Consider the following 144,179-nt stretch of genomic DNA (forward strand, 5'->3'; position numbering starts at 1 on the left):
TATTAGAATCACTTATTATAAAACTTTCATCATTAGTTTTGTAGTCATTAAAAAAATTAAAAACCGATATGTCATTCTAAATTAAAATTTCAATTTATTTAAGGTCTCAAAATTTCTAGACACAACATAAAAGGAGGGATTCATATCTTATACTATCTTTGCAAAGGGAAGTATATGAAAGAAGAAATAAGATAAATAAATAAAAATCACATCAAACATTGTTTAAAAACTTTTAAATAACAAATGAAAAAGAAAAATTAAGAAAACCTGCATTGAATTTTGAATGTGTTATATTAATTGTTCATATAACATTTTTTTATAACAGATCATTTGTATGAGATCTTCGTAAGAGGGCTGAGCAATTTACATGATTGTACACCAAAAATATAATTTTTTTTCTTATTTCTCTCTCCAAGACTTCAACAATCTAATTACAAATTTCCTTACTGTTTTTTTCCTGCTTTCTTTTTTATTTCCTTTCAATCAAGTAACCGATGCAATGGTATCCCATGAGCACATGATTTTATTTTATAAGCCATATGAGCACATGAGCAATGGCATCAACGATAAAGCCAAGAATATTTAGTGAGGTATTACTAATATCGTAAATAATACTGAACTCACGAAAAAAATAAAATTTTATTCTAATCAAAAGCTAAAGAGTTTTTTATTTCAAAATTGATTAAATAAGTAGTCGCATAATACTTTTTTTCCCTAATTCATCCAACTTCTGTAGCTTAATTTGCGGTAATAGATATTTAGAGAAAGACATTGTTTACATAATTCCGGATTAGTATTTTAAAATTAGAAAGTGAGATAGAAGAAAGAAAATATCCTTGTCTTAAAAAAATAGAAACGAAAAGAAATCTTCAATTCCCTATATGTCATATGTGTGACAAAAAGTATGTGGTCTTAATCAGGCAACCATGGTATATGTATGATGGAACTTGGGACATTTCCTTATAAATTAAGCCAACACATCTTTCATTACACAACCCAAAAAAAAAGAAGAAAAAACCATCATTGACCTGCAAACTTTACACTCTCACACAACAATTCGAATGAGATAAAGTAAAGAATACTCCATAACATTTGACATTCAGTAAGTTGAGTTTTAAGAATTCATCACATCACAGAGAATTTAAAAAACCTATAATGCAAACTACCCAATTCTGAGTTATATGTATTATATTCTTAACGTTTTTCTAGAATATTTCCTTAAGTAGTTCTAGCTTGCATTTTTTAGATTTTAAAAGTTACTTTAAAAAGGAACATAAAATTAAGAGACTTAAGTTTAAAATTAAAATTATTTAACAATTCTATGAAAAAAAATTAAGCTTAAAGTTGCTTTTAAGCTAACATTTTGTAGACAATGTGTTCTTATCTCTGAGACATGGAATGACGAATAAGAAGAAAAAAGTAGAAGCTTAAAACCTCTAAAATTAGCCTTTTTAAAAATTTATTTTAACTTCTTTTTCTAAAGAAAAGAAAGATTCAAAATAAACAAGGACAGAGGCTATCTCATTACTATTTTTTTTTCTATATATTTCACTCTATTATTTCATCTCATACTTCTCGGTCTATTTTCATTTGTTTCATTATTTTAATGGTATGGTTTTTAGAAGGCAAATTGTGCATTAGCTTATTTTAAATTTAATTTAACACAAAGGAAAACATTTGGGAAACAATGCTGGCATTCCATTAGGAGTGTTCTTCTTAATTTCTTGTGTCGCAGATCTAATTCATTTTGTGGATTTTAGTGGCAAATTATGTGGAGAAGGAACAAAAATGCTCCTCAGGTTTGAATTTGTCATATTGTTCGGCCATGTTTTATCTTACTAACTTGTTTAATTATGCTGTTATTAGGCGATTAAGAGTCCAATACGTAAGAAACAGCAGATGTAGATATATTGGGCCTAAAAGAAGCCCATGATAAATTCCGTGATGATTTGCACATTGCACCCATTGAAAGCCCATCATACGTAGGGAATAGTTCCAAAATTCAAACACAGAAAATGGTCGACCAAAAAATATACAGTAAATGACACTGACAAATAAAAAAAAAAGGGAAACTAAAACAAACCAATAATAAAATACTAGTAAGAATGTAAGATCCCTTAATAAATTTTAAAAACCCAGACCATGACACAAAAAATCACTGGTGAAAAAAAAACAACGCATGCGTGCATTTATTTTAAAAAAAAAGTGACTTCAGAAAAACATTAAAAATTCGAAATAAAAAACGACATGGAGAGATAGAAAGAAGAATGGAATAACACAAGAAAAGCAGAAAAAAAAATTGTATGGAAATAGAAAAAGAAATTAAAAAATGATTGCTAGATTACTTGTTTTTTAATACTCCACAAAAGGGATGGGGAAATATTCTTCCTCAGCTGACACGTGTAAACATGGAAAATAGAGAGTCACAAGGTTTGTTAATATAATAACACGAGACTTAATTAATACGTAGTAATCATATCTTAGTGGTCTTGTAACTACATTGATAGTAATTAGTAATGAGAGAGAGAGAGAGAGAAGGCAAATAAAGAAAAGAGCGTTAGGAAAACGAAGGTAGCCAAACGCGGTGCAGTGTTTGTTGTAATAGTAATTAGTTGAAGAAAGTTCTGGAGGAGGAAGCAGGATCTGGCGGCATGTGTTGTTGTTGTTGCCTCGTTTGGGAGAGTTTTCTGAGGAGAGAAAGCTGTTCGAGGGAGAAAACGCAGAAGCCTTGGGAGTAAAGCATGGTCTGCGCCACGGGGGAGTTCACCAGCACCTGGAGAGCCTGGCTGCGGTTCAGCTTCTCGAGGTCGCCGAAAGCGGCACCGTTTTGGCAGAACTGAGAGTGAGAGTGAGAGTGAGAGGGCATGGAGTGAAGGACACGGGATTGTGCCTGGAGGAACTTGACGTATTTGTAAGCTTCTTCCAGAAGCGTTGCTTGGTCCATTTTCTTGTCCCACGGCATCAGCTTCTGGAGATACCGCGTTTTCTCGCTAAGCTTCTGACGCCGTTGCCTAGCCAGGCTGCTCTGCGGGATTACCGGAGGAGACTCCAGGCGCTGCCGCTTCGGCTCCGGCGAGCAGAGGGGAGGGAGCTGGTATTGGGGGAAGAAGTTTAAGGGTTCGGTTTTCGGAATCGGGAGTTTGGTGTTGGCGTTGGTGTGGTTCAGCTCTGTGGATTGGGGGATTATTAGGGTTGGGACGTCGTCGGTTAGGGAGGACAAAGTGGGGAACCCGTCCTCGAAGAGGGAAGGGTTCATAGACAGAAGAGATTGCAGACTCATGCCGGAAAACATCGGGTCCATGGAGGAGCCATCGCCGGAAAACATGGTAGTAACTTAGAGTGAGAAAGGATTGAAAATGAGTGTGTTATAGTGTGAGATGGAGAGGGGATATATATATATATATATATATATATATATATATATATATATATATATATATATATATATATATACAGCTAGCAGAGAGAGAGAGTTACAATAAATAAATATATTTAAATTTAAATATACAATTTTTTTTTTTGTTAGATTTCAGAAACCCATCATGTTAAAACAGATCTTGAGGTTTAAAGAAGACTTTCAAGAAATACTTAAAGATTATGCATCAACAAAATCTCTATATTGATAGTGGGAATTTAATCCGTGTTCTTTTGAATATAAGTTTACTTTTTATTCATTAAATCAATCTTTATTAGTAATTTAAATATATAATTATAAACCATTAGTACAGTTAGCATAGAAGATAGAACTGTTAAGAAGTTAAAAAAAGAAAGAGTTTTGTTATTTAAAATAAAAACTACTTTTCTTATGATGACTTCGTGTAAGAAAATATACAAATTTATATTTTAAATTATAATTTGTCTTTAAAAAATTATTAGAATTTAATTTAAAATTGAATATAATATAGGATAGATTAACCAAGTGTTTGGGTACCTTGTTACCAATAATAATGGATATCTACGTCTAGTGACGTTACAAAATGTTTCATAAAATATTGGGTGTGATTTGAGGTTGGAGATGGGCATCTAACACACATTAAAAGGTGTTACATTAAATGATTATAAGTAAAAATAGATGAAAAATGTAATTAGAAGGAGAAAGTAAAATTATTTTGCATATTGATAAATAAAGGCTATAGACCTATATGACCAACAATGGTTAGTTCAGAAAAAAAAAAGAGTTATTATATGTGAAATTTTGTTTATAGATAAAGTTTTATATAAAATGGTATACTATATAAAGAATCAATATATAAAGTTATTGGATGGTTTTAAAAAAATATCGAATTCAATTTGTCCTACTAACAATTAATATTTATTGATAAAAAAACAAAACAATATATAAAGAAAAGAGAATCTTTATCTAATAGAAAGAATATAATTTAGGGTAAATAATCATTTTCATCTTTGAATGTAAAACGTTAATAAATTCATTCTCGAAAGATAAAAATTCAAATTTTAGTCCCTAAAAATGAAAAAAGTACAACAAATCTATCCATCTATTAACTTTTATTCATTACCATTAGTGAAAGAACCCACATGACATAGAGGGACGAAAATGTCACAAAAATAATTGTCAACATGATTATTAAATAGATTGCACCAAAATGTCAGTAAGTTTCCATTGTGCCAAAATGTCATTAAGTTTTCATTTGACTAATTTATCAGATCCCAAATCTCGTTTCATTTAAGAACAAATTATAATTTAATCTTCATCTTTCCCCTTTTGTAATTGGAAAATTTGTAATGATTAGTATATTGTTACAATATTTGTTTTAGTATACAGGTAGAATATTTATTTTAGAAAATTTCTATTCTAATAACATTAGGGTAGTGACAAAATCAAGTTAAATCTTATTTTTTGTAAGGATTAATTTAATGATTGTGCATGTTTGTTTTAGTCTCATATTTTGGATAATGTACTTTCACATTAAAAATTTGAGAGCAACAAACATATTGTGCATTTTTGTTTTAGTCTCAAATTTGAATTTTTATTTTTTTGGAATAAATTTGTCAGTGATCTACACATTTAAGGACGAAAATAATTATTTGTCCTATAATTTACTAATATTAGTTTTTATATTGTTAAAGGTGTTGTTGATTTTGTCAGTGGTATAAGGTTGGAAACAAAATTGCTTTTTTTTATTTAGTTATTTATACAGCTCTTGCATAGATAATTATATCATTTTTTTTAATTATGAACAATAATTGTTGTACTCAGGGTAGTTTGATGTGGAATTAAATTTCCGGTGCATATATATAAAGACAAATAGGTATTGTATAATGCTCTTCCAGTACGTAATAACAAATTATCATGCTTATTTTGGAAATCTCTGTGTACGAACAACCATTTGATTTTCAACTTTCATCTTGAATACAAATCACGAGCTATATTTATGACGCTATTATATTCAAATGTCATAAAGTCACTCTTAAAAGAAGAAAATAGAATATCTAAATTACAATTTTGCTTGACTATGCTAGAAGATGGTCCAATTTATATTATATATGTATGCACAATAATATTCATTTGGATGCAACGTGGTCTTACTCTTACATGACAAAAAAATTCTGAAAATTATGATTTGCTACTAACTAAACAAAGATGATCCATGTTAACTAAACAAGTTACTACAAAAGGTCTGCTTTAAATTAGTAGTTCTAATTCCTCCATTATATGACTTATAATAAAATAGTTTCTTTTTTCTTTTTTTTTTAAAAAAATGTATAGGTGTTTTTTCATTTGTTAACCCAGAACCAGCTAAAACGACAAATGTTAACAGAATTGTGGGAACAAAAATAAAGACGACGTACGAAAGCAACAACTTCATAAAGGGATAAGATCATTTTTTGTTTTTTTTAGAAAAGCATTGTACAATTGTTATGAGTGAATGAGTGAGAGAGAGAGAGAGAGAGTCGTTAATGTTGAGTACGATCAGATGCAATACAACAAAAGCATCAAAAGTTAAGGTGAAAAAAGAGTCATTTTAAAACAAATATATATTTATTAAAAAAATGAAACGGCATTTGACGGAAATCACATGTTCGTGTGTTTTCTACAAAAAAATAATCCATAAAAAACATTTTTCTGGAGAAGTTGTGGAATGCAATTTCTATGTAATAGGGCAATACAAAAAAAAAACATCAATTTACGTTGCAACAAATAAATAATAATAATAAAGTTTTCTATGAATTTGCATTATGCAAAATGGGTGATTGTGTGCGTGGGTGGGCGTGATAATGATATAGCATGCGCTTAACACGTGCTTAAGGTACTATCAGATAATGATGAGGGCCTGAGTGCTATCAGTATCATATACCAGTATAAGTATTCATCATTTCTCTCTATGACAAATAAAACCAAACAGAAGTTGCATGCATGCAAATACAGTTACTAATTCATGCCATGCAAATGCAATAATTTAATTCTGCTTCGTTTGTTGTTATAAAGTAAAGCAATTCCTCCGTCCATGCACCGCAATCTCCAGACAAACTCCGACACGTGAATGTCAGATGTTCCTAATAGCCTGAGCTGAACATCAAAAAGTAATCACTCATATATTATCAACAGATAATGAACCCGATCATATTATAAAAAAGAAATCGGAATTAATTAGTTTGGACTAACATAATGAATATTGTTGGATCAGGTGTTTGTATAATGGATATTCAATCAAATAATGAAAACCAAATCATCACAGTGTTTGTTTGAAGACTCGTTTGGTGCCTATGATCACTCCAGAAACGAGTTACAATAATAATGTCTCCTCCTCCTCCTCTAGGCTCTGTGACTTTTCGCTTTAATCTATTCCAGGAAACCAGCCATCAACACAGGCTAGGCTACCTTTACCGGCCAAAGCTGCAATACCCCCAACTATGACAACTGACAACTAGCAGGAAGCTCTAACACTGAATTGCTTCATTTTTTATGCTGTCAAATTAATTTGGAAGCGCGTAGGCAAAATATATTTTAAATAAAATTGATTTTGAAGTAATATAATTTATGTTTGGATGTTTTATTATAAAATCAAATTAGAAGTATAATTTAGTACAAAATTTTTAGTCTAACACAAAAGTTACTCAAAGTTACTTTAAGGTAGAATGAATTATAAAGTTTATGAATTACCAAATCAAACATATAAAAATAAATTCAAAATCAATTATAAACCTAGAATCAAACGCTTACTGCAAAGCATTGATTGCTCTGTTCATTTGTATTTGGTATTGTTATTGTGATACTAGATGCTAACTACTATTTGCCATGCATTTTGGAGTTCGATTTTTGATTACCTGCTATTTTTGTCTTTGTTGGGGTGAATTTAATTTTAGACCTTGGAGTACAATTTCATTATTCAGATGATTTTCTTGATTTTATTAGTATTTGTGTCCCAACTATAATATAATATGAGTAATGATATTTGCACATTCTTTTTTAACTATTACCTATTTGATATCTTGTTTTCTCTCTAATTCTCTTATTGTCACATCATGTTTTTTATAAACATATTTTATATTTTTGTTATCTCCCAAGTGTTGATTGGCCTTTGGGTCTCTACAAAACATTATCCATATTGTATTATACTACAATCCACATTGTCAAATAATGAATGCGAGCAGTTTATTTCAAAATAAAAATATTAATTTAATAACCCAATTTCACTTTTAATTGAATTAGTTTAATCCAATCTAAACAAAAAAAAAAATTGTATATTTAAAATATAAAAATATACAATATAAAAATACTATACTGGTGAAAAATAAATTCTTCTATTCTACTTCCACTCCAATTTTCTCTCTCTCTTGCTTCTTTTTTTATCACTCTGTAGTCTCTACCTATCACATCTATCAAATTCTCTCTACTTTTTTCCATCTCAATCCACCCCATTTTGGGGTGGACAATATCAACACCCATACAGCGTCTGCCACACAACCAAAAAGCACACGAGAAAAAGGACAAACGAGTTAGTGTCAGTGATTATCATTTTTCCATCAGTAATGTTGGTTATCAGCTACTGGTTATCTCAGGTGCCAGCTCAGTACAAAGACGCCAGCATCAGTGTTTGCAAAAAGTGCCACCTCACAAGTGTGAAGTGCCAATAGGACACCACAATAGAAGCAACTTTACCTTCAGCATTCTTAATTAAACTTCCGTAGTATAGTATACACTCGCGCACTTGTAAGTTTCCAAAGCGAACTCAATCCGAATATTTGTAGGCACCACTATGGGGACCATTCATGGGGAAAATTACAGTGCACGTTTTTATAGCACATAAAAGACTGCCGTATGTAATAACAGAAGATGAGAACACAGCAATCACTGGAATTAACCTTTTTTTTTTTTTCTTCCTAACTTTCATTTAATATTACATAAGTGTTAAACAATGCCCTACAATCAAATGAATTACAAATCAATGGCAAAAAAAACTGTACACAAGAATGACTGAAAAGCGGTACAAGGAATGACGCTTTTGGATTTTAATAATTACATACCTCCCTCCCCCCACGCTAAAACAGGCAGGCAGCTCTGAATGATGAACCGTTCCTCCATATCTATAAATTATCGAGTGTTCTCTGACCAAAATTCCCCAAACCATGCAAAAATTTAACGATCCCACATGGCTTGGAATATGGCAGGTCTGTGCTTCAACCAATGAACCATCTCCCTGTCCAGTGGAGAGTTATTAACTACAGCATCTAACATTGGGCTACCAAAGAATTTCGGAGAACTTTTGAATGACCATATCCGGTCTTTGGGCCAAGATCTCTGCGGCTGCCTCTCCTGGATAAACAAAATTAGATAATCGGTTAATCACCAATGTCAAAGACAGGAAATCACAAAGAACATATCCGGGCTAGCCTTTAAGCATGACATTCCTAACAGTGTTCAAAAAGCTACTTAGATAAAGGAGCTGGATCTGGATCTGATCAAGGCTCATAGAGGCATATAAGAGCCATGTAACATGTCTTGCTTGTTATTGATCACTAGCATCATTTTGCCTACTGGAATAAAAGCTTGTTAGTTATTGCTAACAGAACCCCATCATTTTTGGGTAAACTTTATCCTATAGATAGACATATCCTATTTGTTATTTCCTAAATACAGAGCCTACCTGATATGAAAACACAATAACAGAATATTTTTTTTTTATAAAAAAACTAACTAACCATTCTAGCCAGCATAGATCTAACGGTCCTTGGACCATAAACACAATGCCGTGATGGCTTCTGAGCCTTGGCATAAAAGGAACTGGTGTCTGGTAAAGACAAGCAACCCCTGCTGGCTCTAGCCAGGTTACGATCTGGATCTGCATTACTCTGGTTATGCCAAAATATCAGCTGTCCTAAACAATAATTTTCACCATATATCTTTCGATACTCCTGAAATTCTGCTCCCAACTTGTTAGTGTACTTGGGACCTAAGTCAAGCGGACTGATATAGACAGGTGGTGATGTAATGGTTTGATAATTCTGCAAGATAAAAAATAAAACTGTTTTCAAATTGCAAATTTAAATTAAAAAATGACAAGAATTTTTTAACTTTACCATGTAGCTTAGTATTGACAGTAGAAAAACATACCCGTATTCTAAAGAAGTACTTGGTATAAGCATAAATATGGATTAGGTCAGCAGCAGCATCATGCCGACATTTATATGTACAGGGAAGATTTCGGACCTCATCCCTCAACCTTTGAAAATGGGAGAAAGGTAAATTGTAAAGATTGTGAGTGCCACCAGGTTAAGTTAAAATAAATATATACCACCTAGAAGTGCAAACCACTTACCATAACAGAGACTTTCGAAGCTCTTTTTGAATATCTCCAGAATTTGAAGGATCATGAGCATGAATTTTAAACTTGAGATCATTCAAGATGCCTTCTTCAACATGAGGAGTTATGCACTGAAGAAGCTCCTCAACAAATGAACCCTCTCCTTTCCAGAGAAAGGAAACAGTTGCTTCGGGACTGAGTTTCTCAAGAGGAGGTGGTGCTTTCCGTGGATCACCAAAAATACATCTCATAACATACCTTACCTGTAATACACCATTAAAAATAAGCATCATCTGTGAACTACAGAAGGCAAAAATGGGAAAACTAAGGATTTACAACGAGACAATACTGCACATTAAGAGTTGACAATTCTTGAGTTCAAAATACATATATTTGTGTATTAGTGAAAAGCTTGACGAGTTGACGTACATCAGGAGATATAAAATTATTGACCATCTAAAAACTGACATTCCATGCAGCTTCTTTATCTTAACAGTATCAGCTTAGTCATTAATGGTTAACAACAGGCCCATACCTAAAGCATTAGCCTTTACCATTTCTCCTCTATGATCATGTTTTAAATGCAAAGTGTTTTTCTTATCAACATTAAAAATTAGAATAATGAAAAAGGAAATATAGATAGCAGAGTGCAGAATCACCTTATCAAGAGTGACAGCAAGATTCTGAAGCCTTTGGTTGTATACACCCTCAGCCTGAGTCATACGAAAAATAGGAAAAAGGGAATAAATGTTTGGATGAAAAATGAGAATACAATACTACAAATGTCATCTCGTGATAATAAAGTACATTAAGTAAAGTAGACCAACAGACAGAGAGCGCACCTGAACCTCGGCATCACTCCTTTCAACTTCAAGAATTATATCTGAAAAATATTTTCTTTTTTCTTCCAAATTATGCTTTAGAATTTCTTCAGGAAGTTTTGTTCTTTCAAAATTGACGAATCTCACCTTCACCATAGCATATATGTTAGGGAAAATTGATACACAAAACAACCACAAAAACAGAAAAATATTGCTAACACAGATGAAGGCACACACAAGGCGAGCTGCATAAGCAACAAGCCAATCTGGCAGGCCTCCAAGCAAACAACTGCCTAAACCAGCTCTTCCCAGGTCATTATAGTCCTCTTCAGACACGGAATTTAATTCACAAGCTTCTAGCATCAAATATTGCCGATCGAGAATTCCATGAGAGTCCTTCAGAACCTGAGAGAACAGACAACATATTCCATTCAACAGATGGAGTAACCAAATTAGAAAAAACTTTTCGATAATAGAAACTAAATTATTCTAAAGCAACCCAAGCCAGGGTTTCAGGTTTCATGTGAAAAACACTACCAAGTACCAACATGAAAGCATGTCCAGTAATTCCATTGAAGAATTAAGAATATTTATGTCTCCTTTTATCTTTTCTTAGCACCTACAAGTCAAATTTCCTACAAGTCCAAACCTTTTGGAAAGCTCCTTCACCAGTCAGATTCAGATAGCTCCCCCGGCATACTTGGCTTCCACACAAACAAACTGACGCTTCATACTCCTCCTTGCTCTGCAATGATATGAAAGGTACTCATTAGACAAAGATATACTGAAAATACATTTATCTCATGGTATAGAATAGACAAAAGTCAGTTGCAACAGGACAAACCTCTGTTACAGAATTATAGTCGAAAGTGATCTCCTCACCATGTTGAATTTCACGAAGACTATAAATACCAATTTGATATTGACCATCAACTGCAGTAACCCTGAATAAACAGTGAAAATAACAACAGATAATTAGCAGAAATGATATACCAATTAAAAATTGTAACAAAAGGATTGAAACCTAGAAATATAATCTTCAGCTAAACAATAAATAATCCAGAGCCATTGTTAAGGACAAATTTGAGATAGAATACAAAAATGTGTCAATTGGTCAAATCTCAAACTCAGGTCAAAAGACATAGATTTAAATACAATATTTGTATCACGTAGGCTTGGTCCCTCAGCACCTTTCATGCCACAGCCAAGACAAGGGGCAAAAAAGAAATGGAAGATCTATCGACCAACTAGTTGAAATTTCTTGTCAAAAGAAACCTAGAAATTTTACTTCCACTGAAGAAACTAAATGAGTAATTTTGACTCAATTGTACTTAGTGACATCATTTACAACTGAATATCCACTAGGACCATCACCTTAAATGAACAAACACAAATATCTCTTTACTCCTTTCCTTTGATAAGTTCTTTTAGGCCCTCCATTCATTATTAAAGAACTTTAAAGTCATTTGTCTTTCGTTTCTATTCTTTTACCAAAGAATTTTCCCCACCAAATGACCAGAAAACCCAAGATAGCAATGAAAAAGGCACTTACAGCCCATCCAAAACAGACATATTGTAAAAAACAACAAAGAAAGAGATTAGGGGAGGAAAAGGAATCAAGAACACAATAGAATATGAACCAACAACTTTGCATGTTGACTTAAGTAATGCTTGCATATAAAAAGTCAGGCATTCAAATTCTTATTGGCAAAAACGCTCAAGTTCATTTTTGGTCCTTCTAGTAGAGCAATTTTGGTCCCCAACGATTTTTTTTTTAGTAAATTGAGCCTCTATTTAAAATTAAACACATTTGATTCTCTTGTCCATTTTTTATTTTTTGCATAAAATCATTAAAATCTTATTTTCTATTAAAATAATTGGGGATTAACAATTGATACGGGATATGAAATAAACTTTTAAGTTTGGAAGCCAAAACTTTAGTGGAAATTTGATATTAGAGTTTGAAGAGGAATTTTTGGGATTTTTTTATTTTTGATGAAATTTGAAGAGAACTAGCTAGTATCAGGAGCTGATTAAGTGGGCAAATATAACATCAATGACATACAACTTACTTGGCTTCACAATTAGGTCGGCAAGAATGACATATTCGACTGGCATAATTAGCCATGTGCATGGCATCAACAACAACTAGGTCATACCCATCAGCATCACCCTGTCATGAAAATTGTAAGATTGAATCAGTATAGAATGGAAGATGGATTAACCATATCAAGTTAAACAACAAAAACTCAATATTTTGAAGGGACAGGCACCTTTGGCCTCTCAAGGTAGATGTTATAGAATTCTGGTGCTGGATCTTTACTATCTTTCTGCAGAGATCGAATCCCGTCTTGTTTCTCAAACCACTTCCACACAGGATAAACCTATGAAAACAATATAACAGTAATTATAATGCCTCGCCAACACAAAATCATATAAGCATATGATGCAATAGCCTAAACTTCTAAAGTAAATAATTATGTGCATAAGATACACTGAACCAGAAGAGCACATCAATCCAAAAGAACAGACACCTATATCTACAAGTATTGTGAATGAAAAATTTTATACAGAACCTTAGCTAGCAATTTCAGAAATAGTTCAAAACTTCAAATCCCTGAGGCTAACTAGATAAGTCGAGGATCTAATAGGCCACAATTTGTTATAGGCACAAATTAGAGAGTAAATTACTGCACACTTAATATGCTGCACATGCAAAAGATAAAATACCTAGATTTTTAGAAAATAGATCATAACCGGTTTAATCACAATAGAGAAAACAAAAAAATTGTGTCTGCAGAGTTTTCTATTCTCTCTAGTGAATAGCATGGATTATTGCTTGGACATTTGACATTATGTTTCATATGTAAAATATGGAAATATATAGATTTGTACTTTTTGCAGAGAATAGATAAGAGTAGTTTAATCATGTAAAAAGAGACACAACAAATTCAGTTTTATACTCACTCGTTAGATGGATCATTGCTTAAATATTTAACATTACACTGGAAAACTGCATTTAGTCCAAAGTAGGAGCAAGCACAAAGAAACATAGACATTTCAAATTAAATAATCAAAGAACTGTGTTTCATGGGTGTATTTCCATTAAGCAATACCTCTCCCAAAAACTCCACAACAAAATCATCTTCAGCAAAGCCTTCTTCCTTGTTGCAAACAACACCAAGCCCCTGCATGATCCATCCCAAACAGATAGTATCAGAACCACGAAAAATAACAGTTCAAAGACAGAAAACAATCAGAGATGATACACTAGAAAACTATAGGAAGATAACTGTTAAATTGTAGTTAACTGACACAAAAAGCATATACCTTCCTATAAGCTACATATTTGTCATCTGGACGACTGTCTATGGCCTTTAGAATACCTTGACACATTTTAACCATTCTCACATCACAATCCTCCTCAGCGAACTTTTTAATATCTTCAATAACAGACCGCAACGGGTAGCTCATTGGAGTACTTCCAGCTCCAGTAAAATTCCTAACTTGCTTATTCAATGTTCGAAGGAGTGTGTCTTCTATAAACAAATGCTTCTCCTGCAAAGACCAATCTAACTCCTCTGGCATAGAATCAAGCAAAAGATTGTGCGTATAAGGATCAATTCCATAAACTTCTTGCTCGATAACCTCATTTCCTAGCTGCTTTCTAGGTTTGTAATCTTTTACTTCAGGAAGTTCCATATCTGACTCGTCAGTGCCATTCTTTTGTGCACTCAGCTTCTCAGCATAGTCATCAGGTAATGAAACCCTCATCTTCCTTCGCACATCCTCCTCATCAGCTACAATGCAATATTGGTCAATGACTTCATATTTTCTAGTAACTGGAGGAACCAGACTTGCTTTTGTCATGCGAGCACCCCACTCTCGATCATCAGTTATAAAACCCAACTCTTCCTCAGACGTAAAGTATCCATCCCCTCTTGACTCCCTACTTAGACTTTCTGAATGTACTTCTCGGTCACTTTCAGAGTCAGAGGTTGTAGTATCACTGTCACTCTTCCCATCTTCATAAGACTTATCAAGATCATCATCAGATGTTTCACTCTCTGAGTCCATAGATTTCTTGTTCAACTTTAATAAGCGCCTCCTAATTTCTCTATCAGAGGTATATTCCACATTATCCAAACCACCATGAGTTCCATTGCTCCTATACTTCCTTTCATTCACCAATCTATTCTTCTTATACTTTGAGAAAGTAGAGCAGGACCCTGCAGGCAAGTCATTGTCCCATAATTTCAGTAGTTCATTTCTATCGTGCACAGATCTAGAACTCTCTTCCAGCCGTGTTGCAAGCTGAATAAACAATGTGATGATATGGTTCATGTCACTAGCATCACCCCGATTCTTCACTCTGTAATAACCATATGAACAAATTAAAAATGTGCTTTTCAGATGAAACACCCACATTTTGAACGACCAAAGAAACATGAGCTGCTAAATGAACAAGTCCATAAACAGAGACAACTGCAACATATAATATGTAAATTTTGAAGATAATATCAGGTTGCAAAACAACTAAGACATATGCAAACCCACCAAATTTAGTATAGATGAAAGATAACTACAATTGCTCTTATGCATACACCTGAGAATAAAACAGCTCCATAGCAAGAACATACAGCACTCAATCAGGATTTTGACAAAAAAAAAATGACAGACTAAAGGGTCTTTCAATTCTTGTCATCATAAACTACTAAGCCGTATCATCATCTTCATTTCAATGTGTCCAACAACAACAATATAACCCTGGCATCAGAAAAAAGTGAGAATAACCACCATCTCCCATTGAAAAAAGCAAAACAGAAAGAGAACTTACTTTATTGCATCACGGCACATTCTACTTATGTCCTCTTTCACAGAATTCAACCCACGGCTACTGTAATAACCACTATTCATTTTAGCCTCAATTTCTGCAACCTATTAACGAAGAAAGAATAAGCCAAAACAGAATAATGAGTAACAAAGAAGAACTTCATGAAAGTGACATTAAAAGAATTCTGCACAGTACCTTGGACACAAAAAAGTCGCAGGAATTTGTCTTCATAATTTCCCTTAGTCTTAAAGCAAGGAATTCCTCCATCCTCTTATAGCCACTTTCAGATTTCTTGATTGCCCAACGTCTTGTACGAGCATCCCTAGATAGAATGGAGGAGGACTTTCTAGCATCGTATAGTTTTGACCGCTTGTACAAGTTTTGACGGAATAACTGCTTGGTATCTCTCTTATCCACACTATCAAAGTAATCCTTCAATTGACCAAAATCATCTATACCTAAACTGCTGGATTTGGAAACAAAAGAGGTTAGCTCTGTAATATGTTTAAGGCTTCTAATTTTATGAGACTCCTCTGCAATTTTAGTCAAGTGCAAACTTCGGCTCTTGATCCATTTCACATTGGCAAATTTAAGAGTCAGCTCTCCAAACTGGTTGCACCCTCTAATGTCTATTGTAAATAAACAAGGAAATGAAAGAAGAATTTTCTCAAGCATGCCAGCCGTAATATTGACACAACCCCTTAGAATGATAGAATTGATCTTGTCTTTCTCGTAAGCATTCTGCAAACAAATAATCAGATTAGAGGAAATAAAGAATGAGAAATATTCCTGAAAATGTGAATTATATCAAACCTACCAAAATGTTCCACAACATGGTATCAGTGCAGGAATGACCTAAGGATAACAAATTGACCTGTATTGACACTTCTTTATAAAACCTTACAGCAGCTCTCCAGCGCTTGCAAGTCATTGAAGCAAAAACAAGGGACTTCAAATCAGATTTCAAAAAATGGAAGATCCGTGCTAACACTCGACCTTCCAAATTTCCCCAGCTTCCCACATCAGAATCAGTAATACCAATTTCTTCTTCAGGGAAAGTAGCATCACCACATAGATCTTCAAAAGTGGATTCATCCTTCTCGATATTAACATCATCATCTTCCAAATCAATTTCATCTTCACTATCATCAACCAGCATCCGGGCTCTTTTGGCAGCATGTGCATCGCCTTCTAAAATTTACATGTCCCAACACATACACAAAAAAAAGAAAATAAATTAATAAAAATTAATCAGGAGACCATTTGAATCAAATTTTCCATGATAAACCAATCTAAGGCACACTACCACACAGGAGCAAATGACAAGGCAACAAACATTGGTCAGAAGGTTAAATTTGCTAGCAAATGAGCCTAATTTATACTAGTCAAGCTAACATATTAGTCTAAAAGGAAAGAAATTAGTTACCCAATCCCTAATATCTTAAAAAAATGTGGTTTGAACCAAAAAAAATGGTTAAATTTACAACCAGAGTCAAGGAGGGGGGGTGGACAAATCAAAAAAATCAAAGGACTAATCAATACCTGATTTCCAATATATTTGTTTTTCAATTTCCTTCTTTGGTTGTCTTGCATTGATCCAGGGATCTAAAACCTCATTTATAGCTGCAGCAAACTCCCGGCTTTTATATGATTTCATTACCAGTTCATGTAGCTTCCCACGAGTATAACCAACAAACTGAGGATGTAAGCAGTTAAATAAAGTTGAATTTGTGTACGTTTCGCCAAATGAAACAACTTGAGTTTGCTTTGATGGAAAACCAGAGCATGCACCAGATATCAAACTGCTTTCTTGCTGGCTCCTGAGACTGCCATCAGAAGTTCCTGTTGCAGAGGTAATAGGAACCCATAGTTTATCACTTTTCCTGAACACACTACTATGTTTTTTTATGATACCTTGATCTACTAAATACTGTAACTCTGAAAATGATGAGGGGCCCCTTTCACGCCCAGAACCATCAAGATAATACCAGTCACCCAAATGTAATTGCAACTCACGGATAGTACAGAGATGATCTTTAGGGGTGTTAATGAATTCCACGATCTGGTAAGAACCTTGATCACTAACAGCTTTTGACAGAGAATCTTGTTCAGTTGATGATCTCTTGCTATCACTGGTTGAAGAGAAGGGCCGAGTTGACCTTGAATGATGTCTTTCCTTGACCCGAGTCTTGTGGCGTGACTCAGAGACCAATGATCCCTGATCCTTAACTACACATGCATTTATCCTGACCACCGAAAGAACATTGCCTTTCACTCCTCTCACAGAAGCAGGCTTACTTTGAACTGATTTGCTAGCAACACTGCAATCATCCCGCTCATCAGCACAGAAAGCCCACAGAGGAAGATCAAGCCTCCTGCTTTGAGAAGGAAAATACAAGTCATCTTTTTGAGGCCAACGAGGATCTTCACATCCAGACTTTACCATTTGACATAATGGAAAACCATTATTTAGGACAAGTTTCTTTCTAGAATATCTATCTTGGGCATCATCATTCCTCTTCCAGTCACCACCTTTACATGACCAATGGGTGGAAAACCAGTCACTAGAAATACCAAAGGCAAGTCCATTATCCTTATCACAGGTCATACTTGACTGAGATTCAGAATCTCTTGATGCTAAATCAGCACTTGAATCACAATCTTCCCTAAGGCAGGAAACACTCCAAAGAAAACCTGAACAAAGACAAAGATACTTTTGTCATGGCACATCTAACTCTTAAATGCATATCCATTTATTTTTTAACTTATCCAGAGGAAGGATAAACATAATCCACAAAATATTTTTGGGTGCGTGGGCATAACAAAATGAATGAAATTGCAATTTTAAGTTCCATATATGATGTAAAAATTACAAATAATCTGACATGATTTGCATTTTTGTTTTTAATAAAAATCAGAAAGTGTGATTTAATTACTCCAATATGTAAATTAATTCAAAATTTTGTATTATTATGATCAACCCACCAAATCATTTGCTAACATACAATGACATACCAAACCACCATACATGATTGAAGGGATTAATGCAAACTTTTTGTTCAACTGAGAGAAATAACAAAAGGGCAACAGATTGAAGCCTAAGATGAAATGCAAGTTACCTTATATTTTATGAATAATAACCAAAGCATTTTGTAGACATAAAAAAACTACATGAGAGATTTTAGACACAAACTCCAAAATCCAAATGCATTTGCTTGAAAAAATGACAAGGTTTTAAATAGCATGCTATAGAGCCGCTAGGGGCGGCCATAGTGGAGTGATTTAGCATAGTGACCATAGCAGACCAAATAGCAGCCGTAGCGGCACTATGAGATGATTCCAAGAAAACTCTCTTAACAGAGACCTTAGCACTTTTATTTTCTTGGGAGGGGGGGTATTTTTGGGATTTCATTTTTCAAAATTGAATCTACAGCTGTAATAGTAGTCAAATGATAAAGAGACTTGGATCTAGAAGATGATGATTGATGATTTGTATCTAGAAAACTAGTATATGACTTTTGTTGGGATTTACTTGTATGTTTTGTTTAAGACACCTATAACTATTTATTGTTAATTATGAATGTCATTAATTTCGAGTATTTTCTTTCTTTTTTTGTGAATTTATATGTATACATTATAAACTATGTAAAAAAAATTCAAAATAGCAACCCTCTGTAGTGTTTTTGGGGCAGGCCACCACGCACCACTATGGGAATTTAAAATACTGAACAATATTATTTCCAAATTACAAAGCACACCTGTTAATGCTTATATGCAAGTTTCAAATATTTATCAGCTCTCAGTCAAGTAATACCAGCATCAAGAAATCGGTCCCACTTGTCAATGCACGAGCAGTAAAATATTAGAAACGAAAACAAGAAGCTGTATTCCGTGAAAAAAGACAAAACACTAGTAATGAAGAATTCCAACAATAAAATCCTCAATATTGCCGGATACCAGAAAACCAAACCAAATTGAAAATTTTCCAAAAAGGACCAACAATTTGAAAATATCACAATATATAATGCTCCAAAAAAAGTCAAACTTGTCAGAATACAGCATCTTTATAAGGGTTAATGAAGTTTTTAGTCCCTCAACTTTTTCAGATTATAAATTTTAGTCCCTCAACTTTTTTGACAACATTTAGTCCTCTATTAATTTTTCGTCAGCATTTTTAGTCCCTGTAAAAAGTTTTGCCCATTTTTAATCCCTCGTTTATTTGTATTGCTCAAAATTAGTCACAAATATAAAATTAAGGAGGGACTAAAAATGGGAAAAAAAATTAGAGACTAAAAATGCTGATGGAAAATTAATGGAGGACCAAAAGTTAAAAAAGTTGGGGACAAAATATTTAGGGACTAAAAATTGGAATCTGAAAAAGTTGGGGGATTAAAAACTTAATTAAACCTTATAAGAAATATCAAACGCAAAAACAAAAAATCATGAATAAAAAGATGAAGACAGACAAGAACCACAAAGCAATTTCGTACCTTCATAGTCTTCCAATCCCTCCCCTTTTGCATTTTCAAAATTCATTTGCAGTGCTTCTGCAAGCATAAATAACAATAACCAAGGTGAAAAAGATGAAATACCTCAGCAAAGACGACCCGGGTTGAGATTGACAACAAATTTTGAGATTTATTCTAAAGAAATTCTCAAGAATTTCATTGACAGTACAAAATACCTTTTATTGCCTCAAGTTCCATCCCAGGAGTGACATCATAACCCTCTAACAGATTTCTAACTCTTTCATCTATGTGGAGGTCCTCCAAAAGTTCAGATGTAAACACACTGTCATTAGGGCAAACTGGTGGCTGCATTTCCTGGTGATTATCATGAGCAGATTGAAGAATATCTGCTCCATCAGACAAGATATTACCAGGAGCTTCTGGAGGATTTACCAGTTGAGTTATGGTATCAGACACAATTGATGGAAAGCTCTGACGTGCCAAAGGTGAGGCAGCATTTTCAAATGTTAACCACCTGTCACTATCTAAGTGCTTGATGAAGTGATCAGACATTAGTACACCTTCATCAACAAGGACCTTGATGTCACACAATTTAGCAGGTCCATTTTCTACACCACCATAGTCAAGGTAATACCATTTCCCTGACGACAAATCTGTCATCACAGGGGCATGTGGAGGGGTATCACAAATGTCCATATCTTCCTCCATCGAAGGCAGCTCCTCAGGAGGTGGCTCGGAGTGAGGAGATTCTTTGTGGCTGACAGTTGGGCTGCAACTCTGCTGTTCCTTTAGAGGTTCACTGCAGATGTCTTTCTCAACAGACTTAATGGTAACTTGCACACTTTTTTCATTTTGAGATTCTGTACTTGAACAATTTGACTCCCTTTGAATCTGCTTATCTTCACGATCCTTGCAACTATTTTGGGAATCATGTTTTTCACTTGATAAGGTTTTACTACTTGATTCCTGTCGACAGTCTTTCCTCGCTCGTTGAAGGGGAGATGCTTCTGCCAAATTTGGGGTACAATCCCTGCGATCATGATGCGAACTTCGATCTGGTGGCGACTGCTCAGCACGCATTGGACTTCTCAATTTATGATCATGCTGACGACTTCTATCCCAGTTCCTCATATATGGGGACTTCTCCCGCCCATGGGGGGATTTCTCCCGGTTATACGGAGATCTGTCACGACCACAGGGAGATCGACGCACTGGAGTGCGATCCCTATGATCATAATACCTACCTCGGTCTCGTGGGGACCGCTCAGAATGACCAGGGCTGCGTCCATGCCTGTCATAAGCCGGTCTGGTGGACAAAGAATACTTGTCTGCTGATAATTTTGTGGCATTATTATTTTTGTAAGACCGTTCCACAGAGCGTGGAGAATGACGAGAATAGTTCTCCGAATAAACTTGGCGACAGCTATCATCAGAAAGCCTTCTGCTTTTCAACCCGGCATAATCTGCAGATTGCTTCCGCTCATAGCTGTCAGTATCATTGCCAAGCCTCTTCAAGCGACTCCCAGAAGAGTAATCTCGTGTATGGTCCTTACCATTGCTGTGTACATTCTTCTCGTCATCCACAATCTTTGAACTGATCCTTACATTCCGCTGTTGTCCACCACCCTCCCACCTGGGAGAACTTTTAACATGCTGAGTCCCACTTCTATTTAACTCCTTCTTTCTAAAAAAGTCATCCCCGGTATATCTCCCAGAAGAAGGTGTATTTTCACGTTCACGTTCACGTTCACGTTCAATTTTCCCCCCTTTGTCCCTACCTGAATGGTACCTGCGGATTCTACTGTTATCATAATCTCCCTTATACCATCTATCTGGAATGAACTCTCCCTTCTCAATTTCATCCTTTCCTCCTCTCCACGACCCGTATTCACCTCTATCAGCTTCCCCTTTCCTACCACCCTTCTCACTCACTATCTCCCCTCTTTCCACATCCTCTTTCCTCCATTTCCCAGAACCAATCTCCCCCTTCTCTAGCTCCCTTCCTTTCCATTTCTCACTCACAATCTCCCCGTTCTCAACCTCGCCTCTCCTCGGTGGCGGCGGCATCTCCGGCACAAACTCCCCATTCTCCAGGTCAGCTCTTGGCCACTTCAAAGTGCCCAATTCGCCCTCCTCCACTTCCTCCTTCTGCACCTTCTCATGCTGCTGCTTCTCCACTTCGCCACCATTCTCAACATCGTTGCTGCTGCTGCTCCTCTTGCTCACTCTGTCCAACCCCAATTCGCTCTTCCTCGGTTTCATCTTCCTCCTCTCGTTGCCAGCAAACTTGCGCAACTTGGAATTGAAGCCATTCCCACTCTTGCCTCCGCAAACAGTCTTCTCAGAACTGGGCAACCTCTCCATAATATACTGCAAATGCATGCACGCGACGCCTCCATCACCCATGGAAATCTCGCCCTCCACAGTCGGAACCTCGAAAACCTAGCTGTCCCCTTGCCCGGGGCTGTCGATGCTCATGCTGCAAATGCTTCGCCTCAATTCAACCCTCGCTTCCAATGGAAAACCCTAAATTCCACACAAAACCACAAGCCATGTCAAAACCGAAGCAAATGCGTATAATTCACTCACCCGCACGAGCGAGCGAGCGAACGGACGAGGAAACTTACGTAGAAAAGAAAAACACGCTTCAAGATTTGAACCGCGCCGTTAAAAATTAAAAACAGAAAAAGGAGAAGAGGAAATTACCGAGAAAATAAAGAGAGAAATAAAGACGATAGATCGGAGAGAAGAGCGTAGCTGAAGGTTTGAATTTGGAGCGTGAGAAGAAGGAAGATCGACACGTGCAGTTTCTGGCGAGAGAAATATAGGGTAATTAGTAACAGTGTATTCGTTCTTGGCGCTTCCTCTCTCTGCTATTATATGTTCTCCTCCTTGCGTTGTTCTTCTTGATGTTGTTGGTCTGGGTGAAAGACGAACGAAACCTTCGTGTAAATTTCATTATTTTTCTTTTCTTTTGCGTGTATTTATTGTTGGTCACTGAGGTAAAGTACGGGAATGCCCCTGTAGATGGGGGAAGAGGCTTTAGATTTGGGTGGGGAAAAGGGTCAGGGCGGGGTGAGTCTTTTTTAAGATCTAAATCTAGTAGGTGTTGACTCAACACAAATTTCCCTCAAATCCACACATGTATACCAACTTGGGCTGCTCCATTGGCCCATTCCATGGTCCGTGCTTCAGCCTTGAAGGCGATGATGGACCCATAAAAGGTGATAAAAAAATTGCTCGAATGGTCCAAGCGTGAAATAAATTCAATTTAAACTAGCAAAAAGATAGATATTGTTTATTTTTTGTTCGCCTTTTATATCTTTTGGGTAAGTCATTGTTCTAAATGTGTCGGAATAGGGTTTCATTACAATGCTAGGTAGTTGCAAATTGCTCAATAGTAGTAGCTTCTTTGTGTGTTAATGGGTTTATTTTATGGTGTCGGAGTTGGAAGGGAGCATATTTGCAAAGACTTTAACGCTCTAAGTATGAATTTGATTAAGTAGTGACTAGGAAGTATGAATTATGCGTACTCGACTAAGGTTTCAATGGGAGTATAAGCAACGTGTTGAGGAGTTTGGTAACTCTTTCATGAGTCTGTCACATTTTTTAGTGGGATTTATTGTTATCTGTGGCAAGTGTCTTTCATATGCTAGGTCTACACCGATGGTTGCTTGAATGTATGATTGATGAAAAAATGACAATTGATCTTAAGAATGAGTTGAACACTTGATCGGTGAAAATAGGATAAATTGGTTGGTTGATTTTATTTGAATCTAAGTAAAATGTTCAGTCGTGTTTTACCTCTGAATAAATCTCAATTTTGAATCATTTTTAAAATTAATTCTCTTATTGCGTATTAAGGAATATAATACTCTTAGTTTACTACTATTATTTTTTTTTCTTCTTCTTTCCTCCTCAATGCATGATTTGATTGCATTTTTTACCTTTTGTGTCTCTACACTATTTTAGGTAAATTATTTATTTTCATTTCTCTTGTGTATTGCACAAATCATACTCTAAAATTAATCTATCGTGTCTATCCGAATTGTTATTTTTTTGGTAAAATGATTACTTGTTTGATAAATTGTTTATTTTTTTATGTAAAATTCTTATTTAATGTAAAATAAGAATTTACATCAATTTAGTTCCCATTTTTTAGTTGTTATTCATTTTACTATTTTGCATGTTGTGCATTTGCAACCCAGAAATTATCCGTACTAATAATAATATATACGTGTATTTCTCAATTATTTTCTATTACAAAACAACACGTGTATTCTTATAAATTCAAACAATATACACATCCTTATTTATAAGGAATCTATATTATCCATATTAAACTATTATTTATTCTCTGTTAAGTAAGTGTATTTTAAGCAATATGTCATTCCTTATATATATGCATCCTTGTTCATTAGGAATCTCTATAAAATATTTATGCATGCATGTTAAGTTCTTATTATATCTGGCTCATCAAAAAAAGTTCTTATTCTATCTTGAAACCCAAATGAATTCTCACACATGTGAATATATATAGAGAATGAGAGATCAAAATGAGTCATAAGAAGGAAATCAAATTTATCTCTGTTGAAGAAAAACCACATTTGATCAAGAATTGATTGCACATATGGAGTAAAGTTAATCAATAACGATTTAGTTTGAAACTCGTTGATATGAAATAGTTTCATCTTTTGATTTCGTATACTATTTTCTTATCAATACAGACTTGTACAGTAATGGATAAATTAATTCCTAGAATCGGGCGCCAAACGCAAAGATCCCTAGATGGCTAGATCTCTTTCCCAATAGCCAATTTAATAAATCCATGAATCAATCCGGCCATTGTTGTCGTGTTTTGATCTAAATCAATGCACACGTGTGGTCGAAATATTGAATATGTACAATCAATTGCAAGATCCACAAAAGTGTATAGTATATGAAATACAACTATTAGCAGAGAAGCAACAAGAATAAGCCAAACTCAAAACATGGAGAAGGAGAACGGTGCCACCATTAGAACCCGCTTGGGCTTTTCGGGCCTGTTCCTGAAAAGTATATAAAAAAATATAACAACAACACTAATAATAATTAATTAGAAATTCTCGTTAATATGATTTTAAATAATTATTATAATCTTAAATAAATATCGAGTATTTTTTAAAATAGATAAAAAAAAATTGAATAAGATAAAACTCTATTGTATCTTAACTATTTCTCTTATGAAAATCATATGAAGAATTGTGATAGAGTAATATCATAATACTCAATATTTATTTACCCTTATGATAATGTTATTTGAGAAATAAAAACTCACGTTAAGTAATCGTCGATGGGAGGGAGAATTGCAACCAAAGATTTCTTGTCTAATTTCCGATCAATGATGTTTTGGTGATCTTCAGCCATGCCAACATGATCCTCCTTGATGATTGAAAGGGCCGATTGCCACCGTGATTTGCCGCATTTGAAAGGCCGTGAATCTGCGGAGGAATGAACCATAGTGCGGTGGTTGTCGTCGTTGGACAACGAAGCTAGATTGACACGGCAACTCGTGCGGGATCGTAATGGAGAAAAACACTTCATCATGTTCCTTGGAAAATTTGGAATGTAAATTAGGTTGTTTGAGTGAGTAGTAGTTTTATCGGTACATATGGAACTCTATTTATAGGACCGGGCGGTTATATCAGTCTTGGAACAAAATCATGTAGTGAGGATTCAACCTTGTCACTTTATAATAAAACATGTCTCCGAAAAAAAAAATTACAATGAAACATATATACATGCACTTGCTAGTAACTTTTGTTGGTTGCTTAAAATAGGAAAATGACTAAATGAGGGAACAACACTTAATCTCCCACTCATTTATCCAATCTTTTTTTATGGTTTGGGAGTCAAAATTTCAAACTGTGAGTTAGGTTGTTTGATGCTGATTATTTTATTGGCTAAACTATATGTTTAGTTTTTTTTTATGTTTTAATTTTTGTTTAGTTTGGTTTTTTATGTTTTACAAACTCCAATTTAATATTTTATCTATAATTTATAACATAACAATAGATATATAAAAGGAATACCATTTGCACTAACTACTTTTTAGTCTTCATTTTTTTAAGACCATTTTACCTTTGATAATATTAAATATTACATACATATCTATAATTTATAACAATAGATAAAAGGGATATCATTTGCACTATCTATTTCTTCATCTTCACTTTTTAAGACCATTTTATCCCTAATAATATTAAATGTTACATACATATCAATTAATTCTCTTTTGTTTATATTTCACGGATAGTGCAAAATCATCCACAATTTTTGATTTTGTAACTTCTCCAACCATTACATAGGATTCTAACTTTATAACCTCCTTACCCATTATTTTGACAAGAATTTCTCAACTTCACTCCTCTAACGTTTCTACAAGTATGTCACCATTAACAACATGATCACTTTTCTCAGATTTTGTTTGTTTTTCAAATCATAGATTTGATCTCTTGATAGTGGAGTTTGATAACTTGTTTCCACTAGGTATCTCTTGCCACAGTCACATTGTCATGTTTTATAACTACCTTATTTTTTGTTTCTTTCTCTCTTTCTTTTCTTTTTTTATTTTTTATTTTGAAAAAATATTTTTTGAAATTATCCAAATAAATATTGGTATTCATAACATCCAAACTTAATTTGGTTACTAAATTCATCCAAAAAAAATTCATTTGCCTAGAATCAAAATAACTATATACACAATTATTCTCCCACTTGTGTTCTCTCTCTCAATTACCTATCATCTTTTGATGCACAATACACATTTTATTCCTATATATCTTTATTCCTTTGCATCTCATGACACCTTTAATTTAGTCAAAATTTAACTCATTGAAAGAAAATATTTTCAATTTGTTAAAGGGCACCTATACTTTTAGTAATTATATGGGATTACAAATCATTGAAGCTATCAATTTAATAATGTTGCGAGAGTGTTTAGTATTTAAGAAAAAACACTCATTGATCAATTACTTTGAGATCTCCTGCTTGTAACAATTTACTTTTCTCTCTCGTGCTAGATTAGTTGCTTCAATTTGTGAAGAAAAGATTTTCATTTCAGGACATTTGCATAAGACTCCAAATTAGTCAAGGTATCAATTTCAAACCAATTATTTGCTTTACTCTCTGCTTGCATTAGAAAAAAATAATAACTCCCTCCATCGATTCATTATAATTCCTTTTGCTCTATCTTTGTTGGTCAATTTTCTTTATTAGCATCTTATTTATTTATTTTACATAATTTTGGTATATGCATGCAAATATGTGTATTTAATTTTGGAAAGAGAATTCCTTAGTAGATGAACAAATTTGAGTAACCACCATTATCTTAGATATCGAGTAATCATTATTATCTCTAAAGTTGAATACTTACTCTTATATGTATATTTTTATTCTTTTCTTTTACATGTGTTAAAATTATGCTTGATTTAAACAAATATATAAGAAAAGCACTCAGTGGATCAATTGATAGTTTGGGAGTTTTAGAAAACAAAGAGATTGAAAAAAAAAATATGAAGAAAGAACAAAGAAGTTGCTAGACAAACATGGAGAAATAAACTCTTGCATTTTATAGTTTTTTTTTTTACCTTATGTTCTTCTTCTTCATGTTCTTTTATGAAACTTTTGTTTTATAAAAATTAAAGTAACTCTTTATTTCACTAATTATTAAACTTAGGTACTTTTTAATACTACTAAAATACGATAGACTATGCACAATGCACACAAAATAATATAAGAAGTAAGAAAATTCGTATAAATCAACATGCATTCACAAAATATATTGAATTAAAATTAGTATACAGATCAATTAAAAAATGATAAATATGCAAACATATAAGCGCGACAACGTCTGTATTTTTGCTGGTGTTTATAAAGTCAATCAAAATGGTTCTAGTGAAATAACAATCATTTTTATTTTGGCCCCTCTTCTGATTCATATATAAGTTGAGAAAATAATGTAAAAATAATAAAAAAAGAATATTTTTTCTAACTCGAATTGAGAAAATAATGTTGTAATGGTTGAAGCCAGTGAATTTTATTTTAATTTAATCTTGCACAAAAGAAAGTCATTCTTTTAAATTCATATTTCAAGGTAAGACTCTTCTCATCTCCCTAATCATATTATTTATAATTATGATGTGTATAGTTATATTATTCACGTAAATGTAAAATTTATTTAGACATAATGTGTCTTGAAGACACTATCAAATAAAAAAATTAATTTTTTTTTGTAAAAGGTCCTAAAGACTTTATAAAGAAAGGAATTTGAATATTTTTCTCTTACTAGAAGTGAAAAAACAATACAAAAAATTAAGAAGAGAGAATTTTCATTCTTGAAGAATGAAAATAAAAAAGATTGATTCTTTCTCTTCTAAAGTGAAAAATAATGTAAAAAATGAAAAAGAAATAATTTTTCATTTTTGAAAAAATGAGAATAAGAAAGATTGATTACTTCTCACCATAAGTATAAAAATAGTGCAATAAAAAAAAGGAATTTTCATTCTTGAAGAATGTTATATTTTACTGTTTATTAAAATCTCAATTTATGTATATTAATTTATCTTACTTTTTAGTTATATTAATATTTTATTTGTTAATATATGTTTTGATTCAGGTAATTACATTTATAAATATTATTAGAAATTGCATATAATTCTTGGATATATGCAATTTAAATAATTAGATACATATTAATTAATAATTTTAAAGTAGGAACAAAAGATATGCATAATTCTTTATGATAATAATATTTACAATATTTATTGTCATATTTATATTTATATTGATTAGTGTTATCATTGTGTGTAAATATATTATGTGTTTGTTACTAGTTGATCGATATTGTGTGGAGAAAATTATCGATGACAATGTGTTAAAAAATTATCTATTTTCATGCATTTCATGTGCTTCTATAGTAGCAATATCAAGGATAAAAACTTAAGAAATATTTGGAGTTTGCTTCTTGTATACTCAGAAAAAATAAAGTATGAAATTTATATGAAAAATCATATGACTCATTTTTCATTCCCTAAAGTGAATGTTGCACATATGTATTTTTATAAAATATTTGTTTGAATAATTTATTTCTATTATATTTAACCTTTGTTCATTATTGTTATAGTTGAAATTAACATTGATTACTTATGATTTAAATGTTTTATATGAATTACCTTCAGATTATTTTGTAATCAGGCTTATTCCCACATTATGATTTGATTCATACTTTTGTCAGAAAACATATTATTTGACTTAAAAAATTTGTAAATTTAGGGAACCAATAACATATGTATGTATATCTAAATTTTATATATATGTTTCTGAAATGTTTTATTAAATTGGTTTATACACCAATATATGAAATGTAGTGCTTTTGGTGGCGATCAAGATTCAAATTATTTTGAGCTTCATATATGTATGTTTGTCATCTTTATATTTATAAGTGTATTAAGTGAGTTATCATTGCCTGTTTTATTTATCATGGACATAATCAATTATGTATTAAAAGGAATATGAAATTACTTTAAAATTATGTATTGTGCATGATTGATTTCATATAGGCTAATTATAATAGTTTTTACATGTATTAAGATCACAATAGTTGTTCTTGAATGATTTAATAGGTTTATAAACATGTATACATTGTATGTGATGTGTCTTTTATGATGAGTAATATCAAGAAAAATAATTTAAGAAATAGTTCGAGATATATATTTGTATGTCTCGTTAATAGTATAATGATTTACATAAGGAAATAAGTCAACATTAAATTTGCATTACACGTTTATTAGTCATACAGTTGTAAATTAGAAGTTTGCGAAATAAAAATGAGTTTGTTGTTAAGTATGACTGGTTGTGTCATTTTGTGTCTATTGTGATACGAAAAATATTTGAAATTTCATGCGAACACTCATTGAAGAGTCAGGAGATTCTTCAGTTCAATGATTTCTCATGTATTATAAGTTCTCAAAGGAAGTTGGTAATTAAACCATCACCAAGAAAAAATGAGAATGAGTTTATTTCATTTTTAGAACGAATATAGGGTGATATTTGTAGACCAATACACCCACCATGTGAATGATTTATATATTTCATAATTTTAATTAATGTATCAACTTTATGGTCACATGTTTTCGTGTGTCAACTCCCAACTAGACATTTGTGATATTGTTGGCTCAATTAATCTAAATTAGAGCATATTTTCAAATTATCCAATTAAGAGAATTTGTCTAGATAATGATGATGAGTTTACATCTCATGTCTTTAATAAGTATTGTATGACTATTAGAATTTATGTTGAACATCATGTAGAACATGTTCATCTGCTCATGAGATCAAAACTTTTAACGTTTTCTTGTGGACATGCAATCTTGTTGCAATATTAATTCACATAATGCCAACAAATTATAACTAGTTCTCCCCTCTTGAAATTTATTTTCAACTAGCAACCTTATATTTCCAATTTAATATTTGTTTTCTTCGTATGTATTCTATATGTTATAAATACGAGTCGAATTGTTTGATCGCATCACACTAAAATGAGTTCTCAAAGGAGGTTGGAAATATATGTAGGGTGTTAATTTTCATATGTTGAATCATCAGCAATAGATGAATTTGTTGTTTGTTATCTTAAATTAGTTTTCCCGCGTGAGGGAGAGATAGTAAGTAGTTAGAAAAAGATATTAGTTGAAATGAATTATCATTATCTTGAACTTCATACAAAGCAATTTGAACTAGAAATTCAAAAGATAATTTATTTATAAAGTTTAGTCAAAAGAAACAGTTAAATCATATGTATCAACGGTTAATGCTCCAATAAAATTTGATGTCCCTGTCGGACAATATTGCAAAATGGTTCTCAAAAACGCATGAAATGTGCTAGACACATTGGTTCTAAAGATAAATATCATCAATTAAGAAAAAGAGCCAAAAAGTAAGACAATCAAATTGAGGTTATGAGAATGCTAAAATATTTCTCTAACATAATTATATATTTTAGTTTCAGAAGAACCCAGGTACTTGAAATTAGTGAAAATAAAGAGATCTCATATTATGTCATGAATGAAATATGATGTAATCGAAATAAAGTCAATGTTGCCAATGTATTTGCATATAATGTATTGTTAAATGTAAAAATAATAATGATAATGAGGATCAAGAGTAAGCTTATAAAAGATTATAGACAAATAAATGATTGCTCAAGATAGAAAGACTCAATTGACACAAAATTTGACTTGCTTTCCAAAATGAATGGTTTTTGGACTAGTAGTCTATACACTTAAGATGCAAAGCACAATTATATTTTTTGACATGTAATCCAATCATCTGAAAATGAAAATGAAAATGAAAATTTTGGACATGTAGTCCATATACTTGAAGATGTAAAATCTATTACATTTTTTTACTCGTTGGTTATACACTTGAAGATGTTAAATCAATTGGATTCAAATAGATTTTTATGCAAAAACAAAATGAGAATGGTGAAATTGAGAGATAGAAAATATGACTTGACATTAATTTTGAAGGCACATATTCACCTGTAATGGATGCGAGTAATTTTGATACTTAATCACTCTAGTAGCACATGAAGAGCTTAATTTACATCTAATGGATGTTGTTACAACTTATATTAGTTATATGACTCTCTTGATAATGACATTTGCATGAAATTTCTTGAAGGATATAAGTTGCCCAATAATGCATATGATCTAGAAGAATACTCTCTATGGGCTAAAACAATCTAGTTGCACGAGGTATAATTGACTAAGTGAGTACTTGCTATGTATTTTCATGAAATTTTGAAAATAGATTTTTCATAATTGTTGTTTATGTAGATGATGTAAATATTATTGGAACCCTTGAATAGCTTCCAAAAGCTATAGATTGATTAAAGAAATAATTTGAAATGAAGGACCAAGGAAACACAAAGTTCTGTTTGGAAAATTAAATATTTAAATAATAGAATTTTTGTGCACCAAGAAGCTTTTATAGTAGACGTGCTTAAAATATTTTATATGGGAAATCACATTCTTGTATATTCCAATGATTGAAGGTCTCTAGATGTGAACTAAGATCCATCTTGAGAAAAGGATGAAGAAGTACTTGGTCTTGAAGTACCATATCTTGGTATTATTGAAACACTAATGTATCTTACTATGCATATACAACCTAATATATCATTTCTCGTTAATTCACTAGCAAAATATAATTTTTCATCAATACGAGGGCATTTAAGCATGTACTTCGTTATTTTGGAGGTTATCAGTTAGATTCTTATAATCATACAACATAAGTTTACATGAGGTGATACAACAATTCAATGACAATATGTGAAATACGCCAAAATAGGCACATAAGCTAATCATGCCAAAATTTTAGTTCAACATGAGAAAAAATCACATCGACAATCACATATGAAAACAATGTTACATGTATTGTTTGGTTGAAAGAAAGATACATTAAAGGTGATAGAACAAAACATATTTTACCAATGTTATTTTTTCACTCATGATCTCCAAAAGAAATAAATGTTCAATAAGTTCCTTCACGTGAGAATCTATAAATTTTTTTTACAGTCATTACCAAGGAAGACTTTTGAGTAACTGACTCAAAAAATTGGATTTCGTTGTCTTAAAGATAATTGTTGCATGAGGGGGAGAAATAAATAAGTTATGCACTCTTTTTCCCTTCGCCATGGTTTTGTTCCATTGAGTTTTCTTAACGAGATTTTTAATGAGATAGGTAATACATATTGAAGAATGATGTATTATTTTTTCTTCACTAGGTTTGTATCCCATAAGATTTTTTTTAATAAAGTTTTAACGAGACACATTCTTAGATAATTGACATTCAAAGGAGAGTCTTATGAATAATCTATTTGTGACTGTTCATATCTTTCATTATTTTTTATAATCTTTCTTTATTTATATTTATCTTTTGTAACTTCCCTAATCATTTTTGTTCCTATAAATAGGCTACTCTTTTTGCAAAGAATATACATAATTCTCGTTCTCTCTAAACTCTTGTATTCTCTTCTTTTTTTTTTCTTCGAGTTATATTTTATTTAACATATATAACTAAATTGAAGATTTTAAAATATAAAGGATCAAACTGAACAAAAACTAAAACATAAAAGATCAAACATGTAATTTAGCCTATTTTATTCAATCAAACTACTTTTCTAAGATAATATTTTTGAAAATAATTTTTAAAAAAATTATAAAGGATAAATGATATTGGAAAACCTTTTTTACAATAACGTTCAATCAAAAGAAAAATGGTTCGTTAAGGGTAAGTAAGGAATAAATTGGAACTAGTTTTTGGGTCATCATAATATTATATAAAGTATTCATCAACTTTTTGATAATTATATATCTAGTCCGGATCTAATGTGTGTATGAGTGATATGACTTGATTAACCTAACCTTTTAATGTAATACCTCCTCCATAATACAATTTATTTAATTAGAGTTCTATTTTTGATAATTTCTTTTTTTTTTCTTGTCATATGCAATTAAATGTAAAGGTACTTCGTAAAATGAATTAATTTTTTAATTGAGATTATCAAAATTAAAATATATGTTAACTTATTTTCTTAGTTACATGAATAAGTTTTTTTTTTATTTTTTATATTTCAGTCCAAAGAGAGTATATTCATCTTAACATTATGTATAATTAAACAATAATAAAAATTAAGATGTATTTAATAATATATATATATATATATATATATATGTGTGTGTGTATTAAAATACATAAAATTTTAAAGTTTATGAGTATGTTATTATTTTCAAATCCAAATTTTATTTTAATTTAATTTTTAATAAATATTATTTCTTTAAAATATTATTATTATCCTATTATTATGATTTTTATTTTTTATATTAATTTGATCTATTAAAATAATATAATAAATTTATTTTAATTTATATAGTTAAATAATTGTAAATAAAAAGAGTTAAATAGTTATATGTGTAAAATATTTCTAAGACATGATAATGATTAGTGATTAAATGATTATATAAAATTATTTTATATTTTTAGTATATAACTTTTTTTCTCATAAAAATATTTTATCTCTACATAATTATTATAAAAATAAAAAAGCTTATTATTTATATTAGTTTATGATTAGATAATCCTATAAAAATATTTTACACTATTAACATGTATGCTATTTATTTTTATTTTTATTATGTACAATAAAAATGTCTCTATAATTATTTAGTTAATTACGAGCAGATTTTTTATATTTTGACAGAGTTTTAATTTATTTCTTTTTGTTGAACTATGTGAAATTTTCTATTTTCTGTGGTGTACCGTGTAACTAAGAGCTAAAACTTGTGTTGTGTACAAAGGTGCAGCACGCGATTAAACTAAACTAGTTTAGTGTCTTCCTATACATATATATTAGTAGATATGTTAATAAATATTTAAATATATATTTTTATGTACACATGCTTTAAAAAATCATTATTATTGAGATGTCGTTTTAGATATAATTTTTTTTTATTTTGATAATGTTTTAAATGTTTTATTTTGATTTTTTAAAAAATTTAATTTTGTTATTTCTTCTAAAAAAAAGTATATAGTGATTTTGTCCGTGACTAAACTTCATAAAAAAAGTGACATCCATCAACGTGATAGAATATTATTTTATAATATACTTTTAAATTTAATTAATTAATTAAATATATTAAAGTTATCATATATATATATATATATATATATATATATGAACATATTAGTTGTAAGATCAATTTATTAGAAATAAAAAAATAATACAACCATTTAGATATATTGTAGGTATGATGTAGTTTAATTTATTTTTTGTTTGATTTAAGTATTAATAATATAACTAATAATTTCTAAATTGATTAAAATTAATGTTTATTTAATTTTTTAAATAAAAATATATTATTTAGAATTCTTAAATAAAAGTTGTTAAAATTTTAAAAATATATTTTCAGAAGAAAAAATGTATAAAATTAGAAAATGTTTTATAGGGAATAATTGTATATCAGTGTTAAAAGAATGTATCAATTTTTTAAAATAAAAATATAGAATTTTTTTACATTAAATACTAATAGAATAATATTAAATATTGAAAATAATTATATACTTGAGTTAAAAAAATGTATCAAATTAAAAAGATTTGCATACGGGAATAATTATATATCTGTGGTAGAAAAAATGAATCAAAAATTTTAAATATTAATATAGAATTTTATTACATTAAATACTAATAGAAAAATTATATTAAATATTAATAAATACTTATACACCTGTGTTACAGAAATGTATCAAATTATAAAATTTTGTATATGGAAATAATTATATACCTGTGCTAGAAAAAATGTATCAAATCTTTTAAATAATAATATAGAATTTTATTACATCAAATACTAATAGAATAATTATATTAAACATTGATAAATAATATATAGGTGAACCCGTAAAATCTAAAAAATGTGAAAATATAAGAATGTATAATCGGTAAATTAATTATACATGTAAATTATAAAAAATCATGATAATTAATAAAAAATTACCATAATTATAATACAATTGAATATAATGTAATATGAAATTTTCAGAACCAATTAAGATGTAATGAATCAAATCAACCTTAAATTATTTCTTAATTATTAATTTTATTCTCATATATCATTTAAATTATAATTATTTTCAAATAGAAGAAATATCTCACTTAATAGTATCATGATGAATTAATGAAATAAGAATCATTAAAATATATTAATTGAATTGAATAATATTATTTAATAATTTTAGATGAAATAAATATAAAATTATGACATGACATTATACGGTAAAATCAAACATTTATATATGTATAATATAGTAGATTACTCCAACTAACACCAATATGAAAAACATTATTGAACAAGTAATGAATATCACCGAAAAATTGGATTGACCGGTTTAATTAAAATATTGAACAATCAGGCCATGTTTAGAAAAATTAGTTGAAAGTTGAAAAATTAATAGATAAATAAAAATTAATAATTAGTAGCAGAAATTTGTTAAGTTAATTTATTGAATCATAATAATGCATTTGGTAAAATAATATGTTAAAATAATTAATAAAATTGAAATTAAATGAAAGAAATGAATATGTTTTCATGATATTTTATAAATTTAAATTTATTTTATAAAAAAATATTTCTAGTATTTATAATTTCATTTTTTGAATTAATATTAAGCTCATGTATTGTATTTAAAGATAACTTGTTTTGATTATATTTTTTAGTTAAATATATATATATATATATATTAATTGGCTTAAAAGTTTTTTTTCTTTTATCTCACATGGGATTAGTTCAAAACGTGAAAAGGAGTAATAGTAAAGTGTGTTGTAACTTATTTTTTAAAAGTTAATTTAGTTAACTTGTTTCTAAACTCAATATAAAGTCTACAAAAAAAAACTCCACTTAAATATTAAGCTTTTTAATTTTTCCTCTAAATGCGTTTCATCACACCTAACTTTTTGACAAGCACAATCCTCTCTCTATAATGAAGCGGCGTACTGATCTCAACGTTATGACATGCATACTAAAACTGACTGATTGCAAACATTGTATTATACAAAGAGAACAAAATCCGGAATAAGTACGTAACTAGTTAAGTGTTCTTAGTTTGCTTATTACAAGTGGATATCTTCAAAGAAGAGAAGCAGAATCGATGGGGAAGAAAAACGGAGAAAGAACGGTACATAAAAGTGACCGAAATAATAATATGTCCTTATAGTAAGAGTTCTGGTTTGTCTTTAGTTTTGGCATCTCATGGCACAATTCAGTTATGTTTAATACACGTAGTGTATTAAATATGTGCATTATGTAAGAGTCAGGGAATGAAGGCAAAAGGAAATTCAGATTTGTTGCAGTAAACACATTTGGGTTCTTCTTTAAAGTAGCCATTCCATGAAAACGAATTCGACAAGAGTGGGCCGGCTAGTACACCCCTTTTAACCTATTCGTCACCCCTTGTTTTATTTTAGTTATAATGAACATAATCATTACTACAAAACAAATAAAACTAATTAAAATAAAATGAAGATGCAGCCAAATAAGGTTTACACGATCCTCTGATCACTCCAAACCTACTAATGCTTGCGGCACTACTTCTCCTATATATATCCAAAAGAAGAACGAAAGATACAAGAATATATATTCTGAATAAGAGACGTAGCTGAAAATTCTTCTGTGAACTTTATATTATTACTAGAGCCAAAGTTTGACTACCTCTCCAATCCTCAAGTGACTTTTGCCACTGATTTCTTTCATAATTCACCAATCATGCCACTAGTTTATACCAGCTAAATGATTTTAAAATCTGCAGTTGCTGTACTCATCCAGCGTATGCTAAGAACAAGGTTCTAGACACAATTATACACTTTATATGTTATTTTTTTAAAATTTTCTAGATATATGCCTTTTTTTAGACGATCTTAATCACATGGTTAAAAAATAAATATAGACACATTTTTCAGCCGAATTCAAACCTTCTTCGTCATGTTGCAGAAACTAAGTACATAAACTAAGTGCATATTTAATTTGAAGTTAATAATATTATACATGCATTTCAATATAAATTTAGCGGATAAAAATAAAATCAAAATAAAAAAAAAAGAAGATTTTGATCTGTTAACATAAATACTTTTACTTCAAACTAATTTTACACCTTTTGAGAACCAAATTTGCACTAATTTTTTTTTGCTAGACTAACCTGACTCTGCTTTATATATATGTCTTGATGTAACCCTTCGATGCCATGCCCTTCCTTCGCTAAATATGTTAAGATTCACACAAAGTAAGTAGCTATCAAACCATTCCTTCCGCTTTGCCTCTCTACCTTTCAATATTCCTGAACTCACTAGTTACACAGAACCTTAATCAAGCAAATACCATAAAACCATATATCTTACTCTTCAACCACTTCTTCTCCACCGTTGTTTCTCATTTCTCACTACTTCCAACACTCCCATGCACGTCACGTCGTCACAAAGCCACATGAAAGCCGAGCTAAAGGGCACGACGTCCATTTCCTTTCAAAACCCTACCACCACTCTCTTCAACAACCCTCTCTCGGGAGCACTCAAAGGGTGCCTCGGAAGCCTCGATGGGGCATGTATTGAGAAGCTCTTGCTCCACTGTGCCAGTGCTTTGGAGAGCAATGACGTCACCTTGGCTCAACAAGTCATGTGGGTGCTCAACAACGTTGCTTCCCCTGTGGGGGACACTAACCAAAGGCTCACCTCGTGGTTCCTAAGGGCCTTAATCTCCAGGGCTTCAAGAATTTGCCCCACTGCCATGAGTTTCAAAGGAAGCAACACCATTCAAAGGAGGTTGATGAGCGTCACCGAGCTTGCCGGGTATGTGGATCTAATTCCTTGGCATAGGTTTGGTTATTGTGCATCCAACAATGAGATTTACAAAGCAATAACGGGGTTCCAAAGGGTGCATATTGTAGATTTTAGCATAACTCATTGTATGCAATGGCCTACTTTTATAGATGCTTTAGCAAAAAGGCCCGAAGGACCCCCTTCACTTAGAATCACGGTTCCATCTTGTAGACCACATGTACCCCCCTTGGTCAATATATCAATACATGAAGTTGGGTTACGTTTAGGAAATTTTGCTAAGTTCAGAGATGTCCCTTTTGAATTCAATGTTATAGGAAATACAGGACCATTAACAACAGCGGAATTGAGTGATGAATCAACTAATTTTCACTTTGAAGCAATGTTAAGTCTCTTGAATCCTACCATGCTAAACCTTAGGGAAGATGAGGCTTTGGTCATAAACTGCCAAAATTGGCTACGCTATTTGTCTGATGATAGAAAGGGAATTAGCCGCCAAAGTCTGTCGCTTAGGGATGCTTTTTTGAATATAATCAAAGGTCTTAACCCCCGGATTGTGCTCTTGGTTGATGAAGATTGTGATCTTAGTGCATCAAGTCTCACATCAAGAATAACCACATGTTTTAACCATATGTGGATACCCTTTGATGCATTGGAGACTTTTTTGCCCAAAGATAGTTGTCAGAGGTCAGAGTTTGAATCCGACATAGGCCAGAAGATTGAGAACATCATAAGCTACGAAGGGCACCAAAGAATAGAGAGGTCGGAATCTGGGGTGCAAATGTCCCAAAGAATGAAAAATGTGGGCTACCTCAGTGTTCCATTTTGTGATGAAACTGTTAGGGAAATAAAAGGTTTGCTAGATGAGCATGCTAGTGGGTGGGGGATGAAAAGAGAAGAAGGTATGTTAGTTCTCACGTGGAAAGGAAACAGCTGTGTGTTTGCGACAGCTTGGGTCCCTTGTGAAATGAGGGATCATATCGGCATTGATGCAGGCCTGTCTTAAACACACTTCATGAGAGGCAAGTTTGGACCTACCATGAGGATGGGGTTGCAAATTGCAATTGCTTAATTCAGTGGTCCAAAGAGGAGAGGCAGAGGAATTTCATCTCTTTGTGAAAGTTTTGAAGTTGATCTGCAAAAGACAACTAGAGAAAACGGCTGCATTATGAGAATTATTACTATTGACAACTTTGTAATGGAGCTCTATAAAGTTGGGTCACATGAAAGGCAAAAGGGAGAAAAAAAAATGTGTACGCTGTCCTTTTAGTATGAGACAAATTTGTCTCTTTTGTTTCTTTTATGCAGCTTTAACTTGTTTCTGCTCAGAGCTTTAGGTATAACTTATAAGAGGTTGTATGGAAATCTCTCTCTTATTATTACCTAGTAGTTCTAATAATGAAAATTTTCAGATTAATTATTAGCATCCTTTGTATTCAAAACATATGCATACAAGGTAAGGCTGACAATAACGTTAACGTACCATAATATCATATTCGTGGGTTCTTACATTTAATGACTGGCTCAAATATTAATGTTTCCTCAATGGGCGGTTTTCAAATACTACCGTGCAATTTAATTTTTTAAGGCACTTCTAATATTATTTCTTAGTACGTATCCAAATGCATATAAAAGGACCACCCAAAACTTTAATTTTTTGATGAGTAGTCATCATCAATGTGAAAATGTACACAGGCTAGGGCCAAATAATTATCTTTTCGAGTAGAAGGTGATAATGATAACTCATGAATTGTAGCATGTACACAGATGATCAACCCATTGCAGTTAGGGGTCCAGATGGGACCTCTTGTGATTTTTGTTTTGTGTTTTTAATGACAATCAAATTTGATTTTAACTGGGAAGGGAAAATGGACAACATGGTCCATCCGACAAAGCGAATCCGACCTGCCGAATTCGAACCAGCGACTTGAGGATAACTGAAGGTGGTCCCACTATACAGTTCTTGCGGTGTCATTGTTTTTAAATTATCAAAAATGTCCACGTAAGAGGACTTGATGAATTCACTATAACGGATCAGATAAATACTCTTCCATGGAATAGGTCAATGTTTCAATCAGTTATCCACTAAGGTTGATTAGGATTTGTTTGGTTTAGTATTAGATTAAACAGATAAATACTCTTCCATGGATCACACACACATTTTTTATGTACATTATGAGAAATAAAAATTCAAATTTTTTTATTTAACATTCATTTGGGAGTCTTCAACAATAAACTACACACATAGTTAATAGCGATAAATTAAAATGACATACATAAAGTCTGTCTCCTTAACCACTCGCACATATCGACTTATATTGAAGAATGCCAAAATGGTAGGCTACAGGAAATAATATAAAACTAAGAATTGAAGCAGTGCACGAGTCATGAGACCGAAACAAATCCAGAAGAAGACATGCATGACACGAGCGTTGGCCATATAAATCTTCTTATCATGTCTTTAAGTGTGCATAGAATAGGAAACTTTAATAATATTACTCATACTTAAGAGCTTTCATTTATCTGAGTTGCAGATAGTGTTTGAGAGTTTCAAAGATGAAGAAGGAAAATTCAAGGCTGAAATTAGCAACGATGTGAAAGAATTATTAAGTCTCTATGAGGCATCATCACTACAAATGTAGTGTGTGAGATAAAGTCGCATGAGAAGAAAACCATCAACCTATTTAGGAGGATAAGACATTTTCAAGAACACATGTCGTGAACTTAATGAAGGAAGGGATAGAGAGTACTGTAGTGGCAGACCGAGTTAGGCTTGTGTTGGAGGGGCTTCCCTTTCAACAAAGCTTTCACAGACTAGATGCACGGCGATATTTGGCAAAGCTAGATTTCAACATGGTTCAATCATTATATCAATAAGAACTAGAAAAACTGTCAAGGTACGTATGAGGAAATAGAAAAGGAAAAGTATAATCACACATTATTAAAAGAAATTATCTGCAAAAAATCAGCACCTAATCCTGATTAAGTTAACATTTATTTTCTAACTATTAAAATTAAAGAAGTTAAATGGTACATAACTTTAACAATGTTTTAAAAAAATAAAATCATATACTCATTGTAATGCTTAGCGATGTGTGTGCCTCAAGCAAAAGTAAAGACGCATGAAAACCTATCCTAGTCATCAAGAAACGAGAATGGATACTTCTCATTTATATCATAATAATAAAAATAAACAAAAATATACAATTGTTCTTTTAAAATTTTAAATTACAATCATTTTTAAAATTATAATATAAATTGAGTGAATAGAGTAGGTAAAGTTAATATGTTTCTTAACATGTTTTATTTTGTTCATATAAATACAAGTAAAATAATGACGTCAATAAATTATTCTAACAACTCATAGCTCAACAAAAAGCCAAATTACTAAGCCAATAACTTATAAACACGGACCGGCCAATATTTAAACAAGTGGACGAGTGGTACTAATTATAGGAGTTTCAGCGGATTGAATTGAATCGGTTTTGATGAAAAAATTCATCCGATCAATTATTTCGGTTTTGTAAATGTTTAATTCACATTTTTAATTCCATCAGATTTAATTTAAATCGGTTTAAATTGAATCAATTTTTTATTTTAATCCTACTTTTAATTTTTTTAAATAATTAATAAAAGATAAAATATATAATAAATATAATAAAAATAATAATTTAAATATCAAATATTTTATTTATATTATTATATGACTAATAATAAAATACTTACTATCTTAACTCATATAAGTAGAAAAAATATCTTTATTAAATATATTTTTCATAAATAGATATAAGTTATATGATAATTTTATAAATATATAAGAAAGAAAAATAAAAATGAGTATACATATGTATAAATTCAATTTAAATCAGTTTCTAAAATCAAATTAAAAATACAATCTGATCCAATAAAAATTTTGGTTCAATTTTTGATTTAGTTAGTTTTCAGTTTTTTGAAATGTTTTTCAGTCCATGTTGGATTGAATCGTTTTATGATTATCTCTATTAATTTATGTTGTCCAATGTCCACCCAAGTACTCATAACACCTAATAGGTTAAAAGAAACATAACAATACCTCTTTGATACATTCTTATATTAGCATATTTTTAAGATTTAAATATATTTTTAATTTCTTAAATTTAGAGATGTATCTTTTTTAGTCTTTCAAATTAAAATGTTTTTTTAGTTCTTAAGTTTGCAAAATGTTTTTTTCTGTCTCTTTAAACTGATTTTTAACGTTGGAAATGTAGAATTTGTGACATTTTTTTTACCAAAAAAAGACAAAAATTTAAGACACTAAAGAGAGAGACTTTTAAATTTAATTTGTCAGAGTGCTCATCCTGACAAAAGATCAAGATTCATCTCCTCCTTTTTATATAATTTGTACCATTTTTAGGGTATCCAAGTATTCAATTAGATTGAGTATCCGAGATCTTGTTTTGTTCACTACTAAAAAAAGAGTTTTTTACGACAGTTAATAAGTGCATTTAACGACGGTTATTAATCGCCGTTGTTTAAAATGTCGTTAAAACAAAATTAGTTTTTACAACGGTTATTATAATAACCATCTTTGAATGTATAAATCTTTCAAAGACGGTTATTAATTAATAATCGTCTTTGTATGCTGTGTCAGCATTTACATTCAAAGACGGTTATTTCGTAATAACTGTCTTTGAATGTGAAAATCAAAAACCTTTCAAAGACGATTATTTCCGTCATTGAATGTCAAAAGAAAAAATCTTTTAAAGACGGTTATTTCGCAATAACTGTCTTTGAATGTGAAAATCAGAAACCTTTTAAAGATGATTATTATGAAATAACTGTTTTTGAATGTCAAACGAAGAAACTTTTTAAAGACGGTTATTTCGTAATAACCGTCTTTAAATGTCAAAAAGAAAAAACTTTCAAAGACGATTATTTCGTAATAACCGTCTTTGAATGTCAAAGTAAAAACCTTTCAAAGACAGTTATTTCGTAATAACCGTCTTAGAAAAGATATCGAAAGTGACAAATTATCAGACATTAAAATTGATATCTAGGTACTAAAATTGATATCCAACTTAATACGTACTAAAATTATCAAACATTAAAATATAATTATGGGTTTGATGACAAGTCATACTTTAAAAACTCCATGCATGAAACAATACAAAAAAGTGGACAAAGTGAAGTTCAAAACAAGCTAGGTCAAAGCAATCAACCTTAACATGTAGAAAAATAAACCAATCATTACATATATCAATTCACTAACCTTTCAAAATCATTTAGGTATCATATATCATCTCATGGCTGGAAATCAGAGTGACTCAATGGCAAAAACAACACTACCACGCACACACCAAGAGTAAGTATAGAATAAATGAAAATCAGTAGATTTTAAATAAGAAACAAGACATCTTTCATTAACTCTTTTGTCTGCCATTACAAATTATTTGACATCTATTTAATATGCATATTTCCAGTAATTAAACCGTCAAAGAAAGCCAAACTAACCCAATCCAAATTCTACTTCTGTGTAATTGACCATTAAAATATGAGGTAACCTCTACATTAACTTCATGCAACCCTTGCACCTCATCTAGGTTTAAAGTTGCATACCTACATGAAAATTAGATACATCCAAATTAAGGAATTATAAATATCAAGAAACTATTAGACTAATATATAAAATAGAGATCAAATGCTCAGATACAGGCACACAATGAAGATCATGCTCATTTTGGTTGTTAATTAATTGAAAGAATAACAAAGAGGTAAAGAAAGTAAAAGGACATAAATTTCGTAATTACTTTGGCAATACTAGGTGGTGAAGTGCACGAGATATGCTAGTCACATATGAAGCTAATGATCCTATAGAAAACTAAGGATGGGATGATCCAAGATTGTGAAATGCTTTTCCATTTCAAACACAATGCAATGCACACACCCAAATTAGAAACAAATCCACCCACCTTATCAATTTTTTCAAAGTTGTCGGCCTTTCGCAGAATCCAGCCACCGAGTGCTTCCCCACACACTGTAGTGAGCCATGGCGGCCTTTGGCGGATTGCTCAGCCTTAGATTCACCTTTGATCTTCTCCTTTTGCCATGCTGCACCCCTTCACCACCTTTCTCCTTCTCCTTCTCACCATTCTGAACCTCTACCACCTCACATTTGCTCCTTGACACTCCATCAACCTTCCTCTTACTCTCACCACACAAATCCCTCTCCTCCTTCACATCAGAGATTATCCCCTTCAACACTTCGCTGCTAATCACACACCTCATTCCTCAAATCTAAGCTCCACCTATCCATATTGTATATGATTCCTAATTACCTAAACAATCATTAACACATTAATCAATGATAACTGTTAAATAATAGTGAATTAATAGTGGAAAATCGGTCTAAAATCAACTTAGAATTAATTATTTAGCAGTTATTTATGCTTTAATTTGGAAAGATTTAATTAATTTCGAATTTTGATTGCAGATGTGAAAAAGGGAGGTACAACAAGCAAAAAGGGGCAAAAATAAAGAAAAAAAGAAGTAAATCAGAAGAAGCCCAAGTCCAGCAAGGCGCTAAGCGCAAGACACGCGCTGAGCGAGAGGTTTCGCGCTCAGCGAGACTACGAAGGCCCAAGCCCAAGTTTGCACCTATAAATAAAAGGGTCAATCTAGGAAAAACACCACCACAGAACCCCCTCTCTTAGGGGTTTCATTTACTCATTTTCTTTCTTTCACCCACTTCTCGTTGTAAAGCCCTCATGATCATGAGTGGCTAATCCCCTAACTAGGGCCTGACGGGCTTAAAAAGCCAATGATGTATAGAGCATTTTAAGAGTTATCAATAAAAAGAGGAATTTCCTCCAGGTTCTTTATTTATTTATCGTTCTTTCTTTTTACATCCTGTATCTCTGAACTTGCTTTCTGTTAGGGTTTAGTCCACTCGGGAGAGGGTAAAGCCTAATTAAGGGTAAGGAATGAATACTTGCATCTGTTTTAAGGGTTAGGCCACTCGGGAGAGGGTAACGCTTAAGAGAACACTAAAAGGAGGAAATTATCGGGTTATCTTTTAGAGAGTTTTTCTTCCAGTTCTTTTATCTGCTTTTCTTTCTTGCTTATTCTGCATCTCGGACTTTGTTTTCTGTTAGTCTTTAGGCCACTTGGGAGAGGGTAAAGCCTAATTAGGGATAAGAAATGAATGCGTGAATCGATTTAAATATTCTATCTTCTAATTTTATCTTTAAATATCTTTTCTTTTCTTTTATCTTCTAATTTTATCTTTAAATATCTTATCTTTTATTTACCTTATCTTCTATCTTTCTTTATCTTTTATTTTAAATTCTTAAGTCCCTGTGGATTCGACACTCGGACTTCCGAGAACTTTACTACTTGTGACGATTTGGTACACTTGCCAACAAGTTAACAATCAATCCAATTGGGAAAAAAAACGATAATAAGATAAATGCACTTAAGCTTCACTATACGATAAAGAATGATTTCAATTCAAAATTAAATCTAAAATTGAAATCAGAAGCAAACCTGGTGATGTTCATGATTTTCGAGCACAGCGAGATTCAATGAGCTATATTATACTAAGAAGGTTCCTTTTTTTCTCAATCTTTGCCTCAATCATTTGATTCTAAGTTCTATATTATACTTGCAAGAGGTTCAACACAACAGGGGATAATGGTTCATGGTTGATGCATGCTCAGTTACTCACCTTTATAAATAAACACTACCTAGTTCAAGTTAACCAACCTTTGTCACGAGACAGAGGAACCCACGGTTCCAGAAAATCTCTTCTCGTTGAACTTAAGTATAACATTGATGAGTGCACGTGCTTTCTTGGCCGCGTGAAGAGTACCATCCGTCAAAAGCGAATACAGCGAAGACATAATCGAAGTCTCCTTGGCCAGAACACTGGAAACTTCCACGCCAACATTAACACACAGAGCCAGCAAAATGGACGCACATTACTCCTCCCCTGAGCGCGAAGTAGCAGATTGCAAAATCTTAGCCACCAAAGGCAACGCCTCAACTCGTAACAGTGCATAAGCCCCTTCCACACTCTCCACCAATGCCACTAGAATGTCCAAGGAATCAGTTACAAGATTAGCATTACCCGGAGAAGCTAACGTATTAACAAGAACAGAAACCGCACCCGTCGATAACACAATCACGTGGTTTTTCCGACGCAAGAGAAGTCCGAAGATTGCAACCACGAAATTGTTTTTTCCAAAAGTTGTTTCTTCTTTCACCATTTCCACCAACGCCGGAATCACATCGGGGTCCGCTGAGTGGAAGTATGAGAGTGAGAGTATGAGAGCGTGAGAGTGAGAGGGTCAGCTGAGTGGAGGTCAGCAGGGAGGAAGGTTGAAGAACTAGGGTTCGCGAAAGGAGAAGGTGGGAGGACGCGTTTTGCTTTTTTTTTTTTTTTTTTTTTTTTTTCTGAATTACGATGGTTTTTTATTAAAACGCATAGTAAATTTAATTACATATAACATTCTAAGGTGATTTTTAATAACCGTCTTAAAATGTGTGTCGTAAAATATTCTTGCCCTTATAATAATTACAAAAATGTCATCGTATCATTTTTAAGGCGATTCTTATGCAACCGTCGTAAAATATGTGTAGTAAAAAGTTATTTTTGTAGTAGTGGTTGGATGGTAGGTTCTCGACCAAGGAGAGCATTCGGATATCCTGTTTAACGAAATTATTCTTGACTTCAACGTTACATAAGATTCTAGTCTTTATTAAATTTATTACTAATATAATACCATATTTTTTAAGTTAATATTTGAGCTCCTTAGTTCGTTACACTTGTCTAGATAGTGTCACATCACAAATACGTGACAAAGCAAAGTGGGTTCATGGGATATGATAATGATGCCCAGGAATGCATTATATAATTAATGATGCCCAAGAATAATGATGCCCTGATTCATCGGATATAAGAATAAGACTGTGCCCAGCTGGCTCATCGTATACGATATTATTATGCTTTCATGGAATATATAATAATAATAATACGACATTCAGAGCTGTTCTAGACTGACCAAAAATCTCAGCACGGTTGTATCCATTTGCTCAGATGTCATTGCTGCTGCTATGTTTTCTCTTTACGGTTTACCTAATTTTATTTCCAAACATCTTTTCAACGGTCAGGTTTTACGGGATAATAATACTACCATTATATATTACATTTTTCTACGCGTATTTACAAAAAATAAACATCTAATTTATTTCCAAAAATAAATATCACATCTTGTTCGACCAAATTAATTTTCTTATTACATTATCACTCTAATATGATCAACTTAGTAACATGCATGTGAGATATATCACGACACTCAAGATTAATAACGTTAATATAAAAATTAACAGAAAAACTAATTTAATCTAAAAAGACACTATAAAAAATCAAAACAGATTTTTTTAATTTAAAATTAAAAAAGTTAAAAAATCAAAAATTATATTTTAGCTCAAATTTAATACTAGTGGTTTTGTTCAACAATTTTTAAAATATCTATATATGACCGGCGGCGCGATGGATTTGGATTTAATCTGCATGAACTGCACTTAATTAGTGCGGTTTATATTTGAACTTCATATAGCAGTCCAAATTGACGCAGTACTTCTTTACTTAGCATAGGAAAGTTGTTGATTTCCTTTTCTTAATAAGCTGACTATGTAGACTTTAGAACGAACCCTGCCCATCCTCAACCTCAAGTTTTCATGGTCGACAAACGATTCATCCAATTTTTTTTCCAATTATTTTAAATTTCATCCTTTAAATTACATAATTTTATTTTTAGTTAAATGAATTTATAAGTAAATTCTTTTTAAAATAAGATGAAATTATACTATGTTTATATATTAAAAATTGTCATTTTTCTTCCATTTGTCTTAAAAATATAATCAAGAATTTGATGTCACTTAATAAATCATAAAAGTTAACTTAGTCGTGAAAGAGACACAAAGTTGAACAACAACAGTAGATGATTTTTTTGAAACTAGCATTTAAATTAATTTTCACTTGGTCATGTCAACTTGTATAGTTAGTAAATTAACAGTACGGCTGCATTTGACGCGTAAATAAAACATAATAAATTATATTGGAAAATTTTAAAAAGTTAGTCGAATTGATTAAGACAAGGTTTTACATTTGAAAGATTTGAGCTACAAAAATATTCATTTATTTCTTTAATTTAAGATAAATGTAAGTATTTTTATAAATATTTTTTTAGTCCAATTTTTTTTCTTGAAATTGGAGCATCATCTTCACCGCTTAAATTTTATTTAACCAAAAAAAATTATAACACTGAAAATCAGATTTAAATTTAAAAATTAAAACTCTTAAGTACGTACACTTTTAAAAATCAACAAACGTGATGATTTATAATCAACAATAATATTAAAACTCTTGAGTACTTACACTTTTAACTCTTATAAATATGTACTTTATTATCCATCTTTCTAGTTTCTTATATCCCAATACCCTCCTCTTTTGTCAAGTAAGCTCCCTTTTTGGGAAAAATGGACAATTATTTAACGAGGACAACAAGTAGACAATCAATACAGTTATTAAATGTATTTAGATAATAGGTAACGTATTTTATTTTTATTTTAAATTATTTGTTTTGAAATATAAAAGTAAATCAATTTAAAGATTTTTTTATAATATAACTTGTCAAATACTTGACTATAAGTATCAGCATGGTATGTTTTCTGTAAGAAAAGTACCAAAATAATATAATGATATGATTTATAGATAACTTTTTTGGTTAATTTTGTATGTCATCACGAGTTTAATTTTAAGTTCATGTGCATAAAAAATATTTATAGGAAATTTAATTTTCTTAAATATTAATATCTTAGAGTATTAGTCATTGACTTTTGACCAAACAATATTTTCGGTTAAAAAAAAGCTTGACCATAAGTTAATTACCAAAACTATTCCGGTGCTTTTCTTTGTCATTACACAAATAAGAAAACATATATATTTGTACAAATCAGGAAGGTAAATTGAATGAATTGTGGGCATATCGACTCGAACTTCATCTAACCAATGTAAGAGTTAATGATTTTTTCCAATAAGAATAATTATTTATATTTTTTATAATAAGAATGATTGTTTGATAGTATTTCAATTAATTTATTGATATGATTATATTGAAAAATGAGTTGAAACTGAAACTTTCTTTTCATTTGATGAAGAATAGACCGGATAAGGCTTTTTATACCAACTTTTAAGTTTCTTTAACTAGTTTATAAATTATTTTAATCAAAACAAACCTATTTAGTACACGAGTTTATTTTAGTATTTTACTTTCATAAGTTATTTGAAATAATTTATGAAAATAAGTTAGCTAATAAGTTATTAATTTTTTTTCTTTTTAATTTTATTCGTACCATTTTATTTGAAAATCCATTTTATTCTTTCATTTTATTTAAATTTAAAAACCCTCTTATCCTTTTGTTGCTGTCAGAAAAATCCTTGTATTTAATTTTATGCACACACAACACACAATAGTCAATGCATCAATTGTCATCGTTACATCATTTTTAATCATACGGTCACACAAATAAAAATTTTAAATTTAAACAATATCAATAAAATCACAAATTTTTTTACCATTTTTTAACACAATTTTAAAAATTATTATCGTACTTTTTAAGATGATAAGTTACTAGAAATAAAATCAAAATGTAAAAATATTAATTATATCTTTTTACCTCATTTAGTTAACTTTATCAAACATATTTCAATTAAATCAACTAATTTATAAGTTTTCAGTTAATTTTTTATTTTTCAACTTCTTGTATGAAAGAAAACATCTCTTTATATGTAATTTTAAAGAAAAATAGATAAAATTATAATTAATGGAAAACTGGAATAAACAATAATATAAAAATGAATTCAGCAATCATAACTCAAGTCATATGAATGTGAATAAGTGTGGTAAAAAAGAAGAAGGAATATGAATAAATAAGGGAAGTGTACGTGGCACGTGGTATGAACTATTGAGTAAATAACCATTAATACAATGTACGTAGCATCATTGGTCAAACGGAATATTGAACGGCATGTATTTATTTTGCGTTACCGGAGGCCCAAACCCACAATTAATGGTATGTTAGCTTTATAGATAGTATTAGTAGTAAAATGTAGAAAAGTCAATTTGATATGGCAGAACCGTCTATATAAGCGCAGCCAAGGTATTTGAGCGAGTCCATCAAGAAACCTATGACTCTTCACAATATATAGTAGTCTTCAATTCAATGTCTGCACATGTAATGGCTGTTACAGGACTTAGAGTTTCATCGTTTACAAGCTCACTTGCTTCATGCCCATCCATTTATCAACCATGGAACCTATCGTTACAGACATCTAAACGAGGGACGATTCATAATAACTTGTCCATCAAGTGCGTTGCTTTCAATGACAACAAGGTACTTTTGTTTGCATTTTTCTTCTCTTTCTAAACCATGAACAATGTTTTCTATATATAGATGTCTTTGTAGTTGTTTTTGTCTGGGGGCGTTAATTTAAGCTCCCATATTCTCATAAAAACAGAAATTTGCTTTATTCTTTTAGCTTTACAACTTTCTGATAACTTAAAAAATACATTATGTGGCCCCGATCCAAGGAGTTTTCATCATGCAAAGCCACGGTTGAAGTGTAGGATTACTTCAATGGTATGTTCGGTTTAGAAGAAAAAAATAGAAAGTGAGATAATATGTATGGTTTTTGGTAAGAAAGATGATAAAAAAGAAGTAAAATGTTGTATAAAAACTAAAAAGTACAAGAAATATATATAAAGAAGTATGAGAAAATAAGATGAATATGGTCTTACAACAAAACAATACTCATTATCTCACGCTTTCACTTTTCAACCTAATTTTGGATGGATGAAATTTTAATATGATCCCTGCCATTTATCTTTCATTCTTTCATTTTATTCGACAAACCAAACAAAAGGAGAGATTTTGATAATTGTGTTTTCCATCTTCCCATCATAATCCATTATACTGAAGACCGCTGTAATTTATTGATGTCAACTTTAAGGATACATTATTTTTAACTATTGAATTTAATCAAAATCTACTTATAAATTAAAGATTTCTTATATTGTATGTAATTATAAAGTTGTCATCTATAGTAAGAATGTTGACTTTAAAAATCATATCTAGGATGATTTCTAATTTATTATAAATATAAAAACCATTACACTAATAATATATGAAAATTGAGTTCTTAATTTTTTTCTTCCTTTATATTTGTATGAATAGGATTGTTTGATACTGGAAAAAATTATGAGAAAAGTCTTCCATAAAAGTAACTAGGAATAAGCATAAGAGTGATGATACACTTTCATAATTTTCACCATTTCCCCTTTACTGGATTTTCTCATGTTGATGGTAGTAGGTGCCCAGTCAAATTGATCTTCGGACAAACAATTTTGAGCAAGTTAAAAGAAACAGCCAAATGGCGTTGCTAAACTCAAGTGATCCAATCAAAATATTGAAGATGATTGACACCATCCAAAGGTTAGGAATTGAGCATCATTTCAAAGAAGAGATCAACGTACAACTTGGAAAGGTAGGAGATTGGGATGTCACTCAAGACCTCTTTGGCACAGCCCTTCAATTTCGCCTACAAAGACATAATGGCTGGCCTAGTTGTTCTGGTAAACTTATTTGTAATTTAAATGAAAATTGTGTTGAATATTGATTGTTTCTTATTTTCTCTCCAAAATAAAAGGACAATAAGACAAAAAAATTAATTGTAGCATGATTCACCATTATTTACATTAGCGAACTTGTTTGTCCTTTTAAAACACGAGATTTTAAATTCATTTGTTGTATTTCTAACTGATGAATGAATGATGGTATTGTTCAAATATTAAATATATATTATAAAATTTTATTCACAAGCCTATTTCCTATGAACTTTTATTCTCATTTAGCCTCTGTAAGGTAGTTGCCTAATGTTGTTACACATACCAACTAATTTGATTAAATGTATGTTGTTGATTAATTGGTCCAGATGTTTTCAAGAAATTTTTGGACAAGAGTGGGACTTTCAAGGAATCAATCACCAATGACATTTGGGGTATGTTAAGTCTATACGAGGCATCATATTTAGGTGCAAAAGGTGAAGAAGTATTACAACAGGCCATGGACTTCTCCAAGGCTCATCTACACCAGTCACTCCCACACCTAAGTCCTGAACTACGAAAGCTTGTTGCCAAAGCCTTAACACTTCCAAGGCACCTAAGAATGGGTAGGTTAGAAGCCAGGAACTACATGGAAAAATATAGCCAAGCAACTAACCAAATACCTGCTCTTATGGAATTGGCAAAGTTAGACTTTGCCATGGTTCAATCAATGCACCAAAAAGAATTAGCAGAAATCTCCAGGTAATTTTAAGCTCCACATGATGACCATAGTAAATAACTAAACTAAAGGGTGTTGTTAGTTTGAATGAAAATGAGAATGAAGGTGTATTGGAGGAATTCAAATAAAGATTGTATGTTAATATATAGTGCTATGTTGTTAGCTAGATAGTTATAACTAGGCTACAGTAAAACTAGAGAAAATTACCATTAAAAGTTAAAGAGAAGATAAATATAAACAATCATAACTTTCATTGATTCCTTAATATATTGAAATCCTACATTAAATAACAAACCTAATGAATTGAATGATAATCCTACAAGTGTCATCATCTAATGTTTGGAAAATTAAAGGAAAATACAAAAATAAGAAAATATCATATATTTATAATAACCTAACCCCATCCAATAATCTTTGGACAACTTAATTTATTGGGTCTAAAGTTAATCCCATTGTTTGTCCAAATATCTGGTCAATTGGCACTTAATTTTTCAAATTATGTTTTTTGACTTTGATTCTTACCATTTTTAATCCATTATTATTATCTAAAAAGAAAATGTGGTTTGAATACGCATCATATAATTGTTACTATGATCTGATTAGGTGGTGGAAAAACTTGGGACTTGTTGAAAGACTTGGCTTTGCCAGAGATAGACCAGCAGAGTGCTTCCTATGGACAGTGGGGACTTTTCCAGAACCACGCTATTCAAATTGTCGCATTGAACTTACAAAAACCATATGCATTTTGCTAGTTATGGATGATATTTTCGACACTTATGGCACATTAGAAGAACTTGTTCTTTTTACCGAGGCAATCAAAAGGTTTGCATCTAGAATTTGTGTGAATTAAACTCAATTAGCCAAAATAATAATCAAATATGACACTTCTTTTTATTTATAGGTGGGATCTTGATGCGATGGAGCAATTGCCTGAATATATGAAGATATGCTATATGGCATTATTTAACACCACCCATGAAATTGCATATAAAATTCAAAAAGAGCACGGACAAACCGTTGTTGCTTGCTTGAAAAGAACAGTAAGATTTTAAATATTCTTTCAAATGGAAATATGTATGTAACTATAGGCAAGATTAGGATGTTAATGCGAGATTGGTGCTTAATTGGTGCAGTGGATAGACATATTTGAAGCTTTTCTAAAAGAAGCCAAATGGTTCAACAACGGATACATCCCAACTTTTAAGGAATATTTGGATAATGGGGTGATTTCTTCAGGATCATACATGGCCTTGGTGCATGCAACTTTTCTCATTGGGGATTCCCTATCAAAGGAAACCATTTCCATTATGAAGCCATACCCAAGGCTTTTCTCTTGCTCTGGGGAAATTCTTAGGCTTTGGGACGACTTGGGAACCTCAAGGGTATTGATACATTTAGATACACATCTTTTCCCTAGTTAGTAACTGATATACATTTAATTAACCTGATACAAAAGTATCATAATTCCTAAATATCCTAATTGCCATTTTGCTAAAAATATTTAATTAGATTAATAATATATTAGAACAAAAAAATGGACATTGTGACGATAATTTGTTGATGTTTCATGTCCAGGAGGAACAAGAAAGAGGAGACAATGCTTGCAGCATACAGTGTCTCATGACGGAGAATAATCTTTCAGATGAAAATGTTGCCAGGAAACATATAAGGCAACTAATACAAAACTTGTGGCCAGAGCTAAATGGTCTTGCTATGACCACAACCGCTCTGCCTTCGTCGGTTATGAAGGCTTCTCTTAACATGGCTAGAACTGCTCAGGTTATTTATCAACATGGAGATGATCAAAACACATTTACAGTTGATGATTATGTGAAAACATTGATCTTGACACCTTCTTCCAACTATTGAGATGAAAGTGATATCGATTGATTAATTGTCAATTATGTGTTACATGATTCATATTTATAATTTTTAAACATTTTTCTTTGCTGATGGTTGACTCCCTTCATTCACTGAAAAACATCAATGAAAACAATTGAGTAGAAAAAAATTTAATTTATATACAATATAAGTGTAAAATACATTTACATACACATCTAACTAGATTTGACCCTTTTATCTAGTCATTCTATTCATTATATGATCTGTTGATAAGGTAAATTTTTATTGGCTACATGTGAAAAAATATTTTATTTCGATAATGTATATAAATTAAACTCTTAACTGAAATTAGAAAACAAAGAAACTTTGAACAAATATTTAGAGATAAAAAGGTATTAATTCATTTAAAAGAAAGGAAATAAAATTATTTTGAGATAGACTTCTCTCTTCGTAAACCTTCTTTTTTAAAAAGAAAATGATATATACATTGACAAAATGTTTTGAAGGGCAAACAATAGAACAGTGAAGTAAAAAAAAAAAAAAAAAAATCAATTTTGGGCTATACCAGCCAATTTAGCATTCATATTAGTCCTGCTGCACCTCTGTGGAGGTCTAACATTGGCAGAAATAGTAGACCGAACATCTTAATTTCCGAATTTCTAATGTTATCTAAGTAAAATTTCAAGAATCACATTAAGTTAAAGTTGATTCACAATTGATGAGTGTTATACCACACATGTTAGCAAAGAGTCTGTCTCCCATTCTTCAATAATTAACCTGCTTTTGGGAGTATCATATAACTAATGAGCAATTTCATTTGATAATAATGATCTCTCAAGAACTAATTGACAATTCAGGCCTACCACGAAGTCCAGATCTTCGGTTTGCAAAGTTGCCAGCGATTATTCCTTAACCAATACCTATTAATTATCAAGCATCTTAAAATTCTTAACAATTTGGTTGAAGGTTTGGCCAAATCAATCCTTGTCATGCCCTCACCTTTTATCTTATCCTTGCTTATTTTATCATAAGGTGCTTGTGATGAAATGCACAAAGTACAGACTTTCCAAGTCCCGAATCCTCTCAACAGTCAACAAAATCTGATCCCTAAGTGTCCAACAATCCTCTAACTCTTATCACAAGTGTCAAGTCCTTGAAACTCTATTGAAAATAAATATATATGTTTAAGATTTAATTAATCATGTTATCAATTTTAGTAAAGAATTTGATAACTCCTCGATTAAAATTAGAGATTTGTTATCATGATAAAAATTATGATAATAAGAAACAAGTTTTCTATAATTTTAATCTAAATGTTTTTTATCGTAGATTATTGTGAATAAGATATTAATAATTTAAATAGATCAATATATATGTAATGGTCTTTATTGGATAAAAGATTAATAAATCTCATTTATTAAATTGCATATATAGATAATATATATGTGAATATCATCATTAAATTGACTCAAAGTGAGAATTCCTAATGATTAATGTTACTTTAATTTATCAATAGGAAGTTCTCAAAAAGAAATATGGTAGTTTTCTTTGACATAAAATTATCATAATGATTAACAAGTTATTTGTTATATTTTAATTTCGGACACCAAATGTCTTAGGATACTAATTGAATGAATATTGCATATGATTAAATACTTGTAGAATTAATTATTAATCAAGAAGGACAACTTTAGGTAATGAGTTTGAACTCCATGATAGAATTAAGACATTGATCAGAACAATTGAATGACTTAAGAAATGACATTGATTAAATATAATGTGTTAACTTATTAGAGTTTGACAATAATATTATACTCTAGAGTTAACTTTGAACTATAAATGATGAAACAAAATATTACATTATTCTTCTAGTGGTTCTTGAAGGTAAAAGATGTTACTTCATTCTATCTGAACGCTAAGAGTGTTGTTACAGGCCTACCTTAATTAATAAATTGATTATGATTAGTTTACTATTGGTTTAATATTGAACCTAACGAGTGTTTCCATTTTTGTAAAAGAAAATAATTTATTTGATAATTAAATTAGAGAATTTAATTTAATCAAATAAATATTTTAATGAAATATTATTATATTCTTTTGATAGCACCAAGAATATAATTAGTATATATATAAAAAAAGAGTATTATTTTATAATTGGTATATATAAAAAGGATGTGATTAGTTATTGTGATTAGTAATGTGATTAATTGTGAATTATATTTATCTTATTATAAGAAGTTCCTTAAAATAAAAGATATGAGATAATTTATTTATATAAAGATAAAGAAATATAAAATTATTTTAAATAAATTTTTTCTTTTTTTCTTTTTAAATAATTGTTAAATTAACATCATTTAAGTTTTTGTAAAGAGAATATTAAAAGTGATGAATTTATGATACTTAGTAAAATAAAGCTAATTAAGGAAAGAAAGCTAATTAAAGCAAACAAGCTAATTGAGAAAAGCAGGACTAATAAAGGAAAGAAGACTAATTGAGGAAATCATGGTTGATCAAGGAAAGAAGACTAATTAAGAAAATGAGACTAATTAAGGAACATAAGTTAATTAAGAAAAACAAGACTAATTAAGGAAAGCAAACAGATATCCACTAATTTGCACCTATAAAAGAAGAAGAGAGAAGAAGATAAAGACACACAGAAATTCCAAAATAATATAATTCCTTATGGAAGACAAATGTTAGAAGAAGGAGAAACAAATATTGGGAGTCATTCTTTCCCTTCATTCTCTTTCTTATCTTTTCCTCCTTTACTAAATATTTCCCTCTTACAATTGTAAAGTCTCCATGACAATGAGAGGCTAAACTCCCTTTATTGGGAACTTGACAATCAACTACTCTTGATGTAATTTCTCTTTATGTTCATTTATGAATATTGATGTAATTTCTCTTTATGTCCATTTATGAATATTATATTTATATTATCTTTTCCTGTGCTTAATATTATTGCTTATGGTTTGATCACCTATTTGCATTGTAAGTTTTAGGGGTAACATTGGAAAACGTCATTTTCTAAGAATTGGGAAATGATACTTAAATAAAGTGATCACTAGGGATAGATTGATATTTGTTTGACCTCTTATACATCTTTATTCTCAATGTAATTTACTATTTTAGCTCTGAAAAGGGATTTCAGAGTGAAAATAGATAAATTGGACTCTTTCATGCGGTGAACCAAAGTTAGAGTATAATAGTAGATACATGTGTAAATTGAAATAATTATAAATAGAGAAAAATCATTAACATTACATCAAAGAATAGCTCTTGTTGGCTAAGTTTCCAACATTCTTATCTTTTAAATTTTGTTTTAGAATAATATTGGATTTTCTCATCTTTTCTATCATTAATTAGTTCATGTTCAATTCTTTTTCTTGTTTGATTTACTTTTCAGTAATTTAATTTAAAGTTATTTTTAAATTGAAATGATATAATTAGTTAAACAAATTAAATATATAAAAATAAAGGATAAATTGATGGAGAGAGATAGTTTTTAGTTAATTGTAATGACACTATTGGAAAAAAAGATTGATTCAAATAGTTTTTCATACCAATTTAACATATTCATTAAGAAATGAAATGAGAATACAACTTGAGGAAATCGTAAAAGCATAAGAAAAGCTAACCTTTAGTTGCTTATCATGTTATCTAGTTGCTTCAGAGGCCCTCCAAGTTGACCAATATGATGGACACAACATGATGAAAAAAAATTGTCATCTTCTAGAAAGAAACTTACCATACCAATGTTGACTGAAATTAGACTAAAAAGTTGATCAATATTTTTTTTAACAAATAAGAACTTTAAAAAAATTTGAGAAAAGATTAGAACCATGATTCTTAAAGAAAATGACATACTCCTTTACCACTACATCCACATGCTCATTTCAATATTTGATGCAAAATATAGTATTGAAATAAATTTTATGTAAAAAAAGTTCAAAATTATTATTATTTATTATAATAATATTTTTTTATTAATATTTAACTTTATTTAATAGATACTTAATTTTTGTAATGAATTAAATTATATAGTAAAGATATGTAATTAAATAAAATGATTATATTTTTTATTTTTGAAAATATTTATGTATGTGGTTTATTGACAATATTTTTTTATCTATATTACAATAAATAACGTGAATATTTTAATATAGATAAAAAAATATTTTTACTAAATCACAAGTATTATTTTAAAAATAAATGTAATATATAATATAAAAATAAAATTTATATAAATATACACATTCTAATTTATGTAAAATAGAATTTAATCTTATATATTATATTTTAAAAGATAATATATAAGATTATAAAAATAGGATAAATTAAAAAGAGTAAAATTTGAATTTTGAACTATTATCACAAAAAACTTATATTAATCCTATAGTTTGAATATCTTATTGGACCTACTTAGTGCACATAGTATACTAAAATCAAATTTGGTCTTCATCAATGCATAAATTTCACTTATACCATATTGAACCTTGATGAATCATTAGTAATACACTTATGTCATACATTTTAGAATACTTAATTTTACAAAATTTGATTATGACATATTTTCATAATATATAAAGGGTATTTATTTATTATAACTTAAATAATTATATAAAACAAACAATTATTTTGCACAAAACAAACATTAAAATATTGATGATAAGCATGATTTATTTATCTTAATCAAATAATGTAAATATTGGTTTGTTAATTTTATTAAAATTTATCATAGTATAATTAAAAATTATATATGTATTATTTATAAAATATTGTAAATATTGGTTTGTAAATTTAAAAATATTACTAATATATTAATTTCAATAATTTTCCAGTATAAATTTTTTTAAAGTATATCATGTATTTTTATGATTTATTATAAATTAAAAATTAAGTTTTTTAATTTTTTAGAAAAAATAATTTCAATAACTAATTCGGTCGCTAATCTCAAACATTATTTAATCTTATAGTGACTAAATCGTATTTGGTGGCTATCTTCAAGTATATTTCGGTGCCTAAGTCGATGGCTATGATATTTTTGTATCTCTAGATATATAGTGACCTAACTTTTTATTTTAATTTTAAAAATTTGGTCATAAATTCAGTCATAATGAGATACAGAAACTATTCAATCACTATTTTGGTCCTAGTAGCGACCACTTTTCAATCGCTAACTTCGTTGCTAAATTACATTTTTTCAGTAGTAAAGCAAAAAAGTTGTACCATGGATCCAACAAATACAAATAGAAGAGCACCGAGTGCTATGCAAGAGAAATCCAAAAAATGGTATGAAACCTCTATCGGTTACTCTCCAATTGTAACTTTTTGTTTCTTGAGGTACTTTTTCTTTCCATATCATAAGAAAAACTCTCGTTTCAAATTGAAATCATGATTTTTTTTATTAAAAGATAAAATAATAAATAGTTAAGATACTTCTATTATTTTATAAATATTATTTTATATGTATTATTATTCAAAAGTTGTTAATTTTAAAAATTGATAAAAGTTTATAACTTTAAAAAAATATTTGACAGAAATATTTTTAATTTTGTTTTATATCATTTATATATATTTTAAAATTATAATAAAATAAGAAAAAAAATTAAATATAATAATTTATATTAAAATAAAGTTTAAAATAAAAATAAATACATGTAAAGTTAAATATTAAATATTTTATTTTAATTTATAAATTTTTATAATTTAAAAAATTAATAATTCTTGACTAATGATATATATAAAATAATATTTGTAAAATTAAATAAATAAAATAAGTTTCTTAATGATTTATGTCTTTATTTTTTAAATAAAAGGTTATGAGTTCAACTTCTATAAAGTCTTTTTTTTTTATTTTTCACTTTAATAAAATAGAAGAATCAAAATTATAACTAAATATGTTGATTTAAAAAAATCACCTATTTAAAATGATAGAAAACCATTAAGTTGAAGCTAAAGTTATTTCTCTGTTTACCAAAAACCATTAATTCTTTTTTCCTTGTTGAATACCAAACAATGAACAACTGTTGGAAACGCAGGAGAGTCATGCTAAGCTTAACTTTAGGCTAACCTAAATAAGAAATTGCGCTTTTCCTCTTTTGTTTATCTTGGCTCTTAAGTTCACAAATTAATGAAATTATGTCAACATCAAGCATTGCATTAATAAAATATTTTATGCTTAATACGTAACTTCATAAAAATAATTTATTCACACCTGGATTTTTATAATTCAGTTCACTTGTTCTATTAGTCGGTGACCATCACGGTACATACAGAATCTTGTGGTGCACCTAACCTAACCAAAGCTAATGCCACCAACTTATAGTTGATCATGGCCCATGATCACTGACTTTTGAGATAATCACGCCCGATACTAGCAGTTCAGTGTGTTTGTAAATGAAATGGTGCAAGTGTACATGGGTAGTTGGATACCAATGAAACGAATTCAATGATGGGAAATGTGTTTTCTTTCCATATATGGTAATGCAGTGTTAATGGCAATTAGCAAACCAAAGAAAGGGCATGCAGGAATTTTTTAATATATGGATCCGAGAGGTGAACTTCAGTTAAATAAAACTAGCGGTGCAACAGATAAGAGTGTAAAAACAATCAGACATCAGTTGGAACACTATTCACTGAAGAAAAGTATGTAACCTTTTTCAGTTTGATGGACAAGGAAATATCGTGAACATGCCCATTTCCCCATCTATTCTAAACATGGACGGACCGAGTGCAAACATCATAATCGCGGTTTGAACTGGTTTTATAGTTTAAATCACACCCAACGTCTTGAATAATTGTTCAAAATTCAAAGACAGATTAATTAAATTTCTCTCTCTCCATAACCCAATGACATAATTATAATATATTCATATGGCCATGTTTCCACCTACAGTGTATCTAACCTAGGACCTGTTTGGATGTAAGCTTTTCTAAAAGTATTTCTAGAAGAAGAAAATAAGAAGAAAAAAATGAAATGAGATTCTCCATTAGTTAAAATAAGTTTTTCATTAGTTAATTTGTAGATGTCATCTCATCTTTTAAAAAAGTTATATTGGTGAGCTTCTAAAAATTAACTCATGGAGAATTTATTTTTGCTTATGAAAAAGTTCATCTCATCTTTTTTCTTCTTATTTTTTTTTAAAAATACTTCTAAAGAAGCTTAGCCAAATAGGTCCAGTATTATATAATCCTAGACCCATAAATAGTGTTATTGGGTTACAGGGTGATCTTTTGGATGCGGGGCAAAAACGATCACCCAGTAACGCTATCTATGGGCCTAGGATTATATAAGGGAACCATACATTGAACATAACTGCAATAGATCAATAAGTTACAAAACCCTCAATATTATTTTTAAAACCAACGCAGAACGAACAGTGAACAACCCGCACATCCGACCGAAACAGAGTAAATTTGAAACTAAGTATCCTCAAGTATTGCATCATTTTCTTTCTTCTTATCCTTATCTTCTTTCTAATATTATAATATTTTTATCCTCAAAGCCAATATAGTTCATCAGTTTGAAAATGCACCAATATTCTTCTTTTACTTTTATTTCATTTTATAAATTTTATTTATGACAATAGCTTTTATACTTTAGATCGAAAAGTATATGTTTAATTACTTTAATTGCTCTAATTACTTAATTGCTCATACTAATTTTAACTATAATCATTTCATGTTTACGTCATTTTTTAATTATATATTTTTGGAGTCTCCGGTCTTAATTGATTTTTTTTCATCCAAGTTCGAATCTGTTGTTTATTGGATTAATGACATATTAGATATGTATTTTTGGTTTTAAATCTTTTTTAATTTGATAGATAAATTAATGCATATAAAATAGCTAATGTTTAATTACTACTAATCATTCTTAATAAAAGTGTTAAATTTTTGTCCCCCTAACCAAAATTACTAGTTCTGTCCTGCTTGTACGTGTCTACCACAATCACTCAATCGCTGGCCTTTGATTATCACCCTCAAAATAATTTGAAGTAGTTGAGGATCTAATCAATATACCAAAACCCACGTCCTTGTTCGAAACATTTATCAATTAAGTAATTAATTATTAAACAACTTTTTGAAAATTTAAAAACTCTGTTATAAAAAATATTTAAAAAGAAAAATCTTTGGGGCCTAAATTAGACTAGTCTAAATATGTACATAATATATTTTACTTCAGAGTTTTTTTTTAAAATTATAAACTTTCAAATAAATTTTTTTACTGAGCTTTCAAATAATATTTAAAATAAAGGTAATTTTTTCTTTGTTAGTATTGTCTATTATAAAATATGCATTTATTTCAATGGAACAATTGCATTCACAGCCGAGGACAAGTCAATACTTAATTCTAATTGAGAAATTGGTCTAAACATGTGCAAGTGTGCAACATATTAATTGATTTAAGCCAAATTCTACCTAACTATTAATTCACGGGTCCGGAATGGGCTTTATTTGTGAATTTACAAACTATTCCTTCAACATGCCTAAGTCCAATTTATAAGGTTTATTAATTTATTATGTTAAAATTATAATTTTTAATTCAGGTTGTTATTATCATTTTGTTATATTAAACATATTGATATATTTTAATGTGATAGATTTTATTTTAAAAAATAAAATCAATTTTTTTCTTTTAATTTTATACATTTTTCACTTTATACAAAATATATTTTTTAAGTTAATATTTAAGTTCGTCAACTGGTCCATTTACTTTAATCTTACAAAAAAGTCCATTAATTTCATGAACCAAACTGATTACGAATCTTAAAATAAAATTATTTATTTCATGAATCAAACTTACCTAACCTATTTAAAATACAAATTTTACAAGAACCTTAAATGAACCAAACTAATTTCTCTAAGGAGATATATAACAAAAATTCTTAATATTTCTTGAACATCCTTAATTGGTGCTGAGCTAATTATAACACAAAGTCGTATTTCTTTAGTCAATAAAATTCAAAAAGTATATCAATACGAGAGAATTCACATTCATAATAATAGACATAATTATTGTGCGTCAATCAAATGACATCAAAAGTATTTGTTTCCCACATAGGTGGTAGTTTGTTAACGTACCTGGGCTGCAACTTTTATTTCTCTGTTTTATGTAAATTTCTTAAGCACTATTTTTTATAATGATAATGTACTAATTTTTATAGTATTACTTTTTTTTAGAGATAAAGTATTCTCATAATTAAAAATCCTCATAAGACTAATTCTTAAGATATAAAGATTATCAAAGAAAATTTTACATCTTTTAATAAAATCTTCTTAATAAGTATGACTAGAAAATCAAATTTCTATCAATATGTTTTGAATGATTAATGATTGTCACAATTATTGGGTGTTATGCAAATATGGTCTGGTGGTTACGGGAAAGTTTTCACATTAAGTATCTTTAAATACTTCTAAACAAACTGTTAGATGATCTCAAAATAAAAAACAAACTGTTAGATTTAATATTTCTTCTAAAATCCAATTAACTAATTTACATAAATTAAATGACATAATTAATGATTATATAAATATAGTTTTTTATTAGTTAGTGATGTAAAAATATTATGCTGAAAATACACATTTATTAAACTTAAATAGTATTAGATAACAATAGCAAGTATTCATGCATTGCATAACTATTTTTTATTCAATTACAATTTAAAATTATAAATAAAAGAAAGCTTTACATTTATAACATAAATATAAGCAAGTAATTTGAGTAAATAAGTATAAAAAAAAACTAGGGATATAAGCGGATTGAATCGAATCTGTGAACCTGTCCAACCTCTTATTTTTTTTTTAATTTATATTAATTTAAACAAACAATACATTTTTATTTTATTATTTTTAATACCATCACAACCTTAATAAAGAATGAAACAATTGAAAAGTTTAATTAGGTTTGAATATGTGAATTACGTCAGATTCTATCTATGAAGTAAAGGTAAGGAAGTACAGGCCACGTGCAGCACGCCTTTCACTATTAGGGCTGCGGTCTGTCTTCTTGGACCACTTTTCTACAATTGAGTAAAACCTGTAGCACGTGTTTGCTATTATACAGCATGCTACAACTGTAAACAAAATAGCCTTAAATAAATTTATTTACGTATTATTAAAAACTTTCAAAGCATAACTATTTTAGTAACCAGCGTCATTGGTCAAACAGAGTCACGTTTAGTTGGTATGGAATAAAAAAAAAGTTCTATAAGATCACGAACATGTAAAATTATAAACAACCTAGTACGAGTTTTAATTTATTAGAATATTAGATGGGTCATCAAGGGGTGAAGGATTTAAATAGTTTGTATGCATGCGGTCGATCTTAAATTCTAATTTCAGTATCATCATTACACACAATAAATTAGTATGAGTTTCTTAAGTTTTTTTTTTTAATTTATGGAACCAGTTTCTTAAGTTTAACACACTATTAACTTTAAATTCAAATCTTGAGCATACTATTTCATTAAATATTTTTAAGAAATTTTTTGTCACTCATGCCAATCTTATTTAGTTTGAACAGAACAATCTTTAATTAAAAAGAAAAAAAAAGAAAATTACTTGTACTTCAACAAAAATATAAAATAAAATAATCAACGAAACATAAAATGAAATATTAAATTTAAAGTAGCTAGTGAATGGTTGTAACATTGTTTTAATGACTATAGGTATCTTTGGTTTAAAGAAGTTACAAAAGTATATTTATGAATTTGAATATAAAATTGTGTTTTCCAATGCATAAAATGAGAAGAAAAAACTTGTTGCTTTGGAAGTAAAAATACTTTTGAGTCCTCTCAACTTTTTAATCTAAAGATGTATATTGTAACTAATAATATTTGTAAAATTTTCTAATTGAAATTATATTTTACAAATGAGTTTTATTTGTCAAAATTGATAATGATATAATTTTATTAATTTTAAACGAAAAACGACTCTTTGGCAAGTTGCAATAGTGTGGAGAGGAGCTGAACGTATCTCTTCTTTTATAAAAGCGCAACGAAAGCCATTCTATGGTGCCAACTAGTCTTTTAGTGCAATCATATACCCATAGTTGACGCGTCAATATGTCTTCAAATGTAATGGCAATTACAGAACTTAGAGTTTCATCGTTTACAATCTCACTTGCTACTCACAATTCAAGGCCATCTATGTATCAACCATGGAACTTGTCGTTGCAAACATCAAAACCAGGGATGGTGCCAAATAAATTATCCATCAAGTCCGTTGCTTTCAGTGAGAAGGTACTATTACTATTTTTACAATGCTTTCTCCTTCTAAAGCATGAAGATCTTCAAAACTTAGTTGTGTGGCAACATTAGTTCTAGTCTCAATTTATTTTAAGAAAGAGGTAAAAAGAATAAAAGTTAAATAGAAAATGATCTAGCTAACCAGTCTCCTTTTTTTTAGAGGATGACCTTGCTAACCAACCAGTAGCCTTATTCTTAAGGAATTAAAAGGAATTTTTTTTTATTGGCAATCATATGAGAGAAAGTGTAAGGAAGTAGTGGGTAATTTTTGAAAGTAAATAATGGATAAAATAATTTTGACAAAATGTGAAGACTAAAGGAATGTATTAATTGACAATATTGTTATTGTTATAGATGACGTAGATATGCTGTCATTTTTTATATAATTTTTAAATTGTGATTGATCTTAGGCAACTTGAGTAAGATTATCTCGCATAACAAATAATTCTGATCTCTACTAAAAAAATAATTGATTTTATCAATTTACACGATAAAATTAAAGAATTTCATTTGATTAAAATATCTTTTATTTTATAAATTATTAATTGAATACTTCATAGTGTATTTATTTCTTATACTAAATACATGTATTATTAAAAACATAAATAATTTAGGATAGATAAATATTTTTAAAAAGGCACGGGAAATTAAAAGAAAAGAGTTTTTTTTTTTTTTTTTGAGATGAAAAGAAGAGTGTAGCAAATAAAGAAGGAAAAAAACCCGTCTCTTTCTAAATAAAGAAAACACATGCAGCACGTACTGTAGATTCACGTTGAAGACAAAGTAAATGTGAAACTAAATACGCTATCAATTTCCAAGCCTGTTACTGCCCCTTGAAAACTCAAAGTCATTGCAATAGGGAATGTCGAGTTAAAATGTGGTTCATCCTTTCCTTTTCTTAGAAAACGCTTGAAACGTGTAAAGACAAAACACCAGTAATGCGGGATTTGGAGTTAATAATCACCAAACATGTCATGTGGAGATATGCCCATAAAAATACTTTAATTAATTTATTGATGATGGCCGTGGCTCTAATCCAACAAATTTCAACCAAAACCACCTTCGACATACATATATGATGATAACTTTTAATTTATTGATTTCAACCTTAAGGGTTACATTGTTTTTAATGTTTTTCCTCCCTTTTTATTTGTATGAACGATATATATATATCAATATTGTACTAATGATTTTTGTGTGAAGTGTTGCAAAATCCATCAAAAGGGGAATTCGCGTCTCCATGAAAAAAAAAACAAATTAAAAGTGGGAGAATAAATTTGCTTGTTTTAAGGTGTTTTAGGAATACACTTTGATAATTTTCACAATTTTCCCTTGGTTTGATTTCCTCGTGTTGGTGGTAGCAGGTGCCTAGTCAAACTTATTATCCTGGGATGAAAGATTTCGATCAAGTTAAAAGAAAAAGCCAAGAGGCATTGTTAAACTCAAGTGATTCATTGAGAACATTGGAGATAATTGACACCATCCAAAGGTTAGGAATTGAGCACCATTTTGAAAAAGAAATCAACTTACAACTTGGAAGGATAGGGGATTGGAACGCTGCGGAAGACCTTTTTGCCACATCTCTTCAATTTCGCTTGCTGAGGCATTATGGTTGGCCTACATGTTCCGGTACACTTATTAGCCATTTAAATGGACATTATATTGAATTTTGATTGTCTCTTATTCTCTTCTCCCTAATGCTACAAGAGAATAAGAAAATTACATACAAAATTAATTATAGCATGATTCACCATTATTTGCGTTGCATTTATATAGTAAACTTGTTTAAGTTGTTTGTGCTTATTTAAACATGAGAGAATTCAATTCTATTCATTTTTTTACCTTCCTTGAATTATGTTGTTTGAATATTAAAGATGTATTATAAAAAAAATGTTCACAATCCTCTCTTCATGGATTACATTTTCATTTAGCCTTTATATTGGTAACTATCTACCTAAATGCTGATGTTGTTACCCAAATATGCTAATTTGATTATGTATTGTCGATTGATTATAGATGTTTTCAACAAATTTTTGGATCAAAGTGGAAACTTCAAGGAATCTGTCACTAGAGACATTTGGGGCATGTTAAGTTTGTACGAGGCATCATATTTAGGTGCAAAAGGCGAAGAAGTACTACAACAAGCAATGGATTACTCAAGGGCTCATTTGTGTCAGTCACTCTCAGACCTAAGCCCTAAAGTAGGAAGTATAGTCGTCGAAGCCTTGAAGCTTCCAAGGCACCTAAGAATGGGTCGGTTGGAAGCCAAAAACTTCATGGTAGAATATAGCCAAGCAAGCAACCAAATACCCGCTCTTCTAGAATTGGCAAGGCTAGACTATGACATGATTCAATCGATGCACCAAAAAGAATTAGCAGAGATCTCGAGGTAATTTTGTTTTCAACAGAATCGTAATAACAAATAGTTGGACCAAGGGTGTGGTTGGTTTAAGTTAAAATGGAAATTAAGATAGACATTAGAAGAATATACAATGATCCTTCCTCCGATCCTCTCGTAAATATAAGGAAATAAATATTTTAGGCTAATTAAAAAATAGTTAATTGTATTTAATTGCATCAATTTCAATTAAAAAAATCATTTTTTAACTTATTCTTCAATAAAACTTATTATCAGAAATTAAAAAAGTTATTAAAACTAATAAAAAGTATTTTAGAAATAATAATTAATTTTAAATAAGATAAAATTAATTGAAAATTTACTATATTTGAGATCAAGAAACGAATTTTTTTTCTTATATATATATATATATATATAAGATTAGAGAAAGTATATGTCTCATCTACATTCAAATATCTTGTCAGCTAGTACTGCTTGATTTGTTTGATTTCTATTCTCAAAAATTATTTTTAATTTTTGAATTTATAAATAATTTTATGCAAAATCGACATATATAGTCCATGTCTCATTACATGTAGCACCACATCTAATGACCCACAAACTAGAGCTATGACTACAAAATAACATAAGAAAATGAGGAAAAAAAACTCCCAATTAATTTTAATTTTTGAGTTTTAAATCATTTATTTTGAAAATAATTTTTGTAACATAATAGATTTTAGATCAGAAATTGATTGTTGATTAATGTTGAATTGTTTTTAGAAAATAGTTTTTAAAACTAAAAAATGAGAAGGAAATCAAACATGCCCTTAATTTTGCAAATTCTTTTCCCAATTTTATCCTTACTATTTTCAATTTATTGTTATATGAAAATGCTTTAAATCTGGAACATAAGATTGTTTCTTTGTTTTGATTAGGTGGTGGAAAGAGTTGGGACTTATTGAAAGACTTGGTTTTGGAAGAGATGGACCAAGAGAATGCTTCCTATGGGTGTTGGGGATTTTTCCAGAACCACGTTATTCAAATTGCCGCATTGAACTTGCAAAAGCCATATGCATTTTACAAGTTTTGGATGATATGTTTGACACTTATGGAACATTAGATGAACTTATTCTTTTTACTAAGGCAATCAAAAGGTTTTTATCTGGAATTTCTTTGAATTAAACTCAAGTAGCCAAATTAAAAATTAAATTTGATACTAGTGATATTTACAGGTGGGATCTTGATGTGATGGAGCAACTACCTGAATATATGAAAATATGTTATATGGCATTGTACAACACCACCCATGAAATTGCATACAAAATTCAGAAAGACCACGGCCAAACTGTAGTTGCTTGTTTGAAAAGAACAGTAAGAATATCGCTATCCTTTTAAATTAAAACAATTATGGAACCATGGTGAAGAGTAAAAGATTAACGAGAGACTGTTGCTTAATTGGTGCAGTGGATAGACTTAATTGAAGCTTATCTTAAAGAAGCCAAATGGTTCAACAACAAATATGTGCCAACTTTTCAACAATATTTGGATAATGGGGTGATTTCTTCAGGATCATACCTGGCCTTGGTGCATGCATCTTTTCTCATTGGGGATGACTTCTCAAAAGAAACCATTTCCATGATGAATCCACCATATCCAAGGCTTTTTTCTTGCTCTGGGGAAATTCTTAGGCTTTGGGACGACTTAGGAACCTCAAGGGTATCTCACTTTATATTGATACATTTACATACACATCTATTTTCTCAAGTTGGTAATTGATTCACATCTAATTTACTTGATAACATAGGTACTATAGTTCCTAAGCATCCTTATTACAATTTAGCTAAAAAAGTTAATTCGATTACTGAAATATTAATTACAAGAAAACCGACATTAGGATGAGAAGTTGTTGATGTTTCACTTTCAGGATGAGCAAGAGAGAGGTGATAATGCTTGTAGCATACAATGTCTCATGACAGAAAATAATATTTCAGATGAAAATGTTGCCAGGAGGCATATAAGAAAACTCATAAAGAATTTATGGCCTGAGCTAAATGGTCTTACCATGATCACAACCACTCTTCCTTTGTCCGTTATGAGGGCTTCTCTCAACATGGCTAGAACTTCTCAAGTTATTTATCAACATGGAGATTATCAAAGCATGCTTACGGTTGATGATCATGTGCAAGCATTGCTATTAACACCCTCTATCAACTATCAAGATGAAAGTGATATCAATCATGTTATTTGATTCAAATTTATAAATTTATAATTTTTTCTTTAGTGATGGGTTGTCTTCCTCGATTCACCATAACATATGCTTATAAAAAAATAATAGACTAGTTAAACAATTGAATTTATATATAGAAGAGTACACATTCATTTTATAATTTTTTTTAGAAATTATAAACCAATTATCTAGTAATTATTTTTGTTAACAAGGATTTGATACCCACATAATCATGCTAATACTGAAAGAATAGTCCAAGCATTAATAGTGTAAATAATATTTGCACTATAATTCAATTATGAACGTGATTATTGCTACAATTTTATTTTGTGTGAATGAACATTGTTTTTGACACATAATCCTTTACAATGATAAGAGTATGAAATAAAATAAAGATTTACCTTAAAAAATAAAATAAAGAGTTGCATAGCGTTAATTTAGAGATTAATCTAACCAGGTTTTTAGTTAGTTTTTTTTTTATTACTTGCCAATATATTAAATTTGGTTCAAGTAAAAATTTACTGGGACCAATTGGTTCGGGCCAACTCCCTTGATCTATGCACAGGCCCATTACACCTCCAACACTGTCAGATTTTTTTTTTAATTTTCTTTAAAAATATATTTTATGAATTAATGGTTCATGTAGGACTCAACTTTGTAACGTTTACATTACTAACACAATATTCTAATCAACTGAACTAATATATTAATTTTGTTATAAAATAATTAATATTATTATATATAGCACTAAAATTTATAATATATATTTAATTCACAGAAAATTTACATAATAAATTTTGTGACAAATAATTTTGATCTAATAATTACTTTTTTACATATATAAATTTTTATTAAATCTATAATTTTTATTTAAAATTTATATATATATATATATATATAATATTATTAAATTAAAATTAATTATAATAAGATCAAAAACAGAAACCTACTTAATGTAATAATTATAAAAAAATATAATTAAATTTATTAAAAAATATTAAAAATACTTTCTTAAAAAATTTAAGGGATATGGATTGCAAATCTATTTATTTGTTAGAAGGAATAATTTTGAAAAAAAAATAAAAGTGTTAAATATAGGAAAAATTTACACGATATAGGAAGAAAAGGCCTCAGTAAACAAAGGAAATAAGGATGGTGAACAAACTTTAGGGGCCTTCGTTCTCGATTCTTTAGGGCAGTTGCTATATCCACTTCTCTTCTTTGTTATATTCATTCTCCTTTTTAATTTGTTTTCTAAAAATATCTTATTTTAAAAATACACTCCCCTATAGATAGTTTTGAGAAAATCACCACCCCCGAAGAAAACCTCATGCAACCCTTAATTTTTGCACCCAAACAACACATTGGAGACCTTCGGATATTGAATGTGGGACTCGGATTTTGAAGAGAAGTCTTAGGTAATTGGAGAGAGAAGTAATGATGAAACATCCACCGCAACACTAGATGCTTCTAATCTTGTAACTCCTACATTGTGCTATCATTAGGGTGAATTTGGTTCTTTATTATACATATATTCAGAGTTGGCTCGCAGGTAGTGAGCAAGTCTGGTGTATTGCATCTAACATTATTCAAGAAACCATTCCAATTATGTTTGTTTAGCACTTCTATTAGCGTTTTTTAAATTATTTGATTCTATTTTATGTCTACACATGAGATTTTAGAATTAGAACCTTTGACATCTTTAGAATGCTAAAATTCATAGCAAGTTTGAACCTTAAAATTCATGGCTGATTTTTCAAAATTATCAACAAGGGAATGTATTTTTTTTTAAAGATGACGTTTTTGGAAGACAAATTGAAAAGGAGAGTGGGTAAGTACAGACTAAAGTGGATATAGCAAGTCCCTTCATTAGGCTGAGAGTGGGGAGTTGGAGCTTGGCCCAAACAAAAAGATGGAAACAAAAAAAAAATTGCCGTGGTTTGTTTTGGTACGGTGTTCTTTGCTGGTGCCTTTTTTGTTCAATCCTTTAAAGTGGTTTGGAGGGAGTGAAAGGAAAGAAAATACACTAAGACAATATTTTTTTTTCTTTGTTTGGTTGAAGAAATTTGTTTTTTAAAACAAGTTAATTTCATGATACAAAATTTTAAAATTTTCTTTCTTCTCTCATTTTGTTTGCTTCCTACCTAACATAGGGTTACTGTTTCCTTCCTATTGTTTTTATACTCATAAATCCTAATAGCCAAAGCACTAATTTCACTTCGACAAGTGCATTAGACACGAGTTTATATGACTAGAACATAACAAATAGTTATGGTATACGAGAGCTAAAGCCAGAGACATATGCACAAACTAAATTTAGCTAACATACCTTTTTAGGCTTTTAAATACACTTTTTATTATAAATTAGAATTTATTAAGAATTAGAAAATTTTGTTAATCTATTTTTTTATTTAATTTCATTCATAATTTTATAATGAATTTTTTTTAGTTCGTGCTTAGTTTCATATAAACGCGGAACATATTAAATATAAAATAATATTTCATAAATTTTTATAACCCAAACATAAATGTTATTCTAAATGTATCCAAAATGTCTTTCAAAAATTTAAATGAAATACAGGTCTTAAATTATTTTTAGTTTTTCGTGAAGCTGAAGGTGAAAAAAATTATTTCTCATATTTGATTTACTTTTTAAAGAATAACATTTCCAAAAAATAATATTTTTCCGGAATATTTTTCAGTCATATTTGCTACAAAATATTTCTTATAAGGAGGTGAAGATTTAATTTTCCTGAGTAAAAGAAATTACTACAATAAAGTATCACAATACTCTTTTATTAAATTATTTAATATGATAAAATAATTAAAGTTTTTTTGAAAAAAAATATTATTTATTCTTTGATTTTAGAAAACTTATATAAATATTTCTGAAAATAATTTTGACCAACCAAGTACATTTTAGTCATAACTAAGAATGATAATTTTCAGAAATCTTGATTACTGGGTACAAAAATTCTTCCTTTATTCTGAACGTCCAGGAAAAACATCCTAACGCGGGAGGTAAACAAATCCCGTAAAATAAAGGTCTCAACAAAAATTATAAAGACAAGCAATATAGATTATGAATGTGTTTCCAAAGTCTTCTATACCTTTTCTTTGTGTCTAAAACAGTTAGAATAAACCAATCAAACGAAAGGTCCCATAAATGTCCTAGGGTCACAAAAAATCATATAAAGCATATATGCACATAGTATTTAAGCTCATCAATCATGACATTACAGTTCATAATTCTAACAAAACACAACAATTTAGAATAAGATATATTATTCCTTTAATTATCCTTTCTTTTTTTACTCATTTGACAAATTTGGACTCACAATCTCAAGGAGCGTTTATAAAAAAGAATGATATCAAGGAACATTCCCTTGTAATTGGCAAACAATCTTCCCTTATCGAAGGAAACATATATTGTTAAAGGTGTTATGTTTTAATATCATCTTCTTTAACATTTCAAATCTTTGGTCGTCTTCAAGGGATTGAAGGAGCTATTACTCTTCCCTTACCAAACGAGATCAACATGATACCTTAATTTTTATACATAAGAATGGTCCTTCCAATTCCAGTGGTAAGAGTTACCCTAAAAAATACATGTTCACTTTCATCAAATTCTAGAGGCATTATCCTTTTTTTTTTTTACCTACTCTAGGCAATATGCTACTTATTAAATAATTGTGAAATTTAAAGGAATGCATTTTGGTGTACTAACAAATTTTAAAATATTCTTTCAGATGTTTTTATTAAAAATATTTGAGAAGTGATAATAATGTATTCTTTAACACAACTATTTTGACATTTATTCTATTAGTTAAAATTTATTAAAAATTACAATATCATAATATAAACTCGTTAAATGAAAAATGAGATATTTAAATTTATGATTTTTAATAAATTTTAAATAATAAGAGAGTTAAAAAATGTATTAACACTGTGTTGTTAGCATTTATTTAAATATTTATGTAATTTTATATATGAAGAAAATATTATATTTATAAAAAATATTTAAATCCTTTTTTATCCTTATATAAAAACAACTTTTTCAAATGCATATTCTCACCTCAACATATTGAGCATAATGTAGATTCCCAATAAACACAATGCACCGATCTCAATACATAAAATATAGTACCATTTAACCCGAAGAGGGAATTGATGAGTGAATATAAGAAAAGATGAATTGGTCCCTTTGTATAATTGTGCTTTCCACTGTCCAGCTGGAAATGCTGTCAGCAAAGGCAAAAACGGACAAACAAAAGTAGATATCCCACTCCATTTTTAAAAGCACTAATGAATCAAGGAATGTTATTAATATATTATTATGTAATATACTTTTACATAAAATAAATTGTAAATAATATTATATTTATTTTTAATAATAAAAATATGTTGAAAATATTTTGTAAGAAAGTGTTTCTACCATTCTGTTAAATGAATTATTAAATATTTTTTACATATCTAAAATATTTTGCAATGCAGTTTATAAATGTGCATGTAACATTTGAGTTAAAAATTTCAGTACAACTTGCGAAATTAAAAAAAATATATATTTAATAGAAAATTTTATATTGACTCATTGATTCTGAAAAATTAATCAAGTTAAAGTTAAAAAAAATATTATTTTAACAAGTTTATTGATATAACTTGTTAAAATAATTTTTACAGCTATTTAAGTTCAAATTTATGATTAAAAAAAAAACTTGTTTTTGGTGTATGATAAAAAAAAAAAAGGCTAGAACCCCTCCATGTTTGAAGGGATAGGGGGGACCCAACGGGTACAAAGGAAAAGCACGAGATTGTTATGTTCATACAGGTGACAACTGTTCAATTAAGATCCCCAGCTGGCTTTCTCCACGTGGCGAGACTTTATTGGCTTAGATCTGCATCATTCTTGTGGTACCCACTTTCTGTGAACAGCTTTGGCCAGCTATCACTGCCATCTTAACGGCTATATTTTTTTAATCTCATATCAATCTATGTTTTTTTGTTCGTTCATTCCTTGGAATTTGAAACCCCGATGTGGCACACTCCTTCTCTACGTGGAGCGAATGAACGGGGCTATAAATAACACCTAAAGCCCACAGGCCTCTTTTGTGAGCCCTCACAGAGAAAGGCATTGGGTAGTAGAATTGTAGAAGCTTCACTTCACTCTGATCAGCTCAGAGTTGCTTAGAAATTTGTCTCTATTTTTGTTATTTTCTCTCTTCTTTGTGGACTTTTAGCAACTATATTGTTTCCAATGTCCAAGGTGTTGGGAGTGTTTGTGGGACTTTTGTTGGTGGGGTTGGCTGCCTCTGCCAAGTTTGATGAACTCTTCCAGCCCAGTTGGGCTATGGACCATTTCATCCATGAAGGAGAACTCCTCAAACTCAAACTTGATAACTATTCTGGTAATTAACCATTTTCTGGTTTCTTTGAAGACCTGTTTAGTAATGTTATTGTTAACAGACCATTATCTAATTTTAGATAACATTTTTTTTTGTTAGATCTGGTTCTTAACGGTCCATTTAATACCATTGCAACAAATCATTTGTGTGTTATTTTAAGCTAAACATGTGACCTTTTTGGGACATTGCAGGTGCTGGATTTGGATCTAAGAGCAAATATATGTTTGGAAAAGTGACCATCCTGCTCAAGCTTGTGGAGGGTGACTCTGCTGGAACTGTCACTGCTTTCTATGTAAGTGAATTCTTTTATCTTTTTTTTTTTTCAGAACAAATTTGTTCATGATGCTCTTTTGTTGTTTTAGCAACTAACTATAGTGCATAGTTATCAATGAACATAATTTACGAGTCCCCTATTTAATTTAATATTTTACATATTCAACTCAATGTATTGAGCGTTTCTCAAGTGCAGACAACCCTAGAGAGAGTCATGACCTATTACAATCGATGAATTGACTATTACCAGAGCCATTAGTGTCAGCTACCTACTTCATTTCAACCCGTGAATGTGCATACATCCAATTGATTCTTGCATTTATTGTCTCTGTCCCTATCTCCACATTTGAGTCACGATCTAATATTTTTAGCGTAACTTTATACTACTACTATCCTATTATTATATTCTCATTTTACTCCGTATTTTATAAAATAAATGTTAAATCCAACCGTAAATATATATAGTATCTTAAAATTGTATAACATATTTATTTATTTAATAGATAAGAAACTTTAGAAGTACTTACATGTTTATGACTACAATGGATCCCTTCATTTTGACATAGATCAACCTAATAATCATATAAATTCTCTTTATTCCACTTTATATTGACCTTAATGACCTTTACAAGGGACCGTGACCGTGACATGCTTAGACCAATAATTGATGACATCTTACATTGACAAGAAAGACATTGATGATCATTTTCATTTTATGTGATGCAGATGTCATCAGACGGCCCAACTCACAACGAATTTGATTTCGAGTTTCTGGGCAACACCACAGGTGAACCTTACTCAGTCCAAACCAACGTGTATGTGAATGGCGTTGGCAACAGGGAGCAGAGACTCAACCTCTGGTTCGACCCCACCAAGGACTTCCACACCTACTCCATCTTCTGGAACCAGCGCCAAGTTGTGTAAGTCCCACTTAATTAATTAAACACGGTCATTATCCTAAACATTAAATAACTAGTTAAGTAATTATATTAGTAATTACTCGTGTACTAAGTAAAAGTAATGTTAGTTGAACCTGGACTCTTTTACATAGCCCGAAAAGCTGTCAATAAAACCCGATACTGCATGCTTTTGTCAGTTGAGCCTCATCGTGTCCCCCATTCAATTATAAAAACACAAACTCATGGTAAAACCCAAGAGGAAAAGGAATCTTACATACACATAATTTTTATATCATTAAGTCATCCTTATGTTATTAAATGTTATATTTTGAATACAATCAAGTTAAAAATTCTAACATTGAAAGTATATCTATCTCAATGTACAGTTTCCTAGTGGATGAGACGCCAATAAGGGTGCACACGAATCTGGAACACAAGGGCATTCCCTTCCCGAAGGACCAAGCCATGGGCGTGTACAGTTCCATCTGGAACGCAGACGATTGGGCAACGCAGGGTGGTCGTGTGAAGACAGATTGGAGCCACGCACCCTTCGTTGCTACCTACAAGGACTTCCAAATTGACGCGTGCGAGTGCCCCGTGCCGGTGACGTCAGCAGATAGCGCTAAGAAATGTAGCAGCAGCGAGGACAACAAGTACTGGTGGGACCAACCAACGTTGTCTGAACTGAACTTGCACCAGAGCCACCAGCTTATGTGGGTTAGGGCTAACCATATGCTGTATGATTATTGCGCCGACACTGCTAGGTTCCCCGTTGTACCTGCTGAGTGTGTTCATCACCCTCACCATTCAAGAGAAACCAACTACCATTAATTAACATAACATGTTCTTCATGTTTCACGTTCTAACATATCTGCCCTTAGCCGCCTTATGTGAATTCTTTTATTTCCTTGTTTAGTCATCAATGCCATCCAATTTTTTTTCTATTAACATGGCTCTTCATGTTCCTTTATTTCTAAAATTTTGACCAAGTGAGAACTAGTCAGATTTGTTAAGATATTGTTTGGTAATTATAGATTATAGAGAAGATGAATAATCCAGGCAGTGTGGGACCCAAGATTTAAATTTTGAAGACCCTAGATCTTAGGGAGTAATGTTGGTTTCCAGCCCGAAGATTCTTCCAAGGAGATATTTAATCAACTTATGTATAATAATTCCAACATAACAATAACTTTCGAAATCATCTCATAATAACACTACAAAATCATACGCATCAATTAGGAATAAAAAACAATACATCATATAATTATATATTTATTTATATGTATAATAATAAAAATAATAAAATATACTTTACTTCAAAGCTTCTAAATATATGAAAAATTATAATAATATGAATACATATTTTTAAATGTAAGAATTTCCTAAAGTACACTTAAGTAAATATATATCATATATAAAATTATAATCTAAAATATATATCATATATAAAATTATAATCTAAAATGAATTGTGCAGCCGTATCACTAAATAAATTTATACTACAAATTAGGATTTTATCGAAAACATATATGCATATACACTAATTATATTAAAATGCAAACTACACGAAATTCAAGCACGAGAAGTTCAGTCACAAGAATTTGAACATTGTAATTCGAATCAAATCACAATCTAATCCAATATTTATATATACTACAATACACTAGAATTCAACCAAAAATTACTGCATAATAAATTCAATAATTTAGATCAAAATTAGAGTAGTGAAGTACTTGAAGTTTTGAAACTATTCTCTATGACATGAACATTAAATAAACTAATCGAGTTAGATTTTTTTAAAAAAAAAAAACTAAACGGGTGGAGTTTTGATTTCCTATCATATAATTAAGGCAAGGGTCATATTTCTCTGTCTATCTATATGATTAACGTGAAGGGGACAAGGTACACAATTCCGTAACAATTCAATTAAATAAGTAAAAGCCAATGGGATGAAAAGCAAGGCACAAGAAGTTCATAATTCGAAGGAAAAACAATTGTATAATGTGTAGAAGACCAAATTCAATTAGTTGCATATATATAGACTCGAAATTTCACAATTCACCATCATTGCAATTCGTAAAATTCTCGGAAGCACAGATTGTCACAAAAATTCAAATGTGTAGTTGAAACAATTTATTAAAATCCCTAAATAGTATCAAAAGGGGACTAGTACAAATTCACAAACAAAATGCCTAAATTAACAATTAAAAATAGAAATTATCATGCAAGAAAAAAAATGTCTCATTTCCCCTTACATTGATTATGCATTTATCAAAATAAAGTGATGAAAACGACGATCCTCTATTCTTCTCCCGTTGGCAATTGTGATGACACAATCACTAAAGAGAGCGAAAAACAAGAGACGAATGAGAAATATATTAGGTTTTGAGAGAACATGTTAGCTTTTATAGTTGAAGTGGACTTCCCAAAACTAAAGACCCCAAGACATTTAGTCCAAATATATTTACAAAAAGTCGCTTCACATATATAAAATAGAGCCTTAATATATATATATATATATATATATATATATATATATATATATATATATATATATATATATATAAAATTGAGACCACATCAAAGTCAAAATTGCCACAGTTAAAAATTCTTCTACTGAGAGATTGATCAAGTTAAAGTTGAAAAATAGGTATTCCATGCCTTAATTATTATTATTATTATTTTACTTAAACTGATTTTAAATAACTGTTATATTAAAAAATTATCGTACAATAACTATTTATAATCGTGGGGTGATTTTTAAAAGTAATTAAATGATAAATTAAAAATAATAAATATGTACAAGAAATGTGAATATTTTTTATTAATAGATATAAATTATTATTATTATTATTATTATTATTATTATTATTATTATTATATTGATCAAGTTATGTCTGACACAAATCCAAGCTTTAGATAACAATAAAATACATAACATAAATTAAAAGTTGAAAAATAATTAGGTGTGACAATTGAGTATATGTTTGAAAATTATGTAAAAAAAGTATGTTTAAGACAAAGATATTTTTTTTGTAAAAGAATTAAAATTATTGCTTTTACTTTACTTTTATTTTTATTTGTTGAATTACATTGAAACACACACCATGCTAATTTAAACTGTAAATAAAATATGCACTTATTCATTCGACCCACTTAACCCCAAATCCCATGAGGACACTATTGTTAAAGCTTGAGACAAAGTCGAACCCGAATAAGAGTTGAATGAAGCTCAAGGAAATAAAAAATTCACAATGCACTCGTATCAAAAACCTCACCAATTAAGATTAATCATCGACTGAGATTCTTCAATAAACTTCTTTAAAAAAAAAAATTATGACCTTCTCTCGTCATTGTCTTGTCAAATATTTTCCTTGCTTCTGAACCGTACACAGCTCCTTGGACTAGAATGGGGTCTCTTGTCTCCTTGTCAACCCAATGGTTAACAAACCCATGCTAATACATACACACGTGACCTACAATCCTTAACCTAAAGGGTTGTTTGGTTGTGTGAAAAAGAAAAAAACGAAAGAAAATTAAAAATAAATATTTAAATAAAAAAAAGAGATATGAAATCTATATTATTTTTTCAAAATTTCTTCTTGAAATTCAACCAAACAATCTCTTAAGAATAGAAGGAAAAACCATGCACAGTGGATCTTTTGTTAGTGGTTTGTGAATGAGTTTCTCTAAATTTGAGCTTTTGGATAAAACAGATTCAGCAGTAAAGTGCAGCTCAACAAACGTGGCATGCCCTTTAACTAGCACCACTGTAGGTGAGGTCGATGTGGCCAATGGATCTTATCCGTTTTAATATTGGCATCAGCTGTCATTAAGATAGATTGGTTAATACAACTCATATATAAAAGGGAAGTATGCAAATTCAAACAACAACCAAATATATTTTATCCCATTTTCCATCCTTTGTTCTTAATTTGTCCATTTTATTTTTATTATAAAAGTGTCCTCTAAACATCTCGTATAACTCACGTTACTTGAGCCACTGAACACTCTTCTTAAAAAAAATACCATGGTTTGGACTCCTCACCTAACAACGTGGTCTTTATTTGACTTGTTTCTCTTATTAATTTATTGGTAAATGTTAACTAACAAACAATGCTATTTTCTTTACGACATCCTAACAACTGGAAATAAAAAGAGAAAATATAGGAAATACCACCTATGTTTTTAAAATATGATTTTATGTAAAAAAAAATTAATAAATTTTGAAAAATAATTTCAAAGTTGGGCTTTTGAGTGCAACTTTTTATACTATTTATTTCCTTTTTCATGTTCCAGACACTGTTTTTTGTTTGCTAATTTGCTTAAAGTTGCATGCAACTGTTGTGATCTGTTAGTTCTTATGGGCTATTACTTGATAAATTTAAATTAGTTTTAGTTATTTGTATTTTTTAATTAAAAAATGTTCTTAAATATCAGTTAAAGTGTAATTATATAATTTATTAAATATTTTAATTGTTTTAAAATATATATATTAAATAAATTATGTGTATATATATATATATATTATAAAATTAACTTAAAGTATTTTCAATTAAATACTTTATATTTTTATTTTCTCATCGGATATCTCAGCGGTTATCATTACTTTAGCGATTTTTTTTTATCTATGTCACTTTCAATAATAACTATAATAATAATATTTTGTTAAATCATTACAATTTTTTGTTCCTTTATCCGTTAGTTAATTTTTTTATAAAAAATTAAAGTATAATTAATATGTTAAAATAAACTTCATTTTAAATTTATCGATAAACTCTTAATTTATTATATATATATATATATTCTTGCATAATTAATTTTTGTTAAGGAAAAAATAATAACTATTTTTATTTTTAAATTAAAAATACAACTAAAAATGTTAATTTCCATCTAATTAAAATTTTAAAATAACTTATAAACAAAAATAGATACCTCCTTTAAAATACTACTACTATTATTACTGTTAAAAAGAAATGGAGGTAATATTATTTTTCTTTTTTGCTACATGTATTATTAACTTCATTGTCTGTCTGTTTGTATATCCTCGAAAATGATGAATGAAGCGGCTGGTGAACCCTAATTAGTTGTCGGTGTTTGTTGGAAGAGCACATCTCTGTTTTCTTCGTCATCTTCCCCTCCCCTCCCCAACCAGAGATGCGCCCCGCAACACATATGTACTAAAGCTTTCAACTTTTCAGCATCCTTTCAGGTTTCTTACCTCTTTCACCTTCTTTTCGTTATTCTTCACAGCTCTACTTGATTTCAAAGAAAGGGTTTTTGTTTTAGTTAATTTTCTCTCGTTTGTAATTTACCCCTTTGATTTTTTTTATAGTTATTTTTATTTATTGTTTTTTTTTATTCCCAATTGTAATGGTACCATCAGGGGAACTAATCACTGGATTGCATTTGCATTAGATATTGTTTTGAAAATTTTCGTATTGTTTATACTGATGAGTTTAGAATTGGGCTAGTAGAAAGTAGAAACATTTCTAGAAAGGTGGCAAGATTGACATGTTATGGAAGGGGCTGTTGAATTATTAACATGATAAATAGGGTTGTGTTTCGCTCTCACTTGAGCTAGGTTAACAAATTGGGTTATAGCGAGTGACCTTTGAATTGATTATGTACTTGTTTGTATTCACATTGGGCTATGAAGAAGCAGGTTGAATTATCAGCTAAATGTCCACATGTTTGGTTCCACTGAGGGATTGATTCTGAGTTTCAAATTGATTTTGAGTTCGAACAAATTTTGGTAGTTTTTGCGTTGGGTAACAAAATTTATACTGAGTTTTACTACTGACTTGCATTAAGAATAAACACTTCCGGACAGAAATCACATCACTTCAAAATCAATTTCCATCAAAATTAATTTTGTAAACACTCACCCGAACACACACAAAAGCTTGAGGGCCTGTTTTCTTGGCAGATGCATGATTATGTGTTGTTATGTTTTAATGTTAACATTGTAGATTTTGTTGGTTATTACATAGTGCAACTTGAATTGCATGCAGATGTTAGCGAAAACCCATAACAAAGGGGATGGATCTAAGTCCCTGGCTAAGATACTGGCAAAATGGAAAGAATATAATGCCCAGATTGATTCCAGCAGTGATGCGGATAAGCCAGTTCGCAAAGTTCCTGCCAAGGGATCGAAGAAGGGGTGCATGAAAGGTAAAGGGGGCCCTGAGAACTCGCGGTGTAACTACAGAGGTGTTAGGCAAAGGACTTGGGGAAAGTGGGTTGCTGAAATCCGAGAGCCAAACAGAGGCAATAGGCTTTGGCTAGGTACTTTCCCCACTGCCATTGGAGCTGCCCTTGCATATGATGAAGCGGCCAGGGCAATGTACGGTTCCTGTGCCCGTCTCAACTTTCCCAATGTTTCAGTTTCCAGTTTCTCTGAAGAATCTTCCAAAGATTCTCCGGTTGCGAATCATTGTGGTTCGTCAATGGCAGTGTCTGCAAACGAGTCCATGATTTCACCAAGTAACTCGGGGGTAGGTGCAGAAGATGATGTTGATATGGAGCCCATTTCCTTATCCTTAACAGTAAAGCATGAGAATGGGGAAGGTGAATCGGGGATAAGTTCTTCCCCTCCTTCCCCATGATGTACATTGGGACATGGCTAAATTTTTTAGCGCATGTACTTGTTAATGGTTAGCTTAGGTTTAATCATATTTGATCCTGGAGATTAGCTGTTGTAAAACTAAAATGAACTCCGTTGCAAAAATGGTCATTTCTTTTGGCCACCTAATTTGCATGGATATCCTGTCTATTTTTAACTCATTAGGTGTGAGTCATACTTACCTTTGTCATGTTAGTGTTACATGCCTCTTCCCTCACTTCTACATCTCCATACCCATTTGATATTGTCTCTATCTTGCCCTGCATATTTTTGTGTGATATGTCCTGCTAAACCAATATTATACCACTGTGAGAATGTGGTTTACTTAATTTTAAGAACTTACATTTCTCATGTAACTTTCTTTTTACATCACACTTGACTTGCCATGCATGATTGGGTTATAATAGGGGATGGAAGCTTTTGGAAATTGGAATAGTCTATAGTGAATCTCCATGGGTCTCTAGAGGAACAAATCAGGAAGTATTTATGTGTTGGATTTCCTGCTTTTCTAAACTAACATGGATGCGAATGTCTCAATCTTTATTGAATTAAAGTAAGATATGACAACAGTTTTTTTTAAAGTAAGATATGACACATTGAGAGCAGGAGAATAGGAAGATTCATAACCATGATGTGTCTTGTGTGACCCTCTTCTCGGAATTCCTTAGTGCTAGTACTAGACATCTTTTCTGTCAATTATATTAACGAAAACCTTCGTGAGATACTGAGATAGAGTGATTTATGGCTATTTGAAATGTTTCTAAATTCTATAAATAGGCACAGTTTCTATATTCTCGTGTACCTACATGTGGAGGTCTCAATTTGGAAGAATATAATATATGCAAAATTGTACTTTTGGTCTCCCGGTTTATCTTCAATTTCAGATTTGGTTCCCTTATAATTTAATTCATATATTTGGTTTTCCCAGTTTTATAAATCCCTTTATAAATTCAGTCAAATTTTATTACTGGAGAAGTTGCATTTCAAATTTCAAACAAAAATATTATTGTCGTACATAAGTCACTTAAAGAGTTGTATACACATAATATCGTATGGGAGAGCAAAAAAAAAAAAAGTGAGAGCTATTATAGAATCTCTTAAAGTAAGAGATCTGAAAATTTTAGATTCAGGTTGGGATTCATGCATCACTTTCTCAAGTTGAACAACCTTGAAAGTGGGGGAGAGACAAAGAGTGATTTTTTATGGGTTTTAAGTGAGTGAAAAACTTGTGATGAAAAAAAAGTGCGAGATCTATCAAGACCTACCATGTCTCTAGCATCAGTGGCTAAGTCATTCAAAAAATTAATTTTGTAGGAACAATTTATAAATGGATTTATAAAATCGGGGGACCAAAATCGAAATTGGAGTAAAACTGAGGGACCAAAAGTGTAATTTTACCTAAAAAAATGAAGCCTTTACAGGAAATCATTCAGACGTTGACACGTGGCATTAACACGTGATATTAACACGTGGCAGTCACACGTGACATTGACACGTGACAGTCAACGTCTGAGATTAACGGTCAACGTCTAAATCGGACTTTCAGGACCAATTTTGTAGGATTTATAAAATTGGGAATCAAATTTATGAATTAAATTATAGAGGGATCAAATCCGTAATTGGAGATAAAGTGGGGATCAATTTTGCCTATAATATAAAGACATGACGTTTTGAGAAATAAATATTTTTCTAAATTTTGTTCCATTTCAACATTATCCGTGGACTGTTTTTTGGGGCAAACACAAAGGCGACCGTTTTGGGCCGAACAGAAATATCTCCCGATTTTTATTTCGCCAACTTCTTAGTTTCTAACCATTAACAGTAAAAAAATTATTATTGTTAATCTTATTAATTTTGCCTTTATTCCTCTCTCTCTTTTTTTTCCATTTTTTCAATTGTTATTATTTATCTATGTCGAGAAATTAAAGGCATCATTAATTATTATCTTTTCAATTATGTTATTTTCCTATTTAATTCTTAAATGTTTTATATGGTTATCATGAATGAGAGATAAATAATAATGAAAGTTATATTTAGAAGCTAAGAATAATTTTAATATAAATTATATTAATTATGTTTCTTAATTTATGTATTATTTTTACTCTCTTAAAAAAGGTATTAATTTTACTATACTATATTATTCTTTTGCTTGTGAGTTCTGTTTATAACTTTAAGGCCCAAAAAGAATATAGTATACTCTATTTGTTTACTGTACTATATTCTTTTGCTTGTGATTTCTGTGTATCATGTGCATTCGTCATCAACTGACTGTATGGAATTATGAATTATTTATATTTGTAGTATGTTTTTTATATTATTTTTAATAAAAAATAACAATATTTAAAATATTGCATCCTCAAATATATTATAAAATTGAAAACATTTATTGCCAACTTTCACATTGAAATTAGCCCTGGCTGAGTCCCACAGTCCCACACGTATTTCCAATAAAAAAAGAGTACTAAGAGAATTGAATGTTTGGGACTCACAAATCCCAGATCCACGAAATGTTGGGACCATGCCTCGTATATATCATTGTCACGTGCAGTCTCAAATTCTCCAAATACCAGGTTTAATTCCTTATGCAAATTGTGTTAGAACTTGAATTACGTTTGATATCAGAAATAGGACTATATTAGTTTTTTTTTTGGTAGGCATAGGACTATATTAGTAATTATTTTTTTAATAGTTTTAATTTTTAGTTAATATTTTTAAAATGTTGATAACTAATATTTATGTTTTATTTTTAAATTAAGAGATACTCTACCGGACTCAATTATAAGTAATGAAAGAAAGGAGTAGATTCAAATATAAATAAACTTCAATTACTTTCATCATATTATTTTTAAAATAAACTTATTTGAGATTTTATGTTTAACGATACTTTTTTATTCTTGATGTTAAATTTTAGTAAAGAACACATGAAAAAATTTATTTTTAAATTTGATGTAATTAATAGAATTAAATGATATTAACTAATTTTTTAATTAAAGCAAAATTAATTAATTTTACTTATATTTGAGTCCGAAGAAAACATGAATATACAAGTTTTTAATTTAATTTTTTTATATAAAAGGTTACTTTATAAAAAAAAAAAAACTTGATACTATATCATGAATTAAGTATTTTAAAAGTTCAAGCAATTAGCTAAAGACATTTGAATTGGCTTTTACATTCTTCTAAGTCCAAGAGTCTTTTATCAGCCTTGTTAAGTCTACGTATTTGTGATTATTATTTTCTTGTATCAAGGAAGTAGTTGATACATCTAAGATAAACTGTGGTGACATATTTGAAATGAGTTGTTAATTGAGATCGAACGTTGGTAGACGTTGAATGATGTAGATTTTTAAGTGGGTTGAGATTTTAGATCTTCGGATGGTTGCAAACTGCTCCATGAGATCAAGTCATCGTTAAATAGGTAGATATTTGCAAAAATAAAAATAAAAAAAATTCAACTCTCAAGTAGGCCTTTTTTTTTTTTTTTTTTTTGCAATGACAGCAATGAAAATCGAACTTAAGTCCTCATATAACTACTCAAACCCTTCACCATAGACTGACCCAAGTGGATTCAATTAGACTTTTAGCTACTGCTATGCTTTTTCCATGCAAAATTAGGAAGTAATTCCTTCATCTTATGTATGAGTTTTGAAATCTTTTAATTTATATTAACTTTAGAAATTCAATTAAGAAATTATCAGTTGTTTTTTTCAATAATATTCTCATTTGTTAGTTTTCTCCTAAACACTTAAATGAATTTATAATTATATCCTAATTCTTTTAATAAGAATATTTTTATTAAAAGATAATTTTATCATAATAATTTGTGTAGTTAATAATTTTCTTAAATATGCATTGCCTTAAAATTCAAAGTAAAAAAATATTAAAATTTTTATTAATGCACTCCACTGTAATTTTTAATATATTTCTAACAAAATTTTAATAATTTATAATTTAATATTTATGCATTACCAGCTAGTATTTTTTAAACTGTCAATCAATAATAAAAAATTGTTGCTGGTTATAATTTTTAAAATAATAGTTATAAAAAGAAAAAAAAATCATCATTCAGAACAATAAATTTATGATTAAATAGGAGTCAATCTAATAATTCTTCACACGCAATTTCCTCTTAATTGTTTTTATCTGTTATCTTCAGACCTAAGGACAAATAATACAAAACCGCGGGAACATATAGGAGTGGGGGGAACCGTCAAATGACTAACGGACCAACAAGTTATTGTACTAGTTGCTATGATGATGACCAACTAGGGTGGTCGAATAGTTAATTAGTGATGTCCAAAAGCTAGAGTTTTCGATGATATCCATGAGGAAAGTGATAGGAAATCAATTAATGCATATGACTCGCCTTCTTATTTCCAGCTACATATGTGCCAACTGTGTTCTTCCACGATTCCATCTATTCTTACTCCCCACAAGGGGAAAACTAGCCAGGGAAAGGGATTCTATGGCACAACTAAGAAACAAAAATGATCCATGAACATGACACTAAAAACTAGTATGCTACACCATTTGGATGAATATTGTTGATCCTCTAGTCTGGCATATATATATTCTTCTCTCTATCCCCGTTTATGATTTTGGCTTCAGCAGAATCTATCCCATATAGTCTCCTCTCCTTGGTGTCACGGTTTACAATATTTGGATGTGGAGAAATGACTTTGTTTTCTCTAGAAAGTGTCTTCAGGATGAATCCTTAATCCTTTTTGTCCCTGCTGCACTTAGTGCTTGATTCTTCAGCATTCTCGTTAAGTCTGTTTTGTTGTTAGGCCCGTGAAAGAATCAAAAAGGAATTTGATTTTCGTATACCCCTCTTTCATCTTCCTATTCCCCAATTTTTTTGTCGATTTTTTTTATTATCAAAATATCCTTGTCAAAAACTTAATTATGTTGTACAATTTTCATCATCATGTAATAAGCCGAGGAAGGAGTATCAGTCTATAGTACATAACATAAACAGATTTTCCTCTTATGTTAATATTTTCGTTATGTTTCCATTCCGAGTCATAGATTGACACGCTCAATGAACTACATTAATTATTTCAGTTGAAATAAAAGTGCCTTTTAAAAAGTTATATACATTTCAATATTGAATTAATCATGATATAGATTCTTTGTGATAGGTATTCAAGTTTTTTAATTTATGAAATAGAATTAATAATACTCAATTGTGTGATATGGGAAGATTAGAGAGATTATGATAACTCAGCCAAAAAAAGAGAGAGATTATGATAACTTTTAATCACCTAATAATTTTTCGAAACTAACTAACTTCTTTTGCTGCACCAATTATTACAAGTTAATTTATATTATACCACGGGAAAATATTTTATTCGATTTACTACTAAAACTTGAAAGACTACACTGGAGTGGGTTTAACTTTCTGAGCTAATCTCACAATTGAAACTAGTTCTTTCCAAGCTATGCTAGTAGCTCAACATCAGCATCATGGACAGATTTTCAATGAAGAGAGCACCAGTCCTTGTGACCAGGAACCCAATTAGGGCATTTTGGGCTAAAGTAACTGGACACAACGTTAGAGTTTAGAAGGTCCAGAATGGGCGCATATGTCACACATCGAGGAGTCTTGTATTGGTTAATGGACGCACCCTGGCTAAGAGCAAAGTCCATGAGCTTGTCAAATGTGCCATTCTCAACTATCTTAATTTCCAAGGGTCCAATAGACTCTGATACTCTGCCTTGGCGATACACGCTGTTTAGTGATTCCTCAATTGCAAGGCAACAATGACCAAAAACGGAAGAAGGAATTGTTGGGGTATGGCCATTGGTGCTAATTTCCCAGTAAAGAACGTAGTGGCCAGGGATGGTTGATGTGTCCACACAGCTTGTGTATTCTGTTAGAGATGCACCAAATTGAGCAAGATGGTCGGCTCCACTCTTCACAGCATTTTGTAGCTCAACTTCGTCGGTTTTGTCGGAGTCAATGCTCAGAACAACGTTTTTTCGACACACGAAGTTGAATTGTGGAGCCTTGTTCTTGAATCCGGCTACACGGAGAATGTCACCAACCTGGTACCTATATAGTCCTGTACGTACGTCAAGATTGATAATTAACTATTTGAACTTAAAACGAGAAGGTATTAATATAATTAAGGAGTGATATTTTAATTGAGACTTTGATTTTTTAACACTAATTTTCTCTCACATTTTACTTAGTAAAATGTGATGATAATGATAATGATGATGATATATTTAAGATATTATAAATTAAATTTTTAAAATATTTAAATTTTTATTTAATAAATTTTAAATGAATTTAAAATATTTTAATTTTAATTTTTTTATTTTAATTTAATGATTGAAATTAATTATTCTCATTTTCATATAAAATAATCATTTTCATGATATGACATATATATATATATTCTATCTTTTTATTTTTTTTCCACTTATTTCACATGCAAATGAAAAAAAGAAAGAAATATTTCCATTTATTACATATACAATGAGTGGGTGTTAATAATATATTCTCTAATATATACTCTTTCTAAGACAAATTATAAAAAAATGTAACATACTAAATCTTGTGTTTTTTTTATAAATAAAATGTAGCTAATAATAAAAATATATGCTGAGAAGAGTATTGTTAGCATTTTTCAAATGTTAATATATTTGTATATCTTGAGAATATGACATTTTAAAAAAATTAGTTCTTTACATTTTTATTTATTTTAAATCCTTAAAACTTGTCATAATATGTGTTTTTAGCTCAGATCAAACAAGGATTAAAAAATCAATATTTTAGGAAGTATAAGCATATGTTAGCTGCTTAATTACCTGCATAAGTGGTGACCACAAGCTCATACTCTTGACCCAGCTTCACATCTGCAAGATCCAACAATTGTTCTTGCACTAGGTGAGAAACTGAATTAGTATGTCCGTTGATCTCATCGAGGGGCAAGAACTCAAAGTATGCCATGGTGGGAATGAGGGTGTAAGCTACCTCACTTGGGTCACACAAGGGGTTCAAATTGAGGCCAAAATAGCACTCAGAAGAAGCATACATGGTGCACACAAGAGGGAGACCATTGCTATAATAATCCAAAATGGGAATGTACTGAGACATAGTTCCCGTGACAATAACATCAACATACTTAGTGTTAGGCCATATCCTAGTAACAATTCCCTTCCACGACCCTTTCATGCACTCAGCTTCTACGAAATCCGCAAGCGTGGGATTTGGTTTAAGTACTTTCATAACGGCCTCTCTCACTAAAGGGTCGTTGATTTTGGCGTCTAAGGTACCCTTTCTTATGTCATTGCACAAAGACACGAAGTGCTTTTCGAGGAACTTAAGGGCACGAATGAAACCTGATGCGAAGACTGCCCCAACTCGAAGAACTTCCTCGTTTTGGCAAAGGCCGCAGAGCAACTGAGAGTACATGCTTTGGTAAGAGTCAGGGCAGAGAATGGTTTCATTGGGGCTTGTGTAGTTTGTGTAGGGATCGTGTTTGCGGTGCTTGAAATGGGAGCTTTTGTAATAGCTGGTCAAAACTGGACGAGCAAGGAGTCCACCTGGGGTCTTGGCTTCTGATTTTGTGAACAAAAAGTACATGCCTTTGCCTTTGTCCAAAGCGGGCACAAACTGATCCATCACCGGCATCAAGAGGCTATAAAGCATTGATCTCCTCTCTAGCTCCTCTTCTATGGTTGGCATCAATTTTCTCTCCCCACCAGAAGTCCCAGAGCTAATTCATTCAAGAAACATATATCTCAGATTAATTTCAGTTGCACTTAATTTGAAAAGGAAGAAGGACAAGTTATACGAAGAAAATTTATTTGTCAATATTTTAGCAAAACCATACCTTTTTGGCTTTCCCTTATCATGTATCGATTGAAAGAATTTAATTGATCGACTTCATGACGCATTTTTGTCTAGATATTTTTTTAACCAAATATTTATTTGATAATATGTCATTACCAGCAAAAAGAAAAAACTCATACACTACCTTTAGACATTAGATCTTCCACTGTTAGTATGTAATTTGTTTTACAAAAATTAAACTATTCATATTGATACTAGATCAGTATACTAATTGTGTAATAGATTGTACTAATAAACAAATTTGTGGATAATTCATTCAAGAAATGCAGTACTATTTAGTATACATTCATATTAATAGTTTAATTTTTGTTAAACAAACTGATTATTTAAGAAGACAATTAATACATACTTTCTCTCAACAAGGAAAAAACTAATTCACTTTAAGAAAATATTTAGTTAATATCATTTAATTTCACGTCTAATCACATATAGAAAATAAACATTTTACTAATTGAAATTTTATATGGAGAATAAAAAAAGGTCATTAGAGTTAAAGTTTTAATTAAATGAAACATATTTTAAAGTTTGTTTCATTAAATATAATAAAATTAATTAAAATTTACATATATTTTAGACGAATGCATATGATTTTTTTCTTCTTACATTCGAGACCAGAACAAATATTAATTTTTCTTGAAATATATAACATTTTTTATGGTAGTCATTTAAAATAGAATAATGGTATATGAACTATTTTTGCTGCAAACACTTTATTAATATTTATTATTTTTATCTATTTCTTTTTTATTACACCATATCATCAAGTGTATTTATATTGTTTTATTATCATGTTATAAATATAAAATATCTATTGATCATTTTAACTGTGTGATCTTCTCTCTTAATTATATTTTTTTATATATAAAACTTTACTTAAGACTTATCAATGTCTAATATACTTATATTTCTTATCTCTTTTATATTTTTTAGAAAATAATACTTGAACACCTAATATGTATTAAACACCTAGCGACAGAGATAAAAGAAAGAAAAATATAAACACTATAGCTGATATGGTGTGATAACAAAAGAGAAATATAGAGAGATTATGGACGTTGAGTTGATATTTTAAAAAATTGATGTTTAAATATCATATTTTGTATTTTTATCTCGCTGTTCAATAGGTAGGGGATGGCCACCAATAATTTTTTTTATAAAGTCCACCAATCATTTTTGCTTAACATAAATAATAATACAAGAAAAAAGTGAATCTCAAACATTTAGATATCAATAAAGTGATTAAGTTCATGTATATTTACCTGGTGAGGAACTCTGATATGGGTTTGGAACATAAAATTGGAGAGGTATCACCGTTGGCTATACGATCAATATATGGCTTCAAATCCTCGTAAGTGACCACGGGCATGATCTTCTTGAAAGTGTTTCTGTCAGTGCGCCCATCTAGGCCATGGCGTTGGAGGTATTCAGCGTGTGCACTACGAGAAAGGATCTGGGCAAGAACCTTTTCTTGAATTACATCAGCGTTGCTTGTGACCTCTTCAATGTATTCGAGTGCGCTCTTATTGTTGTTACTAGTGTTACTACCATCATCATCATCATCAAGATTATCCTTTGGATCGTGGCATAAGTGCTTTGTAGCTTTAGGCATGGCTAGAGAATTAATAGCTATTGAGTTTCGGAGTGTGGAACCAAACATGCACACCTAAAGAGAAACAAGAGTTTAGATTTAGGAGAAGAGAGGGTTGGGAAACTAACCAAAGTGAAAGTGCTTATATATAGGCAAACTGGGAAACTTCTCCAGAGTCCAAACAAATAGGACAAAGGGGTAGGACTGTAAACTTGAAAAATGTGACTTTAATTAATTTCCAAGTAATGTGATTGGAACTTTGGAAGACCAAGTTTATTTGGGGTTTAAAATATGGCTATACAAGAACTTTGCTTCGGCAACCGGGAAAGGATGGTTTCTCTGACTCTAGAGTGATAGTCTTTGTAAATGGATAAATTATTTGATGATTTGGATTATTATTATTTTAATTAATTTAGATGATATGTTGTTAAATGTTATGAATTCTTTTTATAAATTAAAAATATTAACAGATAGCGTATAAAGTTGGTTGGCAAGTACATGAGCATTTGACGATGGTTTGGAACTATTTAGGTTCTATATATTTGATAGAGTGAAAAGAAATAGAATGGATGAAAATAAAAAGGTGAAAGGGAATAATTATTAAATAAAAATTTAAAATATTTGGCTGAAGAAAAATATATAAAAGATAAAGAAAGATAAAGAGATGAAAGAAAATAAGTGAAAAATAATACAATAAATCTTATTAATTTTTAAAATTATTTTTACTCTTTTTATCTCACAAATTTCATCTTCTCTCATTCTCTTATTTTTCTCCTACTAAACAAAGAATTAGTGTGTTTGGAAAAAAATTTATAATGTTGATCAGTCAAACTTTCTTTCTCTATGTCTAACATAACAAACAAACAAGGAAAGTAACTTCAATTTTCTATGTTCATTACGTTGCAGATCCAAACATGCGCTTAATAATTTTGTATATGCAGGGAAGTTTCAAAGAAGGGAACCATAAAGTTGGTGTTTGCTATTGGAAGGGCAATATCCGGGTAAAGACTAGGGGAAGTATATAGGATACAATTACCGCCGCTGTTGTTGAGAAAACCAGCAACAACGTTGGCTGCGCGGTAAGTAAATTACGGCTATAGTTGCTCGTTGGACTCAATATTAAATATTGCATAGAAACAGGTCATAACATATTTTGTGTTATTATATTTTTTGCCAAATGTTGTCTGGTTGAGTATACTAATAATTAATGTGTGTATTAAATGTTCGTTGACTACCATTCTTATTGGCAGGATCCATATTTTTAGCTCTGCTACTGTATATAAAACAGTTTTGTTAGTTATGACTGAAACTGATGTATATAGGTTAGACTATTTCTTATACTTTTTTTTTTCAAAAAAAAAAACTTCCTTGATTACAAAAAAAATAAAATAAAAGGAAGCAAGATACATATTCTAATGACTTTACTAATTTTCTCTAGAATATTGTTGCCTGTGAAATGATTGCTACATATAAATCTACTTCGCTAGTCAGGTATAAAGTTTCATAAAAGCAAAGTAGCAGAATGCATATGGCTGCATATAATTCTTGGGAAAATTAATGTTAAAGACGGACAATTCAATTTAAAAGGACATATAGAAACTTTAAATTATTGAAAAAGATCGCATATTTGTATGCCCTTTATATTTAAATAATCTTTCTTAGGGATCTTAATTAATAATTATTTTTTATTGTCTCTTGAGTTTAGCTGTAAACTGATGACTAATGTAAATGAAAAACTAATGAACATGGGAGCGGTCTTCAAAATTAAAGTAGCCAGTGGAGACTAGTTATCTATCAAGAATACAGGTATTGAAAATGGAAAGATATTGTACCGACCTCGCGTTAGGTTTACTGTATTTGAGATATTATCTGTATTGATGTTTGTATGAATCTTATGGTTGTGTCTTTAAAATACGTTATAGTAGATTAAAGGAGAAATGTATTTATAAGCTATCTTTTTTTTTATCAATTTCTAAGTAATGTAAAACTTTTTTAGTATATATTGGTACAGAGCAGATGAACTTGTTTTCATATGTTTTTAAGAAAATAATAAACGAAACTAAGGTATTGTCTTGTAAGAGTTGTAAATGCGAAACTTTTTTCTTTAGACTTTTAGGGCAGGGGAGGCATATGCTATAAAGGTTAAGCTCTATTCCGTCAGCACGACTCCAAATAACTGCCTAACTATACAATACTCGCGACACCTGCATAGATAAAATGAATGGGAAACTATATTTTCCAAGTGAAGATAGCGATAGATGATGGAAATAAGAAGCTTTTGGCTTCCTTATCCTGACGCCACTTCTAGTTTCAAGTAAACTGCTCATTTTTCTTCCAGGACCCATCACTGATTCAATTCAGTGATTCTGTACACCCACTGATTAATGCGCTACTTTGTCATTGAATTTGTAAGTCGCTGTTTCTAGCTCTACACACACAAACAACACTGAATGTGTGTTATCACACTCATGCACAGCACTTTAATAATTTCAATATATTGCTGAAAAACTCATTTAACCGATTAAGTGTAGAAGAGTGGCTTGACTACAGTAATTTGATTAGAGGCAACAAAGTCTTGTGGTGGCCAAGATATCAATGAAGTTGGATTCTTGCAAGTAAAATGTGATGGATTTTAATAACAAAACAATCCACAATCATGACTTATAATAATAGTTATTAAAGAGTTAAAAACTGTGTACGGAGAAGAGAAGAGAAAATTCATGTATATTTCTTAAAAAAGATCATCAATAATAAAATGAGAAAATTCCTCTATACTTGATAATTAGGGTTTTTCATGCAATATTTTGTTGTACAAATTTTTCTAATGGGACAACAATTTTATAATCACAAGAACAAGATTTTCAAATATAGAAAAATTATTAAGTGATTTAAGATCGTTATAATTTTCATTAATTTCTTTATATGATATCTAATTGAGCATTATTGATTTTATCTTATAAATTTAAAACTTAAGTACGTGTGTGTATAAATATTCATCATAATCATAAACATATGTTAATTTTAAGTTATCTAATAATTTCTATTAAACCAGAGTTCATTCCATCACAAACTCATGCACATCATAAGTGCAAAGAGCTAATATCAATAAATTAAAATATCATAAGTGTTATTTTCATAATTGATATTAATAATCTAAAATTTTATCCAATAATTAGATAATATACTAGTTCCTAAAATTTTAACCATCTCTCACTTGCATAACGTTACTTTATAGAGATAAATTAAAGGTTAGTAAAACAAATAAAGATATCAATTATGTCTTAAAAAATAATGAACTATTAACAATAACAAAATTTATATCTAATAAAGAAAAACATTATACAAGTCAATAAACTTACATTTCATATATTTTTTTAAAATTTTAAATACATCTTAAATTTACAATTATTTGGTAAAATATTAATTTGAAGATAGAACACAATAGGTAATTAATAATACTTGAAGATTTTCCCACGTAGCTATTGTAAGTTTGGGCAAAAGCTCTCTTTATTAGAAATCCAATTTTGGAGCACTCTAACAGTACATAAATATCTAGTTGACAATCTTTAGTTTTCTCTTTTTTATCGTATCACTTCTTCAATCATATCAGGAACTTATGTCTCTTCTCTTTTTATCTCTTTATCAGTGTCTACAATTTTTCCTTGTTCATAAGCTTGCACGTCTTTTAAACGATCGTTTCTTTCGAAATACGAATATGATGAGTACAATAAGATTTTAACTCAACTAGCAGAGAGAGAGAGAGAGAGAGATATCAGGATCAGTTCCTCTTGATATAAAGTATATATACGAATGTCATTGACTTTAGTAAAACTATGTATAGGGATTTACAACAGCACATGAGCAGCAGCAGGGGGAGACGACTATTTTATTAATCCTAAAAGTTAAAGTGAATTAAGGAAATTTTTGTATAATTTTGGTAGATTAAGTTTACCAACTTTAGGTGTGATTTATTTATGATGAGAACATAATGTAAATTATTAGTGTCTATTAACAGAAAACATAAAAATCACCCAATTAAATTATTTCAGGTGAACAAATCTTCATATATAGTTAAGAACTTATCCGAACTTCAACTAAAATGCATCGCAGGTTTAGGTAAGTATATCCACAATCTGTCCTAATCTTGCTAAAAGCAACACCTACAGGGGATGCTGTCCTCATCAAAGGCCTCGAGTAACATAGAAATCGACATTTGTCCAATGCCCTTATGCCACCTACGTACTTGATCTGCTAACTTTGCTAACATAAATGTGCATAACATAAATGTCTTGCATCTAGAGGTTGCTAACGTCTCCCCTTCATAATTAATGTTAATGGGGAGGGATTTTCCATTATATATTGAAGACGGACGTATGCAGTCACTCTTAAATATATATATATATATATATATATATATACTTTACAAATGAATGTTGTTGGTAGCTTTTAATATAATTTTAATCTTTATAAATATACACGGTTAAAATTAATTTCAATCTTTTAAATTAACTTTTTAATCTAATTTTCATAAATATATATTTTTTAAATATTTTATATCATTACTTAATAAAAATGCGACATAAAACTAATCATATATTTAATAATTATTTAAAGAGAGCATTTGATGTAAAGTAATTAGATGCATGCTATATTATTGATAACTAACCGATCTAAAAAGATATCTCATTTTTAACTATTTTTTTTTTCATTCTTATTTCTTTCATCCTTTTTCCGTAACCTTCCTCTTTCTTTCATCTTTTCTCGTTAAAGTAGAGATCTCCACTAACATTTTGTTTTCCTATACTCAATGTTAGAATATTTTCTGCAAGTAAATCACCTAATTCAAAGTGAAGAATTATTCTGATGACACCCGAATCATATAGCCATCCAGTTTGGTAAACCTTGAAAGAGGAATCTGTCTTTATCCACTCACTGTTACTGATTCCATATATATCAATAGCTGTGTCAATAGACCACTATATTTGCCTCTATATGTTTTTAATATAACTCTGAAGAATTTGTGGCAGTAAATTATAAGTGTGGCCCGCAGTGGTAGAACGTGATTGAGAATGTCTCAAGCTAAGAATTAGCAACGGCTACACAGATCATTACGTGGCCTAATAAACAACACAGCCAGAATTCCATAGAGGATGGTCTATATATTAACGTACCTAAACCTACACGTCTTTTCATTTCCAAGTTTGATTGCATATCTGTTCCTAGCTAGTCTCCCATTCATTATTTAGTTGTCAAAATGAACCTTGAGATCCACGTTACAATGGATAACCATACTCTTGCACCCCTTTCTTCTGTATATAATAATAATTCTGAATAAAAGAATAAGAATGAATACATCTTTCTTTTTTTTTTGACAAAAAAGGAATACATTCTGTAGAAGTAGAAACTAGCCTTGTAGAAGTAGAAACTAGTCTTTGTAGTTGAATTAAACATTATTTTCACAACATTTTTTAAAATATTTTCTATTTTTCTTAATTTCCTTATTTATTTTTCTTCACATTTTCTTATTTTTTTATTATAAAAATCATGTAAGAATTATGTAAAAATAATGTTACTCTTTCTAGTTTTAGCTAATCAATATTTGTTTTTATTTTGGAGAAATTGTATGAAATGATTATAACTTAGTTGACAACACACTTTGAGTTTGTGGGAAATAAATTGAGTTCAATCCTTGTATAATGCACTTTTAAGGAGAGACGATAAGTTTTAAGTGTTACTAAACTACATATTCATGATTAAATCTCATAGTTAGCTCAAAGGACTTCAAATTTGTGGAGATACATCAAGATTTCATTTAGGAGCTAAAGATCCTAATTATGATGATTGAAAAATAATTGCCTTAACATTATAAAGACTTCATCAAAATCTATTATTTCTTTCATTTTTTTTATTTCTTTAATGTCATATCACTTATTATACCCATATATTTTCTCTTTGGATGTCAATTAGCATGTTGGTGTCAAAGTATCATTTTCTTTGTTTTATTTAGTTAAACATTCATTGGTTTTTAAAAAATGCACACTCCTCGAAAAATAATTATAAATTGGCACACCCTTTTGGCTTGATTTTTTTTTAACCATTTAAGGTTTTTTTTGGCAAACTATTTACCAAAATAGGTTGGTCAACAAATTATTTACATGTCATGAATGATTCCTGTCATGTACGATTTAGGAGGTGCCAGTCAAAATGACACCTTGTGGTCAATGTTTTTCATCTTCTAGGAGGTGTCACCTTGTAGTGCGACACCACCTCAGGTGTGGTGTTAAAATAGGAGACACTACACATAACTTCTCCTCAAGGAGGCACTTGACAGAACACTGCCTTTATTTTTTGTTTTCGAGAGGCACCAACCTGGAGTTTGTCACCACTTTAGGTGTGGTGTCAGTGAAGGAGGCCCCACCATGGTATTTCCTTATAGGAGGCGCCACCCAAAGCAACTCCACACCTTGTTTTTTTGCTTGAATAGTAGGCATCATACAAAAAATTACCTACAGAAATTGCATTCATGAATTAGGAAAATATATGAAGTTGAAATTTTGGTAATTCAAGCTACGGTAAATGTGAAAGCTAACAAACACAAATTGCATTGGAATCACAATGATAGTTTCAAAGATGATTTTTGTGTTCATTATCACCAAAGTGATCTCAATTTTAAGGACAATTACTCATGGTGTGCCCTTCATGCCTACATTGGCTACATGTTTGTGTTTGTTGAGATTTCATCCAGTCCATTTTATTCCTTATGCGCATAGACTTTGGTCAACCTTTGGCACATACCCTAAATGCATATGGAACAATAATTGGGTCACTCCTTTTAGGAATGGTTTCTTCATAGCCAAGAGGATTCCAATTGTCAGAATATACTTGAATGATGCTTCAATTTTGTACACTTGATCTATATACTGGTACAGGTTGATGTTAACATCGGCACACGCTACGATGACGCAAGATATATGTAGGCTTGAAAAGTTCCACACTCATAGTAATGTTCATTCAAGATAACATATTATGTTTTCTGTCCCCTATGTGTTGCATGATTGAACAACTCTTCAACGTCAAATTTTGTTCGACCGATATCGTATCTTTTAACGTTAAAAATGCAAGCTTCGATGTGATTTTTGTCAAGGACATCTAACAGCCTCTTGTTGTGGTGTTGAAAGACACTGTATTCTGCTCTGTCTTGCACACCTCTTCACACAAAATACTAGATCACTTTGTCATGCGTAACCCTAACCAAAGCGATTATGGGCATATTTCATGCACCTTTGAACAATCTTATTTATTGCCTCTGATAAGTTGGTTGTCATATGATAGTCGGGTGCCAAGCTCTATTTTTTCTTTCAAAGTGCCCCCAATCCAATGCTCATTAATCTCTTAAAATTTTCAAGTCTCGGTTCAAACATGTTGTGTAAAAAATTTAATAATTTGTTGACATGTGCTGACCAATAATTAGATATAAATATAATCAACAAGTACCTAACATAGTCAACTCTTATTTTAACTTTGCATTCATGAATTTGTGGTTGAAGTTGCTTGCAATATGGCGAATGCAATACATAAGATAAGCATTAGGGGGTTGTCATTTTGGTGACAACGCAATAGCTGATTTGATGCCTTGATGTTGATCTAAAATCAAGCATGTATCCTAGAATGATCAACAGATAAGCATGAAGTGCTACATGTATCCTAGAATGATCAGTTGATAAGCATGAAGTGGTACATGTATCCCAAAATGCTCAACAAACAACTATCCTCGAAACAAATGTAAATTCAACGCATGGGTGAATCGCTCCAACTACAATTGACTATGTACATGGTTGTTGATGTTGTTAAAATGTTGTTTAAGTCCTTTCAATTTCACCCTACCCTTTCTCAAATTGGTACCAATTGGAGTAACTCCCAACAAATCTTTGCATAATTGAGCTCAATCATCACTACCAGCACTAGTCACAGGTTTACCGTCAATGGGCAAATCCAACAAAGTACTAACTTCTTGGAGTGTGATTGTGCAGTCTCCAACTGACATATGAGACATGTCGGTCTCTGGTCTCCAACGCTCAACAAGTGTTGATATCAAGTTATTATCATACAAAAAAGTGAGATTTGTACAACACCAAGAAAACCAATTTCATCCAATAATTGTCTAATGTTAACTAGAATCACCATAGGTTCATGTCATTGACGTTGACCTCGACCTTGTTGACATTGGACTTACCTAGATTGTAAAATACGATCTACTTCATCGTTCCTCACAACTTTCAATACATGCGCAAGTTGTAGAGGTAGCAAAGAGTTGTCACGTGGATGGGGATGTACAATTGAAACTTCCTTCATAATAAAAATTATATTAAACCTTAGAATTTCATCAATAAGAATTGGTAATTAATATTTTATTATCTATTACATATCTAATTAAATATACTGAAAAAATAAAATTATAAATAACAATCAACAAAATAGCTACTATACAATTTAAGAATCACATAACTTAGTAAAAAAATGCATCAATATTTTTTCATTTAATAAATACATTGTGGTAACAAAAAAATTTTATTAAATTTTTAAATACAGTTATATTTGTTCTACAAAGTAAAAAATGGCAACAATAATTTTCTATTAAATTTTTTTTCTATAACTATAGTTTTTTATACAAAGTAATAAAATAACAACCAAATATTTTCTATCAATTTTTTAACTACAACTATATTTTTTCAAAAAAAAATGAACATAATAATTTTCTATTAAATTTTTTTCTAGTGCTATACTTTTTTCTACAAAGTAACAAAATGACAACAATAATTTTCTATTAATTTTTTTTCTGCAACAAAGTAATAAATTGACCATCAAATATTTTCTATTAAATCTTTAACTACAACTATTTTTTCCTACAAAGTAAAAAATGCCAACAATAATTTTCTATTATATTTTTTTACAACTATAGATTTTTCTACAACTATATATACTATAATTTTCTAAAAACAATTAAACAAATGCATCCTATTATATTTTGTACTATATTTTGTTCTACATAATAAAAAATGACAACTTATATTTCCTACAACATTTTGTTTCTCTCTAGGAAGTACAAAATGACAACATATTTCCTACAAAATTTTCGTACTAAAGTTAGGCAATAAAAAATACATCATACTATATTTTTCTACTTAAATATGAGACTTATGAACTAAATAATTAAATAAAACAAAAAACAACAACACACTTTTTTTTCCTAAGAAGAGACTAATAACTGAAAAAAACTAAAAAATAAAAATAAATGGAGTTATCTTGCAAGATGAAAGCTACAGTTTCACCACACCACCATCAACCGCCTCAACAACATAAAAAATGCACTTCAACAACACACTCACAACACCAAAAACCTCTCAGCAACAACAATGGCAACACTCTCTTCGTTGGCCTGCGTTTTACAGGAAAATCATAACATTAACTGGCGCCTGAAATACACAGATGACAAGGTCCAGGGTGGTGCCACCACTAAGCTCATTGTTAGGTCTAGATGACCATGTGTCTCATTCACCCTAGATTTTGATGTATAACATAAGTATAAATTATTGATATTCTAATGAGTTTTTGACAAGTGGATATGATTGTTATATATGTTAAAGGAATATCGTCCACAACTATAGAGAGTATACTCCGTTTTAACCTAGTGTCTAACAAGCTATATTCAATCAGCGTCCCCTCATGTGCAAAACAACATAACACATTGTCATAAGGTAAATTCGTGCGTCCAGTCTCAAGGACTGAGTATCACAAAAAGGGAAGTGCACATGTACTATTTTATTCAAATTTTGTTTGTCTCTATTACATTTGAATAACTAATATTTGAATTCAAGAAAATGACAACATAGAAGTGACTAGAAGACCTCCATGGAATATCTCCTGGAAGGTTGCTTTCACAAAGGTCAAAAAGCACATGACGTCATCTATACTTCATATAAAATCCCCGCCATTCAGAGCTTGACACGTCGACCAATTCCTCTACGTGAGACAACAATCCTTTCAAGATAATGACACAAATCCCGCAACAAATACCTCACTGAAGCCTATAAAAGGATGTCTCCCTCAATGAAGTGATTTATTAAAAAAAATGAGAAAAAGATAGTACAAGAGTGCAAGAAAAATACTTGAAGTGAAACTCTGATATAAACACTACAAGTTCTACATTGTTATTATTCCTTGCAAAGCAAAAAAATTTGTGTACGTGTTTAATGTATATCCACTCTTTGAGTGTTAAGAATACTTGTATTCAATCAAACATTTGTTCGTGAAAGTCATGGGTGACTCAGTGTTAAAAAATACTTGATTTCTTATATTCAAGGGGAGTCTAAGAAGATACCAGAAGTGGTGTTAATAATACTTGTAAAGTCAGGAGTTGCAGATTAGAATACTTGTTTGTAATCAGTGATTGATTAGTGGAATCCTTTACTAGTGAGTAAAGGAGAACTGGACATAACTTAAGTTGAATAAACTAGTATAAATCAAATGTTTCTACAACTCTCCATGTTGTTTTATCGAGTATTCTTATTACTTTTTATAACACCACTTTACACCAAGAGCTTATTTAAAAAAATGTTTTAAGAACCTTTTATTTGTCACTAGGCGATCACTCTGTTCTTTATTACATAGGTTTTTATTCTTAGTGAACGACTAGTGCTTGTCTCTATATTATCCTTGTTATAGTAAAAAGTTTTTATTTTTTTATACACACACATTATTCAATCCCCAATTTTAGTGCGTTTCTTGCAGTTTCACTCATAATAGCTTAGTGCCTCTTGTAGATTGTCCCCTCGGCCCTCGAGAAGGTGCAGTCAAATTGCATCCCCTTTCTCATCACGTTGGAAAATCCCATTGGTTGTGTTGGAAAATGACAATAAGGGAGGAGTTCCACAGGGTGGCACCTCTAGGAAGTGACTCTTTGTGTGGCACTTTTGGTGTAACACCACACCTGAGGTGGTGCCAAACCCCAAGGTGGTGCTTCCCACAAAAAAGACAAACATTGACTTTGAGGTGCTACTTTGACTAGCACCTCATAAATGATAGGTAAATAGTTTTCTTGATCATCCATATTGGCAAATTGTTTGGGAAAAACACCCAAAATGATAAAAAGTCCTTCTATCATAATGGTTTAAGTGATGAAAAATCAAATCATTCTCTTATATCAATTCATTAATAATTTCCTTAATGAAAAAGAAAAGGATAAAACTTAACTAAATATAATGCATAATATTATTCTTCGGTTGACATTAACATTAATAATGTTTATAATTGTACCCTCCAATCTTCATTGGGCCAAGTCCAATGGTTAAAAATTTCATGTTTTTGAGTCTTCGTACGATTATACTCACACCTAGGAGGAGATTGTGTATCCTTCAATCTCCATTGGACCAAGTCCAATGATTAACAACTCAATGCTTTAAATTCTTCATATTATCATACTCGAATTTAGGGGACTGTGTACTCTCCAGTATTCATTAATTGGACCGAACCCAATGCACTGAACCTAGGTACGACCCTATAGGGTAGTATCTTATCATATCCTAACTATATCCCAACCATATCTAATCATATTTAATTATATTGTAAATATATATCAATCGTAATCTAATTATGTATATATGACCTAAATTATATCTTATCTTCATAAATTATGGAGATACGATATAGGATTAGAGTTTCTAATATACTCTTTTGAACATACTACTTTCATTGGCTAAAATATATTAAAAATTATAAAATTCAGTAGGTCTCACATCTTATTTAATAACTCTCAAGTGATTTGTAGTTTCCAATACATTTTAACTAATAAGAAATGTGTATGGTGGAGTGAGTTAAAAATTACACTATTAGTACTGCTCCTCCTTACCATAATTAGGAAAATCTACATAACTCACACCTCACCCAAAAGAAAAGACATATTACATTATAATTCTAGGAAAAACCTATATCTTATGTCAAAACACTTGTTTTTATATTTTATCGTATTTTTACTATTAAACGACCTCTAAAGGTAGATGATCACCTATATTTTTCTGGTTCTTGTTCTTTTTATTTTATTTTTTTATAAGCGGGTCACTTATAGATGGTTTGAAGTTCTCATTCTTTGTTGCTTGCACTATATGGCTAAGGAGTTATTTATTCCTTCTTCTCTTTTGTTTCTTCTTCTCTTGCACTATAACGTTTCTTAATTTTGAGGAAACGATATTTTTCTTTTGGTATATTACTTCATAGGAAGAAATATTTTTTCTGAAGACGTACATATGCTTTCAACAATCTCTTAAATCAATTCATTCTAATTATTTATGGAGGCATAGAATCGTATTGAATTATTGATGGATTGAACATGTCTGTCCTTTCCCTACCCTTTCCCCCAATTAAATTATAACTTTGTTTCTTAACTATATTTTTAAAATTAATTTTAAATTTTCCTACAATATTTTCCTACTTTTTATATATGTTAAGCATTAAATACTTTTTTATGTAATACTATTTTTTTAAAAATAGTAATATTTTTTAAAAAAAATACTATATAACATTAATTTTTGTTAACCCTCTGTTGTCGACGTTTTATGTGTGTGTGTGTGTTATTTTCTAATTGCATGTGGGACAGGAAAATTAAGGAGACACGTGATTTGGTTTCCATATTACTTCTAATTAGTAATGGCCGACCTATACCATCTCCGAGAAGTTTTATTCTAGTTTTGCGTACTGGTCAATGATCATTAATTAGTTCATATTGATCATATACGCTTTTCTGGTGAAGGAATCGGGTATACTTTAAAACCTATGACCAAGAGTACAAGAGCTATCAGTAGTTAAGAAACTAAATTGAAATAAGGAGCAGGGAATCAAACTCCCGAATGTCTGGGATCAGATAAAAGTCATACTATAAAGGCCATATTACATTTTAGCTAATAACATTCATACAAAATATTCATTGATTTGTTTAATGATTAATATCTACTAAAAACTTAAGCAGTTATTTTTAGTTGGATCTCTACTAGTAGTGAGTCCAAAAAAATTATTTAATGGAAACAAAAAATACTTCATAATATTTTCATAAAAAGAATATTATAAATTTTTACAAAATATATAATCTTATATGATACTTTTTTTAAAAATGTCTAAGTTTCTATAAATTAGAGCTGCCTTTTACATATATCAATATATTTTCTCTTTGATTTCTTATAATTTTTTACTTTTATTTTAAAAAAACAATTATCTTATGGGACAACATCTGATTTTTAATGGGGATGGTTTTTTTTATTTATTAAAGATGTCTAAGTAAAAAAAATTGCTAGTGGGGACAATTGTCCCACAGAATTGAATGTACATTTGCGAGTGATCTCTTCCAATATTTTTTTCTATTCGTAAAGATTAAACTTGACACATCGCTTAGAAAGATCGTATCGAATTCAATTCCATTAACCAACAACATATTGGTAAAGGACTAAAGGCCATGCTATATACTAGAATAATTGATTTTATTTCCAAGCCATTAATAAGACTATATATAAAATACAGGTTGCATATACTGATTTCACAATTCGGTAACCTCAAATTTAGAGCTTTCCACAACGATAACCCTGCCTCACTTTAATAGCTGCTAATGTTAAAAGTTAAAACACACATATATGGTACGTCTTTTTCGATATGATTATAAATTTACTGTGATGCTAATTAAGGTAAACCAAGGATAAGGCTCAGAAAGCATGAAGATGAATCACCATAAAAAAGGAAATGAATAAACGGATTGATAACTTCATGATTTGATTCATTTTGTTCATGACAACTACCTATACCCTATATTTTATTTTCTACCCATCTTTTCATGTAACAAGCATATTTAATTATATGGCTAACACGTGGGACCTTCGCCCTTAACCAACAGTCGTATGATAGAAATACACTCGAAGTGTCACGTAATCTCTTTGAAACGAGCTAAGGATGATTAAGTGGAGGAGACATAATTAACTTTGATCCTTATGCCTCCCTCAACTTTCTAAGAGGTAGAAGAAACACAAACAAGGAAGGCCAATAAAAGTGGGGAGCGTTTTCACTCTAAAGTTGGTATAATTTGTTCGCATTTGGAATTGAAGAGTTTTGGCGTAATGATCTAATGGAAATCAGAACATATATATTGGACATAATCATTTGCTTCAAAAGATTAGCCATCTTGGCCGACCTAAGCTTATATTTCTTTTCATTGTGGGACATCCCCACTTATATATCACAAACATATTCACATGTGCTCATACAAGGAATTTATTGTTGAAAAATAACAACAACAATAATATTTTAAGATATATACGTGAATTAAGGTCATATAAGATGATTATTATTTTAAGATTTTGTGATAAGATATTCTACTATATTAAACTATTATTGTAATTCATCTCTTGACCCAATTAATAAAGAATTTTAATTTCAAATTTCCCAAACTCCCCTCAAACTTCTAACATTGAATTGTTTTTATACTATTTGAAGGATCCTGACATTGAATAAACAATATAAACATGACATCAGATGTGTTTTCCATACTAGTGCGGAGTTGAAGGTGGGGCTAAAATGTTTCTGACTTGTCCGCATGTTAGTGTTAAGACGCATAAAAATTTGATTATTTATAATTTAAATATTGATTTTAGTTTTTTTTTTATTTTTAAATCAAGATATTTTTTTTATTTTTTTAAAATAAATAATTTTAATCCTTTCATTAACTGATCATTTCAAATTAAACATTGACTTAATATAACATACTGGTGCTTACATGAAAGGTTAAATAAAGTGGAAAAAAAAAATCTTCACAGAAATTAAATTCATAATCTTTAATTTAAAGATAAGATAATAAAATTACTATAATACTTGTAGAATAGTATTTATAAAATTATCTAAACAAAATTAGTATCTTAATAGTTTATTATTTTATCTTTAAATAAAAAACTATGAGTTTAACTTTATTACTAAGATTATTTTTATTTTTCACTTTATTTAATCTATTGTTACATAAGTACTATGTCAACAGTTTATTGGAGTATCATATTAATACCAATACATTATATCAAAGTTAACATTTAACTTTAGATTATAATCTACCAGTCAATTGACTAAAGGATCAAAATTATACGAAACCAATATCACAATTTAAAATTATGGGAAACTAATATTACAATTTAACCTAAAAAGTAAAACACACACGCAAAGAACACAAAAAATAAAATAGAAAATGATATGAAAACTAAGTACACAAAGAAGACATAAAAAGTGAATGATAGATGCCAGCAGCTCATACGCTATGCTCATTGACGTGAGAGAGATCGATCTGGTTTTGTTGTTTTCATGATTTTCATCCCCGCGATGAAAAGTAACGGAGAGATATTTTTATATATGTTCTGTAATGTGTGGTACCTTATGTCTCACACCTTGATTTATTTTCCATAAAATGAGATGAAGTTGAAACTTAGTTCAGGACTATTTCACAATTGGATGTTTTAACACTTTTTTCTTTCTTGCTTTGAGAAAATAGAAAGAGGGAATTAACAGTTCTAGGGTTTCATACGGTGGTAAGCTCCCAAATGACAGTAGTTAGACCAAAATTATTAATTTATTAAAAAAGTTTGTTAATTTATTCAAAAAATAATATCACAAAATATTTTTTTAAATTTAGTTAGTTTTTTAAATGTTTCATATTTTTTATAATCTCAAAAAAATAATTTTATGAATAAATACGTCAAACCAAGATTTAAATTTAAGCAACAGGTTAAACCTTAAGATAAAAAAAAAGTTTAATATGGTAATTTTCACGGTCGTTTGAAGGGTAGGGAATAAATGGACTTATATTGCATAGATTTGGGATTGGGCCATTTTGTTTCAATCATTCATTTTGGGCTTTTGCTATACATTTCTGATTTTATTAAGTACACTCCCTTCTCTTTGTTAAAATTGAATTACTTAATTACCTTCTTGTTTCAGACCTTTTTCTCTCCCTCGCACACTCCACTTTTCAGCACACAAACACACTCCATCTTTCATAGCAACAATACATTTATTCTCTTTTTCATCACACTCCTTCCTCTCTTTCACTCCCTTCATTCTCGTTCGATTTCTTACTCCAGTCTCCTCCCTTTAGTCCTCCTTTGCTCTATCTCTCATTCAAGCATTGTGATTTTTTTCATCCTCCAAAACTCCAATGCAATATGTTTGTGCTCCCAACTACTTCCCTTCATGTTTCATTTTGTTTAGCCCCACAGCATCATTGATGTCTCTCGTTTTATCTTTCCAGCTAGCAATGTACGGCAATATCTTAAATTTGTTGAAGTTGTTGTAGTGGGATACCTCTTTGAGTCACCCAAAATGAAGGATCAATTTCAATTATATTCTTTCCCCCACTTTAATTGCTTCACTATTGTACATTTTTCCTTTGTATGGGATTTTTAGATCCTAGTATTGTACTTGAATTTTTCCAAATGTTTTCCTTAACATTTTGGAAAATACTTTGTAGAACACAAAAATAATATTTCAAAAAATATTTTTTGGAATGTTAAGAAAAACAAATTGTTCTTGAAAGTACTTTCCACATCACAATTTTATTTTTTAACATTCTAAGAAGTATTTTCTACAACAAAACAGTATTCCACAAAGTACTTTTAAGAATGTTAAAAAATACAATTATGTTTCGGAAAGTATTATTTGAAATGTTAAAAAAAATATTATTCAGCAAAGTAAATTTTAGAATAATAATTATGTATCAATGTTATGGGTATAAATGATATATATGATACCATTTCTGGCATTCAAAGCAGTGGCACCAAATTTTCAGGGTAATGACAGCAAAATTTATAATGCAATCTTCCTAAGCAATTTTTTTTTATTAATAAAATCAGACAAACTCACACAAAAGGTGAAAACATAACCAATGAATTGTATGTCTATACTATTATATATGATGTTAGGTTAAATTTAAAATATTATTCAATAAATATTATATATCAAGTAAGAATATTGCTTTTACAACACTTCAAAAATCTATTGTTAATAAGGACCCTAACGAAGCAAATCGTCTACCAATGAAGAATAAATTTTGCATTATCGGTTTCGTAATGGCGCTAAACTTCTTTTAAAGTCCAAAAAAGTTATAAGATATTTTAATTTAAATTTAAATTAAGTGTAAATAAAAAAAATTCACAAACAAATCATTTAAATTATAATCAGATGCGGTTAATACTTATAAAAAAAATAGACCAGTGTAAAATAATTTTATATTATTATTCAATCACAATTTAACATATGATAAGTTTATTAATTTTTAAGATAATTATTCTAAAAGTTATATATCAATAATTATTTATGAGTAAACGACACTATAAACTTATTTTATTCTATTTATAATCATTAAACTCATACTTATTTGTGAATTAAGGGAGAGACACGAACGAATTGTATATTTAATCAATTCATTTAGTTCCCCAATTCTCCCTTTTCGCTGCTAAAAATATACAAATAGATAGATATTAAAAGAAAAGAAGAAGACGAAATTCATTTCCCTGTTTTTCAATATGAACGGTGTAATGTAATTATACATGTGTAACTGTGTTTCTCAAATATCCAATTTCAAATGTGAAAAGGAGAAGTAATAGAACAGTGGCAGAAGGATGACTTATATTTGAAGCAACTGAAAGTCTGAAACAAGCAAGAACAAGACATCCCTTCAAATGTTCAAAGCGGAGTCATTTCCAATCCAACAACAAACACCAAAGTACATCAAATGGAGTTATAAAGTTGGTTTGGAAGTAAAAGAAAAAAGTGGTAGGTTCAATTCTTCCCATTAAGAAAAAAAATACTAACATTTGCTGCTGATAAGAAAAAAACAAGAGTACTTCATACGGAAGAAACGTTATTGTTGATGAGTTCATGTTGCAGTGCCTGTTGGAGCCAAAACCACGAGTCCTTCATCAACTGAGGGCTCAATCTGAACATCAAAACGCAGAACTCCATTTCCGAGAGTGCCCCGTCGCCGTCGAGATCCCCTTCCCTCATCATGCTCACAAGCTCCTCCTCCTTCAAATCCTGCAAACCCATCATAGCAGAGTTACTCCTCAAACTCTCCAACGTTATCACCCCTTTCTCCTTATCCATCAATAACCGAAACCCCTTACAAAGCTCCTTTATCAAACCCTCACCCCCCAGTTTACCGGCGATCACCGGTAACAAATCCTCAAACTCAACACCCTTGCCAATCCCAGCCATCCAATCCCTTAAACCAAAAAGTTGTAGATTTTACTCTTTAGAATGTGAATATGTTTTGTGATGGTAGATGGGGAATGGTTTATATAGATGCATGTGCTAAGTGGGTTCAAGGAAAGAGAGGAGAGAAACTTGGTGAAACCTCATCGGATGAAATTTAAGGAACAGAGAGTTATTAGCTAAATGACTTTGGTTCTCCAGAACAAACCGCAATTGCTTCCCTGCTTCCAAGAAGTTTGTCAGGGGCTTTTTCGTCTATTTACGAGGTTTATCTAATCGGGTTTGACTAAGTTCCCCTAACACACTGCTTGCATGCTGCGTCTAATGTCTATTCAATGCAGCCACGAATTAGAACTTTCCGCAACTTACGCAAGTTTAATTAAGTAGATATACATAGTTCTGGTTAGATATGGAGAGTCTCACATATGGGATCTTTAACAAACTTTACAAATGTTTATATAGTTGGGTAGATCATCTTCTTAGAATCCATATTTAAGGAGATCTTTCGGATGACTTTGCTGCTCTATAAATTTAATATTAGAAAAACAATATGAGTTATTATAACTTTTTTGATATTTATATTTATTTTTCACCAATAAAAAAATAGATATATGATAGGTGATTGGAAACTTTTTGGAAGGAAATAATGTTATTAACAAAAGTCCCTTTAAACGTTATAAAAAATGTTTTTTTTTTTAATAATTAATTTAAACAAATACATTGTTAAGAGTATGGCTAGCAAAAATGTTAGGATTTTGACAGATTTAATTAGATTAAGTGGTGGTTTTTGGGTTTGGAAAAAATAATAATTAATTGATGTTGCATAAAATAAAAGTTTTTAAGATTTACTCATCTATTAAAAAATCAATAAAATATTACATATCAATTTGCTTAAAAGTTCTCAAATTGAAAATTTTGATTCTCTAGTATTTGTCCAATTTCTTAAATCCCATCTCTTGGTGCCAAATAGTAGTCTAAACTGAGAAATTACGTTTTATGACTGCTTTTCTATAACAATTTTTTTTTTTTTATCATCATTTACTTTCTGCAAATGAGACCAAAGAGATGGTTGTCAAAGGAGGACCAAAAGACCGGGTAAAATATATAAACACTTTATAATAGCAAAATTCACAAGAAACACTTTTTGAAAGAACAAACATGCATGATTGTATTCTGAGTTATCTCATGTCCCTCTTATTTCTCCGGTTATATTAATAAAGGTTGAATAATTAATCGAAAGATTTGAGTCACATAAAGCATTGTGAATTGATTGCGATCTCAGGTGTACCGACCAAGTATAGCTCAACCAAAATTCTTATAACAATTAATGTACTTTTACAAAATAGACATGTAATTGAGTTGGGTAGGAGAATATCAATATGGAAATGTATAATGTGGTTTAGGACCACCGCTGAGCTCACATTTATAGTTGCTATATATATGATATGATATTGCAACATTCTAAAAATATTAAATAATATTCAAATAATTTATTCGCCAATAAACAGATAAATCAGAAGTTGTCTAAAACTGAAGTTAACTATAGATCGAGTTTACACATATATGGGCCGGGATTTATTAAAACATACTCACATATTTTTTACAAAAAATATTTTAGCAAGTTATATACCTCAGAAAGAAATAAATATATATTAGTTATATATAAAGATTTGCTCATGTTACACTCATTTGTTTTTTTAGAATGAGTTCAATAAATTTTACTTATTTTAAGATAATCAATGTTCTAACTTAATGAACATATATTTTCTGAAAAAAAAAAGGTATAAGTTAGATAAAATTAAAAGAAAAATGCATTTGACCCGCACACTAGCTAGATATATATGAAAAAAAATTGAGAGGTTTTCTAAATAATCATTTCTAAGTATGAACATGTTACTTTATATGATGTGGCAGCATAATTCTATTTGTTAACCCGCGTGGAGTGAATGGTTAATGGTTGACCAACAACCTAGTCTGAACACTGTTTTTGCCAGGTCAAACTGTGGGCTTAGAACATTTTTTTTGTTGTCAACAATACATAATATATAGGTATTAGGTGGTCATTATAAGCAACATAGTTGAGGCATTAATTTCATGTGATTACTGTAACAATGCTACGGGTAGAAATATATGCCTCTCATCTAATTCACGTGAAAATGTGCATGTTATATAGGTTGAAATCTATGGAATTGAAATATGAATTTCACCAAATCGTTGACTCTCCTTTGCTTTGCCCAAGCTCACACCAGCCATAGGCAATGTACAATTAAAGTAACACGGATTACATGTCTTGCTAGTTGCTTGTTACATTTTATCTTCCATTAAAAGTTTAGGGAAGTTGTGTAAGTTATACCACCGGCCATATCAAGAACTAATAATCATATTCACACATGACCGACTTATTAATAAAACATCATCACTAGAATTCAGATCTAAAGTTTTTTTTAGTTATTAAGCCATCTCTCAAACGGAGTTATCGTAGATATGTCTGAATATTCGTTTTTTTTTTTTAAAGGTATGCATATGGCATGGACATGACTAATTGCCCGTGCTTTGAATCTAAGATTGATTTCAATGATGACGAAAGAAAACCTTTAATAAAATAACAAGGTTTCTATATAAACTTATTATTTTATTTTAAAAAGTTAGTCGTAAAACAAGATTAATTTTAAAGACTTAAAAAGTAGTATATAAAGTTTAATTTTGATATATTGAATGTGATGAGTGTAAAGAATTTTATACTTTGAAATTGGTAATTTTAGTTCACGTGATTTTAACTGTTCAAATTAAATCTTCATACTTTTAAAATTAAAGAAATCTAACCTAACACTTAATTTATTGTCAATAACTGTACTTCACCAAATATTTCCTATATTACTGCAATAGGAAGCCAATGTTAAAGATTAAACCATGTCAAATAGAATTGCTTGAAACTGAAGGTTTGGGCATTTAGCAGTGCTGGATTCTATAGCATTATAATGTCTCTTAATTGAATGACCAACCATTTTATCAAAAATCTTTCAAAATTTTCAGAGCACAAATGCACAATCAGACACAGGGAAGAAGCTAAGAGAATATTTTTATCCGCTGTTCTGCTTCAAATCAAAGCTAGTGCAGTGCTATAACAATAATTTGGAACATGATACAAATATTATAGGCAAAGTTGAATACATGATTTGATTGAAAAGCTGGAGATGTCAAATTCATGGGATTTTGTCAATTTCATCCTTTTTATCTAAGTTCCCTTTCCTTTTTTCTTCTTCTTTATTTTATATTTTTATAAAAAATCCTCTAACAAGTGATAGTTAATTGACTTTCATCGATCATCCATGTGGATAATTTTTTCTTTTCTAAGTGCTAGTGTTGAATAAAATACCTGCCTCACTTAGGTAGTCATGTGATAACGGGTTGAGGTTAAATTAACTTTCTGAGTTACTTTTATTTAGCAAAACTTAAAAGACAAAATATATTTTTATAAAATTATACTAGTAGTATGATACATAATATTAACACACTGTTTTGTTCTCAGTGTAAAGACATAGCTGGTAATTTGATTTCCATCAAAGAAAGATTAGGTAATTAATTTTTTTTTTATGATTCAATGGGGCTAACATCTCAAAGCAAACAGATTACATATGTCGCCAAATCAGCACTACAAATAGCATGCCCTCCACAAACTGAGGGGAATAAAAAAGAATACAATCAAAATCAAGCGATAAACCAAATCTAGCAAAAGCATTAACAATGGAATTATGTTCTTTGAGAACAAAGCTCCGGAAAATTTCCTAAGCCTGTTTAGCCAACAGGTGAATTGAAGAAACAATGTGACTATCTTCCTTAGCAACAGCACCACCCCAGGCGATGGTTGATATGGCCTCCATAGAATCCGACTCAACAATGATCTTGAGACAACCTCTGGCCAAGCCATGAAAAATCGCCCACAGTTAAGATTATAGGTAATTCTAATACTTTTTTGTTCATTAATAAATGACAATTTTTCAATTGAGGATGAGGTTCTAGCTTTTATGATCAATCTTCACGTGGGGATAGGCCTTCTACCTTACAGGAACATTTTTTTGATGTGCCTTTATACCTTAACTTGAGGGAATTGCTATTTGTATTCCCGTTTTTAGTATGACACTCCCCTTTTGACTTTATTTTCCAAAAATATCCCTTAGAATTACACTCCCTTTCACTCTCCAGTCTGCACAAGTCTCTCCCACAGCCTTCTCCAATCTCCACCACTACTGTCGAAGAGACTAGGCATTCCCTACGGATGTTGTCACCATTACAACTCCAAATGCTTCAATAGTTTTTTGACTTCTTATACCAAGGATACTGTTGAGAATTAAGACTCAAGCTAGGTATAAAAGCATAACAATTAATATCGGGGAATGACTTCTCTTATTGAATGGAAGATCTCGTGGTTGTTAAATAGCCTTTACAATACTAATAGAAAAGCAAGAAATACGGTCCACGTTCATGATAACTAAGACATGATTATACATTAGTAGATAAATAATAACAACCTACTCCCCTAGTTAATAGGAACTAATCTTTTTATATGATTAGAAGATAAAAGACTCAAACGTAAGCAAAACTATTTTATCAGATACACTGCTCATGAATCATGGGGACAATTAATATTGATAAAATTATGATTTGTTGATGGCTCGATCTTGGAAAGGAGAGGGACTCTATTTGTGCCAAATTCCTTTGCAACTCCACTATATATGCTGAGGATTCTTATGTGGGGTATATTTGCCTGTTACTTCTATCTTTTATAGCAATTTTCTATTTTTATAAACACTGGTTTGATTCAGCATCACTATGGCACTACCTTGCTGTAAATTTCATATTTTTTTGGTTATACAAAGGGCTGCTAGGCCAAAATAGAAACAAAACTAACCATGGAAAACCATGCCAGCAACATCTTCCATCAAGAGAATCAAGATGAAAGCTGAAGCAAAATAAAAATTCATAACATGCATGTGAACTAAGCTACGATTTTGATATTGTAAAGATAAATACAGTAAACATTGAATATCCTTATGTTGATGACAATGCGTTTGCCGAGGAAGCGTTGTGCGGCAATGTCATAGGCAGTCGACCTAATCTTTTCGTTAAAAGGAAGTGGATTTTTGGGAAAATAATTAAAAGGGGAGTGTTTTAGTAAAAGATCGGAGTGAATATAGCATTCCCTAACATGAAGATGCGGTTAGTGAAGGTCTATCAAGAGAGAGAGAGAGAGAGAGCACGTTCCTCTTTAAACTCAAACTGAAGATTTTGGATTGAGAGATGCTATTCTTACCCACAATTTCTAGTCTCACTACTCTCGTGATGGCCTTTTTCTTTATTCCGAAAATACCTGTAGAATCATGATTCCATTGACAAAATATACAGTAGAATCATGTTTTGGTTGTGTAAGAAAACTGTAAAAAAAGGAAATACACAAAAGAAACATGATTTGGTTGTATATTTTATCAATGAAATCATGTTTACATTGCGTAATTTTTTTGCACTCTCTCTTACACCATGAAAATATGTTTTTGTTGTATATTTGTTATGATTTTTTAATTAATTAGAGATATAAGTTACTTTTTGAAAGTAATCAATTAATTGTAATATAAATATCTTTTTTAAATTGAAATTAGATTAATTAAGATATAATTTACCATTTTTAATAGTAGTTAGTAACACATAAATTTTCTATTTTAATTAAAATTGAATTAATTAGATAGAAGTTACCATTTATAATGATAATCAAAATAATTATATAAATTAATTTTATTAATAGTAATCTAGTTAATTATGATATTAATTTGTATCATAATTAATTTGATTACAATTAAAAAGTATAACCAACATCATCATTAATTCAAATTTAAATAATAAAAGGTAATGTACATCAATTAGTTCTATTATTGTTGAAAAAAATGTTGACTTATATATGCAATTACTTATAATTTTTGTAAAAAATTAATAAAATAGAAACATGTTTTCGTTGTGTAAAAGAAGATAAAAAAAAAGTACACAACACAAACAAAATTATGTTGCCAAAATACACAATGAAATAATGTTTTTGTTGTGTATTTTTTTTTTTTTTGCATTCTTCCTTACATAACAGAAACTTGATTTTATTGTGTATTTTATTAATGAAATCTTGATTTCTTGGAAAAGACATTTTTGGAAATGAAATTTAAAACACATATGGGGTGTAAATAGAAATTTTGAGGGTGAGAATATCATCTCCCTTTTGGGATGAACATTTTTGGCAACTATATATTCTCATAGAAGGCATATTTTGATAACAAATAGCAAACGTGTGCCCTTACAAGTAGGGGTGGAAATGAGCCGAGCAGTTTGTCGAGCGCCTTTGGTTTGGCCTATGTAAGGCTCGGCTCGACTCGGCTTGTTTACTATAAAGGCCAAGCTTAAGCTTTTTAAAAAACATTTTTAGATAAAAAGGTCAAACTCAAACTATAAAAACAACTTGTTAAGCTTGATAAGTCGGCTTGTTTAACTAACAATAATAACAACAACAACAACAACAATAATAATAATAATAATAATAATAATAATAACTTTATTTTATCAAATCTTATCTTATCCAGATTTTTTCTATCTAGATTTTATTTTATCCAGATTTTATTCCATCTAGATTTTATTTTGTCCATATTTTATTTCATCCAATCTTATCTTGTTCAGATTTTATTTAATTTCGTTTATGGCCTTGGACTTAAAATAGATTTGTGAGCTTTGGGACTGATGACCTATATAAAAGCACCAAGGTTTTAGTTTAGGGAGTTTTTTTTCGGAGAGGAGAATAATTCTAGGATTTTAGAATTCCAGTTTTTATTACTGTTCATGCACACTTTTCACGTAGAATAAAATTTATTTCCTGCAATTTCGTTTCGACTTCAATCTACAGTTTCGTTTCTACTGATTAATGGAAGACTAAGTCTCCAACATTATTTTCTCTTGAGGATCAAACACAGTTCTCTTTGAGGTTTTGTTATTACTATTGAATACTGATCAGTTTTTCCTCTTCACCAATTACTTTGTATTTGTTGCTATTAATCCATGCATGCTTAGTGCTTAATTAATTGTCTCTGCGCTTAATTTACGTTCATGCTTAATGATCAGTTTCGTTCATGATTAATTGATGTATGTGTTGTTTAATCACATAATGACAGCCTTATCTTAATTTTCGCCTAGTAATTTAATTTAGGATTGGATTAAGTGGTTGAACTAATTAAGGATAAATTCTCATAACCTAGGATAAGAGACTTGCTTGTGAATTAAGGGGAAACATGTTTTAATTCTGTTATTTTCTAATTCAAATTTGCTTGCTTTTTAATTTACAAAAACAAACAACCCTCCAATTCGTTACTGTTTTATTACTTTCTATTATGAACGTTTGGTTGACCATTGCTCGTTGGGAGACGACCTAAGATCACTTCCTAGATACTGCATTTTTAATGTTTATTTGATTCGGGTATGACCTAGATCAATAGTATATAAGATATGGCTTGAGTAGACTAAGATAAAATTATTGTAGATATATTTTTTAAAAAATATTTAATATACTTATATATTCAAAAATTGGATTAAAAATTGTTAATTTAACTAATAATAATTTTTGTTTGGCTATATTAGTGTAAATCATCTCTAATCCATACATTTTTTAATATTATGCTCTTTTTATTTTCGTTTGATATACTTTGTGCTTACTTGAATTCAATATGATTTTGCTTATCAATTATTTTTGGATTTGTACATTACTTATACGAAATTTTATAAGTTTCTTTTTTTAGTTAGTATTTCAGTAGGTTTTAAAATAATTAATTAATCAAAGACGTCTTTAAGCAAATTTTTAAATAGGCTCGTGGATCAAGCCAGACTTTTATGAAAGCCGAGCCGAACCTTTAAAAAAAAGCTCATGACAAATAATGAGTCAAGCTAAGCCTTACATATTCAACTCAAGCCGAACTCAAACCTAGAACTTAGGAGTGGAAATGAGCCCAGCCAAACCTTTAATTATATACAATATTTCTGTTATCAAGTACAATAATTTGACAAATTAAATATGACCCCTCCTACCGGAATAAACAATTTAATGATTCGTGTAAGACAGATTTTTTATATACAATATTTCTGTTATCAAGTACAATAATTTGACAAATTAAATATGACCCCTCCTACCGGAATAAACAATTTAATGATTCGTGTAAGACAGATTTTATCATGCGTCATTAAATTTGTTGATCACTCCCTTGATGTTACAAGGAAAAATAAAAAAACTCGTGTGTGGAAAAAGATAGCTCTGATCCACACGGGACTGGGTGACTGGCTGGCATGCAAGTCAAAGTCGTCAAGTATGGTGATGCTAACAAACCTCGAGCATCCTAGCACAAGGGAGGAAAAGCTCAAGCAACGATACACTGTCTCCAACTTGGAGGAGATGAAAATTTTAATTTGGTCTAATTTTTTATTTGTTGAAAGTTTCATGAAATTCGGTTTCACTCGAAGCTTAAATTAGTAAAAATTCTTTTAGTATTTTTTTTAACTCATGAACACAAAAATATGACTCATAATTTTTTTTTTAAAATATATTACTCCTTCATCTCTAACTATGAGAACTTTTAACTAATTTAGGTCAGTTAAGAAAAATAATTAATTAGTTAATTATTTATACTAGTATTTCAAAATTATGTTTTTCTCATCTCTATTCACTTAATAATTTTTTATTAATATTTGGAAAAAGAATAATTAAGTAAAGGTATGTATGAAAAAAATAATCTAATATATCTAGAAATTAAAAAATAATCTTATAAAAAATATAATTTTTTAATAAAATCTAATAATTAGAAACGGAAAAAGTAAAAATTAGAAAACTTAACTACACCGTGTAAATTAAAAACTCTCTAGTCTGCCCATTTGAAGTTGGTAATTTCTCGTTTTTTTTTTCTTTATTGTCTAGGAGGAGATGCTCCACCTGAATGTTTTGATTATTAATTTTTTGTTCAAATGGGTTTTTGTCCTTCAAATTAGGTTATTTTTAGTTTTGTTCTCTCAAATTTAAATTTACCTTTCTTAATCCCTCAATTTAAAAATAAACTCCTTTTAAATTTTAGTCTCTCTTGACTGATTTTTGACAATTTAAATGTACAATAATTAATGTGGCGATTCTTTACCATAGAATAGACTAAAAATAATATTTTTGAAATTAATAAAATAAATAAATCAGTGGATAAAATTCAAAAGGACCTAAATTTGAAAAACATATTTAAGCTTTAATTTTTTTTTAAGTTGTAATATTAGTATATTGATCATCAATTGCAATGCTTTAAAAATTTAATTGATAATTAAATAAGCGAAAACATTAATTATCAATTTATTAATTAAGTCATAGTTTGAATTATAAGCCATCAGGTAATAATTTTATAAGCGAAAACATTAATTAGCAATGCTTTCTTTCTTCGTTGCTTTTGTTTTATTTTCTCCTCCCTCTCTCCTTTCACCAGTAGTTACTACGCTTATAATTTATAGTATACCTCATACAAGGGTCAACAATGGCACCTAACAAGAGGTTCGAATAATAGTTGATTTGATAGCATTTGGTTTCAAATGTTTGAGAAGGATCAAAGGGACACTAGCTATCAAAATTAGAAGGTTTGTATTAGACATGAGAACTGATGAGGTTCTGTTCTCCTTTTCTCTTTTTTCTTTGGTGTTATGCTTCCAACTCTGTTCCACTGGAGATACTTTGAAGGCTGGCCAGAAGATAACTCTGAACTCATTGGAGAACCTTGTTTCATCTAACCGCACATTTGAGCTTGGTTTCTTTCCTTTAAGTGGTAGCAGCAGTGTTGTAAAAAGCTACTACTTGGGGATATGGTATCACGGGTTGGAACCACAAACAGTGGTATGGGTTGCAAATAGAGTCAAGCCTGTTTCAGACTCTAGTGGTGTTTTGCGAATTGCAGAGGATGGAAATCTGGTGGTAGAAGGTGCGTCAAAAAGGCATTGGTCCTCTGTAATTGAAGCACCCTCGTCCACAAACAGAACACTGAAGCTCCTAGAATCAGGGAACCTAGTACTAATGGACGATAACTCGGGAAACAGTAATTACCTGTGGCAGAGTTTCAAGAACCCAACAGACACGTTTCTTCCTGGCATGAAAATGGATGCAAGTTTAGCATTGACTTCATGGAGAAACTCCACTGCCCCGGCACCTGGTAACTTCACCTTTACGCTGGCTCCAGAGGACGAGAGGGGAAGCTTCGCAGTGCAAAAGCTATCACAAATCTACTGGGACCTTGACGAACTCGACAGAGATGTTAATTCCCAAGTAGTATCTAATTTGTTGGGCAACACCACCACCCGGGGTACTAGGTCGCACAATTTTTCAAACAAAACCATCTATACATCGAAGCCTTACAATTACAAGAAATCGAGGCTGCTAATGAATTCCAGTGGGGAGTTACAATTTCTCAAGTGGGATGAGGATGAAGGGCAATGGGAAAAGCGCTGGTGGGGGCCAGCTGACGAGTGCGACATTCATGATTCTTGCGGGAGCTTTGGCATATGTAACAGAAATAACCATATTGGCTGCAAATGTTTACCAGGATTCGTTCCCATTCCTGAGGGAGAGCTCCAAGGACATGGGTGTGTGAGAAAATCAACATCGTGTATCAACACCGACGTCACATTCCTCAACTTAACCAACATAAAAGTACGAAACCCAGACAATGAAATTTTTACAGAAACAGAAGCAGAATGCCAGTCCTTTTGCATTAGCAAGTGTCCCCTTTGCCAGGCATATTCATATCATACGTCTACATACGGTGATCGCAGTCCCTTTACATGCAACATCTGGACACAGAATTTATCTTCTCTTGTAGAGGAGTACGATCGTGGCCGTGATCTTTCTATCCTCGTTAAGAGATCAGATATAGGTAATTCATCTATTATTTGGTAAACATATTGATTCACATTGTTTCCAACTTAATACTTAATAGTTGCGACTAGGGAGGTAACATAACACAGAATTCCTAATTTGGTAAACCAAAAAATCATTAGCGGTGTGCTGGGGCACTTTTTTATTTTGGATACACACGCACACAAATACATACTGCAAAAAACAGATGCAAATTATGATTGCCACATGATTTATTATCACTGAATTACATATATTGTTGTGCAGCACCAACTGCAAAAACGTGTGAACCTTGCGGAACATATGAGATTCCTTATCCACTAAGCACTGGGCCAAACTGTGGAGATCCCATGTACAACAAGTTCAATTGTACCAAATCGACAGGCCACGTTAACTTCATGATGCCCAAAGGAATATCATACCAGGTTACTGGGATCGAAGAAGATACCAGAACGTTTTTCATTCATACGGATGCTTCATATTCCTGTAGTTCCAGAAGAGATCAAAATAACACACCTAATTTGCCATTTAATGTAGTTGATTGCATACAAGATTTTGGAATAGTTAAATTCAGTTGGCAACCAGCACCAGAACCTCCCTGTAATAGGCCTATGGACTGCATGAATTGGCCCCATTCAACATGCAGAGAAACAAGTGAAGGAGGAACCAGGTGCCATTGTGATTTAAAATATAGGTGGAACAACTCAATCATGAGTTGCACCCAAGGTTAGCATTTTATTAAACGTCTCTTCAACACTTTTCTATTTTTCTCTATTAATACCATAAAGGTTTGCTAGATGAGAATTATTTTATTTAACTAGCATGCCTTACCTTCTCCTGGAAAGCATTGTTGATCAAATTCTCAATTCCAAAATAAGAGCAACATTTTAGAGATTTTCTTCCGTTTGCTTATGAATGTCTTACTGTTCCGAGTGTAGCAGAGATTAGTTCTGGTCCTGAATTTTCCAAACTCCGTTGAATTTTAAAACAATGTTAAATGAACTGCAGAGCCACCGAGCAATCGTTCATACAAACGACTGGCATTGATTCTTACAATAATTTTAATAAGCATTATTACTCTGGCATGCATAATAGTACTTGCAATTGTGCGGCGAAAGAAAAATGCCCCTAAGCCTGGTAAGAGTTTAGTTTTTCGTGTTGAATTAAAATATTTTTTTCTTCACACATGTAATCAAGGTTATATATATATATATATATATATATATATATATATATGTCTGATTTCAGATCGGGCAAGCACCCAAATTCAGGAGAGCTTGTATGAGAGTGAAAGACAAGTGAAAGGTTTGATTGGCTTAGGAAGTTTAGAAGAAAAGGACATTGAAGGAATTGAAGTACCCTGTTATACTTATGCAAGCATTCTAGCAGCTACAGATAATTTCTCAGATTCTAACAAGCTTGGAAGAGGAGGTTATGGACCTGTTTATAAGGTGATTGATTCGTTCATTTAACTTTCATTACCAATCTAGCAATAGCATTGAGTCCATGCAAAATTTCCTCATGATATATGAATTTTCTTAATCCAGGGAACGTTTCCTGGAGGTCAAGACATAGCTGTAAAGAGGCTTTCAAGTGTTTCCACTCAAGGCTTAGAGGAATTCAAGAATGAGGTTATTTTGATTGCAAAACTTCAGCATCGGAACCTTGTTAGACTCAGGGGCTATTGCATTGAAGGAGATGAAAAAATCTTACTTTATGAATACATGCCAAACAAGAGCTTGGACTCATTTATATTTGGTCAGTATCACATATTCCATCATACAACTTCCCTGAAGTGCTCTTCAACCATTACAATCATAATTTCACTAACCTTGTTCTTAATTTGAAATGTAAAATGTATATCTTGAAAGACCCGACACGAACTTCACTCCTGGATTGGCCAATACGATTTGAGATAATCGTAGGCATTGCGCGAGGCATGTTGTATCTTCACCAAGACTCCAGATTGAGAGTGATTCATAGAGACCTGAAAACCAGCAACATACTTCTGGATGAGGAGATGAATCCAAAGATATCAGACTTTGGTCTTGCCAAAATATTTGGGGGAAAAGAAACTGAAGCATGTACAGGGAGAGTAATGGGAACCTTGTAAGTTCACCAAGTATATTTGATTGTAAATGTGTCGTTGTTTATTTACTGAGTTTAATATTTTACACATGCTTGGTGCAAATAACAATAATTTTTTGGCAGTGGATACATGGCTCCAGAGTATGCCTTGGACGGATTCTTTTCAACCAAATCCGACGTTTTCAGCTTTGGAGTAGTCCTTCTAGAGATTCTTAGTGGAAAAAAGAACACTGGATTCTATCAGTCCAAGCAAATTTCTAGCCTTTTGGGTCATGTATGTTTCTTGTGTTTCACTTTTGGGTTATGCATATTTTAGCGATATGTTGACTTACCAATAATTTCTATGGACATATTGTATCAGGCATGGAAGTTATGGACAGAGAATAAGCTACTGGATTTAATGGACCCATCTCTTTGTGAAACATGCAACGAAAATGAATTCATTAAGTGTGCAGTCATTGGACTCTTATGCGTACAAGATGAACCAAGTGATCGACCCACTATGTCAAATGTTTTGTTCATGCTCGACATAGAGGCAGCAAGCATGCCAATTCCCACGCAGCCAACCTTTTTTGTGAAAAAGCATCTTTCTAGCTCAGCTTCCTCTTCGAGCAAACCAGATATAGGTCAGTTTGAGAGCAGTTATCAAGAAGGTCGATAGTGCATGATTGAAGCTATTGTTAGAGTACGTGTAAAATAATTAATGATATTTTAATTGTATTTTATAACAATTTAGAGTATTCTGTATTATTTTTAAGGATCAATTTTGGATTTCCTGTCTGTCTTTTTAGTGCATACACCATTTTGAATTTATAACGTAAGTTTTTAATATAAAATTTTACTTAGTTAAAGGTCTTCATCTTTTTCTTTGCTATCGCTTCTAATTTATACTATCAACTAATAAAGACTTGTCATATCATCAAATAAATGAGTGATCACTCTAATTTATAGTAAAGACTAATGTTGGTAATAAAGAAAAAATTTAGGGACAAAAAGCTCGTAAATCCATTAATTTTATGTTTTTTTAATCTTTTCCTTTTTTTATAGATAGTTTTTTCTTTTTAATTGAGAGGGTGATTTAGTATGATATTGTTAGAGTTTTGTGTTCTTAATTCCACATCGCTTGGATTGTTAGAGTTTTGTAGTCTTAGTCTCACATCCCTTGATTTGTAAAAACTTGTGTCTCATTAGTGTTATATATAGAGACACTTTATAAGCTTTTATATGTGCAAGTAATAAAAGTTCTCCTAGTATAGCCGTGGACGTAGGCACATACATTGTGTCCTGAATCACGTTAAACTTTATATCTTTTCTCTCTTCCTTTTATTTATTTCTCTTCTTTTATTGCTCTATACTAACAACTGGTATCGAGAGCTTTTGGTTACTCCACGGGATTTCCTTAGTTTAAAGGAATTAGTGAGAGTCTCCTTAATTTAGAGGAGGCAGTGGGAGCAATGGCATTAGAAGAGGGGAAGGTGAAGATCGAGAAGTTTGATGACAGAGATTTCTGCTTTTGGAAGATGCATATAGAGGATTATCTATATCAAAAGAAGCCGTATCAGCCCTTATCGGGGGTTAAGCCAGATGACATGAAGCAAGAAGAATGAAACTTGTTGGATCGATAGGCTCTTGGCGTGATCAGATTGACATTAGCCAAGAACGTCACATTCAACATCGTAAACGAGAAGACTACTGTAGGCTTAATGAAGGCATTATCAGATATGTACGAGAAGCCATCGACAGCCAACAAAGTATACTTGATGCGCCGGTTGTTCAACCTCAAGAGATCAAAATAACACACCTAATTTTCCATTTAATGTAGTTGATTGCATACAAGATTTTGGAATAGTTAGATTCAGTTGGCAACCAGCACCAGAACCTCCCTGTAATAGGCCTATGGACTGCATGAATTGGCCCCATTCAACATGCAGAGAAACCAGGTGCTATTGTGATTTAAAATATAGGTGGAACAACTCTATCATGAGTTGCACCGAAGGTTAGCATTTTATTTAAACGTCTCTTCAACACTTTTCTGTTTTTCTCTATTAATACCATAAAGGTTTGCTAGATCAGAATTATTTTATTTAACTTGCATGTGTTACCTTCTTCTGGAAAGCATTGTTGATCAAATTCTCAATTCCAAATAAGAGCAATCTTTCAAAAGAATCAAGAGATTTTTCCTCCGAATGTTTATGATTTTCTTACTGTTTCCCGCGGATCTGGAATTGGTCCATGTCCTGGATTTTCCAAACTCCTTTGAAACAATGTCATCACTAAATAAATTAAGATTCCATTTCAAGCTATTTTGGTAGTACAATTATAATGGTATTTACTATCTCACTTTTACATTTTATTTCCTTGAACAGAAGAGCCGTCAAGAGAGCATTTAACCCACCGACTGGCATTGATTCTTACAGTAATTCTTGGTTCCATGGCTATTCTGGCATGCATAACAGCATTTGTGCTTGTCCGGAGAAAGAAAAAAGCTCATAAGCTTGGTAGTAATTTTTAATTTTGCATGTTGCATTAAAAATCTTTTATCTTCAGACATGTAATCAAGGTTATATATGTCTTGTTGCTGAGTTCAGATCGGGCAAGCACCCAAATTCAGGAAAGTTTGTATGAGAGCGAAAAACGTGTGAAAGGTTTGATTGGCTTAGGAAGTTTAGAAGAAAAAGATATTGAAGGAATTGAAGTTCCCTGTTATACTTTTGCAAGCATTCTAGCAGCCACAGATAATTTCACCGATTCTAACAAGCTTGGAAGAGGTGGTTATGGGCCTGTTTATAAGGTGATTGGTTCAGTTCATTTAACTTTCATTATCAATCTAGCAATAGCATTGAGTCCATGCAAAATTTCCTCATGATATATGAATTTTTTTAATCCAGGGAACGTTTCCTGGAGGTCAAGACATAGCTGTAAAGAGGCTTTCAAGTGTTTCCACTCAAGGCTTAGAGGAATTCAAGAATGAGGTTATTTTGATTGCAAAACTTCAGCATCGGAACCTTGTTAGACTCAGGGGCTATTGCATTAAAGGAGATGAAAAAATCCTACTTTATGAATACATGCCAAACAAGAGCTTGGACTCATTTATATTTGGTCAGTATCGCATATTCCATCATACAACTTCCCTGAAGTGCTCTTCAACCATTACAATCATAATTTCACTAACCTTGTTCTTAATTTGAAATGTGAAATGTATATCTTGAAAGACCGGACACGAACTTTACTCCTGGATTGGCCAATACGATTTGAGATAATCGTAGGCATTGCGGGAGGCATGTTGTATCTTCACCAAGACTCCAGATTGAGAGTGATTCATAGAGACCTGAAAACCAGCAACATTCTTCTAGATGAGGAGATGAATCCAAAGATATCAGACTTTGGTCTTGCCAAAATAGTTGGGGGAAAAGAAACGGAAGCCAGTACAGAGAGAGTAGTGGGAACCTAGTAAGTTTACTAAGTATATGTGATTGTAAATGTGTCATTGTTAATTTATCGAGTTTGATATTTTACAAATGCTTGCTACATATAACTAAATTTTTTTTGCAGTGGATATATGGCTCCAGAGTATGCTTTGGATGGACTTTTTTCATTCAAATCCGATGTTTTCAGCTTTGGAGTAGTCCTACTAGAGATTCTTAGTGGGAAAAGAAACACGGGATTCTATCAGTCCAAACAAATTTCTAGCCTTTTGGGTCATGTATGTTTCTTGTGTTGTACTCTTGGGTTATGTGTGTTTTGTGATATGTTGAGTTGTCAATAATTTCTATGGACATATTGTATCAGGCATGGAAGTTATGGACAGAGAATAAGCTACTGGACTTAATGGACCCATCTCTTGGTGAAACATGCAACGAAAATCAATTTATTAAGTGTGCACTCATTGGGCTATTATGCATACAAGATGAACCAGGTGATCAACCTACTATGTCAAATGTTTTGTCAATGCTTGACATAGAGGCAGTAACCAAGCCAATTCCCACGCCACCAACCTTTTTTGTGAACAAGCGTCATTCTAGCTCAGCTTCCTCTTCTAGCAAACCAGAAACAAGTCTGCAATTTGACAGCAGTTATCAAGAAGGTCGATAGTCCATGATGGAGGCTATGGTTGAAATACATGAAAAATATTTAATGATATTTTAGTTGTATTTTAGAATAATTTAGAGTAAAGAAAATAGTTTATCTTATAATTTATATATATAGTGTAAAGATTACTTTTGTATTTCTTTGTTATCTTATAATTTATTAATAAGAAAATAGTTTATATAGTGTAAAGAAAATTATATTGTTATTTAATAGAAAATTCACATTTATGAATATGATAAATTTATTAATTTTTACCATAATTATCTTATAAATCACATCTATCTCGATTTCAAATTGAATTTGTAAATTATTTTACAATGTGCATTGCATATAATTAAGTGGTCGAGAGACTTAAAATAAAATGCTAAACTTGGGTGCAACTCATGATTGAGTTGTTCCACCTATATTTTAAATCACAATGGCACTTGGTTACTCCTTCCCTTGTTTCTCTGCCGTCTATAATGTTACTACAGGGTGGTTCTGGTGCTGCTAGCCAATTGATTTTTATTCCAACATCTTCAATGCACTCAGTTACATTAAATTGAAAATCTGTGTAATTTTGATAGCAGGAACTAGAATTACACATATATAAACCATCTGTTTGAATCAAAAGCATTTTGAAATCTTCATCGATCCAAGTAACTGGGTATGATTTTCCTCCCGGCATCATGAAGCTAACGCCGCCCGTCGATTTGGTGCAATTGAACTTGTACATGGGTCTCCACAAGTTTGCCCAGTGCTCAGCAATCACATATGTGCCGCAAGGTTCACACGTTTTTGTAGTTGGTGCTGCTCAAGAATATATTAATTCAGCTATAAATCATACAGAAATCATGTTTTTCATCTGCTTTATGTTTCAATCCATCTAATTCACAAGACAATACCATACCATAAGGACTATCATCTAGAAGATTCAATTAAGAATATATAAATCATATGGCAATGGCAATAAGTTCAATCATCTACAAGTTTCAATTATTTTAATTAATATATAATAAATAAACTACCGGTCAGATCTCTTGTCCAGGATAGAAAGATATCAACCATAATTGTACTTCTCCACAAGATTCATGTCCAAATGTTGCATGAAAAGCAACTATCAATATTAGAAGAAAAAAAAAATGTTTTTGATGTCGGTTCTTTAGCGCATTCCACCATGATTCTAAAATTGTCTTTTTTAAGTCATTAATATTGAAATTAAATACTTTTTACGATGATTTTTCAATCATCTTAGTATGTCAATTTTTACATTAATTTTTTTAGGAATCGTCATAGATAATTTTATTTATTATTTAAAAAATGTTTAAAACATTAGGATTCTAAGACAGTTTTTAGTAAAAAAAATCATGTTAAAATCTTAACATTCTAAGACAATTTTTTTAATAATCAATGTTATTTTCTTATTTTTTTAATATTTATTATCTTTTACATAAAATTAAACCTATAATTTAAGTCATCGAGGCTCAGAAAGATTGTAATAAAATATTACTAAATTGTTTTTGCTCTAATAATTATCAATAAATTATTAATTGATGTTTACAATAAATTTTTCCTCTTAATACCACTATTGTTCCTTTGCAATTGACAGAAGGAAATCATGAATTCATGAGATAATAATATTTCTTACTAGTTAATACCACAAAATATAATAGCAAAATACGCTGAAGAAGTTCTAGCCATTATAGCCATTAAAATTGTAAAAATTATTCCTTTCTTACAATTGTAAAACTGGAAAAGACTTATTTGAGAACCTCCTCAACCCAGATTCTCTTTCTACTAACAAAAGTAGTCTAGTAGCATCCAAGATTGGTGGTATATATTAAGAGTAAGAGTAAATACATCACTGGAAGCAGGTGATCCAATTGGAAAATTTCAGAAAATAGAATAGTAAAATAATCACTATACGTACACTAAATGGTTCCAAGTCATATCTATAATAAGGATTTAAACTCTTTGAGAGGCCCTCATGTTCCATATTACAAGGTTCAATTACTTCTTTCTCCAACAATGTCTACCTTTCATAGAATGGTAGTTGCATGCATTAAACTAAAAGGTCAAGTCAAAAGTTAGCCAAGCACAAGTATGAACATCAATCCAAGGACTTATATGGTTCCGGGCATGCATTATCTAGCATTCTATGTCATTTTTTTAATGGTTTACCGACTATCTAAATACTCATGAGAAAACATTACGTTTGCAGCTAGACTTCAATTGGAAGTTAGACACACACACATGGTCCCAAAAAATATTAAATAGTATATGATATTCTGATTGTATCAGTAATTAATTACAAGTTTACAAACTAGACACAATAGCTCCGATTAAGATGCTTCAAATTATTTCACGATTTCCCATGTCTAGCCAGATCCAAAAATATGGATTACTAGTGATCCTGGGTTTTCAAACTTACTAAGGAAATGACCCACAAATCAGAGGTATAGTTTTGATCACTATTATTTATAGGTATGTTTTGGAATTAAATTATATAAGGATTGGTAATTTTTCTCTCTTATTTCTTCCGTTTTGTGCAAATAATTTTTATTTTAACATCATTAAGTTTTTGTACAGAAAATATCAAAAACTGATGAATTTATGATACTTAGTGAATAATTAGCGCAAAAAAGGATAAATTTGAAATTTGAAGATCACAATTAGCACATTCCAAGCACTCAGCGTGAAGCATAGGCTCAACGCGCTTAGCAGCTGGAAGCAAGACTAATTTAGGAAAGCAATCTAATTCAGGAAAGAGGCGTGCTTAATGCGAGATTACTCTCATACTCGCTAAGCGCGGCAAGCGAGCTTAGAGTGAAGGTTGCATGAAAACTAAACTAATTTGAACCTATAAAAGAAGGAGAGAGAAGAAGGAAGAAAACACACAGAAATTCGAAGAGAATACAATTCCTTATAAAAGACAAAAGCTAGAAGAAGGAGAAATAAGAATTAGGAGTCATTCCTTCCTTCCATTCCCTTTCTTAAATCCTTTTTTTACTAAATATTTTTCTCTTGCAATTGTAAAGCCTCCCATGACAATGAGAAGTTAAATCCTTTTTTGTTGGGAACTTGACACAAATTACTTTTGATGTAATTTCTCTTCCCATCTATTTAATATTATTACTTTTGCATTATCCTTTCTTGTGCTTAATATTATTGTTTATGGTTTGATCACTCATTTGTATGGTAAGTTTTAGGGGTAGCACTGAGAAATATTATTTTCTAATAGAATTGGAAAAATGTATTTAAATAAAGTCATCACTAGGGATAGGTTGATTTTTGTTTAACCCGTTATACATCTCTATTTTTAATGCAATTTACTGTTTTATCTTTGCAAAGAGATTTGAGAGAGAAAATAGATAAATTAGGTTCATTCACTCGAGAGATCTTGATTAGAGTATATAAGTAGATGTAGGTATAAATTAGAATAATTATAAATAGAGAAAAATCATTTTTTTTGGGGGGAAATGTAAATTATAATAAATCCAAAAGGATACAACAATAAACGGGGCATACCCCGCAGCTAGAGAAAAACAAAAGTCTCCCTAATATAAGAAGGCCTGGATCAAGATGCTAAAACAAATGCAACAGGTGTGTTTATCTATACATAAGAAATTTAATCTTGCTAAGAGTAACTTTGGTAAGCTAAGTTCCCAATATTCTCATTTCCTGAATTTACTTCTACAATAAGTTGGTTCTCCAATCTTTTATGTTTTAATTAATTAATTTACTTTTATAATTGTTTTTCTCTCTTATTTAATTTTCTGCTAAATTAATTCACTATTTTTCTCACAACCTTTTTTCAAATATTTTTCTTAATTGAATATTCATTTACCTAAGTACAAACAAGGTTCTTGTAAACTTGACACTCAAACTTTCATTTTAACTTTACTACTTAGGACGAATTGGTGTACTTGTCAATCCATCAACAAATTTCAAATCCAACTAGAAGCTTACATGCATTCATTTTAATGCGAGATTGGTAAAGAGATACTTTAATTAATTGACAAATACAAATACCTTAACCGGAATACAATTTGAATTTTGGTTGAACACTAAATACAACAACTCAAAATAGCAAACATAACATAAACAATAATAGAGTAGGTGTAGGAAAAATCCACCAAGAAGTCAATAATATCTCAACATTGTAGTTGTGTAGCAAATTGCAAGAACTATTCAACCCCACTGCTTTCATCCAACTCCGATCCATGTTTCCTATTTTATGATAGTCATAAGGCTATCCCATATGCATGAAGATCTCACTTTTTTCATAAAGGTGTGAAACGACGCACCTGAGTCCATGATCCATGAATCAACAGGACTATCCAAACTGCAAATTAATGCATCATCAAGTTCATTAGTTACTGCATTTGCGGATTCATCATCATTGCGCTTCTTGTTTTTGTGCTACTTGTTCTTCTTTGGTGTATTGCACTGATTGCTAAAGTGACCTTTCTTGTCACAATTCCAACAAGTAATGCCACTTTGAAATTTTCTCTGACCTTTCCCTCTTGACTTTGATCTGCCTCGACCATTCTGACCCTTTTGGGTAGTCCTTCCCCTGCCTTTAGTATTCAATGCTGAATTGGAAACATGACTGGAAGATTCTCTTGAATCTCTCTTGCGAACATCTTCACTTAAGATCAAGTCACAAATGTCACTAAGCTTTAATGTGTTCTCCCTTGTAGAACTACTAACTGCAGTAACAGTTGCAACCCAACTATCAGGTAGTGATGACAATAGAATCAATGTCTTCACCTCATCCTCAAATTTAATCTGCACTGATTCCAACTGGGCAAGAATACTATTAAATTCATTAATATGATCAGTTATAGATATACATTCTCCCATCTTGAGGTTGAACAACCGGCGCATCAAGTATACTTTGTTGGCTGCCGACGACTTCTCGTACATATCTGATAATGCCTTCATTAAGCCTGCAATAGTCTTCTCGTTTACGATGTTGAATGTGACGTTCTTGGTTAATGTCAATCTGATCATGCCAAGAGCCTTTCGATCCAGCAAGTTCCATTCTTCTTGCTTCATGTCGTCTGGCTTAACCCCTGATAAGGGCTGATACAACTTCTTCTTATATAGATAATCCTCTATCTGCATCTTCTAAAAGTTGAAATCTCTATCTTCAAACTTCTCGATCTTCACCTTCCCCTCTTCTAATGTCATTACTCCCACTGCCTCCTCTAAACTAAGGAGACTCCCACTAATTCCTTTAAACTAAGGATATCACGTGGAGTAACCAAAAGCTCTTTATACCCGTTGTTATTATAGAGCAATAAAAGAAGAGAAAGAGATAAAAGAAAGAGAGAAAAGTCACAAAGTTTAACGTGGTTCAACACACAATGTATGTGCCTAGGTCCATGGATACACTAGGAGAACTTTTATTACTTGCACATATAAAAGCTTATAAGGTATCTCTATATATAACATTAATGAGACACAAATTTTTACAAATCAAACGATGTGAGACTAAGACTACAAAACTCTAACAATCCAGACAATGTGGGACTAAGACCACAAAACTCTAACAATATCATACTAAATCACACTCTCAATTAAAAAGAAAAAACTATCTATAAAAAAAGGGAAAGATTAAAAAAACATAAAATTAATGGATTTACTAGCTTTTTGTCCCTAAATTTTTTCTTTATTACCAACATTAGTCTTTACTATAAATTAGAGTGATCACTCATTTATTTGATTATATGACTAGTCTTTATTAGTTTATAATATAAATTAGAAGTGATAGCAAAGAAAAAGATGAAGACCTTTAACCAAGTAAAATTTTATATTAAAAACTTACGTTATAAATTCAAAATGGTGTATGCACTAAAAAGACAGACAGGAAATCCAAAATTGATCCTTAAAAATAATACAGAATACTCTAAATTGTTATAAAATACAATTAAAATATTATTAATTATTTTACACGTACTCTAACAATAGCTTCAATCATGCACTATCGACCTTCTTGATAACTGCTCTCAAACTGACCTATATCTGGTTTGCTAGAAGAGGAAGCTGAGCTAGAATGACGCTTGTTCACAAAAAAGGTTGGTGGCGTGGGAATTGGCATGGTTACTGCCTCTATGTCAAGCATTGACAAAACATTTGACATAGTGGGTCGATCACTTGGTTCATCTTGTACGCATAAGAGTCCAATGACTGCACACTTAATGAATTCATTTTCGTTGCATGTTTCACAAAGAGATGGGTCCATTAAATCCAGTAGCTTATTCTCTGTCCATAACTTCCATGCCTGATACAATATGTCCATAGAAATTATTGGTAAGTCAACATATCACTAAAATATGCATAACCCAAAAGTGAATCACAAGAAACATACATGACCCAAAAGGCTAGAAATTTGCTTGGACTGATAGAATCCAGTGTTCCTTTTTCCACTAAGAATCTCTAGAAGGACTACTCCAAAGCTGAAAACGTCGGATTTGATTGAAAAGAATCCGTCCAAGGCATACTCTGGAGCCATGTATCCACTGCCAAAAAAATTTAGTTATATGTAGCAAGCATTTGTAAAATATCAAACTCGATAAATTAACAATGACACATTTACAATCAAATATACTTGGTAAACTTACTAGGTTCCCACTACTCTCTCTGTACTGGCTTCCGTTTCTTTTCCCCCAAATATTTTGGCAAGACCAAAGTCTGATATCTTTGGATTCATCTCCTCATCTAGAAGAATGTTGCTGGTTTTCAGGTCTCTATGAATCACTCTCAATCTGGAGTCTTGGTGAAGATACAACATGCCTCGCGCAATGCCTACGATTATCTCAAATCGTATTGGCCAATCCAGGAGTGAAGTTCGTGTCCGGTCTTTCAAGATATACATTTCACATTTCAAATTAAGAACAAGGTTAGTGAAATTATGATTGTAATGGTTGAAGAGCACTTCAGGGAAGTTGTATGATGGAATATGCGATACTGACCAAATATAAATGAGTCCAAGCTCTTGTTTGGCATGTATTCATAAAGTAAGATTTTTTCATCTCCTTTAATGCAATAGCCCCTGAGTCTAACAAGGTTCCGATGCTGAAGTTTTGCAATCAAAATAACCTCATTCTTGAATTCCTCTAAGCCTTGAGTGGAAACACTTGAAAGCCTCTTTACAGCTATGTCTTGACCTCCAGGAAACGTTCCCTGGATTAAAAAAATTCATATATCATGAGGAAATTTTGCATGGACTCAATGCTATTGCTAGATTGATAATGAAAGTTAAATGAACTGAACCAATCACCTTATAAACAGGTCCATAACCACCTCTTCCAAGCTTGTAAGAATCGGTGAAATTATCTGTGGCCGCTAGAATGCTTGCAAAAGTATAACAGGGAACTTCAATTCCTTCAATATCTTTTTCTTCTAAACTTCCTAAGCCAATCAAACCTTTCACACGTTTTTCGCTCTCATACAAACTTTCCTGAATTTGGGTGCTTGCCCGATCTGAACTCAGCAACAAGACATATATAACCTTCATTACATGTGTGAAGATAAAAGATTTTTAATGCAACATGCAAAATTAAAAATTATTACCAAGCTTATGAGCTTTTTTCTTTCTCCGCACAAGCACAAATGCTGTTATGCATGCCAGAATAGCCATGGAACCAAGAATTACTGTAAGAATCAATGCCAGTCGGTGGGTTAAATGCTCTCTTGACGGCTCTTCTGTTCAAGGAAATAAAATGTAAAAGTGAGATAGTAAATACCATTATAATTGTACTACCAAAATAGCTTGAAATGGAATCTTAATTTATTTAAGTGATGACATTGTTTCAAAGGAGTTTGGAAAATCCAGGACAAGGACCAATTCCAGATCCGCGGGAAACAGTAAGAAAATCATAAACATTCGGAGGAAAAATCTCTTGATTCTTTTGAAAGATTGCTCTTATTTGGAATTGAGAATTTGATCAATAATGCTTTCCAGAAGAAGGTAACACATGCAAGTTAAATAAAATAATTCTGATCTAGCAAACCTTTATGGTATTAATAGAGAAAAACAGAAAAGTGTTGAAGAGACGTTTAAATAAAATGCTAACCTTGGGTGCAACTCATGATAGAGTTGTTCCACCTATATTTTAAATCACAATGGCACCTGGTTTCTCTGCATGTTGAATGGGGCCAATTCATGCAGTCCATAGGCCTATTACAGGGAGGTTCTGGTGCTGGTTGCCAACTGAATTTAACTATTCCAAAATCTTGTATGCAATCAACTACATTAAATGGAAAATTAGGTGTGTTATTTTGATCTCTTCTGAGACTACAGGAATATGAAGCATCCGCTTGAATGAAAAACGTTCTGGTATCTTCTTCGATCCTAGTAACCTGGTATGATATTCCTTCGGGCATCATGAAGTTAACTTGGCCTGTCGATTTGGTACAATTGAACTTGTACATGAGATCTCCACAGTTTGGCCCAGTGCTTAGTGGATAAGGAATCTCATATGTTCCGCAAGGTTCACACGTTTTTGCAGTTGGTGCTGCACAACAATATATGTAATTCAGTGATAATAAATCATGTGGCTATCATAATTTTCATCTGTTTTTTGCAGTATGTATTTGTGTGCGTGTGTATCCAAAATAAAAAAGTGCCCCAGCACACCGCTAATAATTTTTTGGTTCACCAAATTAGGAATTCTGTGTTATGTTACCTCCCTGGTCGCAACTATTAAGTATTAAGTTGGAAACATTGTGAATCAATATGTTTACCGAATAATAGATGAATTAAGAAGATAGGAATTACCTATATCTGATATCTTAACGAGGATAGAAAGATCACGGCCACGATCGTACTCCTCTACAAGAGAAGATAAATTGTGTGTCCAGATGTTGCATGTAAAGGGACTGCGATCACTGTATGTTGACCTATTATATGAATATGCCTGGCAAAGGGGACACTTGCTAATGCAAAAGGACTGGCATTCTGCATCTGTTTCTGTAAAAATTTCATGGTCTGGGTTTCGTACTTTTATGTTGGTTAAGTTGAGGAATGTGACGTCGGTGTTGATACACGATATTGATTTTCTCACACACCCATGTCCTTGGAGCTCTCCCTCGGGAATGGGAGCGAATCCTGGTAAACATTTGCAGCCAATATGGTTATTTCTGTTACATATGCCAAAGCTCCCGCAATAATCATGAATGTCGTACTCGTCAGCTGGCCCCGACCAGCGCTTTTCCCATTCATGCTCATCCCACTTGAGAAATTGTAACTCCCCACTGGAATTCATTAGCAGCCTCGATTTCGTGTAATTGTAAGGCTTCGATGTAAAGATGGTTTGGTCTGAAAAATTGTGCGACCTAGTACCCCGGGTGGCGGTGTTGCCCAAAAAATTAAATACTACTTGGGAATTCTCATTGCTGTCGAGTTCATCAAGGTCCCAGTAGATTTGTGATTGCTTTTGCACTACGAAGCTTCCCCTCTCGTCCTCTGGAGCCATCGTAAAGGTGAAGTTCCCAGGTGCCGGGTCAGTGGAGTTTCTCCATGAAGTCAATGCTAAACTTGCATCCATTTTCATGCCAGGAAGAAACGTGTCTGTTGGGTGTTGAAAGCTCTGCCACGTGTAATTACTCCTTCCCAAGTTATCGTCCATTAGTACTAGGTTCCCTGATTCTAGGAGCTTCACTGTTCTGTTTGTAGACGAAGATGCTTCGATTTTAGAGGACCAATAACGTTCTGTTGATACAGCTTCTATCACCAGATTTCCATCCTCTGCAATTCGAAAAACACCACTAGAATCTGGAACAGGCTTGACTCTATTGGCAACCCATACCACTGTTTGTGGTTCCAACCCGTGATACCATATCCCCAAGTAGTAGCTTTTTACATCACTGCTGCTACCACTTAAAGGAAAGAAACCAAGCTCAAATGTGCGGTTAGATGAAACAAGGTTCTCCAATGGGTTCGTAGTTATCTTCTGGCCAGCCTTCAAAGTATCTCCAGTGGAACAGAGTTGGAAGTATAACACCAAAGAAAAAAGAGAAAAGGAGAACAGAACCTCATCAGTTCTCATGTCTAATACAAACCTTCTAATTTTGATAGCTAGTGTCCCTTTGATCCTTCTCAAACATTTGAAACCAAATGCTATCAAATCAACTAGTATTCGAACCTCTTGTTAGGTGCCATTGTTGACCCTTGCATGAGGTATACTATAAATTATAAGCGTAGTAACTACTGGTGAAAGGAGAGAGGGAGGAGAAAATAAAACAAAAGCAACGAAGAAAGAAAGCATTGCTAATTAATGTTTTCGCTTATAAAATTATTACCTGATGGCTTATAATTCAAACTATGACTTAATCAATAAATTGATAATTAATGTTTTCGCTTATTTAATTATCAATTAAATTTTGAAAGCATTGCAATTGATGATCAATATACTAATATTATAACTTAAAAAAAATTAAAGCTTAAATATGTTTTTCAAATTTAGGTCCTTTTGATTTTTATCCACTGATTTATTTATTTTATTAATTTCAAAAATATTATTTTTAGTCTATTCTATGGTAAAGAATCGCCACATTAATTATTGTACATTTAAATTGTCAAAAATCAGTCAAGAGAGACTAAAATTTGAAAGGAGTTTATTTTTAAATTGAGGGATTAAGAAAGGTAAATTTAAATTTGAGAGAACAAAACTAAAAATAACCTAATTTGAAGGAAAAAAACCCATTTAAACAAAAAATTAATAATCAAAACATTCAGGTGGAGCATCTCCTCCTAGACAATAAAGAAAAAAAAAACGAGAAATTACCAACTTCAAATGGGCAGACTAGAGAGTTTTTAATTTACACGGTGTAGTTAAGTTTTCTAATTTTTACTTCTTCCGTTTCTAATTATTAGATTTTATTAAAAAATTATATTTTTTATAAGATTATTTTCTAATTTCTAGATATATTGATTATTTTTTTCATATATACCTTTACTTAATTATTCTTTTTCCAAATATTAATAAAAAAATTATTAAGTGAATAGAGATGAGAAAAACATAATGTTGAAATACGAGTATAAATAATTAACTAATTAATTATTTTTCTTAACTGACCTAAATTAGTTAAAAGTTCTCATAGTTAGAGATGAAGGAGTAATATATTTAGAAAAACATTTTTTATGAGTCGTATTTTTGTGTTCATGAGTTAAAAAAAATACTAAAAGAATTTTTATTAATTTAAGCTTCGAGTGAAATCGAATTTCATGAAACTTTCAACAAATTAAAAATTAGACCAAATTAAAATTTTCATCTCCTCCAAGTTGGAAACAGTGTATCGTTGCTTGAGCTTTTCCTCCCTTGTGCTAGGATGCTCGAGGTTTGTTAGCATCACCATACTCGACGACTTTGACTTGCATGCCGGCCAGTCACCCAGTCCCGTGTGGATCAGAGCTATCTTTTTCCACACGAGTTTTTTTTTCATTTTTCCTTGTAACATCAAGGGAGTGATCAACAAATTTAATGATGCATGATAAAATCTGTCTTACACGAATCATTAAATTGTTTATTCCGATAGGAGGGGTCATATTTTGGCAAATTATAGTACTTGATAACAGAAATATTATATATAATATTGTATATGAACTATCAAGCTGATCTTTTTAAGAGAGAATTTAATATCACATTTTAACCTATAACCTTAATATTTAGACTTACACTAACTAGGTACAATAGTAGTAATTTAACTCCATTTTATTGACTCATTGTACTCGATTCTCTTGACTGGGATAGTGATGACACGGTTCAACAAAAAGGTATATTAAAGTTAAAGTCTTTCGAAAAACGTTAATAATGTTGTTATTAGTGATATCAAGTCTTTCCACAATTATCATTAATTTGAAGTGACGTGTATAAAGGAAAATCATGCATTTTTATGTGGTACTGCTAGCGTCAATGACATCAAAGTCATCGCCCAGGTCTACGCCATTCGTCAGTACTCGTTACCTTGTTACCTCACATTCGGTTGCCTCTATCATCCTAATGTTTTTCTTCTCTGTCTTAAACTTAGCTGGGGATATTCGGTGGTCTGATACCATCACATGGGAATAGGTCATGTCAAATTTTAAAATATCATAAATTTTTAAAGTTTGAGTCTAACCTATAACTTATTAAAGACTTATTTTAATTTCATCTATCTATTTTAGAAGTCTAGTCTGATCTGATAATTTTTTAAAAAACTTTTTTCATATTAGATCTTTAATATTTTTTGTTCTAAAACAAGAACGTAATAAGAAAGTTAATAAAAAAAGAAAATCTTAACAAGAATAGAAAAATCAATAAAAATAATGAGTAATATAAATGAGCACATAACTCACCCAAAAAATTAATTGTATCCAAAAAATAATATAAGTATAAATTGGTACCCAAAAAATAATATAAGTATATATATAGGTCGGCCTTTCAGGCTTATAAGATTTTTTAACAAGCCTAAGTATGATCTATTTAATTTAATTGGCTTTTAAAAAAACTTGAACTTCATCTTTTAATTAAATAGGTCAATTCAAGTCAGACTTTATGTAGACCAAATCGTAAACTTCTATAGGCCGACCTAACCTATTCTCACTCCTACAGAATCCGTGGCCCGTGGTCTAATAATCTCATATTAAGTGAATAATAAAAAATATACTCATGAACAATAACAATCTTAAAAGAATTAATGGTGATACCTCATAATTTAAGGTGTTATGAAATTTTAAATTCTCCATAATCGATTTTAATATATTAAAGTATCCATGTGTAGTACAATTATTTGTTGAGATCATAAATGAAATTTTATCCTGAACCACCTAACAATTATCCTTATCAACTCGATTGGCAGCCGTATATTGAATTGAATAGTTATTGGTAGCATTTTAGTATAGCTTAATTATTATTTTGAACATTTTATTTATTTAATAATTAAGACACCAAATTAAACAAAATAAGTAAATAACAAAAGTCAAGTTAAACCTTCAAATTTTTATCAGTGATGTCTTGTCGGTCAGGGTAAAGAGCAACTTTGAAGCATAAAGGGAAATATAAAATTCCTTAGAAACATAAATCCAAAACCACAACCAGCGTAATTATTATCTGTTACATAATTGATCTAATCTAGAAGACTAGAACAAGAGTTATAAAAAAACATTCATGATGTGACGTATTGCTGTCACAATAAAGAATTAAATTGAAAAGGTTAAAGAAATCACAATAAAATAAACTGGAAAAAAATCATTATTTTTTTTAATTAATGGGAATAAACACCTGAAGAGTTACACTATTAAATAATAAAATCACATTTTAACTTCAAACTTTAAAGTTTAAATTTAAGGGTTTTTTCTCATTTATATTACACTTAATTTTTTTATTTTTATTTAATATAAGACTTTATTTCATGCTTATATTTTAATATTTTTTCTCTTTCTCATTCAAGCAGGAGCAAGCAAGAACCGAGAACCGTCGGTCGTGTACCTTTGGGAAGTAGCTGTGATATCTTAATCTTTTTTGTAATAAATTTTCTAACTTGATTTATGTATGCCAATAATTTATACTGTTGATTTTATTGGTGCCTTTGTTTGACAAAGGGAATTCTAATGAATGAACTGGATTGCTTATACATTTTAACACTTCAAGTAAGTCCCATTTGTATCATTAGGGATTGATTTTAGTTTTAGCTGTTCTCTTTTCATAAATTTCGTTAAAATTGAATTTCTATGGTGCTTTTTGAAATATACTTGACCAAATCATTTGCTGTTGATTTTACAAATTACCTAGTTGAAATGGAACAGAATATTGAGACTGATTTATATTGTTATGATTAAGTGTCCCATGTACTAGATATGTTCCAATTTCTTACTAAATTGAAGTGTGCTGAATAATTTGGATATTCACTTAATCTTGTGATTTTTTATTGGCAGTAGATTCCAAGGGATCTCATTTTGAGTCTATACATTGCCACTGATGGAACTTATTGGCGCAGCTATGGATGTTAGACTAAAAATTTTACCCTTTGATATTATAAATTACAAAAAGAAACACAGGTTAATAATAAAATAAAAAATAAAAATCAAATTATACTTCTAATTATTGTTATGAAAGAGTTGTCTTGTTTTGGTTCTTTCATACTCTCACTCTTTCTCTACATGGTGTATCATATGAATTGGAAGAGATGAACTCAGATACCAAATACTATATATAAGCATTCTATCATTAAGAATGTATTTAGTAACCATTATCACTCATTAATGGTCTTTCAATAACGTTAAGATCAAAATTATTACATTCTTCCACTTGGTCCAAACATTTTGACTCAATGATTAAGTCAATGATCAATCTTCTTGAGAAATAAATATACAAATTATGGTGATAGTTCTTCTTATAACGAGTAATATTATTCATGTATTACAATATGCTCAATTTCCCAAACAGTATACTCAAAGTGTTGATAAAACTTAATGAACAAACCCCATGTTTATTCTTGATCCAAAACATAATTTTTTTTCAAATAAATCAATGTGCACCTAAATATGAGAAAATATCCCAATATAAAAGTTTCAATTTTAACTTGCATGTATACAATCATAAAGTGGAACCAAGTCTCATTCTTTCTACATGATCCTTAAATTTAAATGATGACATGCCCTTAGTTAAAGGATCATCGATCATCAACTCTTTCTTTAATAGTTAAGTACTTAATGTCGATGTGTTTACTTCGACTTCCACTTTTGTTATTCTTAGCCATAAAGACAACAACTGAGTTATTGCAAAAAATTCTCAAAGGTCTTGAAATAGTGTCAACTATCTTCAGTCCATAAATGAAACTTTTAAGTCATACACCACGTGATGTAGCCTTAAAACAAGAGACAAACTTAGCTTCCATGATAGAAGTATAGAATTGATAAGTGTTTATATAGTTGGATAAGTCACCTCCTTATGAATGGATTTTTAAGGAGACATTTCGGATGTCTTTGCTGCACTTTAACATGATATCCCTCGCTTTGTGGTGACAAGCCCTAGGACCTTTTGGATGTATTTATTACACTTTAACAATCATTGAAAATATAATTAAAATTAAATAAATGATGTTTTAAGAAAAATAACATCAAATAAAATAAAATTAATTAAATTTGTTTATATTTAAATTTAACTTGTAGGATTATTATTTTTTTACTTATATATATATATATATATATATAAGAGTCCAGAGAGTATTAATCAATGAATCCAATTATTAACAAACTAAGACATATGTAACTTACAGTCCTATCAACAATCACAAATCGACCTAACCAGTGGCACAAGCAAACGAATCCAAAGGCATGCACAACATAGAATTAGCCAAAGCACTTAAGGTCTACGCATTTCGTCAGTACTCTCCCGGTCGTTATACCTTCGTCACTTCATTTCACTTTTGGCCAAGCATCACTATCAGCCTACTGCGTTTCTTCTTTGTCTTGGAATATTATTAAACAAAGTGAGGGTATCAACTTGTTGTAGCAGTCTACATTAAGTTGAATAGTTATTAGTATTTCAGTATCTGTATTGTACGTATAGCATAAATGTTTATTTACTTATAATTAAATGTGGGACTGTGAAAAAAATCAAAATATATAAAACCAATTCATATCTAATCCAATTCAATCCCCTTTAAATCCATTTAAATGGATTGATTTCATATCCAAATTCAATTTTTTAGATTTTAAATCCAATTCAATTAATTAGATATTTATTTGGATTTTTAAATCCAATCCAATTTTTAGACGACAGCTTAAATGTTTTGGACAACTTTGATAGG

General features: G+C 30.8%; 11 protein-coding genes across 13 annotated transcripts; 6 read left to right on the forward strand and 5 right to left on the reverse strand.

The window, feature by feature from the left end:
* Positions 1 to 2,608: 2,608 nt before the first annotated feature.
* LOC114379026 (transcription factor bHLH117) lies at positions 2,609 to 3,325 on the reverse strand. The gene has a single exon (XM_028337586.1). It carries the CDS (start codon positions 3,323 to 3,325, stop codon positions 2,609 to 2,611), a length of 717 nt encoding a protein of 238 aa, XP_028193387.1.
* Positions 3,326 to 8,311: 4,986 nt separating this feature from the next.
* On the reverse strand, positions 8,312 to 22,853 carry LOC114378173 (histone-lysine N-methyltransferase ATXR3-like). Of its 2 annotated transcripts, XM_028336720.1 has the most exons (20): positions 22,595 to 22,853; positions 20,104 to 22,414; positions 19,910 to 19,966; positions 16,962 to 18,113; positions 16,237 to 16,610; positions 15,615 to 16,160; positions 15,423 to 15,523; positions 13,916 to 14,957; positions 13,702 to 13,773; positions 12,859 to 12,969; positions 12,658 to 12,758; positions 11,430 to 11,529; positions 11,235 to 11,330; positions 10,823 to 10,990; positions 10,607 to 10,732; positions 10,424 to 10,477; positions 9,780 to 10,027; positions 9,575 to 9,683; positions 9,163 to 9,465; positions 8,312 to 8,776 (listed from the first exon to the last, which is right to left on the reverse strand). In XM_028336720.1, exons 2-20 carry the CDS (start codon positions 22,292 to 22,294, stop codon positions 8,600 to 8,602), a joined length of 7,128 nt encoding a protein of 2,375 aa, XP_028192521.1. In that variant the 5' UTR covers positions 22,295 to 22,414; positions 22,595 to 22,853; the 3' UTR covers positions 8,312 to 8,599. The 2 variants fall into 2 exon arrangements, with proteins under 2 accessions (XP_028192521.1, XP_028192520.1); XM_028336719.1 differs by having other exon boundaries at positions 10,607 to 10,990.
* Positions 22,854 to 37,641: 14,788 nt separating this feature from the next.
* On the forward strand, positions 37,642 to 39,732 carry LOC114379258 (scarecrow-like protein 32). Its single transcript, XM_028337885.1, has one exon. It carries the CDS (start codon positions 37,930 to 37,932, stop codon positions 39,310 to 39,312), a length of 1,383 nt encoding a protein of 460 aa, XP_028193686.1. The 5' UTR covers positions 37,642 to 37,929; the 3' UTR covers positions 39,313 to 39,732.
* Positions 39,733 to 50,518: 10,786 nt separating this feature from the next.
* On the forward strand, positions 50,519 to 54,641 carry LOC114379598 (probable terpene synthase 11). Its single transcript, XM_028338284.1, has 7 exons — positions 50,519 to 50,741; positions 51,718 to 51,979; positions 52,339 to 52,711; positions 53,292 to 53,510; positions 53,590 to 53,728; positions 53,822 to 54,070; positions 54,264 to 54,641. The coding sequence occupies exons 1-7, from the start codon at positions 50,571 to 50,573 to the stop codon at positions 54,555 to 54,557; spliced, it is 1,707 nt and encodes a 568-aa protein (XP_028194085.1). The 5' UTR covers positions 50,519 to 50,570; the 3' UTR covers positions 54,558 to 54,641.
* A 10,898-nt stretch (positions 54,642 to 65,539) lies between these two features.
* On the forward strand, positions 65,540 to 70,403 carry LOC114379556 (probable terpene synthase 11). Its single transcript, XM_028338233.1, has 7 exons — positions 65,540 to 65,776; positions 67,147 to 67,411; positions 67,799 to 68,171; positions 69,059 to 69,277; positions 69,356 to 69,494; positions 69,588 to 69,839; positions 70,048 to 70,403. The coding sequence occupies exons 1-7, from the start codon at positions 65,600 to 65,602 to the stop codon at positions 70,369 to 70,371; spliced, it is 1,749 nt and encodes a 582-aa protein (XP_028194034.1). The 5' UTR covers positions 65,540 to 65,599; the 3' UTR covers positions 70,372 to 70,403.
* A 5,010-nt stretch (positions 70,404 to 75,413) lies between these two features.
* Positions 75,414 to 77,889, forward strand: LOC114378373 (xyloglucan endotransglucosylase/hydrolase protein 9-like). Its single transcript, XM_028336957.1, has 4 exons — positions 75,414 to 75,755; positions 75,944 to 76,044; positions 76,752 to 76,945; positions 77,311 to 77,889. Exons 1-4 carry the CDS (start codon positions 75,605 to 75,607, stop codon positions 77,753 to 77,755), a joined length of 891 nt encoding a protein of 296 aa, XP_028192758.1. The 5' UTR covers positions 75,414 to 75,604; the 3' UTR covers positions 77,756 to 77,889.
* Positions 77,890 to 81,943: 4,054 nt separating this feature from the next.
* On the forward strand, positions 81,944 to 83,772 carry LOC114377981 (putative dehydration-responsive element-binding protein 2H). 2 transcript variants are annotated; one of them, XM_028336473.1, is made up of 2 exons: positions 81,944 to 82,136; positions 82,939 to 83,772. In XM_028336473.1, exon 2 carries the CDS (start codon positions 82,939 to 82,941, stop codon positions 83,530 to 83,532), a length of 594 nt encoding a protein of 197 aa, XP_028192274.1. In that variant the 5' UTR covers positions 81,944 to 82,136; the 3' UTR covers positions 83,533 to 83,772. The 2 variants fall into 2 exon arrangements, with proteins under 2 accessions (XP_028192274.1, XP_028192272.1); XM_028336471.1 differs by lacking the exon at positions 81,944 to 82,136 and having other exon boundaries at positions 82,933 to 83,772.
* Positions 83,773 to 88,802: 5,030 nt separating this feature from the next.
* On the reverse strand, positions 88,803 to 93,104 carry LOC114379438 (indole-3-acetic acid-amido synthetase GH3.6-like). The gene is made up of 3 exons (XM_028338088.1): positions 92,673 to 93,104; positions 90,366 to 91,276; positions 88,803 to 89,614 (listed from the first exon to the last, which is right to left on the reverse strand). Exons 1-3 carry the CDS (start codon positions 93,068 to 93,070, stop codon positions 89,028 to 89,030), a joined length of 1,896 nt encoding a protein of 631 aa, XP_028193889.1. The 5' UTR covers positions 93,071 to 93,104; the 3' UTR covers positions 88,803 to 89,027.
* A 17,464-nt stretch (positions 93,105 to 110,568) lies between these two features.
* On the reverse strand, positions 110,569 to 111,678 carry LOC114379899 (calcium-binding protein KIC-like). The gene has a single exon (XM_028338710.1). The coding sequence runs from the start codon at positions 111,281 to 111,283 to the stop codon at positions 110,915 to 110,917; it is 369 nt and encodes a 122-aa protein (XP_028194511.1). The 5' UTR covers positions 111,284 to 111,678; the 3' UTR covers positions 110,569 to 110,914.
* Positions 111,679 to 120,762: 9,084 nt separating this feature from the next.
* Positions 120,763 to 128,588, forward strand: LOC114379027 (G-type lectin S-receptor-like serine/threonine-protein kinase At4g03230). Its single transcript, XM_028337587.1, has 15 exons — positions 120,763 to 122,241; positions 122,490 to 122,948; positions 123,231 to 123,359; positions 123,471 to 123,673; positions 123,770 to 123,980; positions 124,094 to 124,331; positions 124,434 to 124,584; positions 124,672 to 124,970; positions 126,074 to 126,306; positions 126,677 to 126,808; positions 126,899 to 127,101; positions 127,199 to 127,409; positions 127,523 to 127,760; positions 127,863 to 128,013; positions 128,100 to 128,588. Exons 1-15 carry the CDS (start codon positions 120,969 to 120,971, stop codon positions 128,400 to 128,402), a joined length of 4,434 nt encoding a protein of 1,477 aa, XP_028193388.1. The 5' UTR covers positions 120,763 to 120,968; the 3' UTR covers positions 128,403 to 128,588.
* Positions 128,589 to 134,177: 5,589 nt separating this feature from the next.
* Positions 134,178 to 138,634, reverse strand: LOC114378470 (G-type lectin S-receptor-like serine/threonine-protein kinase At4g03230). Its single transcript, XM_028337065.1, has 8 exons — positions 137,167 to 138,634; positions 136,463 to 136,903; positions 135,960 to 136,091; positions 135,667 to 135,869; positions 135,359 to 135,569; positions 135,008 to 135,245; positions 134,755 to 134,905; positions 134,178 to 134,667 (listed from the first exon to the last, which is right to left on the reverse strand). The coding sequence occupies exons 1-8, from the start codon at positions 138,434 to 138,436 to the stop codon at positions 134,368 to 134,370; spliced, it is 2,946 nt and encodes a 981-aa protein (XP_028192866.1). The 5' UTR covers positions 138,437 to 138,634; the 3' UTR covers positions 134,178 to 134,367.
* Positions 138,635 to 144,179: the final 5,545 nt, after the last annotated feature.

The sequence above is a fragment of the Glycine soja genome, chromosome 12 (genome assembly GCF_004193775.1).
Source record: "Glycine soja cultivar W05 chromosome 12, ASM419377v2, whole genome shotgun sequence".
NCBI lineage: Eukaryota > Viridiplantae > Streptophyta > Magnoliopsida > Fabales > Fabaceae > Glycine > Glycine soja.

Coding starts and splice junctions, on each gene's coding strand:
- LOC114379026 (XM_028337586.1), bottom strand. CDS start 3,325: ATGTTTTCCGGCGATGGCTCCTCCATGGACCCGATGTTTTCCGGCATG.
- LOC114378173 (XM_028336719.1), bottom strand. CDS start 22,294: ATGGGTGATGGAGGCGTCGCGTGCATGCATTTGCAGTATATTATGGAG. Junction 14,958..15,422: donor ATGTGCCGTGATGCAATAAA/GTAAGTTCTCTT, acceptor TGGTTATTACAG/AGTGAAGAATCGGGGTGATG. Junction 11,530..12,657: donor CGACCTAATTGTGAAGCCAA/GTAAGTTGTATG, acceptor CTGTTTATTCAG/GGTTACTGCAGTTGATGGTC.
- LOC114379258 (XM_028337885.1), top strand. CDS start 37,930: ATGCACGTCACGTCGTCACAAAGCCACATGAAAGCCGAGCTAAAGGGC.
- LOC114379598 (XM_028338284.1), top strand. CDS start 50,571: ATGTCTGCACATGTAATGGCTGTTACAGGACTTAGAGTTTCATCGTTT. Junction 53,511..53,589: donor TTTACCGAGGCAATCAAAAG/GTTTGCATCTAG, acceptor TTTTATTTATAG/GTGGGATCTTGATGCGATGG. Junction 54,071..54,263: donor ACGACTTGGGAACCTCAAGG/GTATTGATACAT, acceptor TTTCATGTCCAG/GAGGAACAAGAAAGAGGAGA.
- LOC114379556 (XM_028338233.1), top strand. CDS start 65,600: ATGTCTTCAAATGTAATGGCAATTACAGAACTTAGAGTTTCATCGTTT. Junction 67,412..67,798: donor TGGTTGGCCTACATGTTCCG/GTACACTTATTA, acceptor GATTGATTATAG/ATGTTTTCAACAAATTTTTG. Junction 69,278..69,355: donor TTTACTAAGGCAATCAAAAG/GTTTTTATCTGG, acceptor TGATATTTACAG/GTGGGATCTTGATGTGATGG.
- LOC114378373 (XM_028336957.1), top strand. CDS start 75,605: ATGTCCAAGGTGTTGGGAGTGTTTGTGGGACTTTTGTTGGTGGGGTTG. Junction 75,756..75,943: donor CAAACTTGATAACTATTCTG/GTAATTAACCAT, acceptor GGGACATTGCAG/GTGCTGGATTTGGATCTAAG. Junction 76,045..76,751: donor GAACTGTCACTGCTTTCTAT/GTAAGTGAATTC, acceptor TATGTGATGCAG/ATGTCATCAGACGGCCCAAC.
- LOC114377981 (XM_028336471.1), top strand. CDS start 82,933: ATGCAGATGTTAGCGAAAACCCATAACAAAGGGGATGGATCTAAGTCC.
- LOC114379438 (XM_028338088.1), bottom strand. CDS start 93,070: ATGTTTGGTTCCACACTCCGAAACTCAATAGCTATTAATTCTCTAGCC. Junction 91,277..92,672: donor ATATCAGAGTTCCTCACCAG/GTAAATATACAT, acceptor TGAATGAATTAG/CTCTGGGACTTCTGGTGGGG. Junction 89,615..90,365: donor TGTGGTCACCACTTATGCAG/GTAATTAAGCAG, acceptor ACGTACGTACAG/GACTATATAGGTACCAGGTT.
- LOC114379899 (XM_028338710.1), bottom strand. CDS start 111,283: ATGGCTGGGATTGGCAAGGGTGTTGAGTTTGAGGATTTGTTACCGGTG.
- LOC114379027 (XM_028337587.1), top strand. CDS start 120,969: ATGAGAACTGATGAGGTTCTGTTCTCCTTTTCTCTTTTTTCTTTGGTG. Junction 122,242..122,489: donor CGTTAAGAGATCAGATATAG/GTAATTCATCTA, acceptor ATTGTTGTGCAG/CACCAACTGCAAAAACGTGT. Junction 127,410..127,522: donor CTTGGACTCATTTATATTTG/GTCAGTATCGCA, acceptor ATATCTTGAAAG/ACCGGACACGAACTTTACTC.
- LOC114378470 (XM_028337065.1), bottom strand. CDS start 138,436: ATGAGAACTGATGAGGTTCTGTTCTCCTTTTCTCTTTTTTCTTTGGTG. Junction 135,870..135,959: donor GAAAAAAGCTCATAAGCTTG/GTAATAATTTTT, acceptor TGCTGAGTTCAG/ATCGGGCAAGCACCCAAATT. Junction 134,906..135,007: donor GAGAGAGTAGTGGGAACCTA/GTAAGTTTACCA, acceptor TTTTTTTGGCAG/TGGATACATGGCTCCAGAGT.